The following is a 142488-nucleotide window of genomic DNA, read 5'->3' on the forward strand; positions in this document are numbered from 1 at the left end:
AGGGGGAGACGGACATTCATATAAATAGAACAATGCACCAGATACATTCCCTGCCCACAACCGGATGACAGTCTAGAGGAGGAGACGGACCAAATTGTAATAATAATGTTGGTATTTGTTAAGCGCTTACTATGTGCAGGGCACTGTTCTAAGCGCTGGGGTAGATACAGGGTAATCAGGTTGTCCCACGTGGGGCTCACAGTTTTAATCCCCCTTTTAAAGATAAGGGAACTGAGGCACAGAGAAGTGAAGTGACTTGCCCAAAGTCACACAGCTGACAAGTGGCAGAGCCGGGATTAGAACCCACAACCTCTGACTCCCAAACCCGTGGTCTTTCCACTAAGCCACGCTGCTTCTCTGCTTCTTGTACTTCTGCTTCTTGTACTTTCCAAGTGCTTAGTACTGTGCTCTGCACACAGTAAGCGCTCAATAAATATGATTTAATGAATGAATGAATATAAATAAATGACACCTATGTACATAAGTGCCGTGGGGCTGGGACGGGGGAATGAATTAAAGGAACAAGCCAGGGCGACGCAGAAGGGAGAGGGAGAAGGGGAAAGTCAGAGAAGGCCTCTTGGAGGAGATGGGCCTTCAATAAGGCTTTGAAGGCCCAAGGAGAGTAAAATGCAACAGAGTTGGTCGACACCTTTCCTGCCCTCAAGGAGCTTTCAGTATAGAGAGGGAACGTGGTAATAATAATAGTGGTATTTAGTGTACTAAGCGCTGGGGTAGATACAAGCTAATTGCTTGGACCCAGTCCCTGTCCTGCATAACCACGTGGGACAAGCTGATTCCCCTATGTCTACCCCAGCGCTTAGAACAGTGCTCGGCACATAGTAAGCGCTTAACAAATACCAACATTATTATTATTATTATTATAAGACTCACAGTCTTAATCCCCTACAGATAAGGTAACTGAGGCACAGAGAGGTGAAGTGGCTTGTCCAAGGTCACAGAGCAGACAAGTGGTGGAGCTGAAATTAGAACTCAGGTCCTTCTGACTCCCGGGCCCGGGCTCTACTCACAAAGTTCTAGGTACTGAGTGGAAATGTATATTATTAGGTGTCTTTTGGTGTCTTTGGCCTAGCAAATTAAACAATTTCCTGCAAATGCGTAATGTACTGCTGTTTAAGAAAAGAGACATGAGATGCCTGATTTTATTCTGTGACCTTTATGGACATTTGTTGCTGTTTTTCCTTAGCAAAACCCACGACGAAAAGGAACTCCTCCATTCCACTGAACAATATTGTACTTTTTGGAAGTCTCCCGCTTGTTTCTGTCCTCTAAATCAGAGACTCTCACCTAATTTACTAAGAACCACAAATTGTTGAGCAGTTTCGGGGAAAGAGATCTTTCCAACCAGTAATTACTGGAAAGGGAAGAAGAAGCAGTATGGTCTAGTGGAAAGAGCCAGGCCTGGGAGTCAGAGGACCTGGGTTCTAATCCCAACTCTGCCATTTGTCTGCCATGTGCCCTTGGGTAAATCACTTCTCTATACCTCACTTTCCTCATCTGCAAAATGGAGATTAAATCCGTGTTCTCCCATATGGGACAGGGATTGGGTCCAACCTGACTCTCTTGTATCTAGTACAGTGCCAGGCACATAGGAAACGCCTAACAAATACCACAGCTATTATTAACAGGAAATAGGGGAGGCTCTCTTCCTCATGTCTGGCTTCCTTAATCTTTTTCTCAGAAATATCAAAATTATTATGGCCGAATGCAGAAGAGGAGAATAAACTATGAACACTGCGTACAGAGAGCTCGAGCTAAGGAGTCTTCCAGGGCTTACTCTCTGCTTGTCCAGAGGCTTGTCCAAGAGAGAAATTTGGATGATTTCTTGTCTCTGCCATTACTTGAAGACTCCAACTCCTAGGCTCGTCGTTGACGTTTCAGTAATTGTTTGTAATGGTATTTGTTACGTGCTTAGGTGCCAAGCACTTTGGGGAAGTAGAACTTTATTTGAAAATTTGAGTGAAATACTAATCTTTCAAAACTCCTTTTTTTAAATAGAGTAAATATGGCCTGTTTCAAAATGCCGCTGTGGTCTACAGGCTCCAATCCCTTTTTCCTTAAATACCCTCATTGAACATATACAAAATAATAATGGTATTTGTTAAGCGCTTACTATGTGCCAGGCATCGTACTAATCTAATAATGTTGGTATTTGTTAAGCGCTTACTATGTGCAGAGCACTAAGCGCTGGGGTAGATACAGGGTCATTAGGTTGACCCACGTGGGGCTCACAGTCTTAATCCCCATTTTACAGCTGAGGTAACTGAGGCCCAGAGAGGTGAAGTGACTTGCCCACAGTCACACAGCTGACAAGTGGAAGAGCCGGGATTCGAACCCATGACCTCTGACTCCCAAGCCCGGGCTCTTTCCCACTAAGCCAGCAATCTTTGATTGCTCCCCCTCGTTCTTCAGACCTAGGCCTTTTGGAAAACCTACTTTTCAAGGAGCGGCTTCTCCTCTCTCACGATCCTCTTTCCTCCCTTCCTATCTCCCCTCTCAACTCATCCCTAATTCTGGAACCTCTTTGGATTTAGAGGCCTAACTCTGGCAGTCCCACTGTAATGTCTTGCTAATCAACCACAAGATGTCATTATGGAGCTGGAAATTAGCCTCCTTTGGACTAGGCGTGGGCAACACTGGTGGCCATTTTGTAAAAAAAAAAAAAATCGAGAAATAGGTGGGCGGGAGAATAAAATGCTGTACAGGTTCTCAGATTATCTACCTGCTGTCTTCATTCCCATTTGGCCCAATTTCGTTTAGGCAACGCTGCTTTAGGGAGTGAGACCACAGTGGGTAATAATAATGTTGGTATTTGTTAAGCGCTTACTATGTGCAGAGCACTGCTCTAAGCGCTGGGATAGAGACAGGGTAATCAGGTTGTCCCACGTGAGGCTCACGGTCTTAATTCCCATTTTACAGATGAGGTAACTGAGGCACGGAGAAGTTAAGTGACTTGCCCACAGTCACACTGCTGACGAGTGGCAGAGGCAGGATTCGAACCCATGACCTCTGACTCCCAAGCCCGGGCTCTTTCCACTGAGCCACGGGTAATTTCCCATCATGTCTACATTCCCTAGTTCCACTCCCTCACCCACTCTGTGTGTCCCGATGATTTAGGTGGTCATTTTTCTGGTTTTATAGCAGAAAGACCGATTTTCACCAGGTCTGTCCCCTCTCCAGTCTGTCAGTCAGTCATTTGCATTTTATGGAGGAGCAACGTGGCTCAGTGGAAAGAGCCCGGGCTTGGGAGTCAGAGGTCATGGGTTCGAATCCCAGATCAGCCACTTGTCAGCTGGGTGACTGTGGGCAAGTCACTTCACTTCTCTGGGCCTCAGTTACCTCATCTGCAAAATGGGGATTAGGACTGTGAGCCCCACATGGGACAACATGATCACCTTGTAACCCCCCCCAGCACTTAGAACAGTGCTTTGCACATAGTAAGTGCTTAACATGCCATTATTATTATTATTATTGAGTACCTACTGTCTGCAGAGCACTGTAATAATAATGATGGTATTTATGAAGCACTTACTATGTGTCAAACACTGTTCAAAGCACTGGGGTAGATTCTTTCCTCCCTTTCTGTCTCCCTTTTCAACTCACCCTTAATTCTGTAACCTCCCAGGATTTAGAGGATTTGCTGTTCTGCGTACAGTAAGTGCTCAATAAATAGGTTTGAGCAAATGAACATAATGATGTCTCACGGTACCCTAGGCAGAAGCCCACAGCAGCTCAGTCACCACCACACCGACTGTGTTTCAGGTCCCCCTCGCCCTCCCGCTCCCTCAAGCTTTCTCTGGATTCTCTGGATTTCTGCTGATTCCGAGCAGAGGAATCGAGCGTTCCGGGGCCCAGGGCCGGGAGGCGGGGGGCTGAAAAGGAAAATGGTCCATATGACAGCTGGGCCACCAATGTTGTCTCTCTTTATTCTTCTATTCTACCCTCCCAAGCCTTAGCACAGTGAGAAGCAGCACAGACCTGGAAGTCAGAAGGACCTGGGTTCTAATTCTGGCTCTGCCACTTGTCTGCTGTGTGACCTTGGGGAAGTCACTTCACTTCTTTGGGCCTCAGTTACCTCATCTGGAAAATGGGGGTTAATAATAACGATGGCATTTGTTAAGCGGTTACTATGTGCAAAGTGCTGTTCTAAGTGCTGGGAGGGATACAAAGTGATCCGGTTGTCCCCCGTGGGGCTCCCAGTCTTAATCCCCATTTTACAGATGAGGGAACTGAGGCTCAGAGAAGTGAGGGGACTTGCCCAAAGTCACAAAACTGACAAGTAGCAGAGCCAGGATTAGAACCCATGATCTCTGCCGATTAGACTGTAAGCCTGTCAAAGGGCAGGGGCTGTATCTGTTGCCGATTTGTAAATTCCAAGCGCTTAGTACAGTGCTCTGCACATAGTAAGCGCTCAATAAATACTATTGAATGAATGAATGAATGAATGAATCTCTGACTCCCAAGCCCAGGCTCTTTCCACTGAGCCACACGAGCCCCATGTGGGACAGGGACTGTGTCCAACCCGATTTGTTCCGCCAACCCTAGTGCTTAGTACAGTGTCTGGCAAATAGTAAGTGCTTAACAAATACCATTATTATTATTATTATTAATTATTACAATGATTATTATTAATAATAATGGCAATAGTGATAATTATAGTATTTGTTAAACGCTTATAATAATAATGATGATAAGGGTCTGGGTACTAATTCTGGCTCTGCCACATGTCTGCTGTGTGACCTTGGGCAACATTCCTAGCACTTAGTACAGTGCTCTGCACGTAGTAAGCACTCAATAAATACTGTTGAATGAATTTCACTTCTCTGGGCCTCAGTTACCTCACCTGTAAAATGGGGATTAAGATTGTGAGCCCCACGTGGGACAAGAACTGGGTCCATCCTGATTAACTTGTATCAACCCTAGTACTTAGAACAATGCTTGGCACACAGTAAGTACTTAACTAGTACCATAGTTATTATTATTATTGTTGTATTATTCTCGACACCCTTTTGCACCAGATTCATTCATTCATTCCATCGTATTTAATGAGCGCTTACTGTGTGCAGAGCACTGTACTAAGCGCTTGGAATGTACAATTCGGTAACAGATAGAGACAATCCCTGCCCAACAACGGGCTCTCAGTCTAAAGAGGGAAGACAGACAACAAAACAAGGAGACAGGCATCAATACCATCAAAATAGATCAATGGAATCATAGATTTAGACACATCATTAATAAAATAGAGTAATAAATTATATAAACAAATATACACAAGTGCTGTGGGGAGGGGAAGGAGGTAGAGCAGAGGGAGGAAGTAGGGGCGATGGGGGAGGGAGGTGGGGCAGAGGGAAAGGGAGGGCATCACCTGGCCCTGCACATTGGAAATGCTGCAGAGGAGACAGTCCAGGGAGCGTAAGGCCTCGTGCGTTTGGGATGATGGTTTCTGCCGCCCAGGGTTACTAGTGCCTAGGGCTCATTTCTACTTGATTTTGCTAAAAGTCGATGTTTTGGTTCCAGCAAGCAGACTGAACGGAAGCCAGAATTTCCAAGTCCCAACTAGTGGAGACGCCTATTAAAATACTTCCTGAGTTCAACAAACAGCTCTTCTGGGGAACGTTTATTTTTCTAAGAATCATTTATAAAAACCACAACTCCCACCTGCAGGCAGAGAGGGTTCTGAAAGTAAATTCTTTCTCTGGGGGCGGAGTGTGTGTGCGTGTGTGTGAATCATATTTAGTGAGTGCTCCCTGTACGCACAGCACCGTACTAAGCCCTTGGGAGAGTACAATAGAACAATAATTTAATTAAAGTGTGTGGGGGGGTGTACACAGATTCCCTCAGCCAGTGGCCCAGCAGCCCAGAGCGACATCCGATTCACTCTCCCACCTTCAAAGCCTTACCGAAGGCCCATCTCCTCCAAGAGGCCTTCCCAGACTAACCCCTACTTTTCCTCATCTCCCACTCCCTTTTGCGTCGCCCTAACTTGCTCCTTTTGTTCTTCCTCCCCTCCCAGCCCCACAGCCCTTATGCATATCTATCATTTTATTTATCTATATTGATGTCCGTCTCCCCTCCCCAGATTGTGAGTTCATTGTGGGCAGGGCTTGTCACTGTTTATTGTTTTATTTTCCCAAGCGCTTAGTACAGTGGTCTGCACATAGTAAGGACTTAATAAATACGATTGAATGAATGAATGATTTCACTAGGCCCCGGGGCTGGTCCTGGTTCGGGGATAACTGACACTGAGCAGTGTTAATTTGAAAAATCAAGCGAAATTTAAAGACCTGGAAGCCGGTTTGCCAACCATTTCCTAAATTCATGGACAGTTGGTTAAAAAGCAGAAGCAGTGTGATTAGTGGAAAGGCCAGGGGCCTGAGAGTCAGAAGACCTGGGTTCCATTTCCACCTCCTTCATCTATCTGTTGTGTGACCTTGGGCAAATCATTTGCTTTCTCTGTGCCTCAGTTACCTCATCTTTAAAATGGGGATTAAGACTGTGAACCCAGGGGACCAGGGACTGTGTCCCACCGGATTATTTTAGACTGTAACCTCATTTACCTTCTCTGTGCCTCATTACCTCATCTTTAAAATGGGGTTAAGACTGTGAACCCCCAGTGGGAGAGGGACTGTGTCCTATAGGATTATTTTAGATCGTACTCACTGTGGGCAGGGAATGTGTCCATTTTATAGTTGGGGGTTAAAGTGGCTTTCTGCAATCTCCTAGAAGAGTAGCTGTTGCTCACAATAGCTGTTCAGCAGGGAGCAACATGGCCTAGTGGCAAGACCTGGGTTTGGGAATCAGAGGGCATGGGTTCTAATCCAGCCTCCTCGCAGACTTCCCTGCCTCTATTTTCTGTCATCAACTACTTGATTATTTTCCCCCTCTGGTCTGGAAATCCTTCCCCCTTCAGAACTGATAGACCACTATTCTCCCAAACTTCAAAACCTTACTAAAACCATTCCCTGACTGACCTGTCACCTCCCTACTCTCTCAAAGATCACTTTGGGCGAGTCACTTTACTTCCCTGTGCCTCAGTTACCTCATCTGTAAACTGGGGATTAAGAACTGTGAGCCCCATGTGGACAACCTGATTACCTTGCCTCTACCCCAGTGCTTAGAAAAGTGCTCTGCACATAGTAAGCACTTAACAAATACCACCATTATTATTACTTCCCTATAGGTTCCCTCAAAACTTCCGGGAGAAGCCATTTAAGATTGCTGGTTTGTTTTTATCTACTGTAACAATTTGGTCTAAAACATCCTGTGTGGTCTGCTCTCTGGGCTTGTCCCTGCAGGTTAATAATAATAATAAATAATTATGGTATTTATTAAGCTCCTACTATGTGTCAAGCATTATCCTAGGGTATATACATGATAATCAGGTTGGACAAAGTCCTTGTCCCACATGGGGCTCACAGTCTTAATCCCCATTTTCCAGATGAAAATACCATAGTAAGCACTTAACAAATACCCCCCCAAAAAAAAATATAGTCCCCTGACCCAGCCCTGGAGTCCAAAAGGGAGCAAGTAGATATTGTTCGAGATTCTACAATTCTGCTGGAACCTCCAAATGTCAAGTGTCCACCTGTACGTTGCAACAGTGAATACGGGGTAACCACATTACACATTACAAATCAAATTAACTCAAAAAGATCATCTGTAGATGTTATACCATTAGCTTTTATAGTAATACAAAATGGAAAGGCAGAACATTTGATTTTTCTGTTTCAGAGGAATATAAAGAATCAAGATTACTTGCAATGCTAAAAAGCACATTGAATCTATGTAATAATAATATAATTAGTAGTAGTAGTAGTAGTAGTATATTTGTTAAGCCCTTACTATGTGCCAAGCACTGTTCTAAGTGCTGGGGTAGATACAAGGTAATGAGGTTGTCTCATGTGAGGCTCACAGGCTTAATCCCCATTTTACAGATGAGGTAGCCGAGGCACAGAAAAGTGAAGTGACTTGTCCAAGGTCACACAGCAGACAAGTGGCGAAGCTGGGATTAGAACCCATGACCTGCCAGGCCCTTGCTCTATCCACTATGCGATGCTGCATCTCTAATCTAATGGTCATGGGTTTGAATCCCGGCTCTGCCACTTGTCAGCTGTGTGAGCGTGGCTCAGTGGAAAGAGCCCGGGCTTGGAAGTCAGAAGTCAAGGGTTCGAATTCCAGCTCTGCCACTTGTCAGCTGTGTGACTGTGGGCAAGGCACTTCACTTCTCTGGGCCTCAGTTACCTCAGCTGTAAAATGGGGATTAAAAATGTGAGCCTCACGTGGGACGACCTGATTGCCCTGTATCTTCCCCAGCACTTAGAACAGTGCTCTGCACATAATAAGATCTTAACAAATTTGTAAGCGCTTAACAAATACCAACATTATTATTATTATCATTATTATTATTATTATTATTATTGTCACTTAACTTCTCTGTGCCTCAGTTCCCTCATCTGTAAAATGGGGACTAAGACTGTGAGCCTCACGTGGAACAACCTGATTACCCTGTATCCACCCCAGCGCTTAGAACAGTGCTCTGCACATAGTAAGCACTTAACAAATACCAACATTATTAATAGTAATTATGATATTTGTTAAGTGCTTACTATGTGCCAGGCCCTATACTGAGCATTGGGCTAGGTACAAGCAAATTATGTTGAACACGGTCCTTGTATTAATGTTGGTATTTGTTAAGCGCTTACTATGTGCAGAGCACTGTTCTAAGCGCTGGGGTAGACACAGGGGAATCAGGTTGTCCCACGTGGGGCTCACAGTCTTAATCCCCACATAGGGATCACAGTCTCAATCCCCATTTTCCAGATGGGGTAAATGAGGCCCAGAAAAGTGAAGTGACTTACCCAAGGTCACACAGAAGACTAGTGGTGGAGCCGGGGCAGCATGGCTCAGTGGAAAGAGCACGGGCTTTGGAGTCAGGGCTCATGAGTTCGAATCCCAGCTCTGCCACTTGGCTGTGTGACTGTGGGCAAGTCACTTAACTTCTCTGTGCCTCAGTTCCCTCATCTGTAAAATGGGGATTAAGACTGTGAGCCCACGTGGGACAACCTGATTCCCCTATGTCTACCCCAGTGCTTAGAACAGTGCTCGGCACATAGTAAGTGCTTAACAAATACCAACATTATTATTAACTCCTGAACTTCTGCCTCCCAGTTCCATGCTCTAGCCACTCTGCCATGCTGCTTCTCCATAATGGTGGTATTTGTTAAGCGCTTACTATGTGCCAAGCACTGTACTAAGATACAAGATCATCAGGTCCCACATGGGGCTCACAATCAAAGTAGGAGGAAGAACAAGTATTGAGTCCCCATTTTACAGATGAGGTAACTGAGGCACAGAGATGTGAAGTGACTCGCCCAAGTCACAGCAGACAAGTGGAGGTGCTGGGATTAGAACCCAAGTCAGTCAGTCAGTTAATCGTATTGAGCCCTTACTGTGTGCAGAGCACTGTACTGAGCACTGAGGCGAGTACAAATTAAGCATATAGCAGACACATTTCTTGTGCACAGTGAGCTTGTAGTCTAGAAGGGAAGACAGACATTAATATAAATGAATAAAATTGCAGATATGCACATAAGTGCTTTGGGGCTGGGAAGGGAGATAAACAAAGGGGGCAAGTCAAGGTGGTGCAGAAGGGAGTGGGAGAATAATAATTTTCCCTCTACTCCCTCTCCCGCCCCCCCTTCACCTCTCCGCAGCTAAACCCTCTTTTCCCCCCATTTCCCTCTGCTCCTCCCCCTCTCCCGTCCCATCCCCTCAGCACTGTACTCGTCCGCTCAACTCTATATATTTTCATTACCCTATTTATTTTGTTAATAAGATGTACATCGCCTTGATTCTATTTATCTGCTATTGTTTTAATGAGATGTTCATCTCCTCGATTCTATTTATTGCCATTGTTCTCGTCTGTCCGTCTCCCCCAATTAGACTGTAAACCCGTCAAAGGGCAGGGACTGTCTCTATCTGTCACCGATTTGTACATTCCAAGCGCTTAGGACAGTGCTCTGCACATAGTAAGCGCTCAGTAAATACTATTGAATGAATGAAAGAATGAATGAATATTTGTTAATCACTTACTATGTGCCTAACACTGTTCTAAGCACTGGAATAGATACAAGGTAATCAGATTGTCCCACGTGGGGCCCATTCTCAATCCCCGTTTTCCAGATGAGGTAACTGAGGCACAGAGAAGTGAAGTGACTCGCCTAAAGTCACACAGCTGACAAGAGGCGGAGCTGGGATTAGAACCCATGACCTCTGACTCCCAAGCCCGGGAGGCCTCTTGGAGGAGATGTGCCTTCAATTAAGCTTTGAAGCTGGGGAGAGTGATGGTCTGGAGGAAGTAAATAATAATAATGTTGGTATTTGTTAAGCGCTTACTAAGTTGTTAAGTGCTTAAAGTAAAGAGGGAAAGCGTTCCAGGCCAGAGGCAGGATGTGGGGAAGAGTTCCGTGGGCAAGTCACTTAACTTCTCTGTGACTCAGTTCCCTCATCTGTAAAATGGGGATTAAGATTGTGAGCCCCACGTGGGACAACCTGATTCCCCTATGTCTACCCCAGCGCTTAGAACAGTGCTCGGCACATAGTAAGCGCTTAACAAATACCAACATTATTATTATTATTCCGTGGCAGAATAGACGATTTACAGAGAGAAGGTCGGCAATAGAGGAGTGAAGTGTGCAGGCTGGGTTAGAGTAGGAGAGTAGTGGGGAGGGGTAGGAGAAGGCAAGGTGATCGAGTACTTCAAAGTCAATGGTAAGGAGTCAGTTCCTCTGACTCCCAGGCCCAGGCTCTTTCCACCAGTCCACACTGCTTGTAATAATGTAATAAGCAATAATAATAATGTTGGTATTTGTTAAGCGCTTACTATGTGCAGAGCTCTGTTCGAAGCACTGGGATAGATACAGGGTCATCAGGTTGTCCCTCGTGAGGCTCACAGTCTTTATCCCCATTTTCCGGATGAGGTCACTGAGGCCCAGCGAAGTGAAGTGACTTGCCCACAGTCCCACAGCTGACAGGTGGCAGAGCCGGGTTTCGAACCCATGACCTCTGACTCCCAAGCCCGGGCTCTTTCCACTGAGCCAGAATAATAATAGAGAAGCAGTGTGGCTCAGTGAGAATCAGAGTGGCTCAGTGGAAAGAGTGCGGGCTTGAGAGTCAGAAGTCACAGGTTCTAATCCCAGCTCCGCCGCTAGTCAGCTGTGTGACCTTGGACAAGTCACTTAACTTCTCTGTGCCTCAGTTCCCTCATCTGTAAAATAGGGATTAAAACTGTGAGCCCCACGTGGGACAACCTGATCACCTTGTATGCCCCAGAGCTTAGAACAGTGCTTTGTACAAAGTAAGCGCTTAACAAATACCACAATTATTATTAATAATAATAACAGCAACAATAATAATGGTATTTCTTAAGCACTTACTATGTGTCAAGCGCTAGATTAAGCTCTGAAGCAGACATAAGAAAATCACACCGGGCAGTCTCTAGCCCTCCTTGGACTCATACTCTGAGGAGGTCATTCACTCATTCATTCAATCGTATCTACTGAGCGCTTACTGTGTGCAGAGCACTGTGCTAAGCCCTTGGGAAATACAATGCAACGGCAAATAGAGACCATCCCTACCCACAATGGGCCCACAGTCTAGAAGGGGGGAGACAGACAACAAAGCAAGTAGACAGGCATCTGTAGCACCGTTATAAATCAATAGAATTAAAGACATATATACACTATTAATAAAAATAAATAGAATTATAATTATAAATGTGTACAAGTGCTGTTGGGTGGGGAGAGCAAAGGGAGTGAGTCAGGGCGATGGGGAAGGGAGGGAAGCAGAGGAAAAGGGGGGCTTAGTCTGGGAAGGCCTCCTAGAGGAGGTGAGCTTTCAGTAGGGCTTTGAAGGGGGAAGTGCGCTAGTTTGGCGGATTTGAGGAGGGAGGACATTCCGGACCAGAGGTAAGACGTGGGCCGGGGATCGACGACGGGACAGGCGAGAACGAGGCCCAGTGAGAAGGTTAGCGGTACCAGAGGAGCGGAGCGTGCGGGCTGGGCTGGAGAAGGAGAGAAGGGAGGTGAGGTAAGAGGGGGCAAGGCGATGGAGAGTTTTGAAGCCAATAGTGAGGCTCGATACGTAGGTTGACCACAGGAGATTTTTGAGGAAGAGGGTGACATGCCCAGAGCGTTTCTGTAGAAAGTCAATCTGGGCAGTGAAGTATAGTCGGAAGTGGGGAGAGACAGGAGGTTGGGACATCAGAAAGGAGGCTGATGCAGTAATCCAGTCAGGATATGATGAGTGATCGCATTGACGTGGTAGCGCTTTGTGTAGCAAAGCCAGGATTAGAATCCAGGTCCTCTGACTCACACGCCCCCGCCCTCTTCATAAGGCAAATGAACTCCTCGAGGGCAGGAATTATATCCATCAACTCTAATGTACTCTCCGTGGACAGATTAAAGCCTCAGTAGATGCATAACTGTCTTTTGCAGAACATAAAGCGCATAGTCTAAACCTACCCAAATTCATTTCAAGAAATGAAGTTCCCAAGCATCCATCGACGGTGTTGATTGAATGCTCACTGTGCAGAGCGCTGTACTAAGTGCTTGGGAGAGTACAATACTCTTATCTCTCTGGCCGGTCATTCTCAGTCTCCTTCGCAGGCGCCTCCTCCCCCTCCCATCCACTAACTGTAGGGGTTCCTCAAGGGTCAGTTCTCGGCCCTCTTCTGTTCTCCATCTACACTCACTCCCTCGGCGAACTCATCCGCTCTCACGGCTTTGACTACCATCTCTACGCAGATGACACGCAGATCTACATCTCCACCCCCGTCCTCTCCCCCTCGCTTCAGGCTCGCATCTCCTCCCGCCTCCGGGACGTCTCCACCTGGATGTCGGCCCGCCACCTAAAACTCAACATGAGAGAGACTGAGCTCCTCATCTTCCCTCCCGAGCCCGGTCCTCTCCCAGACTTCCCTATCACCGTGGATGGCACGACCGTCCTTCCCGTCTCTCGGGCCCGCGATCTCGGTGTCGTCCTTGACTCGTCTCTCTCGTTCACCCCACACATCCTATCCATCACCGAGACCTGCCGGTCTCACCTTTACAGTATCGCCAAGATCCGCCCTTTCCTCTCCACCCAAAGGGCTACCTTACTGCTACAGACTCTCGTTATATCCCGGCTAGACTACCGTGTCGGCCTTCTCTCTGATCTCCCTTCCTCCTCTCTCGCCCCGCTCCGGTCTATTCTTCACTCCGCTGCCCGGCTCATCTTCCTGCAGAAATGATCTGGGCCTGTCACTCTCCTTCTTAAACACCTCCAGTGGTTGCCTATCGACCTCCACTCGAAACAAAAACTCCTCACTCTAGGCTTCGAGGCTCTACATTACCTTGCCCCTTCCTACCTCTCCTCCTTTCTCTCTTTCCTCTGCCCACCCCGCACGCTCCGCTCCTCTGCCGCCCACCTCCTCACCGTCCCCCGTTCTCGCCTATCCCGCCGTCGACCCCCGGGCCACGTCCTCCCGCGGTCCCGGAACGCCCTCCCTCCTCGCCTCCACCAAACTCATTCTCTTCCCCTCTTCAAAACCCTACTTAAAGCTCACCTCCTCCAAGAGGCCTTCCCAGACTGAGCTCCCCTTTTCCCTCTGCTCCCTCTACCCACCCCTTCACCTCTCCGCAGCTAAACCCTCTTCTCCCCCCTTTCCCTCTCCTCCCCCTCTCCCGTCCCACCCCCTCAGCACCGTACTTGTCCGCTCGACTATATATATCTTCATCACCCTGATTCTATTTAGTTGCCATTGTTTTTATGAGATGCTCTTCCCCTTGACTCTATTTATTGCCATTGTTCTTGTCTGCCCGTCTCCCCCGACTAGACTGTAAGCCCGTCAAAGGGCAGGGACTGTCTCTATCTGTTGCCGATTTGTCCATTCCAAGCGCTTAGTACAGTGCTCTGCACATAGTAAGCGTTCAATAAATACTTTTGAATGAATGAATACAATACGAGTTGGTAAACACGATCTCTCCCTTCCAAAAGCTCATCCTTAACGGCATTGCCTTTTGAGAGTGGAGCTGATTGGGTTAAAAGTAAAAAAAAAAAAAGATTAGTTTCCTGAAACAGTTGGCCCTCCTAGAAGAAGTGCAATCTGACACCTCTAAGAAAAGAATAGTGTCTGTTTCAAATAAAAAAAAGATAATGGAACTTATTCTGTTCTAAGCACTGGGGTAGATAGAAGTTAATCGCAATCTTACTCCCCATTTTACAGATGAGGGAAATGAGGCGCAGAGAAGTGGAGTGACTTGGCCAAGGTCACGCAGCAGACATGTGACAGAGCCAGGAATAGAACCAAGGTCCTGTGCTCTATCCACAAAGACAGCCAAGCACCAGGACCACGCAGTGAGGCTCAGTGGAAAGAGCACGGGCTTGGGAGTCAGAGGTCATGAGTTCGAATCCCAGCTCTGTCACTTGTCAGCTGTGTGGCTGTGGGCAGGTCACTTAACTTCTCTGGGCCTCAGTGACCCCATCTGTAAAATGGGGATTAACTGTGAGCCTCATGTGGGACAACCTGATTACCCTGTATCTACCCCAGCGCTTAGAACAGTGCTCGGCACATAGTAAGCGCTTAACAAATACCAATATTATTATTATTATTATGACCTGCCCAGGCCCGGCCTGGCCCCAGAGGCCAAGAGTGGGGAGAGGAGCCCCTAAAAATTTCTGGGGCTGGACCAGCAAGCTGGATCCAGCTGGAGGCTGGGAAACCAATGGGGGAAACTCCAGTTTCTGCCCCAATTCAACTCCAACACTGGGTAGGACAACCTACGACTACCCAGTCGATCGATCAATGGTATTTATTAAGCACTTACTATGTGCAGAGTACTGTAAGCACTTGGGAGAGTAAAATACCGCAGAATTAATGGATATGTTCTCTGACCATAACAAACTTAAAATATAGAACGCTATGGGGGCAAAAGTTTCTCCTCTTTCCCCCTGACATCGACAATTCCAATCAATCAATCCATGGTGTTTATTGAGTGCTTACTCTGTGCAAAGCACTGCTCTAAATGCTGGAGAGAGTACGATACAACATTATTAGCAGACACTTAAAGAGCTTACAGTCCAGTTCGTGTTGCCGACCCCAGTGTGTTGCCTGTTAAATATCTGGTACGTATTTTACATTTTTAACGTAAGATTGAGATTTAGTGTTATCTGTTATCTTGGCCACGATATATTTAAATCATGTTTTTCTCTTTGCTTTTACAGTTGACGTCTAATGATCAGCTTTGGGTGTTCTGATTTTTTATCTTCGCTCTTCACTGTTTCTTGGTAGTCTTCCCTTCCACCTACTCTCTCACTCATTCAACGCACGGCATGGCCTAGTGGAAAGAACAAGGACCGGAAATCAGAGGACTGAATTTAAAATCCGACTCCGCCCCTTGTCTGCTGTGTGACCTTGGCCAAGTCACTTCACTTCTCCGTGCCTCTGTTACCTCATCTGTAAAATGGGGATTGAGACTGTGAGCCCCAAGTGGGACAAGGACTGTGTTCGACCTGATTATTTTGTCTCAACCCCAGTGCCTGACAAATCGTATGTGCTTAAGAAATACCAGCGTGGCTCAGTGGAAAGAGCCCAGGCTTGGGAGTCAGAGGTCGTGGGTTCTAATCCCAGCTCCGCCACTTGTCAGCTGTGTGACTTTGGGCAAGTCACTTAACTTCTCTGGGCCTCTGTTACCTCATTTATAAAATGGGGATTAAGACTGTGAGCCCCACGTGGGATAAGCTGATAACCTGTATCCCCCCCAGCACTTAGAAGAGTGCTGTGCACATAGTAGGCACTTAACAAATGCCATCATTATTATTATTAAATATCACTTAAAAAGCCGAAGTTACTCCCGTTTTAGTCAACCGTGTGCAGGCTGTGATTTATTTATTCACTGAGCCAAGTCATCAACACATACACAGAGAAGACTGTGTTCTTTATCAATCAGTTCCTCAGTGGTATTTACTGAGTGCTTACTGTGTTCAGAGCACTAAGCGCCCCGCAGTGTAGCTTGCAACAGAGTTGGTAAACAGGTCCCTTGCCCTCAAGGAGGTACCGTCCTTTACATTTCTTGCACCCTCCGAAGCCCTTCGGTCAGTATGTGGCACTGAGAAAACTCCTCTTTCACCGTCCTTCGTGGTAAAGGATAAGGCTGCTGGCCGTGAGAGCCTGTCCCTCGATGAGGCTATTTCTGGGTAAGACCGATAGATGATGATGATCGCATTCTCTTCCACACTGTATGCATGTCCAGAAAATATGACAACAATAATAAATAATAATAGAATGATAATAATAGAAGCAGATGGCTCAGTGGAAAGAGCACGGGTTTGGGAGTCAGAGGTCGTGGGATTTAATCCTGACTTTGCCACTTATCAGCTATGTGACTTTGGCAAGTCACTTAACTTCTCTGTGCCTCAGTTATTTCATCTGTAAAATGGGGATTAAGACTGTAAACCCCACGTGGGACAACCTTGTATCTACCCCAGCGCTTAGAACAGTGCTTGGCACATAGTAAGCACTTAACAAATACCATAATAATGATAGTATTTGTTAAGCACTTACTATGTCCTTACTGAGCTTCTTGCTATGAGAAGCAGCATGACCTAGTGGATAGAGCACGGGCCTGAGAGTCAGAAGGTCTTGGATTCTATTCCCGGCTCTGCCGCTTATCTGCTGTGTGACCTTGAGCCAGTCACTTCAATTCTCAGTTCCTCAGTTCCTCAGTGCCTCAGTTCCCTCATCTGTAAAATGGGGATTAAGACTGGGAGCCCTACGTGGGAAATGGACTGTGTCCAACCCATTTAGCTTGTATATACCCCACTGCTTAGAACAGTGCCTAGCACATACTAAGTGCTTAATGAATACCACAAGTCAGCTGTGTGACTGTGGGCAAGTCACTTCACTTCTCTGTGCCTCAGTGACCTCATCTGTAAAATGGGGATTAAGACTGTGAGCCTCACGTGGGACAACCTGATTACCCTGTATCTACCTCAGTGCTTAGAACAGTGCTCTGCACATAGTAAGCGCTTAACAAATACCAACATTATTATTATTATTACTACTGTGTCCTAAGCAGTGGGGCAGAGGCCAGATAATTAGGTAAGACACAGCCCCCGTATTACCCAAGGCTCAGGGGGAGGGAGAACAGGTAGTGAAACCCATTCTAAAGATGAAGAAAATGAGTCAAAGAGAAGTGAAGAGACAACTTGGCAGGCAACTGGCGGAGTCAGGATTAGAACCCAGATCCTCTGACTCCCAGGCTGCGCCAGTGATATTTTTTATCTCCAATAGCGTCTGTCTATCTTTTCAAATCTGGCTCTAACACAAACCCTCTTCCGATTGTTGCTGCCCACCAGTCCGTGCTGTCCGCTGTGATGGTTTCCAAACGTCCGTTGCTAACTTGTCTTATCTGGGCCTCATTCTTTCTTTAATTACTTCATCTTTCCCTCTCCATTTGTAGATGCTCCTTCTCCGCTTACCACTCAGCAGTTCCTCCGGTAACCCGCGGTCGTCTAGTCTTAGTAAAATAATAAATTCATTCATTCGATCATATCTACTGAGCACTTACAATTCAGCAACAGATAGAGACAATCTCTACCCAACAACGGGCTCACAATGTAGAAAATGTGGTATTTTTTAAGCGCTCGTTATGTGCCGGTCCCTATACAAAGATGGCCCAGAAGCAGCGTGGCTAGAGAAGCAGCGTGGCTTAGTGGCAAGAGCACGAGCTTGAGAGTCAGAGGACCTGGGTTCTAATCCTGCCTCTGCCGCTTGACTGCTGTGTGACCAGGCAAGCCATTTAACTTCTCTGTGCCTCAGTTACCTCATCTATAAAATGGGGATTAAGACTGTGAGCCCCACATGGAACAACCTATCTTGTATCTACCCCAGTATTGAGAACAGTGCTTGGCACATAGTAAGCGCTTAACCAATACCATCATCCAACAGAACTGTACTGTTGGGAATGTGAGGTCACTGTTGCTGAACTGACTGTATATCAGGGTGCTGCTGCTAATTTTTTTTAATGGCATTTGCTGAGTGCTTACTATGTGCCAGACACTGTACTGAGCACTGGGTTAAACACGAGATAGAATAGAAACAGTCCATGTCCCAGACTGAGCTCCCCTTTTTCCTCTGCTCCCTCTACTCCCGCTTCACCTCTCGGCAGCTAAACTCTCCTTTCCCCCCTTTCCCTCTGCTCCTCCCCCTCTCCCTTCCCCTCCCCTCGGCACCGTACTCGTCCGCTCAACTGTATATATTTTCATTACCCTATTTATTGTGTTAATGAGATGGACATCACCTTGATTCTATTTATCTGCTATTGTTTTAATGAGATGGTCATCCCCTCGATTCTATTTATTGCTATTGTTCTCATCTGTCCGTCTCCCCCGATTAGACCGTGAGCCCGTCAAAGGGCAGGGACTGTCTCTGTTACCGATTTGTACATTCCAAGCGCTTAGTACAGTGCTCTGCACATAGTAAGCGCTCAATAAATACTACTGAATGAATGAATGAATATGGGGCTCACAGATTTCATCCCCATTTTACAGATGAGGCACGGAGAAGTAAAGTGACTTGACCAAGGTCACACAGCAGACGAGTGGCAGAACTGGGATTAGAACCCAGGTCTTTCTGACTCCCAGGCCCGGGCTCTATCCATCTCGCTATTTGACGTTAAATAGGGTCCATCGACCCCTCTCAGGGTCTCACCTGGAGAGTTTCCAGTCCTCTACCATTCTCGACTACGGGAGGGAGAGTCAAGCAGTGGCCTTCCCCCTCCGTTCCTAGCTTGGCCAGTGGCTAGCGAGTGGCAGGCCATCTTCTACAAGTCAAAACTCACCTGTGCTGGGCGGCCGCGGCACGGGAGAGAGTCAAGGGCGGAGACTCGGGTTTACTGTGTGAAAGAAGGCAATGGTCAACCGCTTCTGCATTTTTACTAAGAAAACCCTATGGAGCCACTACCAGAATGATTGCAAGTGGAGGTGGGGCGTTCTGGGAGAGATGTTTCCATGGAGACGCTACAGGTCGGCCACAACTCGACAGCATAAGACACGGTCCATCGATGGAGAGGCAAGAGGGGCCAGTCACCTTCAGAATCGCGACTAGAGGGATGAAAGCTTTGTCCCTGGAATTATTGAGCTCACAATGAGAAGGGGACCAGCTGGAATGATAATGATGGTGTTTACTCAGTGCCAGCTTTTTCATGGTATTTGTTAAACACTTAGGACGCGCCGGGCACTGGACTAATTGCTGGGCTAGATACCAGATAATTGGGTTGGACACAGTCCCTGTCCTCCTTAGGGCTCACAGTTCTAATCCCTGTTTTCCAGATGGGGAAACTGAAGCACAGAGAAGTGAAGTGAGTTGCCCAAAGTCACACCGCAGACAGTCCGCAGAGTTGGGATTAGAACCCAGATCCTCTGACTCCTAGGACCATGATCTTTCCGCTAGGTTCTTTCCACTTTCCCCATCAGTCAGAAGCTCCTCACCATCGGCTTCAAAGCAGTCAATCCCCTTGCCCCCTCCCACCTCACCTCGCTACTCTCTTACTACAACCCAGCCCGCACACTTCTCTCTTCTAATGCCAACCTTCTTACTGTGCCCCCTTCTCATCTTCCTCATCTGCCGCTAACCCCTCGCCCACATCCTACCTCTGACCTGGAACACCCTCCCTCCTCATATAATAATAATAATGATGGTATTTGTTAAGAGCTTACTTTGTGCCGACCACTGTTCTAAGCACCGAGGTAGATATAAGGTAATCAAGTTGTCCCGCATGGGGCTCACAATCTTAATCCCCATTTTAGTGCTTCCCTCTCTCTCCTCTCTCTCCTCTTTCTCTCCTCCCTCTGCGGCCCACTAGTCTGGGCTGTCCGCTGTGATGGTTTCCAAACGGTCCGTTGCTAGATTGTCTTATCTGGGCTTCATTCTTTCTTTAATTAGTTCATCTTGCCTTTCTGTCCCTTTCTCCCCTTTCTCTCTCACCCCCCTCTCTTTTCTCTCTCCCTTCTCATTCCCTCCTCTCTCCCTCTCTCTCTCTCCCCTCTCTCTCTCCTCTGTCTCTCCCTCTCATATTTTCTCATCCTGTGGGTGTCTGCATATCCACCCGCTGGTCCCACATATGTCTGTGCCTGTGATTTTTCCCTCGCCCCTCTACTGTTCCCAGGTCTCCATCTCACGCAAAGTGAAAAGTGGATACTTCTGATTCAGAGCTGATGCAGTTGTCTTTTTTTTTATATTTCTTAAGCGCTTACTATGTGCTAGGCACTCTACTAAGAGCTGGAGTTGATACAAGCTAATCAGGTTGGACATAGTCCGTGTCCATGGAACTCACAGGATTAATCCTAACTTGACAGATGAGGTAACTGAGGCACAGTGAACTAAAGTAGGACCGTCGTGGGGGATCTTGGTTTTGGGTCAGTCATTGAACGCAGGGGAATCTGTTGGCGGGATATTCTGAATGTCATTATTACCACCGTTATGGTATTTGTTGGGCACTTCCTGTAGGTGTTCCTCCCCTCGATTCTATTTATTGCTATTGTTCTCGTCTGTCCGTCTCCCCCGATTAGACCGTGAGCCCGTCAAAGGGCAGGGACTGTCTCTATCTGTTACCGATTTGTACATTCCAAGCGCTTAGCACAGTGCTCTGCACATAGTAAGCGCTCAATAAATACTATTGAATGAATGAAGGTGACTTGCTCAAGGTCACAGAGCAGAAAAGTGGCAGAGTCAGGATTAGAATCCAGATCCTTTTGACTCCCAGGCCTGTGCTCTAGGCCACGCTACTTCTCCCAGGTCACCTTGATTCTCATGTCTTCCGAAGTGGGGCTTGTTTTATATTTGTTAAGCATTTATTGTGTGTCAGGCAGTGTTCTAAGCACTGGGATAGAAACAAGATAATCAGGTTGAACACTGTCCCTGACTCATATGGGGCTCACAGTCTTAATCCCCATTTTACAGATGAGGTAATTAAGGCAGAGGGAAGTGAAATGACTTGCCTAAGGTCACACAGCAGACAAGCGGTGGAGCTGGAATTAGAATCCATGTCCCTCAGACTCCCGGGCCTGTGCTCTATCCAAGAGGCCACGCTGTTTCCCAAGTAGGTCCGGGCCAAACAGAAGGTTGGTCATCACAACTGCTTCAACTAGTACAGAGTTTGTTGTCCCAGTGACACCAACATTCACCTTTTATATTCTGTTTTCTACTTTCTCTATCCAAGTATTATTCGATAGTAACGTCCTGCCTAGATAGCAGAATCCAAAGACGGTATTAAGTTGTACCTTGACAGTGAAAGTCTTCGATCGGTCTCTGTGAACTGGTTGGTACATAACTTCAGTTCTTCATCCAGACGCACACACACACACACACATACACAGCCACACAGGCGCAAACACACACGTGTACACGCATATTTGCATATTGATAATAACAATAATAGTGTTGGTATTTGTTAAGCACTTACTACATGCAGAGCACTGTTCTAAGTACTGGGGTAGATACAGGGGAATGAGGTTGTCCCGCGTGAGGCTCACAGTCTTCACCCCATTTTACAGATGAAGGAACTGAGGCACAGAGAAGTGAAGTGACTTGCCCACAGTCTCACAGCTGACAAGGGGCAGAGTCGGGATTCGAACCCGTGACCTCTGACTCCCAAGCCCGGGCTCTTTCCACTGAGCCACGCTGCACTATCCAAAGTGGAAATAGATAAGCAGATAGAAAGTCTAATAGGTGGGCAGGGCTTTGCTGGTTTAGACTGTGAGTCCGTTGTTGGGCAGAGATCGTCTCTATCTACAGAGAAGCAGCGTGGCTCAGTGGAAAGAGCAGGGGCTTTGGAGTCAGAGGTCATGGGTTCGAATGCCGGAGGAGCCACTTATCAGTTGTGTGACTGTGGGCAAGTCACTTAACTTCTCGGTGCCTCAGTTACCTCATCTGTAAAATGGGGATTAAGACTGTGAGCCCCACGTGGGACCACCTGATTCCCCTGTGTCCACCCCAGCGCTTAGAACAGTGCTCAGCACATAGTAAGCGCTTAACAAATACCAACATTATCATTATTATTATTATCTGTTGCCAAACTGTACATTCCAAGTGCTTAGTACAGTGCTCTGCACAGAATAAGCGCTCAGTAAATACGATTTAATGAATGAATTGGCACCTCTAAGGCAACAGGACAAGGGGTTGCGGGAGGAGAGAAAATAGTTTCTGCCAGGGGCTTGTGCCGCCACATTAGCCCAGTGCTGACGCCCCCGTGCCAAGATGCCCTCCCTCCCATTTGCCACAGCTCTGTCTCCTGAGGAATGGGGCCCAGATAGAACAGTGCTCTGCACATAGTAAGCGCTTAACAAATACCAACATTATGGATGTAGGAGATGAGCTTTGTTCGGTCAGGGAGAGACATGGTTTGACGAAGAGGAGCATCGACAGAATTCTGGGTTTCGGGGTGATATGAGCAAGGGCTCCCAGCTCTGTTGGGAGAGTCGAAGTATCCACTGTGGCCTGGTGGTTACAGCACAGGCCTGGGAGTCAGAAGGAGCCGGGTTCTAATCCTGGCTTGCCACTCGTCTGCTGCATGACCTTGGGCAAATCACTTCACTTCTCTATGCCTCAGTTACTTCATTTGTAAAGTGGGGATTGAGACTGTAAGCCCCAGGTAGAACACGGACTGTGTCCAACCCAGCGCTTAGTAGAATGCCTGGCACATAGTAAGCGCTTAACAGATATCTTTTTTTTAAAAAAAAAAAAGTGTCTTCCTTCCCCCCGCCACAGCTTTTCTCCACCAGCAGCCTCCAATCCCCGGAATTTTTCAAATATTCTGCTTTACTCTGTCTGAATAGAAACAGTCTAGGCTCATCTCTTCGTGACAATACCCAATTGTTTAGGGAGGAAATAAGTCAGTATGTTCAGTTGGGGACAGCAGAGATAACAACAGAACCGGTTTCCCCCTTGGGAAATGCTTCAGGAAAACATTTCCTCCAAAAGAGGTGCATTCTGTTTTGTCGAGAAGAGGGTTTCTGTCAAGACGTTAGTTTGCCGCCGTGGCCTAAATGTTCTGCTAGATCCTCTGTCCGCCCTGTTTCCTGCCACCCAAAAGCTGGCTGTTGCGTTTCTATAACAACATTGTAAAAATGATAATTGTGATATTTGTCAAGCACTTACTACGTGCCAGGCTCTTCTTCTTCTGCTTACTACTGTTCTAAGCTCTTCAGTAGATATAAGATATGAGGCTGGGCCCAATCCATGTCCCCCATGGGGCTTGCAGTCTTAATCCCCACTTTTCAGATGAGGTTACTGAGGACCAGAGAAGTGAAGTGACTTGCCCAAGTTTACCCAGCAGGGCAGGTGGAGGAGCCGGAATTAGAACCCAGGTCCTCTGACTCCCAACTTGTGCTCTATCCACTGGGCCACACTCCTTGTCGCTGCATGTTGTGCTAGGGGCCCAAAGGTGCCAGACTTCAAGGTTGGGCCACAGGGAAGAGAAGCAGTGTGAAGAATGGTGGGAAAAGACTGAGGCAAAAATTTCCTTATGGTTGGAAAACAGTTGGCTCAAGGTTTTCATCACACTTCTCTGTCAAATGACATAATGCCAATAATAATAATAATAATGATTGTGGTGTTTGTTAAGCACTTACTATGTGTACTAAGCACTACGGTGGATATAAGCAAATCATTCTGGACACAGTCCCTGTCCCGCGTGGAGCTCATAGCCTTAATCCCCATTTTAATAATGTTGGTATTTGTTAAGCGCTTACTAGGTGCAGAGCACTGTTCTAAGCGCTGGGGGAGATACAGGGTAATCAGGTTGTCCCACGTGAGGCTCACCGTCTTAATCCCCATTTTCCAGATGAGGTAACTGAGGCGCAGAGAAGTGAGGTGACTTGCCCACAGTCACACAGCTGACAAGTGGCACAGCTGAGGGAACCGAAGCCTAGAAAAGTGAAGTGATTTGACCACAGTCCCACAGAAAAACGTGGTGGAGCTGGGATTAGAAAGATGATGATGGTATTTGTTCAGCGCTTACTATATACCTTTCACTTATTCAATCGTATTTATTGAGTGCTTACTATGTGCAGAGCACTGTACTCAGCGCTAGGAATGTACAATTTGGCAACAGAGAGAGACAATCCCTGCCCAACAATGGGCTCATGGCCTAGAGAAGCAGTGTGGCTCAGTGGAAAGGCCCCGGGCTTGGGAGTCAGAGGTCATGGGTTCGAATCCCGACTCTGCCCCTTGCCAGCTGTGTGACTGTGGGCAAGTCACTTCACTTCTCTGTGCCTCAGTTCCCTCATCTGTAAAATGGGGATGAAGACTGTGAGCCTCACGTGGGACAACCTCATTCCCCTGTATCTAGCCCACTGCTTAGAACAGTGCTCTGCACATAGTAAGCGCTTAACAAATACCAACATTATTATTAAACAGGGGAGACAGACAACAAAACAAAACACAACAAGACAATCTGGAGTAAATATCATCAAGATAAATAGAATCATAGATATATACACATTATTAACAAAATAGAGTAATAAATAATCTATGCAAATATTTATAAATATGCACAGTGATGTGGGGAGGGGAAGGGGGGAAAGCAGAGAGCGGGAGAAGGGGGAATGGGGAGGAGAGGAGGAGCAAAGGGAAAGGGAGGGCTCAGTCTAGGAAAGCCTCCTGGAGGAGGTGAGGACCAGCCACTATACTAAGCACTGGGGTGGATACAAGCAAATCAAGTTGGATGCAGTCTCTGTCCCCGTGGGGCTCACAGTCTCCATCCCCATTTTACAGATGAGGTAACTGAGGTTCAGGCAAGTGAAGTGTCTTGACCAAGGTCAGACATCAGATAAGTGGTGGAGCCAGGATTAAAACCCTTGAGCCAGGCCATTTTCCTAACATGCAGGATGTGTGCACTGGAATTTTCAGTGTTAGTGTTGTACTCTCCCCAACGTTTAGTATAGTGCTCTACACACAGTAAGTACTCAGTAAATACTACTGATTCCTAGTAGTCCTTTGGGTTAAAAATGGACACACACGACAGTGACAGAGGTTTCAATCTGGCTGTAAGACTGCAAGCTGAACACGTCCCTTTAGACCTGGAGTGAGTCTACCAACTCTGTCGTAGCCCCTGCAAGGGCTTAGTACAGTGATCTGCACACAGCAAGTGCTCAATAGATATGATTGATGGGTTAAAAAGGTGAAAGCGCAACCAGGAATCTTTTCTCACAAGGTACGCACCCAGGTTGCCGTCGGCCGTTACGTGACCCAGGTTGCTCTTTGACGGGGCCTGGCATTTTGTTACCATTCTTTCCAATTGTCTGTTTGGAAAGAACCACTTAGAACAGTGCTTGGCACACAGTAAGCGCTTAACAAAAACTATTATTATTATTATTATTATTCCCATTTCCAATTGCTGTCCACTCAATCAGTTACTCTGCTACTCTTTCCCAACAGTAGCCTGCCAAGCTGAGTTGTGTGAGGTTGTGACGGGGCACAGCGTTGCAGAAATCCAGATGCACGTTGTGAAACTCAAGACATTGTAAAGACCTTTTTTTTTAATAGTCATTTGACAAACGCTGTGCCTCATTTTACAAAATGAGCATCCGGACCCCCGAAATGATGCTGATTCGCTTGGAATCCGTCAAAATTTAATTTCCCTTATAAGGTTTCTTGGCTTTTTCCACCTGTTGATGAGCTCCTAGTGGTTCGTCACTACGGTAATTCTTTTAGTATCATAAATAGCATGACTTAGTGGATAGAGCACGGGCCTGGGAGTCAGAAGGACCTGGGTTCTAATCCCGCCCTGCCACCTGTTTGCTGTGTGACCTTGGGTAAGTCACTTTACGTCTCTGTGCTTCAGGTTCCTCATCTGTAAAATGGGGACAAAGAATGTGAGCCCCACGTGGGACGGGGACTGTGTTCAACCTGATCGCTTTGTATCTATGCCAGTGCTTAGAACAGTGCTTGGCACATAGTACGTGCTTAACAAGTACCATAATTATTAATTACTATTAATCCTCAACCACCTCAGGAAGGATGAGTTACTCTACAAGAATCATGGGGGGAAATGAGGTGACACCACAGAATAGTATGATGTCACATCATACATTGTAAAAACTGTAGACTGCAAACATGCTATGAGTAGGGAATGTGTCTAACAGCTTTATTATATTGTTCTCTCCCAAATGCTTAGTACAATGCTCTGCACACAGTAAGCACTCCATAAATACCATCGATTGATGGATGAAATCACAGACATGTGAAAGAGGACGATTAATAGTTCAAATGTTCATTCATTCATCTACCTTTAATCATCCTCCCTCCCATCCCCACAATACATACGCATATAGCTGTAATTTATTTATTTATTCTGTTTTATTTACTTAATCTATTTATATTAATGTCTCGCTCCCTCTCTAGGTTGTGAGCTCATTGTGGGCGCAATGGGTCTGTTGTTATATTGTACTCTCCCAAGCTCTTAGTAATAATAATAATAATAATGCTGGTATTTGTTAAGTGTTGACTATGTGCAGAGCACTGATCTAATTGCTGGGGTAGATACAGGGTAATCGGGTTGTCCCACGTGAGGCTCACAGTTAATCCCCATTTTCCAGATGAGGGAACTGAGGCACAGAGAAGTTAAGCGACTTGCCCACAGTCACACAGCTGAAAAGCGGCAGAGCCGGGAGTCGAACCCATGACCTCTGACTCCCAAGCCCGGGCTCTTTCCACTGAGCCACACTGCTTCTACTTTGCACACAGTTAGCACTTGGCAAATACGATTGAAGTGGATGGACCTCCAGAATCTCAAGTTTTCAAGGCCGAAGCACATTTAAAACACTTAGTAGCTCTCACTCCATCCAGGAAAATCCACAAGGCCACCTGCCTGAAAAGATCTAAAATAATCCACCCCACTGTCCCAGGCCTAAAGAGAATCAGACCATAAGCCTGTTGAAATATCAAACAATGGAGCCCCCTCTCAAATTCAAAGTATCTTCTCCCTCTTTCCCATTCCTTGTCTGTCTTCCTAGAAGCCTGTTTTCTGGAGTAACACTGAAGATGTTTGCCACAAGCGGGTCTCGGGCGCAACCACCTTCGTCTCCTTGTTGGAGAAGAGAAATCTTCCAACGTGTTGATTCGTCATTCTATGCGGGAAAAGGGGTGGGAATGACCTTTTCTACCACCAAGGGGGACTGGAAACATTGAGAAGAAACGCTGTGAATTGTTTGAGTGACCAGGTGATACGAAAAGAAGCAAATCTGCCATGGGAGCCACGGTCTTCAAGGACGCAGAGCTCCTTCTCAGTATGAGTACCAAAATGCTGGGGCATGATGTTATGGTAAGATAAGGAATAAACGGGGGTAACTTTGCTCTGTGGAAAGAATCCAGAAGGCTTGGGTTCTAGTCCCAGCTCTGCCCCTCACCTGCTGCGTGACCCTGGGCAAGTCATTTAATGACAATATTAATAGGAGTATTTGTTACACACTTACTAAGTGCCAAACACCATCCTTAGCACATAGATAGACCATGAGCAGAACGGGCAAAATCCCAGTAAGGCTCACAGTATAAGGGGCAAGGAGAAAGGATATCTTAACCCCATTTTTACACATGAGGAAACTGAAGTATAGAGAAGGTGAATGACTTTCCCAAGGTCACACAGCAACAAGGGGGAGAGGGGGGCTTAGAATCCAGGCCTTCTGACTCTAAGGCCTGTGCTTTTTCCACTAGGCCACGCTGCCTTAACGTCTTCATCTGTAAAATGGGGATAAGAGCGATCGTAAGCCTTGTGTGGAACAGGGACTGAGACTGATCTGAAGTGGCTTGGCCTAGTGGAAAGAACACGAGCCTAGGAGTCAGAGGATGTGGATTCTAATCCGGGTTCCACCACACGTCTGCTCTGTGACCTTGGGCAAGTCACTTCACTTCTCTGGACTTCAGTAACCACATCTGTAAAACAGGGATTCAGACTGTGAGCCCCAGGTGGGACAGGGACTGTGTCCAACCCGATTACCTTGTATCCACCCCAACATATAGAACATAGTAAGTGCTTAACAAGTATCACGATTATCATAACCGTGTGCCTTCCCTAATGTGTAGCACGTACTAAACGCTTTATAAATGCCAAAAGAAAACTTTGTGGATACACTTCCAGAAAGATTGCAGATGGAGTTGGGGTGTTCTGGCAGAGTCGCGTCCATGGAGTCGCTATGGGACGGAGGCGACTCGACAGCGAGAGACAAGAAAAGGCAATGAGCGTAAGTGATGTAGGGGTGATGTTGGGGTGAATATCGAGAGCTTAAAGGGTACAAATCCCGGTGCATACATGGAGCAGAAGGGAGAGGGAGTAGGGAAAATGAGGGCTTAGTCAGGGTAGGCCTCTTGGAGATGTGGAAGGTTTCGAAGGTGGAGTGAGTGGTGATCCGTTGGATATGAAGGGGGAGGTTATTCTAGGCCTGAGAGAGGATGTGGACTAGGGTCAACGGTGAGATGGATGAGTGTGAAGTACCGTGAATAGGTTGACATTAAAGGAGTGAAGTGTGTGGGCTGGGGTTGTAATAGGAAATCAGTGAGGTAAAATAGGAGGGGGCAAGGTGATTGAGTGCTTTAAAGCTGATAGTCAGAAGTTTCTGTTTGATGTGGAGGTGCAAGGGCAACCACTGGAAATTCTTGAGGAGTGGAAAACGTGGACTGAACATTTTCTTAGAAAAAAGGGCCAGGCAACAGAGTGAAGTAAGGACTGGAAACTTATATTATAAGAGACCTTCCACGACTGCTCCCTCATTTCCTCTTCTCCCTCTCCCTTCTGCGTCCCTCTTGCACTAGGATTTGCACTTTTTATTCACCCCTCCCTCAGCCCCACAGCACTGATGTACACATCTGTAATTTACTTATTTACGTTAATATCTATCTCCCCCTCTAGACTCTAAGTTCACTGTGGGCCGCAAATGTGTCTACCAACTCTATTATATTGTACTCTCCCAGGCGCTTAGGAAAGTGCTCTGCACACAGTAAGTACGCAATAAATATGATTGACTGACTGATTGGCGTGGGGAGAGGCGGTAGTCACGGATGTCAGCGAGGAGGCCGGTGCTGTAGTTAGGGTAGGATAGGAAATGTGATTGGATCAACTTAGTGGCAGTTTGGATAGACAGAAAAGGGAGGATTTTAATGATGCGGTGAAGGTGGAACCAGCAGGCTTTGGTGCCACTTTGAATTAGGATGGATGAGAGAGAGGAGTCAGATAATGCCAAGGTTACGGACGTGGGAGACAGGGAGGATGGCGGTGCTTTCTACAGTGAGGGAAAGTCACGGAGAAGACAGAGTTTCGGTGGGAAGATGAACGCCGTGGCCTAATGGATAGAGCCCTGGTCTTGGAATCAAAAAGACCCGGTTCTCATCTCAAGCTCCATCACTTCTCTGCCGTGTGACCCTGGGCAAATCACTTCACTTCTCAGTGCCTCAGTTACCTGATCTGTAAAACGGGGAGTAAGACTGTGAGCCCCATGCGGGACAGGGACTGCACTTAGTACAATGCCTGGCACATAGCAAGTGCTTAACAAATACCACAATTATTATTATTATTGTTATCGTCTGTTAAATTAACAGACGCAGAATGATTTATAGCTAAGAGGAAAAAGAGACAAAAAAGATGGATATGTAGCTAAGTGTTTTAATAGCAGAGTTTTTAAGTTGATATGTAAAGAAGGGTTCCGTTCGGTTGTGAGACCACAAGTGTAGGGGTGGGTGAAAGTTCCAAGGAGGTGGCTGGGAGGGTATGTGTGCCATGGGGAGATCTCAATCAGGGAAAGGGAATAGGAAAGGCAGCTTCATCAGCATGGCCTAATGGATAGAGAAGGTCATGGGTTCTAAACTCAACTCCGCCACTTGCCTGCTGTGTGGCCTTGAGCAAGTCACTTCACTTCTCTGGGCCTCAGTTATCTCATCTGTAAAAATGGGGATTGAGACTTTGAGCCCCATGTGGGACAGGGACTGTGTCCAACCTGATTTCCTTGTTTCCACTCCAGCGCTTAGTACAGAGTCTGGCACACTGTAAGCACTTAACAAATATCACAATTATGATGACCCTGTATCTCCCCCAGCGCTTAGAAAAGTGCTCTGCACATAGTAAACACTTAACCAATACCAACATTATTATTATTATTATTCTCTGTACCTCGGTTCCCTCATCTGTAAAATGGGGATGAAGACTGTGAGCCCCACGTGGGACAACCTGATGAACCTGTATCTCCCCCAGCACTTAGAACAGTGCTCTGCACATAGTAAGCGCTTAACAAATACCAACATTATTATTATTATACAAGCTGCTGGAAATGAGCATGTGTGGGGAGAAGTGCTTCATTCATTCAGTCGTATTTACTGAGCACTTACTCTGCGCACAGCAGTATTCTGAGCATTTGAGACTACAACGCAACAATAAACAGACACATTCCATGCCCACAACGAGCTTACAGACTAGCGGGGCGAGACAGACTTTAATAGAAATAAATAAATTACAGATAAGGATACAAGTGCTGTGGGGCTGTGGGGAGGGCAACGAATGAAGGGAGCAAATCCAGGTGAAGCAGAAGGAAGTGGGAGAAGAAGAAAAGGGAGGCTTAGTCAGGGAAGGCGTCTTGGAGGAGATGGGCCTTCAATAAAGCTCTGAAGCAGGGAAACACTAATTGCCGTTTACTTGTTTTGATGTCTGTCTCCCTGCTTCTAGACTGTAAGCCTGGTGTGGGCAGGGATTGTCTCTATTGCTGAATTGCATTTCCAAGTGGTTAGTGCAGTGCTCGGCACACAGCAAGCGCTCAATAAATACGATCGAATGAATGAATGAAAGAATAAACTAAGCTCTGGGGTAAATAATAATGTTGGTATTTGTTAAGCGCTTGCTACGTGCAGAGCACTGTTCTAAGCGCTGGGGTAGATACAGGGCAATCAGGTTGTCCCATGTGAGGCTCCCAGTCTTCATCCCCATTTTCCAGATGAGGGAACTGAGGCACAATGAAGTGAAGTGACTTGCCCACAGTCACACAGCTAAGTGGCAGAGCAGGGATTTGAGCCCGTGACCTCTGACTCCCAAGCCCGGGCTTTTTCCACTGAGCTAAGCTGCTTCTCAAGCTAAGCAGCTTTTCCAGGGAGACCACTTTCTTCACTCATCAGCTTCTCCTTGCAGACATAATAGCTACGCATCAAAGCCTCCAGTGGTTGCCCATCCACCTCTGCATCAATCAGAAACTCCTCGCCATCGGCTGTAAAGCACTCCATCACCTCATCCCCTCTTCTCTTACCTCGCTGATTTCCTTCTACGACCCAGCACGTTCACTTCGCTCCTCTAATGCCAACCCCCTCACTGCACCTCAACCTCACCCAGCTCACCACCCACCCCTCACCCAAGTCCTTCCTCTGGCCTGGAGCTCCCTCCCCCTTCATTCATCCGATCGTATTTAATGAGCGCTTACTGTGTGCGGAGCATTCATTCATTCAGTTGTATTTATCGAGAGCTTGCTGGGTGCAGAGCACCGTACTGAGCGCTTGGAATGGACAGTTCGGCAACAGATAGAGACGATCCCTGCCCACAGCGGGCTTACAGTCTAGGAGGGGGGAGACAGGCATCAAAACAAGTAAACAGGCATCAATAGCATAAATAAATGGAATTATAGATATGTACACATCAAACAAGTTAACAGGCATTAATGTAAATAAATAAAGTCATAGATATGCTGTGCTGTGGGGCGGGGTGGTGGTGGAGCAAATCTGAGAGATTCCCCACTCTCCCTAACTTCACCTCCTTATTAAAATCACAGCAAGATGGCCTGATGGAAAGGGGATCTGGGTTCTAAACCCAGATCTTCCACTTGTCTACTGTGGGGCCTTGGGCATATCGCTTTACTTCTCTGTGCCTCATTTACCTCATCTGTAAAATGGAAATTAAGACTGTAAGCCCCATGTGGAACAGGGACCGTGTCCAACCCGATTATCTCGTCTCTACCTCAGCATTTAGTACAGTGCCTGGCAGAGAATATCACAATTATGATGATGATGATGACGATGATCTCCTCCAAGATGCCTTCCTCAACTAAGTCCGCAAAATGAGTACCACAATTATTATGATGATGATGATGATTATCTCCTCCAAGAGGCCTTCCTCAACTAAGCCCGCATTTCCCCTACTCCCTTTCCTTTCTGCATCGCCCCGTACTTGGATCTGTAGTCTTTTACTCACCCCACCTTCAGTGCCAGAGCACTTAGGTACATACCGGTTATTTGTTTTAATGACTTAATTTAATTTAAAAGTGTTCCCCCACACTCCTGCTCCTAGAGGCTTTGGGGTACCCTGCTGTCCTCTAATGAACCAGCTCTCCCCTCCTTCTAAGCTCAGAAATCGGCGGCCCCTCCTCCGCTTGCTCTTGGGTGGGGGTAAACTCAGAAGACAGCCACTAACTGAGATTATTTCATCATGAGGAGAGTTGAATCTTATTTTGATGGTCACTTAGACATTTGAGAGTGTTCACCTCAGAGGCTACAGACACGTGACGGGTCTCAGAAGAGAACAATATGGAGAAAATAAGGGACTTTGTGTCTTTCCTTCTATATAATTGATTAAGGTTAACCATTCATTCATTCATTCGATCGTATTTATTGAGCACTAGCAGCATGGCTCAGTGGAAAGAGCCTGGGCTTGGGAGTCAGAGGTCATGAGTTCTAATCCTGGCTCCGCTGCATGTCAGCTGTGTGACCTTGGGCAAGTCACTTCACTTCTCTGTGCCTCATCTGTAAAATGGGGATGAAGACAGTGAGCCCTACATGGGACAACCTGATTACCTTGTATCTACCCCAGTGCTTAGAAAAGTGCTTGGCACATAGTGAGCGCTTAACAGTTGCTAACATTATTACCACTATGTGCGGAACACTGCACTAAGCACTTGGAATGTACAATTAGGCAACAGATAGAGACAGTCCCTGACCAACAATGGGCTCACAGTCTAAACAACGAAGTAAGTATAATAAATAGAAGCATTTTATCTATCATCTATCATCATATTTAATACTTTACAGTGCTGATCGCAGGGCACTCTCCATCAGTCAATCAGTGATATTTATTGAGCACTTAACATGTGCAGATCACTGTACTAAGTGCTTGGGAGAGTGTGATATAATAGAGTTGATAGATGAAATCTCTGTCATTCATTCATTCATTCAATCATATTTATTAAGCACTTACTGTGTTCAGAGCACTGTACTAAGCACTTGGGAAAGTGCAGTACAGCAATCAAGATGACACTCCCTTCTCACAATGAGCTCCCAGTCTAGAGGGGGGAGAAAGCCAAAAATACAAATAAACAGACATCAATATAAATGAATAAAATTACAGATACAAAAGTGCTGTGGGGCAGTGAGAGGTCCACAGAGGACATTTTCATTTCTGCTCGGAATCAGTGAGCCTCAACAACATCATTATCACCAGGGTAGGTTTTTTTGTTTTATTTTATGGTATTTCTTAAGCGCTTCCTCTGTCAGGCACTGTGCTAAGCAGTGGGGTAGATACAAGCTAATCAGGTTGGACACAGTCCCTGTCCCACAGGGGGCTCATCGTATTAATCCCTGTTTTACAGATGAGGTAACTGAGGCCCGGAGAAGTGAAGGGACTTGCCCAAGGTCACACGGCAGACGAGTGGCAGAGTGGGAGTAGAAGCTAGATCCTTCTGACTCCCAGTCCCTGCCATGCTCTGTACACTAGGTAACACCGATTCTCTTTAAAGTAGGCATTTGAGTCCTCTAGACCCTAAGCTCACTGTGGGCAGGGAGAGTGTCTACCAACTCCTTTGCCTTGTACTCTCCCAAGCACTTAGTACAGTGCTCCGCACACAGTAGGTGCTCAATAAATAAATAAATTGACTTAACTTCCTCCCAATTAATATTTGTTGAGCAGCTACCAAGACCTGAATTAAGCCTTTGACACTTTATCAAACTCTGTTAAAATGATGTGTTCATTCATTCATTCATTCAATAGTATTTATTGAGCGCTTACTATGTGCAGAGCACTGTACTAAGCGCTTGGGATGAACAAGTCGGCAACAGATAGAGACAGTCCCTGCCGTTTGACGGGCTTACAGTCTAATCGGGGGAGACGGACAGACGAGAACAATGGCACTAAACAGCGTCAAGGGGAAGAACATCTCGTAAAAACCGATGGCAACTAAATAGAATCAAGGCGATGTACAATTCATTAACAAAATAAATAGGGTAACGAAAATATATACAGTTGAGCGGACGGGTACAGTGCTGTGGGGATGGGAAGGGAGAGGTGGAGGAGCAGAGGGAAAAGGGGAAAATGAGGCTTTAGCTGCGGAGAGGTAAAGGGGGGATGGCAGAGGGAGTAGAGGGGGAAGAGGAGCTCAGTCTGGGAAGGCCTCTTGGAGGAGGTGATTTTTAAGTAAGGTTTTGAAGAGGGAAAGAGAATCAGTTTGGGGAGGTGAGGAGGGAGGGCGTTCCAGGACCGCGGGAGGACGTGACCCAGGGGTCGACGGTGGGATAGGCGAGACCGAGGGACGGCGAGGAGGTGGGCGGCAGAGGAGCGGAGCGTGCGGGGTGGGCGGTAGAAAGAGAGAAGGGAGGAGAGGTAGGAAGGGGCAAGGTGATGGAGAGCCTTGAAGCCTAGAGTGAGGAGTTTTTGTTTGGAGCGGAGGTCGATAGGCAACCACTGGAGTTGTTTAAGAAGGGGAGTGACATGCCCAGATCGTTTCTGCAGGAAGATGAGCCGGGCAGCGGAGTGAAGAATAGACCGGAGCGGGGCGAGAGAGGAGGAAGGGAGGTCAGAGAGAAGGCTGACACAGTAGTCTAGCCGCGATATAACGAGAGCCCGTAATAGTAAGGTAGCCGTTTGGGTGGAGAGGAAAGGGCGGATCTTGGCGATATCGTAGAGGTGAAACCGGCAGGTCTCGGTAACGGATAGGATGTGTGGGGTGAACGAGAGGGACGAGTCAAGGATGACACCGAGATTGCGGGCCTGCGGGACGGGAAGGATGGTCGTGCCATCCACGGTGATGGAGAAGTCTGGGAGCGGACCGGGCTTGGGAGGGAAGATGAGGAGCTCAGTCTTGCTCATGTTGAGTTTTAGGTGGCGGGCCGACATCCAGGTGGAGACGTCCCGGAGGCGGGAGGAGATGCGAGCCTGAAGGGAGGGGGAGAGGACAGGGGCGGAGATGTAGACCTGCGTGTCATCTGCGTAGAGATGGTAGTCAAAGCCGTGAGAGCGGATGAGTTCACCGAGGGAGTGAGTGTAAATGGAGAACAGAAGAGGGCCAAGAACTGACCCTTGAGGAACTCCAACAGTTAAAGGATGGGAGGGGGAGGAGGCTCCCGCGTAGGAGACCGAGAATGATCGGCCAGAGAGATAAGAGGAGAACCGGGAGAGGACAGAGTCCGTGAAGCCAAGGTGAGATAAGGTATGGAGGAGGAGGGGATGGTCGACAGTGTCAAAGGCAGCAGAGAGGTCAAGGAGGATCAGAATGGAGTAGGAGCCATTGGATTTGGCAAGAAGGAGGTCATGGGTGACCTTAGAGAGAGCAGTCTCGGTAGAGTGGAGGGGACGGAAGCCAGATTGGAGGGGGTCTAGGAGAGAATGGGAGTTAAGGAATTCTAGGCATCGATTGTAGACGACTCGTTCTAAGATTTTGGAAAGGAAGGGTAGTAGGGAGATAGGACGATAACTGTTCTAACTGCCAGAAGAGGAAATCCGTATGCCTCCAGGCAGACCCTTGATGGAGGTTTTTTCTGTCTTTTTTTTTATATTTAAGTGCTCATTATGTGCCAGGCACTGGCACAGGTGAAGAAACTGAGGCCCAGAGAAGTGAAGTGACTTGCCCAAGATCACACAGCAGAAAAGCGGCAGAGCCCAGATTAGCACTCAGCTCTTCCGACTCCCGGGCTCGTGCTCCATCCGCTAGCCCACGCTGCTATAAATGAACAAATGGAGGAGGAATAGTGCAAAAATTGGGCTCTTTTGAAATGCCATATGTGAAATATAATGGAGAAATAGATAGTTGGCAAATTCTGCAGAGCAACTGGAAACAATGAGATTTTTCAGCCTTGATCAGTACACTGTGTACAACATTAAAGCATCTTTATTTTCATCCACTGTCTTAAAATAGCACAATTTAAAGAACAAGGTAACACAAAATATAGCTTCCATGATATTCTTTGTTTTAAATGGCTCCTAAAGTGAGACACGTTTAAATGTTTTTCTGAACATTTCCCTCCAGTCCATTTCCCCTCTTTGAGGGGTCCAAATATCTCTCCCTCCTTTGTCCTCTCAGACAATTCTTCTGGTCATTATTGTTATTATTATCATAAGAATTTATTAAATACCTATTGGGCGGAGCACTGTACCGAATTAAGCGTAGAGGTGGATAGAGGAGATTCAAAATTAGAGCAGTAGCATGGCGTAATGGATAGACCGCGGGCCTGGGAGTCGGAAGGTCGTGAGTTCTAATCCCGGCTCCATCACTTGTCTGCTGTGTGGCCTTGGGTAAGTCACTTCACTTCTCTGCGCCTCAGTTACCTCATCTGTAAAACAGGAATGAAGAAAGTGAGCCCTGTTTGGGACATGGACTGTGTCCAACTGGATTTGCTTGCATCCATCTCCGTGCTTAGTACGTGCCTGGCACAAAGGAATTGCTAACAAATACCAAAATTATTATAATTATTACTATTATAAATAGGACAGAGTCCCTTCCCACAAAAGGCTCATCCTTTAGGTAGAGGAGGACGGACACACAGAACAGCAGCGTGGCCTAGCGGAAAGAGCTAGGGCCTGGGAGTCAGAGGACCTGGGTTCTAATCCTGGCTCTCGCAAATGCTTGCCGTGTGACCTGGGGCAAATCACTTATCCTCTCCGTGCCTCCGTTCTCCCACTCTCCCTCCTACTTAAACTGTGAACCCCATGTGGGATAGGAACTGTGTCCAACCTAATTCCCTCTTATCTATCCCAGTGTTTGAACATAGTAAGTGCTTAACAAATCCCATAAAAAATAAATCATATTTTTTGAGCATTTGCTATGGGCAGAGCACTGTACTAAGCACTTGGGAAAGAATGCCACTTGTTTGCTGTGTGGCCTTGGGCAAGACACTTAACTTCCCTGTGCCTCAGTTACCTCATCTGCAAAATGGGGATTAAGACTGTGAGCCCTGTGTGGGACATGGACTGTGTCCAGCCTGATTTGCTTATATCCACCCCAGTGCTTAGTACAGTACCTGGCACATAGTAAATGCTTAACAAATACCACAATAATAAGAATAATAACAATACGACAGAAGTAGCAAACATTCTGCCCATGACGATCTAGACGATGAGTACTGGCAAAACTAATAACAGTTATGGTCAATATGGTACTTGTTAAGCACTTACTATGTGCCAAGCACTGTTCTAAGTGCTGGGGGAGATAAAAATTAATCAGGTTGGACACAGTCCCTGTCCCACATGGGGCTCACAATCTTAATCCCCATTTTACAGATGAGGTAACTGAGGCTCAGAGGAGTGAAGTGACTTGCCAGCAGACACGTGATGGAGGTGGGATTAGAACTCAAGTCCTTCTGACTCCCAGGCCCCTGTTCTAACCCCTAAGCCAGACTGCTCCTCAACCTCCGATCCCCATCGCTTCTTTCGTTTACAGTTATGTAGACCGGATGAAATAAACTCGCCCACAGTAAGAGAAGCGGCGTGGCTCCGTGGAAAGAGCCCGGGCTTGGGAGTCAGAGGTCATGGGTTCGAATCCCGATCCATCACTTGTCAGCTGTGTGACGGTGGGCAGGTCACTTCACTTCTCTGTGCCTCAGATACCTCATCTGTAAAATGGGAATTAACTGTGAGCCTCACGTGGGACAACCTGATTATCCGGTTTCTCACCCAGTGCTTAGAACAGTGCTCTGCACATAGTAAGCGCTTAACAAATACCAACATTATTATTATTATTATTATTAAGACTACTATAAGTTGATCCTCCAGGCTGTCAAAATTCATCAGGGAGGGAAAGTGTCTTTTTATCGTTCTACTGTACTCTCCCAAGAACTTAGTACAGTGCTCTTCGACAGGAAGACGACTGACTGGCTGCCCATTCAAGCAACTAGAGCAGATTCAATTCAACAATCTGAAATATCCAAATTTAAGTACGGAGATGACCCGGTATGAACAAGGGTCACACTTGGGGTACCTCACCAGGGCAGACATCCGGCCCTTGGTGGAAAAAATCTTCCCCAACTTCCCCGTTGCTCTGGAAATAGGCAGACATACTTTTATCCTTGCAGTGTGTGGCTGGAGGAGGAAGCAGCCCGGGACGGCAGGTCGATCTCTGAACCCTGGCGTCGAGAGCCTTCTTTCAGGAGCCAGAAGAGGCTGCTTGACTGCTTGGGTCACACATGCTTATATCCCAGCAGACACTGGGCTAGACCCTGAGCTAGACACTGAGCTAGACACTGCCCTCCCTTCTCATTATCAGACAGATAATTCCTCTCTCCCATTTCAAAATCTTATCGAAAGCATATCCCATTCATTCAGTAGTATTTATTGAGCGCTTACTATGTGCAGAGCACTGAACTAAGCGCTTGGAATGTACAAATCGGTAACAGATAGAGATAGTCCCCGCCCTTTGACGGGCTTACAGTCCCAGCACTTAGAGGCTTGGCACATAGTAAGCGTTTAACAAATACCATCATTATATCTCCTCCAAGAAGCCTTCCCTGACTAAGCCCTCCTCTCCTCTTCTCCCACTCCCTTCTGTGCCACTCTTACTTCTTTATTCATCCTCCCTTCCCTCCCCACAGCACACGTGCAAAAAACTCTGTATGTATCGATAATCTACTGATTTACTTATTTATATTAATGTCTGTCTCCCCCTTTAGACTGTGAGCTCACTGTGGTCAGAAATGTGTCTGTTTGTTGTTATTTTGTACTTTCCCAAGTGCTTAGTACAGTGCTTGGCGCACAGTAAGAGCTCAATAATTACGATCGGAGGAATGCATGAATGAATGAATGATAATCAGATCAGACATAATCCTTGTCCCATATGGGGCTCCCAGATCAAGAGGTGGGGAGAGCAGGTATGATGATGATGATGATGATGATGGTATTTGTTAAGCACTTACTATGTGCAAAGCACTGTTCTAAGTGCTGGAGGGGATACAAGGTGATCAAGTTGTCCCATTTTACAGATGAGGAAACTGAGGCAAAGAGAAGTGAAGTGACTTGCCCAAAGTCACACAGCTGACAAGAGGCGGAGCCGGGATTAGAACCCATGACCTCTGACTCCCAAGCCCGGGCTCTTGCCACTGAGCCACGCTGATAAATTGTCTCTATCTGTTGCCGAACTGTACATTCCAAGCGCTTAGTACAGTGCTCTGCACACAGTAAGGGCTCAATAAATAGGATTGGATGAATGAATATCTCATTTTACAGAGGAGGAAACTGAGGCCCAGAAAGTCGAAGTGACTTACCCAAGGTCACAGAGCAGGCCAGTGGTAAAGCTGGGAAAATGAGTCTACAAACTTCCAGTCCTGTGTGTTTTCCTCTAGGCCACAACTGAGGTCATGCTCTCTGTTCCAGCAAATCTTGTCCTAATGTACTATCCCTGCCACCCACCCTTTTTAAAAAAAAAATAGCATTTGTTAAACTCTGTGTGCCAGTTACTGTACTAAGCTCTGAGCTAGGGACAAGTTAATCAGATTAGACACAGTCCCTCAGTACAGTGCCTGCAGTGAGTAAGGGTTTAAAAAGTACCTTCGATCAGTTAATCAATCAGTGGTATTTATTGAGCACTTACTGAGTGCAGAGCACTATACGAAGCGTCTGAGAGAGTACAATACAACAGAGTTGACAGGCTACAAGGGGAGGACGGTCTACAGGGGGAGACAGGCATTAAAAGAAATTTTGGCTGTGTACATAAATGTTTTTGAAATGTGGTGTTGGAGAAAGCTTTTGCGAATACCATAGCCTGCCGGAAAGACAAATGGATTTTAGAGCAAATTAAACCAAAATGGTCTTTGGAAGGCCAAATAATAATAATAATCATGTTGGTATTTGTTAAGCGCTTACTATGTGCAGAGCACTGTTCTAAGCGCTGGGATAGAGTCAGGGTAATCAGGTTGTCCCACGTGAGGCTCACAGTTAATCCCCATTTTATGAGGATGAGGTCACTGAGGCACAGAGAAGTAAAGTGACTTGCCCACAGTCACACAGCTGACAAGTGGCAGAGTCGAACTCATGACCTCTGACTCCGAAGTCCAGGTTCTTTTCCACTGAGCCAGGCTGCTTCCCAAATGAATCGACTTAGTCCTTTTTGGACACACAATCAGGAGGACTGATTCTCTGGAGAAGACACTAATGCTAGGAAAAGTCCAGGGAAAACATGGACGGGGCAGATCGGCAGCTAGATGGATGGAGACCATAATAACGATAGCGGAAGAACCGTTAGAAAGGTTGCGGATTATGGCAGAGGTCAGGAAGTTCTGGAGCAAGTCCATCCGTGGAGTCGCTATGAAGTGGAAACGGCTCGACGGCACTTAGTAATAATAAAAACATAAATGCTGTGGGGCTTAGGGTGGAGTGAACATCAAGTGCTTAAAGGCGCAGATCTAATTGCGTAGGTGATACAGAAAAGACAGGGAATGGGGGAAATGAGGGCTTAGTTGGGGAAGGCTTCTCGGAGGAGGTGTGATAACGCTTTGAAGGTGGGGAGAGGAGTGGTCTGTTGTATATGGAGGTGGAGGGAGTTCCAGATGAGAGGGAAGGCACGGGCAAGAAAAAAAATTGGCGGTGAGATTCCCTCCCCGCAGCACTAGTATATATTTGTACATATTTATTGTTCTATTTATTGTATTAACGATGTGCATTTATCTCTGGTCCTATTTATCTATTTTGATGGTAGTGATGCATGTCCACTTGTTTTGTTTTGTTGTCTGTCTCCCCTTTCTAGACTGTGAGCCCGTTGTTGGGTAGAGATTGTCTCTGTTGCCGAATTGTACTTCCCAAGCGCTTCCTACAGTGCTCTGCACACAGTAAGCGCTCAGTAAATACGAATGAATGAATGAATGAGATAGGTAAGATCGAGGTCCCCATTTTACAGATGAGAGAACTTGAGGCCCAGAGAACTTAACGTGACTTGCCCAAGGTCACACAGAAGAAAAGCGGCGGAGCCAGCATTAGAAACCAGGTCCTCTGACTCCCAGGCAGGAGTTCTTGCCGCTGTTCTCTCCTATTCTTCTCTAAGACCAGATTGGATTTAGTCATCCCAAACTCTTGATGGTGTTTGCAAAGGGCAGATTGAAATGCAATGGCAGCGTTTGCTGGGTTCCTTCCCAGAAGAGTAGCTCTCTGTTAGCACGGGGCGGTGCTATTACGTCTGCAAAGGGGAGCGGATGAGGGAGGAAAACGGTATCCGTGGAAAATGCTTACTGTATGTGGATTGAAGAAGCCCCAGAAAATAGGTAATGTCTTCCCTAGTATCCAAGTAAACTGGCTCCTCACCCGTGGAAACAGAAGAGGGCTATTAACGGAAATGAGTTTGTCGATTTCATTAAGGTTCTCACATGCCGCCAATACCAACTAAGTCACACTCTGCCCATCGAGGGCCTATAATGAGTGATGATTAGCCCACTTTATTTAAGTAAAGTCCGCGATTAGATTCGCAGTCTCTAGTTTGGGTAATTGAAGCAAAATCGATGAGAGGTTTCAAACGTTTTTTTGAAAGCTCACTCTAAGCTTCCGACCTGGTCTCTTTCCGGTTGTGGGTAGGGATTGTCTCTACTTGCTGCTGAATTGTACTTCCCAGGCGCTTAGTAATGTTGGTAGTTTGTTAAGCGCTTACTATGTGCAGAGCACTGTTCTAAGCGCTGGGGTAGATAGAGGGTAATCAGGTTGTCCCATGAGACGTTCACAATTAATCCCCATTTTCCAGATGAGGGAACTGAGGCCCAGAGAAGGGAAGTGACTTGCCCACAGTCACACAGCTGACAAGTGGCAGAGCTGGGATTCGAACCCATGACCTCTGACTCCAAAGCCCGTGCTCTTTCCACGGAGCCATGCTGCTTCTCCAACGCTAAGGGTGGTTTGATGGGATAATTTGAGCGGGGGGGTAGGAAGTAGGCAGGAGTTGGGTTCTGGAGGAGGTGGGCTTTGAAGGAAGGAGTTTTAGTAGATTCTAGGAAGGAGTCTTTCTGCTGCCCCACCTCCTCTGAGAGCATTCCTGAAGAATTGGTCTTCCCCCGATCATGTCCCCGTAAGCAGCATGGCTTAATGGAAGGGCACCGGCCCGGGAGTCAGAAGACCTAGATCCTAATCCCAGCGTCGCCACTTATCTGCTGTGTGAACTTGGGCAGATGTCTTAACTTCTCTGTGCTTCCATTTCCTCATCTGTAAAACGGGGTTCAAATCCTATGCCCTCCTTCTTAGACTGTGAGCCCCTTATAGCCCTCTAGACTGTAAGCTCACCGTGGGGCAGGGAATGTGTCCGCTTATTGTTATATTGTACTTTCCTAGTGCTTAGTACAGTGCTCTGCACATAGAAAGTACTTAATAAATATGGTTGAATGAATGGATGAATGAATCAAGCGCTTAGTACAGTGCTCTGCACATAGTAAGCGCTCAATAAATACTATTGAATATTGGGCAGGAACTGTGTCACCTGATAAACTTGCATCAATCTCTGCACTGACAAAAGTGTTTGCATATAGGTAAGTGTTTAAAAAGTACCATCGATTAATTCATTCATTCGTTCACTCAATAGTATTTATTAATAATAATAATAATGTTGGTATTTGTTAAGCGCTTACTATGTGCCGAGCACTGTTCTAAGCGCTGGGGTAGACACAGGGGAATCAGGATGTCCCACGTGGGGCTCACAGTCTTAATCCCCATTTTACAGATGAGGTAACTGAGGCACAGAGAAGTTAAGTGACTTGCCCACAGTCACACAGCTGACAAGTGGCAGAGCTGGGATTCGAACTCATGACCTCTGACTCCAAAGCCCGTGCTCTTTCCACTGAGCCACGCTGCTTCTATTTATTGAGCGCTTACTATGTGCAGAGCACTGTACTAAGCGCTTGGAATGGACAAATCGGTAACAGAGACAGTCCCTGCCCTTTGGCGGGCTTACAGTCTAATCGGGGGAAATTAATCAATTAATGCTATTTATTCAGTCAGTCAGTCAGTCAGTCGTGTGTAGAATAGTACACTAAATGCTTTGTAAAACCCAATAGAACAATAAATTGTGACATTCCTTGACTACAACTAGCCCAAAGTCTAGAGTGGGGGAGACAGACATCAATACAAATAAATAAAATGACAGCTATGTACATAAGTGTTGTGGGAGTGGGACGGGGGGAAGAGCAAAGGGAGCAAATCAGGACGACGCAGAAGGGAATGGGAGATGAGGAAAAGCGGGGCTTAGTCTGGGAAGGCCTCTTGGAGGAGATGGGCCTTCAGTAAGACTCCGAAGTGGGGTAGAGTGGTTATTGAGCACCAATTGAGCGCAGAGCACTAAACTAAGCATTTGAGAGGGTACAATACAACAGAGTTGGTATGCACATTCCTGCCCCCAAGGAGCGGACAGATCCTGTCACCATCCTATTTATTTTGTTTATTTTGCTTAATGAGATGTACATCACCCTGATTCTATTTATTTGCCACTGTTTTTATGAGATGTTCTTCCCCTTGACTCTATTTATTGCCACTGTTCTTGTCTGCCCGTCTCCCCCGATTAGACTGTAAGCCCGTCAAACGGCAGGGGCTGTATCTGTTGCCGATTTGTACGTTCCAAGTGCTTAGTACAGTGCTCTGCACATCGTAAGTGCTCAATAAATACTACTGAATGAATCCTGTCGGGGGAGACTGATATTAAAATAAATTATGGCTGCGTACATAAGTGTTGTGGGGCTTAGGGTGGGGTGAATGTCAAGTGCTTGAGGGTACCGATCTGATTGCGTAGGTGACACAGAAGAGTCAGGGAGCCGGGGAAATGAGAGCTTAGCTGGGGAGGGTTTCTTGGAGGAGGTGTGAATTTAATAACACTTTGAAGGTAGGGAGAGGGGTGATCTGTTGCATATGGAGGAGGAGGGAGTTCCAGATCAGAGGGAAGACGTCAGCGGTGAAATAGACAAGATCGAGGTACCTAATTATTATCCTCTCAACTAAATACCCCCTCCCTCTATGTAGTTGCATTCACCCGTAGCACTTCTATAGCTACAGGCTTGCGTACTCTATTAACTACTTACTCATCCACATATTCAGCATTTCATTCTCCTCTTCTTCCGACCTGTAAATTTTCTGCCTGACTTACTTTCTAGATTATAAAGTCTTTGAGGAGAGGCATGTATTTTCCCAAATGCTTAGTAGAGTGCTCTGCACACTGTAAGCACTCAATAAAGTACCGGTGATTGAGTCTTCAATCGTATTTATTGAGCGCTTCTGTGTGCAGCGCACTGTACTACTACTAATAATAATGTTGGTATTTGTTAAGCGCTTACTAGGTGCAGAGCACTGTTCTAAGCACTGGGGTAGATACAGGGTAATCAGGTTGTCCCACATGGGGCTCACAGTTTTAATCCTCATTTTACAGATGAGGGAACTGAGGCACAGAGAAGTGAAGTGACTTGCCCACAGTCACACAACTGACAAGTGGCATTGCCGGGATTCGAACCCATGACCTCTGGCTCCCAAGCACTTGGAAAGTATAATACAGCAATAAAGAGAGACAATCCCTGCCTACGACAGGCTCACAGTCCAGAGGGGAGAATTATTATGGCATTTGTCAAGCAGTTACTTTGTTCCAAGCACTGGGGTAGATACAAGGTAATCAGGTTGTCCCATGTGGGGCTCACAGTCTTACTCCCCATTTTACAGATGAGGTGATTGAGGAACAGAGAAGTTAAACAGCTTGCCCAAGGTCACACAGCAGATCAGTGACAGAGCCAGGATTAGAACCCACGTCCTCTGACTCTCAAGCCCGTGCTCTTGCCACTAAGCCACGCTGCTTAACCACCCCGTTCCAACCCGATTTGCTTGTATCCACCCCAGAGGTTAGTACAGTGCCTGGCACGTAGCAAGCACTCAACAAACTCCAAAGTTGTTATTATCGTGTTATTATCCTGGGACTCACTGATTCTGTGCAAGGCGAAGAGTCTGGGCAATAAGATGGAAATGGTAATGGTAAGAGAGAGAGATGTAGTTAGGAGGTTTGCTTGGGAGGAGCAAAGAGCCCAAGTTAGGGTGCAGTGAGAGATGATAGAGAAAAATTATAAAGGAGAAAACTGGATTGAGTACAGAGTTTAGCAGTCTCTGCAGATGAGGACAGAAATCTGTTGCCATTGGAGATTTTTGAGCAGGCAGAATGATCAGTGTGATCAATTTGAGAACAATGGAGAAGCAGTACGGCCCAGTGGATAGAGCACAGGCCTGGAGTCAGAGGATCTTGGTCCTAATACCTGCTCCGCCATTTGTCTGCTGTGTGCTCTTGGGCAAGTCATTTAATTTCTCTGTGCCTCAGTTACCTCACTTGTAAAATGGGGACTAAGACTGTGAGCCCCATGTGGGACATGGGCTCTGTTGGAGCTGATTAGGTTCATTTCATTCATTCAATCGTATTTACTGAGAACTTACCGCGTGCAGAGCGCTGTACTTAGCGCTTGGAATGTACTATGCGACAACAGAGAGAGAGAATCCCTGCCTAACAACGAGCTCACAGTCTAAAAGGGGGAGGCAGACAACAAAACGAAACAAGTAGTCAGGCATCAATACCATCAAGATAGAGTCAAAGATCTACACACATCATTAATAAAACAGAGTAAATAAATAATATATACAAATATACACAAGTGCTGTGGGGAGGGAAAGGGGGTAGAGCAGAGGGAGGGAGGGCTCAGTCTGATTGTATCTACCCAGCACTTAGTACAGTGTCTGGCACCTAGTAAGTGCTCAACCAATACCCAAAAAAAGAAGAAAAAGAATAGCGGATCCGGAACAGAGCCTTGAGTGTCACGCAAGCTCGTTATGGGCAGGGAAGGTGTCTGCTAATTCTCTCGTATGGTACTCTCCCATGCACTTAGCACAGTGATCTGCACACATTAAGCTCTCATTAAATATTACTGATTGATTGATTCAAGGCAAGAGAAGGAAGAAGACCCGACCAAGAAGACTGAGTGGGCAGAAAGATAGGAAGGGAACCAGAAGAGTAGAAATTGGCAGAGTCAAGGCTGGAGAGAATATCTAGGAGAATGGAGTGGTCATCAGGATCAAAAACAATGAAAAATAACTGTATATATTTTCATTGCCCTATTTATTTTGTTAATGAGATGTACATCACCTTGATTCTATTTATGTGCTATTGTTTTAATGAGATGTTCATCCCCTCGATTCTATTTATTGCTATTGTATTTGTCTGTCCGTCTCCCCCGATTAGACCGTAAGCCCGTCAGAGGGCAGGGACTGTCTCTATCTGTTACCGATTTGTACATTCCAAGCGCTTAGTACAGTGCTCTGCACATAGAAAGCACTCAATAAATACTATTGAATGAATGAATGAATGAATGAAAAACAGTAGAGTGGTCAAGGGGAACTACATCAGAGGATTGCCCTTTGAACTTGGCCAAAATGAGGACACTAGAGACCTGGTGAATGCAGTCCCAGGAGAGAAAGAGGGACAAGCCAGATTGAAAAGCGATAGAGGCGAGAAATGGGGGAATGGAAGTGAAGGCAGTGGATGTAATCTACCTATTCCATATGGATTTTTCTTAATGTAGGGTTTTGCAAGAACACAATCCCTCCAGTTTTAGAACCATATGTATTTACTTTACACAGGTAAATTAATAATTTAGTAAGTCCCCTAACAGAGCATATTTTTCCCATTCGACTCCTAATGGGGCACATCCCAGGACTCTCAGCCACCAGAAAGGCTCTCTTCCAAATTCCACTGGCAACACCACAGTTCCCGAGGAAAAAACGAGATTGATTTACAGGTAAGAATAGATTCCCAGACTATCTGGCCCAGTGGATCGAGATGGGAGTGGACTGATATTTAGAATTGAAGGAATTTCCTATTCTGGTTCACGGTATGGGATATGTATTGTGGAAATCTTACACCTATCGCTAAACCACTGATTGTTTTCCGGGAAAGGATCCTAAAGATGAACCATGGATCTGTTCCACAAAGCCAAGGACCTGGGGGCCTATTTCTAGTGGCAGTAAAGTAGCGGTCTCGGAGAAACATTCCCAGGTATGAATGGACCAAGGGAATCATCAGGCCATAGTTCAGATGAATGGACTAGGCCTTAATGGCCAAGACTGACAAGAATTCCACTGAATGACTAATAAAAACAAGAATAAGAATAACAGTACTTGTTAAGTGCTTAATATGTGTGAAGCACTGTTCTATGCACTGGTGTAGATGCAAGATAATCAGGTTTGATACAGTCCCCGTCCCACACGGGGCTCACAGCCTAAGAAGGAGGGAGTGTTGGGAGAAAAATCATGAAACTGGGTCAGATTTGGAGAGAACAGTGCAGCCACTGTATCATGAAGCTCATTCTCCACGTCGATATATGTTTCGGCAAATTTGTTTCATTAACAGCCTAATTGATTTGAATAAACTGGGGTGGGAGGTTACCGAGGACATCTCGTGAGCTTAGATTTCCCTTATTTCTCTTAGCATCTAGGGAAATCTAGAGATGCCATCTTATTTGGCATCTATTTTCATGATTTTTTTTCACGAGGACAAGCTCAGTTACTTCAACGATCAACTCTATTTCATGCAATTCATTTCTAATGGAAGAAGGGACATAGTTTTCAACATTGAAACGAAGCTAATTTCTCCCTTGTTTTCTATTCTGTCCCTTAATGTATGTATTCTGCCGTATGATGCGATCATAATCAACGATGGCATCTGCCGGGTGTTTTCTATGTGCAAAGCCCCGTACTAAGTGCTTGGGAGAGTACGATGTATCACAGAGTTGGTAGACACGATCCCTGTCCTAGACAAGTTTACAATCTAGATGACAATCTACTAACAACGAGCTCACAGTCTAAAAGGAGGAGGCAGACAACAAAACGATGACAATGTTGACAGTGCATCTTAATTCAGAATCCCTGAGATTCATCACAATATGAGGCTGTCATACGTTGGGATGATTTTATTAAAAAGTGACGGGGCAATGATAACGTCGCAATAAGGTTTACCCTCGGCTCTTTCCTTAACTGCTGCGAATGTCTCACTCTCAGTGGTTAATTCTGTAGCCTTTGACCTCTTCGAATGCTATAAGAAATCTTTTTGAGGCCTATGGGCTACTGCCAACCCCTTCTGCTTTGTGGGCGTAAATCGACTGATAGCATTTGGCTCTTGGGAGAACCCCATGGAGTTAGGAATGATATCTGCCCTTAAGGAGCTTACCATCTAGCAGGGGAGACGGACAATAAAATAAATCACAGAAAGGGGGAAGCGACGGAGTTTAAAGCGCTATCGGGGGCTAGAGGGGAACTGAGTACGCAAGCGCTTAGGTGACAGGAAAGTCCTGGAGTGGCAGTAGATGGGGAAATAAGGTGATGAAAAATTAGTCAGGGAAGGCCTCCTGGAGGAGATGTGATTTTAGGAGGATTTTGAAGGTGGGATGAGTAGTGGCCTGCTGGATATTTGCACATAGTAAACGCTTAACAAATACCATCATTATTATTATATGAAGGAGGAGGGAGTTCCAGGGGGGAGGGAGGGAGTCGTCGGGGACGGAGACGAGAACAAGGCACTGTAAGTAGTTTGGCTTGAGAGGAGTAAAGCGGAAAGCTCGATGTGGTGGGTGGGAGCTCTCTGTGGGCAGGGAATGTGTCTGATGTTGGACTGTACAAGAACTTAGCACAGCGCTTTGCACACAGAGTGCTTTGTAAATACGATTGAATGAATGGATGAATGAATGAGAATAATAATGATAATGATGGTATTTGTTAAGTGCTTACTAGGTGCCGAGCACTGTTCTAAGCGCTGGGGTAATAATTATGATAATAATAATGATGGCACTCGTTAAGCACTTACTATACGCAAAACACTGTTCTAAGCGCTGGGGCAGATACAAGGTAATCAGGGGGTCCCACGCAGGGCTCTCAGGCTTCATCCCCATTTTATAGATGAGGGAACTGAGGCACAGAGAAGTGAAGTGACTTGCCCAAGGTCACACAGCAGACAAGTGGCGGAGACAAGATGAGAACCCATGATCTTCTGACTCCCAGGCCCATACTCTAACCACTAAGCCATGCCGGGTAATCAGGTTGTCCCACGTGGGGCTCACAGTCTTAATCCCCATTTTACAGATAAGATAACCGAGGCGCAGAGAAGTGAAGTGACTTGCCCAAAGGCACACAACTGATGAGAGGCAGAGCCGGGATTAGAACCCACGACCTCTGACTCCCAAGCCCAGGTTCTGTCCACTAAGGCATGACGCTTCTCAGGGTGAGGGGATGAAGAGAGAAGTACCGATTTGTACATTCCAAGCGCTTAGTACAGTGCTCTGCACATAGTAAGCGCTCAATAAATACTATTGAATGAATGAATGAAAGTGGGTAGTCGGGGTAGGGAGAGCTCATTGAATTCCTTGAAGCCGAAGGTCAGCAGTTGCTCAACCGTACTTTTCTTAGCCGGTGCTTAGTACAATAGCTGGCAAATAGTAAGTGCTTAATACATTATGTTACTAATCAATCGATTAATGGGATTCACTGAGTACTTAGTGAGAACAGAGCACCGGATAAGGTGCTTGGGGGAGTATAATACAATAGAGTTAATAGACATGTTCCCTGCCCACAAGGAGCTTCTTGATTCATTCATTGCCATTGTTCTTGTCCGTGTGTCTCCCCCGATTAGACCGTGAGCCCGTCAAAGGGCAGGGACTGTCTCTATCTGTTACCGATTTGTACATTCCAAGCGCTTAATACAGTGCTCTGCACATAGTAAGCGCTCAATAAATACTATTGAATGAATGAATGAAAGGAGCTTACATCTAGAGGGGGAGACAGACACTAATATTAATCAATTAATTATTATGGATTTGTACATAAGCGCTGTGGAGCTGAGGATAGGGTACCAAGTGGCCAGAGAGTGCAAATCCAAGTCACAGACAACGCAGAAAGGAGAGGGAATCAGGGGAGGAGAAGGATTAATTGGGGACGGCCCCTTAAAGGGAAGCAACGTGGCTCAGTGGAAAGAGCACGGGCTTGGGAGTCAGAGATCATGAGTTCGAATCCCGGCTCTGCCACTTGTCAGTTGTGTGACTGTGGGCAAGTCACTTAACTTCTCTGTGCCTCAGTTCCCTCATCTGTAAAATGGGGATTAAAACTGTGAGCCCCACGTGGGACAACCCGGTTACCCTGTATCTACTCCAGTGCTTAGAACACTGCTGGACATATAGTAAGCACTTAACAAATACCAACAGTATTATTATTATTAAAGGAGATGCCACCTCTATGATGCTTTGAAGGTGGGAAGAAAGTCTTTCTTGATTAATCCTTCACTCAGGCAGTTGTACCCTTCTCAGGGTCACACCTGGAGAGTTTCCAGACCTCTACCAGTTTCAGCTAAAGGAGGGAGCGTCAAGCCGAGGCCTGTCCATTCCATTCCTAGCTTGGGCAGTAACTAGCGAGAAGCAGACAATCTGCTACGAGTCAAAACTCACCCATGCTGGGCAGCAGCGGCACAAGAGAGAGTCGAGGGCGGAGACTGGAGTTTACTGCACGAAAGAAGTCAGTGGTCAACCACTTCCATATTTTGACCAAGAAAATTCTAGGCATCCACTACCGGAACGATTGCAGGTGGAGAGCTGGGCGTTCTGGGAGAGATGTGTCCGTGGTGTCGCTATGGGCTGGAAATGACTCTGACTCGATGGCATAAGACAGGCAATGGTATTTATTGAGCGCTTACTGTGAGTAGAACACTGTACTAAGCACCTGAGAGACTATAATACCTCTGAGTTGGTAGAGACCATCCGTCCTCTCTTCTTTCTCACCTATGCGCTTGATTCTGTTCCCTTTAAGCACTTTGAAACCCCATCCCACAACATTTAGGTACATAAAGCAGCGTGGCTAAGAGAAGCAGCGTGGCTCAGTGGAAAGAGCCCGGGCTTGGGAGTCAGAGGCTGTGGGTTCTAATCCCGGCTCCGCCACTTGCCTGCTGTGTAACCTTGGGCAAGTCACTTCACTCCTCTGAACCTCAGTTCCCTCATCTGTAAAATGGGGATTAAGACTGTGAGCCCCAGGTGGGACAACCTGATTACCTTGTATCTACCCCAGCGCTTAAAACAGTGCTTGATACATGGTAAGCGCTTAACAAATACCACCATTATTATTATTATTATATCCTTACAATCTGCTGTTTTCTCTCCCTGCAATTTATTTAAACATCTGCCATTAGGATGTAAGATCTTGAGGGGAGGGATCAGACCTACCAACTCTATAGTATTATATTCTCCCAGATAGCTTAGTCCAGTGCTCTGCACACAGTAAGCACTCATTGAATACGATTGATTGATCAGTACTATAATTTATTAAGCACTGTTGTGCCAGCCCCCCCTCTCTGGGTCCCACCTGGAGAGTTTCCAGTCCTCTACCAGTCTCGACTATGGGAGGGAGAGTCAAGCGGAGGCCTGTCCATTCCATTTCTAGCTCGGCCAGTGGCTAGCGAGCGGCAGGCCATCTGCTACGAGTCAAAACTCCCCCGTGCAGGGCAGCGGTGGCAGGGGAGAGAGTCGACGGCGAAGACTCGAGTTTACTGCGTGGAAGCAGGAAATGGTCAACCGCTTCCATATTTTGACCAAGAAAACTCAATGGATCCACTACCAGAATGATTGCAGATGGAGGTGGGGCGCTCGGGGAGGTGTGTTCATGGCATCGCTAGGGTCGGAGATGGCTCAGTGGCATAAGACAAGACAAGATGTGCCCGAAACTGTATTATGCGCTGGCTAGGAAGTACATGGATGAGAAAGTCCCGACCATTGGCTTCATTCATTCACTCAATCGTATTTATTGAGCGCTTACCGTGTGCTGAGCACTGTACTAAGCACTTGAAATGTACAATTCGGCAATTCGAGGAACTTAATCCGCTCTCTTAACCCTCTCCGATCAATCAATTCCATTGACTGATTAATACTCTTTGATCTGTACTTCTCTTTGTCCCGTGAGATGTTTGAGCTCATCGTGGGCAGGAATATGTCTGTTCATGGTTAGTTCGTCCTCTCCCAAGCGCTTAGTACAGTGCTTTGCATGCAGTAAGAACCCAGTAAATACAATTGAATGAATATATTTATTTTGCCTTCCCTATTTTTGCATCTTCCTTTCAATTCGCCACATAGACGCTGCTTGACTTTTCTGAGGTCATCCACCTTGGTTGTAGGCTCAGCTCTGCCGCTCGTTTGCTGTGAAACCTAAGCGATGGGGTAGATACAAGCTAATCAGGCTGAACACAGTCCATGTCCCACATGGGGCTCACAGTCTTAATCCCCCTTTTACAAATGGAGGAAACTGAGGCACAGAGAAGTGAAGTGACTCGCCCAAGATAACGCAGCAAAGTGGCAGACCGGGAATCAGAACCCAGTTCCTGCTGACTCCCAAGCACTACATTAACATTAAAAACATTAACCCCGATGGGACCTCCTGCCTCGTGGGAGGAAAACGTGTGTCCTAGTGGGAGTTAGAGGACCCGGGTTCTAATCGTGGTCCTGCCACCTGCTTGAGCTTGGGCAAGTCCCTTATCTTTTCTGGGCCTCAGTTTCCTCCTCTATTAAATATTCTCCTTCCTACTTAAACTGTGAGCCCCATGTGGGACTAGGACTGTGTCTGACCCAATTATTTTGTATTTCCTCTGGTGATTAGTACAGTGGGTGGCACATAGTAAGTGCTTAACAAAGACCCCATTGGCCAGGGTCATCTTCCTTGGAAGGTCAACTACCTCCCAGGCGCCCGAGGATGTCCGGATCCCTCCTCCCACAAGTAGGTGCGAGTTCTCCCCTCCCGTAGGGCCTGTGGCCAAGCCTGAAGGTCAACTACGTTGACTCTCCCCCACTTCAAAGCCCTACTGAAGGTACACCTCCTCCAAGAGGCCTTCCCAGACTAAGCCCTACTTTTCCTCATCTCCCATTCCCTTCCCCGTCACCCTGACTCACTCCCTTTGCTCTTCCCCCTCTCCCACAACACTTATGCATTCATCTATAATTTTATTTATTTATATCAATGCCTGTTGTCTGTCTCCACCCCTACAGCTCATTTTGGGCAGGGATTCTCTCTCTCTTTATTGCTGCACTGTACTCTCCAAGTGCTTAGTCCAGTGCTCTGGACACGGTAAGTGCTCAGTAAAAGTGTCTGAGTGAACGAATGCATGGGAGAAGACACTAGGCCCTGAATGCCAGGTCTGTGAGGTGTTCAGAGGACAGTCAGCCTGAGAGGACGCCTCCCTCAACACAAAAGGACCCTGGTTGAGATACTGAGCACGACAAAAAGCAGGAGCAGTCTAAGGCATAAATTTCTTTTCAGAAAGCTAGGTATTGATTAGGACGCTCCCACGACTACCTTTTCGTATAGGCTGCTGCCCCTGAATCATGGAATCCTATCAGAGAGCAAATCAACCTTTTTGAACCTCTTCCCAGTCACCTGCTTGCTAAATTTGAGGGTTAGGGATTGCAACAGCACTGGTTGGGAGGACTTCAGAACTAAAAAAAAAAATGCTTCCTTTGGACTCTGATATCCCCAAACACCCTCTGGGCAGGAATTGGGGCCTGGGGCCAGTAACTCAGTGTGAGCCTCGGACTGTATATATTCTTTATTACCCTATTTATTTTGTATTACCCTATTTATTTTGTTAATGAGGTGTATATCATCTCCTTGGTTCTATTTATCTTGATGACGTTGTCTTGTTTTGTTCTGTTTTGCTCTGCTGTCTGTCTCCCCCGTTCAGACTGTGAGCCCGTCACTGGGCAGGGATGGTCTCCATCTGTTGCCGAATTGTCCATTCCAAGCTCTTAGTACAGTGCTCTGCACATAGTCAGCGCTCAATAAATACTATTGAGTGAATGAATAAAAGTTATCTGTGCTCAGAAAGTGGAAATTCCACTTTCACCCTGCCCTGGAACATGAGCAGTTGCAGCAGAGGAAGTGGTCGCCGATGATGAGGCAGGCAATTGGTGAGTCCCGACACTGGCCTAGAGGCTAGGGCAAGGGCCGGGCAGTCAGAAGGACTTGGGTTCTTAATCCTGCTCTGCCACTTGTTGGCCGTGTGACCTTGAGCGAGTCACTTAACTGCTCCGTGCTCGGTTACCTCATCTGTAAAATGAGGATTAAGACTGTGAGCCCCTTGTGGGTCAAGGATTGTGTCCAACCTGATTAGCTTGTATCTACTCCTGTGCTTAGTATGGAGCCAGGCACATAGTAAGGGCTTAACAAATACCATAAATAAAAGAAGAGGAGGAGGAAGGAAGTGAGAATCTGTTATCTCCATTCCTCAATGTACCCCGTTCTCGCCTATCCCGCCGTCGACCCCCGGGCCACGTCCTCCCATAGTCCTGGAATGCCCTCCCTCCTCAACTCCGCCAAACTCATTCTCTTCCCCTCTTTAAAACCCTACTGAGAGCTCACCTCCTCCAAGAGGCCTGCCCAGATTGACCTCTCCTTTTCCCTCTGTTCCCTCTACCCCCCCACTTCACCTCTCCGCAGCTAAACCCTCTTCTCTCCCCTTTCCCTCTCTCTGCTCCTCCCCATCTCCCGTCCCCTCCCCTCAGCACAGTACTCGTCGGCTCAACTGTATATATCTTCATCACCCTATTTATTTTGTTAATGAGATGTACATCACCTCGATTCTATTATTTGGTTAATGAGATGTACATCACCTTGATTCTATTTATTTGCTATTGTTTTAATGAGATGTTCTTCCCCTCGATTCTATTTATTGCCATCGTTCTCGTCTGTCCGTCTCCCCCAGTTAGACCGTAAGCCCGTCAAAGGGCAGGGACTGTCTCTATCTGTTGCCAATTTGTCCATTCCAAGGGCTTAGTACAGTGCTCTGCACATATTAAGCGCTCTCAATAAATACTATTGAATGAATGAATGAATGAATGAATTCCCCCCTCCCTCCCTCTGTCCACCTCCCTTTCTCTGTCTCTTTCCCTGTCCTTTTCTCTGGTTCCCCACTTCTTTTCTCTCCCTCCCCCAGCATGGCCAAGTGGATAAAGTGGCTCAGTGGAAAGAGCACGGGCTCTGGAATCAGAGGTCATGGGTTCAAATCTCGGCTCTGCCACTTGGCAGCTGTGTGACTATGGGCAAGTCGCTTAACTTCTCTGTGCCTCAGTGACCTCATCTGTAAAATGGGGATTAAGACTGTGAGCCCCACGTGGGACAACCTGATTCCCTTGGGTCTACCCCAGCGCTTAGAATGGTGCTCTGCACATAGTAAGCGCTTAACAAATACAAACATTATTATAAAGCACAGGTCTGGGAGTCAGAAGGACCTTGGTTCTAATCCCAGCCTCCCCACATGTCTGCTGTGAGACCTTGGGCAAGTCACTTCATGACCTAGTGGATAGAACACAGGCCTGGGAGTCAAACGGCCTGATCTGGGCTCTGCCACGTGTCTGCTCTGTGACCTTGGGCAAGTCACTTCATGGCCTAGTGGCTAGAGCACAGGCCTGGGAGTCAGAAGGTCATGGGTTCTAATCCCCGCTCTGCTGCTTAATCTTGGGAAAATCATTTCTCTGTGCCTCAGTGACCTCATCTGCAAAATGGGGATTAAGATTGTGACCCCAATGTGGGACAGGGACTGTATCCAACCCCATTTGCTTGGATTCCCTCTCCCAGTACTTAGTCCAGCGCCTGTCACATAGCGAGCGTTTAACAAATACCACAATTATTGTGATTATCACTTCACTCCCCTGGGCCTCAGTGACCTCATCTGTAAAATGGGGATTTAAACTGTGACCCCAGTATGGGGAAGGGACTGTGTCCAACCCGTTTACCTTGGATTCCCTCCAGCACTTAGCCCAGTGCCTTTCACACAGTAAGCGCTTAACAAATACCACAATTAACCTCATCTGTAAAATGGGGATTAAGACTGTGACCCCACTGTGGGACAGGGACTGTGTCCAACCTGATTCACTTGGATTCCCCCCACACACACCCCGCCAGCACTTAACCAAGTGCCTGTCACATAGTAAGCGCTTAAGAAATACCACCATTATTGTGATTACCACTTCACTTCCCTGGGCCTCGGTGACCTCATCTGCAAAATGGGGATTAAGAGGGTGAGCCCCCTTTTGGGGATGTGGCCTGTGTCTGATCTGGTTAGGCTGTATCTACGCCCAGTGCGCTTGGCCCAACGCAAGCGCTTAGAGAAGCAGCGTGGCTCAGTGGAAAGAGCACGGGCTTTGGAGTCAGAGGTCATGGGTTCGAATCCCAGCTCGGCCGCTTGTCAGCTGTGTGACTTTGGGCAAGTCACTTAACTTCTCGGTGCCTCAGTTCCCTCATCTGTAAAATGGGGATTAAGACTGTGAGCCCCACGTGGGACAACCTGATTCCCCTATGTCTACCCCAGCGCTTAGAACAGTGCTCGGCACATAGTAAGCACTTAACAAATACCAACATTATTATTATTATTAAAATGAGGATTAAGACTGTGAGCCCCACGTGGGACAACCTGATTCCCGTGTCTACCCCAGCACTTAGAACAGTGCTCGGCACATAGTAAGCGCTTAACAAATACCAACATTATTAACAAGTACCATGATTCATTCATTCATTCATTCATTCATTTATTCCATCGTGTTGATTGAGGGCCTACTGTGTGCAGAGCACTGTACTAAGCACTTGGAATGTCCAATTTTGAAACAGATGGAGACCATCCCTCCCCAACAACAGGCTCACAGCCTAGAAGAGGGGAGACAGACAGCTAAACAGAACAAATAGTCAGGTGTCAATACCATCAAAATAGATCAATAGAATCAAAGATATGTACACATCATTAATAAAATAGAGTAATAAATAATATATACAAATATACAGAAGTCCTGTGGAGAGAGGAAGTGGGTAACCTCCTCACTGGGCCTCATTCCCGCCTGTCCCGCCGTCGACCTCTGGCCCACGTCCTCCCGCTGTCCCGGAACGCCCTCCCTCCTCACCTCCGCCAAACTAACTCTCTTCCCCTCTTCAAAGCCCTCCTGAGAGGTCACCTCCTCCAGGAGGCCTTCCCAGACTGAGCCCTCCCTTTCCCTCTGCCCCTCCTCCCCTCCCCACTGCCCCTACTCCCTCCCTCCGCTCTACCCCTTCCCTCCCCACAGCACTTGTCTATATTTGTCTATATTTTTTATTACTCTATCCATCCTATTAATGATGTGTCCATATCTATGATCCTATTCCTCTATTTTGATGCTCTCGATGCCTGCCTACTTGCTTTGTCTTGCTGTCTGTCTCCTTTTAAATGGTGGGCCCGTTGTGGGGGCAGAGATTGTCTCTCTCTGTTGATGCATTGTACAGTCCAAGCGCTTAGCACGGTGCTCGGCATGCAGGAAGCGCTCAATCAATATGAATGAGTGAGTGAGTGAGTGAGTGAGTGAGTGAGTGAGTGAGTGAGTGAGTGAGTGAATGAACGAAGGAACGAATGAATGAATGAACGAACGAATGAACGAAGGAACGAATGAGTGAACGAATGAAGGAACGAATGAATGAATAAATAAGTGATTGAATGAACGAAGGAATGAATGAATGAACGAACGAATGAACGAAGGAACGAATGAGTGAACGAATGAAGGAACGAATGAATGAATAAATGAATAAGTGATTGAATGAACGAAGGAATGAATGAAGGAAGGAACGAATGAATGAAGGAATGAGAGATCTGAGTGAACGAATGAAGGAACGAATGAATGATTGATTGAATGAATGAATGAACGAGTGATCTGAATGAACGAGTGATCTGAATGACGGAATGAGGGAGGGAAGGAAGGAAGGAAGGAAGGAAGGAAGGAAGGAAGGAAGGAAGGAAGGAAGGAAGGAAGGAAGGAAGGAAGGAAGGAGTGAATGAACGAATGAAAGAAGGAAAGAAGAAACGAACGAACGAACGAACGAACGAACGAACGAATGAATGAACGAATGAATGAATGAACGAAGGAAAGACCGAATGAATGAAGGAACGAATGAAGGAACGAATGAATGAATGAAGGAACGAAGGGGGTAGAGCAGAGGGAGGGAGCAGGGGCGATGAGGAGGGGAGAAGAGGAGGAGGGAAAGGATTGTATTTTATGATTTATCGATTTATTTCTGTACGGATTTATTTCCGTCTGGATTTATTTCTGGCTGTATATGGCTGTGGCTCTGGGCCGGCTGGGTCGGGGCCGGTGGGGGCCCGGGTTACATAACGGGCCTGAGGGGACAAGTCTCGCGAGAGTTGGGCGCCCGGCTCCGCCCTCCCCCCCCCTCCCCGCCGCCCCCCCTCCCCCGCCCGTGTCCACGTCAGAGGGAGGAGAGCCGGGCCCCAACCCCGACGCCAACATGGCGGAGCGCAGGAGGCACAAGAAGCGGATCCAGGTAGGAGGGAGGCAGGAAGGCAGGCAGGGAGGACGGCCCGGGCGGGCGGGTCGGTGGGGCCGGCGGTTCCCCTTCCCCCCACCTTCTCGTCCCTGCCGTCGGATGTGGCGGGGAGAGGGACCCGGGACGGGGGGGGGGGGGGGACTGGGGAGGTCCTGGGGGGGGCGACTGGAGGGCCCCAGGAGGCCCAGGGAGGGAACCTGGGGGGCCGGGGGGGAAACTGGGGGACCCAGGGGGGAAACTAGGGGGCTCGGGGGGAACTGGGAGGCCCGGGAGGAGAACCTGGGGCGCCCACGGGGGCAACTGGGGGACCCACGGGGGAAACCAGGGGGCTCGGGGGGGGGGGGGGGGGGGAACTGGGAGGCCCGGGAAGAGAACCCGGGAGGCCCAGGAGGTGAAACCGGGGGGACCCAGGAGGGAAAACTGCGGGGCCCCGGGAGGAAACGGGGAGCAGCCTTGGGAGGGTAAACGGGGGGTAACTGGGGGGCCCCCAGGGCGAAACCGTGAGGCCCCAGGGGTGACTTTGTGTGTGGGCGGGGAGGCTGCCCGCCTTGCGGCCCTCATCCTCTCCCCCTCGCCGACCCCCGGGCCGGGCCCGACAACGGGGAGGACGACGCCACCGGCGCCAGGGGCCTCTCCCCTCCGCCCCCCGACCCTCATACCGGATCCAGGCCCCCCCCCGTTAGCCCCCGACACACGTACGGCCCACGCCGACCCCCGCGGTCGTCCGTGCTGACCAGTTCCCTGCGGCCGTTCCTGCTGACCACCCCCCGCCCCCCTGCAGCCGTCCCTGCTCACCACCCCCAACTCCCCTGCGGCCATTCCTGCTGACCACCCCCCACCCCCTGCGGCCGTCCCTGCTGACCACCCCCCGCCCACCTGCAGCCGTCCCTGCTCACCACCCCCCGCCCACCTGCAGCCGTCCCTGCTCACCACCCCCAGCCCCCCTGCAGCCATTCCTGCTGACCACCCCCAGCCCCCCTGCAGCCATTCCTGCTGGCCACCCCCCACCCGCCTGCGGCCATTCCTGCTGACCACCCCCCAGCCCACCTGCGGCCATCCCTTCTGACCATCCCCCACCCCCCGCAGCCGTCCCTGCTGACCCCCCCCCCCCGTCCCCCACAGTCGTCCCTTCTGACCACCCCCAGCCCCCCTGCAGCCGCCCCTTCTGACCACCTCCCAGCTCCCTGCAGCCAGCCCTGCTGACCACCCTCCCTGCTGACCCACTCCAGCACCCTCCTCCCCCTCAACCGATCACAACACAGCCCCCTGCGGTCATCCCTGCCGACCACCCCTTCCCCCCACCGGACACAGCCCCCCCCCCAAAAAAATAACCCCCTCAGCTCCCTCCACCTGCTCCCCACCCCGGACACACACAGCCCCCTGCAGCCATCCCCGCTGTCCACCCCCCACCCTGAGCACAGCTCTCTCAGACCACTGCGGCCCCTTCCCCCTCACCACCCCCCCAAAACAGCCCCCTCCCCCACCAGACCCACCCCTCCCAGGCCACTGCACCTCGAAAACAGCCTCCTCGGAGACCCCCCTGCTGCCCCCCCAAAACAGCCTCCTCATCGACCTCCACCAGCCCCATTCCACACAGCCCTCTCTGAGACCCCTGCTGCCATCCTCACCCTCCCTCCATCCCTCCATCCCTCCATCCCTCCATCCCTCCATCCCTCGGTCTGCAGCCCCGGACCCAGGCAAGACCCCTTCCCCCTCACCCCTCCACGCAGCTAACCCCGCCTCCCCGCTCAAAAAGCCAAGCCCGTGGTCCCCGGGCCGCCGCCAGGCCGGCGGAGATGCCCCCGTTCTGGGGATTTCATCGTTGTGGGAAGGAGCCGTGGGAGTCCGGAGGACGAGCTTGTTTAGAACCGGTGATCGGAATCGCCTGTTGATCCAGTTCCCCCGGACTGAATCCGGGGTTGCCGGCTATTGGCCCGGGCTACGTCCCCGCTCGCCCGGCGCACGAGCCGAGTGAACCCGTTTTCGTCCTTTTTCCGCTACGCCGCAGCCATCCCCGGCTTTCTTCCCCGATGCACGGGGACAGTCGTTCCGAGCCCCGAGGAGAGCCGTCCCGACCCGTGTGAGCCGTCCGCGGACTCCGCCGTCATCCCCGTCCCTCCTCCTGTCCGTGGGTCACCCACCCGCGCATCTCCGTCTTTTCCGGAGGACCTTCCCTCCTCTTCCCGGTTTGCCACCTTGGCCCACTTTGCGCAGAGGACGGGCATTTTGAGCGCACGGTACTCACGGTGTTTACCGGGCCCCGTAATTGCCCGGTGGCATTTAATGTATGTCGATGGAATATTCGAGATGCCGATTGGACATCAGTCGAATAACCCGCTGTGAATCATGAGATGTTTACCCCACTCTTGTCAATCTTCTCCTCCTCTGTCTTTCCCGAGGATGATGTGCTGATTTTCCACCTCTAGAACTGTTTTCTTTTACCATGGTAGGAGGGTTAATGGCGTTGCCGTTCACCTGTGTATCTCCCTAGCTACCCTCCTTCGGTGTGCTCAGCATGTACCAACCAAAGCTACAGTGTACTTTGAAAATTGATATCCGAAGAACGAGAAAAGGCCCCCTCGGGTTTGCGATAAATGTCCCTGTTCTCTCTCTAGTTCCGTAACGGTAGGACAATACACAGTTTGATAAATCTTCGCACGGGGAAAATGAAGGTCCGGTGGAAGCCAAACCCCATCAACTGGATTGTCCTGGGTGTCGAGAGGCCAAAACCTAAGCTCGTTATTGAGAAAGAACGGAATGGTGTGTGTTTGGGGAGGCGGGGGGAGAAGAGGAATGAAACTCCACCTTTAACCCTTTTAAATGACATCTGTTAAGGAATGGCATCTGTTTTTGTTGGGGTAACTCCTGTGTGCGTATGTGTGTGTTCTTAACTGAAGCCTTCAAATTCACATTTAACAACTCGGAGCAACTGTTTATTGCTCTTGAGTAAACAAAAAGAAAAATATTTTACGGCCTCTTTGCTGGTAAATCATTTTAGATGAAGTGGTGTTTGATTCCTTTTGAGCAAGTATCAGAGTCGTAGCACCTGTCAGTAGTCTTGGGTAAATAGGCCTAGATTTTTGAACTCTTTTCAGTCTGGCTAATTTCCTTAATTACATTTCCCATTTTACTATGGTCAAGTGAGGATTGTGTAGCTTAGCTGTGCTGTTTTTATTTTTTCGCTCTGACATTTTTCACTCCATTGATGAGGTGTGCACACCGATTTGACACCCTGCTAAATGTAGAGTAGGAGGTTTTCATTATATTCTTCTAGAATATGTTTCTTCGGAACAATATGGAATGCTTGCTTTGCCATTTTCCTTTGGTTTTTGAAAGAGACACCACCACAAAACAGGATTCAGCGTTCGCACCTCACCCAGCAAATCAAAACTAAAATAGGCTGGTACTTAAATACAAAAATTCTATTTACACCCAAGGAACTAGATTAGTAAGACATTTCAGGTGGGGTGGAGTACTGAATTTCCTGTGTTGTGTGGAAATGTTTAAAATCTTTGAATCCTGCTTGAGAGAACACTCTGATATGAACGAGTATAAAATATACTCAGGAGAAAGAATTAAGGAAGACCACTAGTGTTCCATAACTTTATGGTATGTGAAAGTAGAGGTGAACTTATTTAATTATGCCAGTGTATTAATTCATTACTGTAGTAATTTTATAGTATTAAAAGGGTCATGACATTTCTTACGGTTGGGTGGTTTTTGTTGTCAGTTGGAAAGATGGATATAAGATCTACAGGAAAGCAGTAGAACTTCATGAAACATACCTGTGGTAAATAATAGGAATGATGATGGTGTTTGGCGCTTACTATGTGCCAAGCACCGTTCTAAGCGCCGGGATAGGTACAAGGTCGTCAGGTTGTCCCACGTGGGGCTCACAGTCTTAATCCCCATTTTGCAGATGAGGGAACTGAGGCACAGAGATTTTAAACGGCAGGCCCCAAATCACACAGCAGACAGGAGGCAGAGGCGGCATTAGAAACCACGTCCTCTGACTCCCCAACCCGGGCTCTTACCACTAAGCCACACTGCTTCTCAGTACATTATTCAGTCAATCAATCAATGATATTTGATTACTGCGTGTACCGAGAACTGTACGCAGCGCTTGGGAGAGAACAGTACAATAGAGTTGGTGATAGAGGTGATCCCTGCCTACAGGAAGCTTACAGTCTCCAGGGTAGAGAGATGATTAAGATAGATTACGGCTGGAATTTGAAGAAAGCGTAAATCCAGAAAAGCTACGTGGGATGAGAGGGTCACACACACTTGCAGACAGCTATTTTGGTAGTCTGGGACGGCCACCGGAGTCTGTCAGTGGCCTGACAGCTCGAAGGAGATGGGTACTCAGCCACGTGTTTCTGCAAAGGTAAACCGCTTCTCCAAAGCAGCGTGGCCGACCGGAAAGGGCGCCAGCCTGAGAGTCGGAGGACCTGGGTTCTGATCCCGGCTCTGCCAACTGCCTGCTGTGTGTCCCCGGGTAAGTCACCTAACAGCTCTGTGTCTCAGCCTCACCTCCTCTCTCTCTCCCTTAGTCTGAGAGTCCTACACGGGACCGGGACTGAGTCTGATCTGATTATATCGTGCCGACCCCAGCACTTAGTACAGCGCTTGCCACACAACTTCCAAATATCACAGTTATTACCCTTATCAGAAAGTGGGGGAACGAGATTTTATTTTAAGAAAAAAAGGAGGGGAGCCTCCTCCGCCAGATGAGCTGCGTGGATGTCCGCAGCGGGCTCGACCCGAGCCCCAGAAATCTGGGGCTTGAGCCCAGTCTTATTTCCCTGGCGGGGAGGTGGAGTTGAATATGGCACCCTCGGCTGGGCCTGGGAGCTACGGGAATCTTTGGTCGTACCCGACACCCAGAGAATGGCAAACAAACAGTCGCAATCCATTGCACGTAGGCAAAAATGCCACCGTTTACCATCCCGCCAGGCCCCCGGCCCTTCCTCCTCCGCCGATTCCGGGCCTCTTTATGCCAGGGAGGAGTCTCCTTCCCTGGCCCCAGTCCAGGCTTTCTTTCTGTATTTCAGGGCTGTACCTTTTTGGCTTGGAATGGGGCCCAAGAACATTAGAAAACACTTCGGGCCACCCGCATCATAGACCGGGACAGGGTGCTGGCAGGTTCTAAGCAGAGACGTGGCAGGTTCCCATGTGGAGCCTGGAGAGCCGTGGAGTCACGGATCCGATTCCAAAGGTGGAACACGCCAACGGCAGATCGGATGATGGTGGCGCTTGTTCGGCACTTACTCTGAATCAGGCACTGTGCGAAACGCTGGGGTGGGTACAGGCAGACCGGGTTGGACGCCGACCCTGTCCCACGTGGGACTCCCGCTCTCAATCCCCATTTTACAGATGAGGTAACCCAGGGGCAGAGAAGTGATATGACTTGCCCAAGGTCACACAGCAGACATGGAGCACCGGCCTGGGAGTCGGAAGGACCTGGGTTCTAATCCCGGCTCCGCCATTTGTTCTGTGACCTTGGGCAGGTCACTTCACCTTTCTGGGGCTCAGTTACCTCCTCTGGAAAATGATTGCGAGCCCCGTGTGGGACAGGGACCGTGTCCAACCCGATTAAGTTGTGAGTACCCCAGCTCTTAGAACGGTGCTTGGCGCATATAGTAAACGCTAAACAAATACCGTAATTATCATTATTAGATCTCTTAATTATGAAGATCAAGCTTCCCTCCCCCCCCTTTTTGAGCAAGCCTAATGGGATGCTCGTCTCAGACCTCCTAACTCTTTACGGGGCCAAACAATGGCATGTGTTTCCTTGCATTCCTCTAGAACATCAAGAATGTGGAAATCACTGGGGGCCAGGTATTAGATGATGATAACTTTTGACCCGATGAGTGATTCGTGCCTGCAGAGAAAATGGCCTCCAGCAGGCTACTCTGAGGAACAACCCCCATCTTTTCGGAGCCAACATTCTCCACTCCACCCCTCATTCTGTTTTCCCGAATGGCTGCTGAGAGGCTGGACGTTTCTGAGCAGATTCCTAAGGTCCTAAAAGCATATCTCAAGTCTTAACCTAGAAAGCCGAATCTCTCAACTGAAGATATTTCAACACTCTCATCTTCAGTGTGGAAGCACATGTACCCGTTATTGGGTTGAATGCTGTTTTGAGGGTTTTTTTCCACTGGAATCAACAGTTCTGAAAATTCATTCAAAGTGATAGGTTTGTGATCCAGAGAGGACTGAAAGAATATTTAGTTTGTAGATCTATCCGGGTTCCTTGCTTAATCATTCATCAGAATTCGAAGGGGATGGGGTGGGGAATTAAGTTTTAGGATGACCGAAGGATTTCATTCAGCTAAGCCATTGTGATTTCTGGCTCCTGTCATGGTTAATCAGAAGCCAGCAGGTTTCAACCTTTAGGTCTGGTGCTGCAGTCTGTCTCCGGGCTTAATCAGGCCCACCCAGCACAATTTGGTTCCAATGCTTGCCGTGAAACCAAATTGGCCCCCGGAACCAAAGTCTCCGAAAATACCGCTGTGGCGAGTAAAAAGCCGCAAGTGTCTTTGGCGGAGGGAGAATTTGCCTTTTCTGTCTAAGCCTGGAGTTGTTTTTATTTTTGTTGTTGTTGGGGTTTTTTTTAAGAAAGAGAAAAGGAATGGTACCATAGTAGAGTGTCAGAATGAATCAGTCTCAGTTATTGAGCTCCTGCTTGTGACCTTGGGAAACTACAGTAGGAATTGGTAGTCATTCATTTATTCAGTAGTATTTATTGAGCACTTACTGTGTGCAGGGAATGTACAGTTCGGCAACAGATAGAGACAATCCCTGCCCAATAATGGGCTCACGGTCAAGCAAAACAGAACAAAACAAAATAAGACAACATCATCAAGATGAATAGAATCAAGGCGATATACACCTCATTAACAAAATAAATAGGGTAATAAATAATATATACAAATGAGCACAGTGCTGAGGGGAAGGGAAGAGGGAAAAGCAGAGCGGGAAAGGGGGAAGGGATCCCTGCCCACAAGGAGATTATTATCTAGATGGGGAGACGGGGAAATAAAGTATATAAGGTATATACAGAAGTGCTGTGAGAGAGGATATATACAAAAGTGCTGTGAGGGAGTGGGACTGTGAATACCTAAGTGATTAGATGGTGTGCAAGTGTCTGTTGGTGGCTATAAAGAAGGGGGACTAGAGATTAATCTGGGAGGACTTTCTGGAGGAGATGTAGATTTAGAAGGGCTTTAAAGATGGAAATCAGTGGACTGTCAGTTGTGAGATAGGGAGGAAAATGTGCTGTTGTACTCTCCCAAGCGTTTAGAACAGCGCTCGGCACACAGTAAGTGCTCAGTAAATACGATTAAAAGCATGAACGAACGGGAAGAAGAGATCAGCGGCATGAGTCAAAAACAAGGAACGGGGAGTAGATCAGCTTGAGTGGAAGCTGAGGAGTAGCAGGAGAAGAGGGTGGGGAGGTAGGAGGGAGGAGACCGAGTGAGTACTTGTCAGGAGTTACAGCCTGGTAATGGAGAACCGGCAACCGTTGGAGGTTTTTGAAAAGGGAGGAGATGTCTATGGAATGGTGTTTTAGAAAAATAATCTGGATGGCGAAGTATGGACTTGAGTGGGGAAAAACTGGAGGCAGGAGGGTCTGGGGAGAGGATGATATAGAAGTCAAGCCAGGAGAGACAAACGCCTGGACCCACGTGGTGGCCATTTGGATAGAGAGGAAAGGGGCCCAGATCCTACACCTAGAATGGAGGACAAACCGGCAGAATTTGGAGGCAGTCAAGTGTGAAATTTCAATGCATTTATGAGCCTGTCATTTGGTATTAATTTTTCTCCTCTTGGGCAGTGTGGTTGAGTGGCTAGAGCCCGGGCCTGAGGGGCAGGAGGTCCTGGATATTAATCCCAGCTCCGCTACCTGCCTGCTGTGTGACCTTGGGCAAGTCACTTAACTTCTGTGAGGCCTCGTCTGCAAAATGGGGGTTGAGAACGTGAGCCCCACGTGGGACAGAGACCGTGGGCAACCTGATTAACTTCCAGGCTTTGTACTAAACGCTGGGGTGGGTGTCAGCAAATCAGGTTGGACACAAAGTCCCACGCGGGGCTCACAGCCTTAATCCCCATTTGACAGAGGAGGGAACCGAGGCAAAAAGAAGTTAGACCATAAGCTTGTCGTGGGCAGGGAACGTGTCTATCAACTCTCTTCTGTTGTATTCTCCCAAGCGCTCAGTACAGTGCTCTGCACACAGTAAGCGCTCGATAAGTACCGCTGGTCGATTTGGAAAGAAATATCTATAATTCTGTTTATATTGACGCTGTTGATGCCTGTCTAGTTGTTTTGTTTTGACGTCTCTCTCCCCCCTTCTGGACTGTGAGCCCGTTGTTGGGTAGGGATTGCCTCTATCAGTTGCCCAATGTACTTTCCAAGCGCTTAGTACAGTGCTCTGCACACAGTAAGCCCTCAATAAATACGATTGAATGAGGGAATGAATGAACTTGTATTTACCCCAGTTCTTAGAACAGTGCTTGGCACAGAATAAGCACTTAATAAGTACCATAATAGTAATAATAAATACTGGATATTCAGATATTATTCAGATGGCAATTTAATTCCAAAAAGTGAACCCATCATTTTCATGTGAAGCGGTTAAACTGACAGCTGATACGTCAATAAGCTGTGGGTTGAGGCTTTACAGTGATTTCGTTCATTTACTCCTGACACACTTTCAGGCAGGGAGAAAGGAAGATAGGACTTAAATGCCAAAGTGGTTCATGCGCAGTTTTTTTTCTCTTACTAGATTTACACTTTTAACCTGTTTTCTCTCTATAATGGCTAGCATTTTAAAATCAGGTGTAGTTTTTCCTTGGACTTTAAAATTAGTTGAATAGTAATATACTTTGACTTCCTTAATCCCCGTCAGGGAAAGCGGCGTGTCCTGGTGGAAAGTGCCCACACAGGGCCGGGAGTCATTCAGTCGTATTTATTGAGCACTCACTGTGTGCAGAGCACTGTACTAAGCGCTGGGAAAGTACAGTTCAGCAGCAGATAGAGACAGTCCCTTCCCAACAACAGGGTCACGGTCTGGAGACCTAGGTAGTAAGCTCCACTTGCGTGCATTTTGACCTTGGGCATGTCACAGTTTCTCTGAGACTGTTTCCCCATCTGCAAAATGGGGATGAAATGCCTGGTTTCCTTCCCTCTTAGATTGAGCAACGTGATGAAGGGGAGGGACCCTGTTGAATCCGATTGTCTTTGTAACTACCCCCTCCACTTAATACAGTTTTTGACGCAGTTCGTTTTATTGAGGCCCCTGTATTTCTCCTTCGTAGTTATTCCTACTCAGCCTTCGCCTTCTGTGCATAGGTGGAACCGTAAATGAGTTCCTCAAGCTATTGCATCTCCGTTTCTGTGGATCTGCTGCTGAATACCAGGGCTGGAGTCAGGTTGGCTGTCCTTATTGCCAAAGGTGAAAGGTAATTCAGAGGCGATTTTATGAATCTTTTTTCTTCACCGTTTTTCTGTCCCTTTCCTCTTCCTCTCAGAAAGCTACGGCAGAAGTGCCTTTGAATCTTAGCTCAAGTATCCAAAGATCACTGTCCATTAAAAGGCGACATTTCAAACTTAAAAAATATTTTTAATTTCACAAAATATGTCATAAAAAATGTTTATTCCCATTGTGAGCTGTGAAAAAATAATTATGGCATAATAAGAGCAGAATGAATGCTTTTGATATATCATTATCATGTAATAATTACTTCATGTGTAAACCTGTATTGTTCTAAATTCTCCACAGAGTTATATTTGCAGTTTTGAGTGAGCAAAATGTACGAGAAGTTGGAACATTCTTCGTTCTGAGGTTTTACCCAGGGGTGTCGATATTAGTTCACTGCAAGAGCAGTAATAGTTCATTATTCATTTTGTGAAACTTTTGCATTTTGTATCACAGTTTATAATGCTTAACCTTTTTGCACAATAGAATCTCTGTATTACAGCGGCATTAAACACTTCTTCCAAGTGCTCTGCTAAGTATTGGAGGTAGATGCAAGATAATCAGGTCAGACACAGTCCTTGTCCCCTAATCTTCGTTATGAAATTTACTGACCATTTACTGTATGCTGAACTCTGTATTGGGTGCTGGAATGAATTCAAAAATTCAAACGTGGCCTAAGATAGAGAAGCGGGCATCTCCACCAGACCCTAAATTCCTTGTGGGCAGAAATCGTGTGGCTTGGTGGATAGAACACGGGTCTGGGAGTCAGAAGCACCTGGGTTCTAATCCCGGATCCACCACTCGGCTGCTGGGCTGACTTGGACAAGTCACTTAACTTCTGTGTACTTCAGTTCCCTCCTCTGTAAAATGGCCATTAAGACTGTGAGGCAGGGACTGTGTCCAACCCAATTTGCTTGTATCCCCCCCCCCCCCCCACCACTCCAACACTTAATACGGTGCCTGCCACATAGTAAGCACTTTGCAAGTACCATCAAAACTTTTATTATTTCTATTATTACCAATTCTGTTGTACTCTCCCAAGTATAGTTCCGTGGTGTGCACCCAGTCCATACCAGTAAATAGATGCCGTTGTTTTCATTATTTTACAGGTGGGAAAATTGAGGCACAGAGCAATGGAGACAGCAAACCAGAAATGTAAAACCAAAAAGTGATTTGCATAGCATACTGTGTCATTTGGGACAGTGTTGTAATTGACCCAGAAAGTATTCATTCATTCATTCAGTCGTATTTATTGAGTTTATCGTGATTATGCTGTCTTGTTTTTGTCCTCCTGTCTCCCCCGATTAGACTGTGGGCCCGTCATTGGGCAGGGATTGTCTCTATCTGTTGCCGAATTGTACGTTCCAAGCGCACATAGTAAGCGCTCAATAAATACTATTGAATGAATGAGTGCTTACTGTGTGCAGAGCACTGTACTAAGTGCTTGGCAAGTACAGTTCAGCAATAGAGACAATCTCTGCCCACACCGGACTTGCAGTCTAGAAGTGAGGGGACAGACATCAAAACAAGCAAACAGGCATTAATATAAATAAATAAGAATTATAGATATATACATGTCAAAACAAGCAAACAGGCCTCAAGATAAGTAGAATTATTGAGATGTATATATTTACACAAGTGCTGTGGGGTGGGAAGTAGAGGGTAGAGCAAAGGGAGCGAGTCGGGGAAATGGGGAGGGGAGGACGAACTGAGGAGAAGGGGGGCTTAGTCTGGGAAGGCCTCTTGGAGGAGGTGAGCCTTCAGTGGGGCTTTGAAGGCTGGGGGGGAGTGTGATTGGCAGATTTGAGAAGGGAGGGCATTCCAGGCCAGAGGTGGGACATGGATCGGGGTGGACGGTGGGACAGGTGAGAGCAAGGCACTGTAAGGAGGTGAGCGGCAGAGGAGCGGGGTGTACAAGCTGGTCTGGAGAAGAAGGGAGGTGAGGAAGGAGGGGGGCAATGGGATGGAGAGCTTTGAAGCTGAGAGTGAGGAGTTTTTGCTTCATGCGAAGGCAACCATTGGAGGTTTTTGAGAAGGGGGTTGACATGCCCAGAACATTTCTGTAGAAAGATAATGTAGGCATCAGGGTGAATTATGGACTGAAGTGGGGAGAGACTGGAGGTTGGGAGATCAGAAAGGAGGCTGATGCAATAATCCAGTCGGGATAGGATAAGAGATTGTACTAATGTGTTAGCGGTTTGGATGGAGAGGAAAGGGCAGATCTTGGCGGTGTTGCGAAGGTGGGACCGGCGGGCTTTGCGACGGATTGGATGTGTGCGATGAATGAGAGAGCAGAGTCAAGGATGACGCCAAGGTTGCGGGCCTGTGAGACGGGAATGATGGTCGTACCATTCACAGTGACGGGAAAGTCAGGGAGAGGACAGGGTTTGGGAGGGAAGATAAGGAGCGCAGGCTTGGACATGTTGAGTTTGAGGTGGTGGGAGGACATCCAGGTGGAGACATCCTGATGGCAGGGGGAGATGCGAGGGAGAGAGAAGAGGGGAGGAGATAAAGATTTAGGTGTCGTCCGCATAGAGATGATAGTTGAAGCCGTGGGAGTGAATGAATTCTCCAAGGGAGTGAGTGTGGATGGAAAATAGAAGGGGACCAAGAACTGACCCTTGAGGAACCCCTACAATTAGGGGATGGGAGGGGGAGGAGGAGCCCGCGAAGGAGACCGAGAACGAACGGCCAGAGAGATAAGAGGAGAACCAGGAGAGGACGGAGTCCCTGAAGCCAAGATTGGATAACGTGTTGAAGAGAAGGGGATGGTCCACATGGTCGAAGGCAGCTGAGAGGTCAAGGAGGACTAGAATAGAGTAGGAGCCGTTGGATTTGGCAAGGAGGAGGTCAACTTAGGGTGGTTTCAATGGAGTGATGGGGACTGAAGCCAGATTGGAGGGGGTCCAGGAGAGAGTCGGAGGAGAAGAATTTGAGGCAGCGAGTGTAGGTGACTCGCTCCAGGACTTTGGAAAGGAAGGGTAGGAGGGAGATGAGACGATAAGTGGAGGGGGCTGGGGGGTCAAGCGAGGTTTGTTTTTTTTTTTTTAGAATGGGGGAAACGTGGGCTTCTTTGAAGGCAGAGGGGAAGAAGCCATTGGAGAGTGAGCGGTTGAAGATGGAAATTAAGGAGGGGGCGAGGGAAGGGGCGGGAGTTTTTATAGGGTGCGAGGGGATGGGGTCCGATGCGCACGTGGAGGGGCTGGCACTGGAGAGGAGGCAGGAGAGCCCCTCTGAGGATACTGCTGGGAAGGATGGGAAAGTATGCCTTTTAATTCTGTGATTGGCTTGGGGGTATGTTTAATATAGTTCCTTACTCATCCCTTTTCCCTTATAATGCTGAGATCGGTTGATTGTTGATTTCAGAGTCTGTTGTCCTTTCCTGCAAATGTATTTGTATTAAGTTCAGTCACAGCCAAGAGAGATGAGCCGTGGACATTGAATTCATATTAAGGCTGGAATCAAAACCAAAATGAGACAAAAAAAATTCCCATTTGTGTCCCTAATGAGGCCAATCACAATATATTTAGAAGCTTCCCACCACAACTTTTACAGGAGTTTTTTTTTCCACTCACATTTTATTTCTCTTTGGTGTATTTCCCTTCATTTTTTTGTTGGATACAAGTTATTAGGCTGTTTGACTGAGATGTACGTATTTCTTTATAACTGCCTTGTAGAACATTACCTTGGAAAATGGATTTAGTTACAGAAGTGCCGACAGGCCATCAATCATGGAGTTATTGTAATTTCTGTGCAGCTGCCAGGAGGAAAAGGCCCAGCCTGGCGTCGGAAGGGAGAGGAGGAAAAGGCCAGAAAGTGCTACGAGGGAAAGGCAGGAGGAGGATTCAGAGAGGGGACAGAGGTGTTGCCAGGAACAGGGAGGGGCAGAAAAAGCCAGTGACAGGAAAAATGGAGAAAAGGAAAGTGAGGAGTACAAGAAGGATGGAGAATGGAGAGGTAGGCAGACAGGGCCCTTGAAGAAGTATTAAAACTATTGTGCTTACTTTGGGTACTAAGTGTTGGGAAAGATTACCTCAAGACTCAGTTCTGGGTCCCCTTCTGTTCTTCGTCTGCACAAACTCCCTTGAAGAATCCATTCTCTCCCCATGCCTTCAACTACCATCTCTATGTGGATGATTCTCAAATCTATCTCTCCAGCACTGCTCTCGCTCTCTCTCTCTTTTTTTTTTTTAAGCATAATTCTTGCAACCCCAAAACCACCATTTGCTTGTTGGCCTCGGCCAAAGCGCTTAACATCTGTGTGCCACAGTTTCCTCTGCAAAATGAAGATAAGACCTGTTGTCCCTCCCCCTTAAACTGTGAGCCCCCTGTGGATAAGGACTGCGCCCAACCCCGTAGTCTTGTATAATAATAAATATTAATGGTATTTGTTAAGCGCTTATGTGCCAAGCACTCTTCTAAGCACTGGGATAGATAGAAGGTAAGCAGATTGTCTCATGTGGGGCTCATGGTCTTAATCCCTCTTTTACGGGTGAGGTAACTGAGGCCCAGAGAAGCAAAGTGGCCTGCTCAAGGTCACACAGCAGACGAGTGGCGGAGGCGGGATTAGAACCCACGTCCTCTGACTCCCAAGCCCGGGCTCTTTCCACTAAGCCAATCTACCCCGGCGTTTGGCACACAAAAAAACACTTGAGAAATACCCCCTATCATCATCTTCATCACCGAAACTATCATTTTGACTCCATTTCCCACACGCAGACAAGTCCAAGGGGAAGGCTGGACTAAACAAGCCGCCTGACCTGCCTCAAAGTATATGGGCCTCGAGCTGATAGTTTTGCCCGTATCATGACAGCCCCGTGAGGGTGATTTTCTCCTTCACCCTGGCACCTCCGGCATTAGGAAACAGGAGTGAAAAGGAGATGATTATAAGACTAGGAAAGGGACAGAAGGACGGTAGTCGGAAACTTCTGTCGATAGCCCAGAAGGGCAAAGAACAAGAACTTCTTCGAGCTTTTTATCTATTATTTCCTCAAGCTTTCAATTGACACAGCTGATCCCTTTTTCACGTAACCCCTTTTCACAAAAGTTTCCCTCTACTGGTACACGGTCAATATTAGCATTACTTGTAAACATAATAAATCTTAATTTGCTCAAAGTAATAAAGTTATTTAACATAAAAGAACTTGGACTCCTTCACTAAGAGCCTTTGTCTTGGGGGAGAAGAGAAACTGTGTAAAGGTCTTTTTTCCCATTAAATAGGAAAAGCTATTAAGCATGACGAATTGTACATTCCAAGCGCTTAGTACAGTGCTCTGCACATAGTAAGCTCTCAATAAATACTATTGAATGAATGAATGAAGGCAGAAACGAATATGAGCAAGTTAGTTCGTTCCCTTGGGCCTGCGTTAAATTAGTACAGTTGGGCCATGTAGATGCCGGGGTTTTATTATTTATCGCCGATATTTGTTGAGCACCTCATTTGTGGATTGTTCTGTCCCGGGAGTTTGGGACTCTCCAAAACCGACAGAACGAAGACCGTTCCTGCTCAAGAGCGTTTAGAATGTGGGGAAAGTGGGTGCAAAACAGAACTTGGAATCCTCCCACTATCCCAATCCAGGGACAGCAGAGTCCTCAATGTCCGGGCACCTATCAAATACCGCCCTACCCACTCTCCAGCTCTGGGCAGGAGAGAGATGCGAGATAGGCGTGACTTGGGTGCCACGATTGCAGGGGAATCGGGCGGGGCTCCCCGCTTCACCTGCCAAATGTTCCCTCCTGATGGAGCTGGGGAGGGGAGTGGGTTTGGATGTCACGATGGTGGGCTGCCCTCCTGGGTAACGATGGGGGGGTAACTAGGGCACAAGATCCTAGATTAGTTTGACCCCAGGGGCAGAGGGATTGAGCCCCTGCTCCCCGCTTCATCCGCAGTCTGCTCAAAATCCATCAAGACTTGGATTTTTCAGGTTCGCGTAGCATAATTTTGGGTTACCTAGGTGGTTGTTTTTTTAATTGGGGTTGTATAGTTTTCAGTTTCTGATTTTATTCTAGCTTTGTCTTTTTTTTTTTTTTCCTTTTAAGGTTCTCTGTCCCAGGAAATCCCTACAGAGGGATCTGGGAAGGGAGATGGTAATAAATGTCATTTACCCAAGGTGGGGATTGTGGCAGAGGTGGAATGGGATGGAATGTGGTGGCCAAGGTGCTGCATTCTGCCAATACTGAGTGCCCGAGGTGGAAAGGGAGAGAGATGGGGCGAGGGGAAGAGCAGGAGGCTCTGCAGACCCCAGCAATCCTAACACCCCTGGGTCTTCCTTCTGCTACCAGCCCTGGGATTAGTTAGGGGATGAGGGAATAAAGGGAGCAGGAGGACAGGACAGGACAAGGCCACTCACGTTGGAGGGCCGAGGTGGGGGGGGGAAAAAGGCAGTCGTAAGTAGCAGAATCAGCAGAGCTGCAAGATGTTCCGGAGGCAGACACGATCTGGATTTTTTCCAGATTTACCTCACTTTTTAAAAATATAAATGGGGTAGAAATCCATACCCTTAATAAACATTATGAATTGTCATTCGTGGTCATCGTCTTACAAACGTTGGACGGGTACCCGCCCCCCACAATGCCTTTGTAACTCAAAATATGCCAAGCACAGACCAAGTCGAATACCCTCGCTGGGGTAACGCCAGCCAGAAGGGAGGGCCAAGTTTTAGCCGGCGAGGGGGAATTTGAAGACTCTCTAGAAGTCTGCCTGTGTTTGGATTTCTGCCAATACGCCCCCGGCAGCACGGCTGAGGGGACGATGGAGGCAGATCGTGGAGTGAACCAGGGCTGTGGATGGGTAAGCGTGAGCGGCAGACGAGGGGGTGAGGACGGTAGGTAGAGACGAAGGTTTCGAGGACGTAGATTTTCTTCAAGGGTGGTGATTCCAGAGGGGCATGAGAGTTTACGGCATGCTAGGAGAATCCAGAGTCTGAAGGTTTCTGGTGGGAACTAGACTGTTGTAATAATTAATAATCATAATGGTAGTTAAGCGCTTAGTATGTGCCAGGCACTGCTATGCGCTGGGGTGGATACAAGCAAATCAGGTTGGTCACAGTCCCTGTCCCACATAGAGCTCTCACGGTCTCAATCTCCATTTTCCAGATGAGGTAACCGAGACAGAGCGGAGAAGCGACTCGCCCAAGGTCACTCCCAGCAGACAAGTGGCGGAGCCGGGATTAGAACCCATGACCTTTTGACTCTCAGGCCCGTGCTCTATCCACAGGCCATGTTGCAAACCCAGGGTAATAGTAATAATTATGGTATTTGTTAAGCGATTACTGTGGGCCAGGCACTGTACTAAGCAGTGGGGTGGATACGAGCAAATCAGATTGGACACAGTTCTTGGTCCACATGGGGCTCAGTCTCGATCCTCATTTTACAAGCTCATAATATCCCAGCTGGATTATTGTGTCAGCCTCCTCTCGGATCTCCCTTCCTCTTGTCTCTCCATGCTCCAGTCTATTCTTCATTCCGCTGCCCGGCTCATCTTCCTTCAGAAACGCTCTGGGCTTGTCACTCCCCTCCTCAAAAACCTCCAGTCGACCTGTCGACCTCCGCAGGAAACAGTAACTCCTCACTCTTGGCTTCAAAGCTCTCCATCCCCTTGCCCCCTCCTACCTCACCTCCCTTCTCTCTTTCTACCGCCCACCCCGCACGCAGCGCTCCTCGGCCGCCCACCTCCTCACCGTCCCCCGTTCTCGCCTGTCCCGCCGTCGACCCCTGGCCCCCGTCCTCCCGCTGTCCTGGAAGGCCCTCCCTCCTCATCTCCGCCAAACTAACTCTCTTCCCTTCGTCAAAACTCACCTCCTCCAGGAGGCCTTCCCAGACTGAGCCCCCCCTTTCCTCTGCTCCTCCTCCCCTCCTCATTTCCCCCTCTCCTGCCCTCTGCCCTTCCCCCTCCCCTCAGCACAGTGCATATTTGTATAATATATTATCCTCTCTATTTTGTTAATGAGATGTATATCTCCATGATTCTATTTATCTTGATGATGATGTCTTATTTTTGTTTTGTTCTGTTTTGCTTTGCTGTCTGTCTCCCCCGTTTAGACTGTGAGCCCATCATTGGGCAGGGATTGTCTCTGTCTGTTGCCGAATTGTCCATTCCAAGCGCTTAGTACAGTGCTCTGCACATAGTAAGCGCTCAATAAATACTATGAAATGAATGAATTTTACAGATGAGGTAACTGAGGCCCAGAGAAGTGAAGTGACTTGCCCGAGGTCACACAGCAGACAAGTGGCGGAGCCGGAATTAGAACCCGTGACCTTCTGACTCAGGCCCATGCCCTATCCACTGAGGATGAGGGGGCGGTTTAGAAGATTGATAGAAAGTGGCCCTGCAGAGTTGGAGAAGCTAGGGAGGGAGACGGAGACGGAATCGTCGGTGGGATTAGGGGTGGATGGTCTAGGATGGCAGTGAGAATGGGCTCCGGCCATTTATGCCGCCTCATTTTGAAAAACCCACCAGGTAATAAAGTAAATGAAATCGACGTTCTCTAGCGGTGAGGAGCCCGACGTCCTCTTGTACTCAACGGGCCCACGCTGTTGTTTGTCTTGGGTGATACGTAAGACCCATTTAATTAAAAATTAATCCGTCTCAATGTTTTACATAACCCATATCGGAGGAAAACGACCTTCCCAATTTAATGGGACGATGTGTCCAATAAAGAAGACCGGTCCCTCCCTACTTTTTAAATATTTTGCAAGAGGTCCGCGTGCTATATTTATGTGCGTGCCTGCTCGGAACCATAATGACAGAAGGCTGTTCATATGATGTCGGTGTAGAATTTCCTTTTCACATCACGGTCCCATCAGAGTTGACAACACTATTAATAACTATAGAATTTATTAAGCTCTCCCCCCCGTGGCAAACACCCAGTTAAGCACCGAGGTAGATACCGGGTAATCAGATCGGACGCAGTCCCTGACCCCCAAAGAGATCACAGTCTAAGAAGGGGGGAGAGCAGATATCGGTATTTGCAGGAGATAGGGCCTAGGAAATGGGGTCCGTCGATTGTGAACGTGAGTGCACCCCCAAATGATTGAAGGCCTTGGGGGAGACCAGCCATGTGGTGTCTGCTGCCCCAGCTCTGCGGACCCAGAGACACCTTTAAGGCACTCCACCAGCTCTCTCCCTCTTTCTTGTGCACTTAATAATGATAATAATGATGATAGTATTTGTTAAGCGCTTACTATGGGCCAGGCACTGTTCTAAGCGCTGGGGTGGATACAAGTGAATTGGGTTGGACACAATCCATGTCCCATGTGGGGCTCACAGTCTCAATCCCCATTTTACAGTTGGGGTAACTGAGGCGCAGAGAAGTAAAGCGACATACCCAAGGTCACAAGCAGACCAGTGGCCGAACCGGGATTAGAATCCGTGACCCTCTGACTCCCAGGCCCGGGCTCTATCCACTAGGCCTTGCTGCCGCTTCTCACTGTACATCCCAGCTCGCACTCTTCGTTCCTCTCAAACTAAAATGGCTCCTCTTCCAAAATCCTTCCCTGACTAAACCCTCATTTCTGCTATTGGCCCTGCCTTCTCTGTCACCCATGCAGCTGAATCTTTACTCCTTCAAGACTTGACATCCACCACGTACCCTTGCGTACGTACGTGCGTACGTACCCTGAGACCCCGCCATTTCCCGTCTCTGTAATTTATTTTAATGTCTGTCTCCCCCGCTAGACCGTAAGCCCCTCGTGGGCAGGGATCGTGTCTACCAACTGTAATAATAATAGTGTTGGTATTTGTTAAGCGCTTACTATGTGCAGAGCAGTGTTCTAAGCGCTGGGGTAGATACAGGGTCATCAGGTTGTCCCACGTGAGGCTCACAGTTAATCCCCATTTTACATTTGGGGAGGTAACTGAGGCCCAGAGAAGTGAAGTGACTTGCCCACGGTCACACAGCTGACAAGTGGCAGAGCCGGAAGTCGAACCCATGACCTCTGACTCCGAAGCCCAGGCTCTTTCCACTGAGCCGCGCTTCTTCTCCTGTCTCGAAGGGTTCTCCTGTCTCGAAGGGTACACTCTCGACCACTTTGAACAGTAAGCGCTCAATAAATAACCTTGATCGAGGGATCCAGCTAACCCCGCTGTGCCTCATTCTCTATTATCTCGCCTCCCACCCCTTGACTCTGCCCGAGATTTCTGTCCCTGTTCAAGCCTTCCAGATCCCAACTTTCCCCGTCACTGAAGTCTATCTCAAATCCCACCTCTTCCAGCAACAGGGAAGCAGCATGGCCTAGTGGATGCAGCTTGGGCCTGGAAGTCAGAAGGACCTGGGTTCTAATCCCCCACCACCAACTTGTCTGCCGTGTGACCTTGGGCGACTCACTTCATTTCTCTGTAAAATATAGATTAAGACTGTGAGCCCCACGAGGGACATAGACTGCGTCCAACCTGATTATTTTGAATCTACCCCAGCTTTTAGAACAGTGCCTGGCAAATAGTAAGTGCTTAAGAAACACCATTTAAAAAAAAAAAAGCTTGACCTCTCTGATATAGTCTCACATAGTTTACTAATTAAACATTTCCTCAATGACAGATCAATTTTTCCATTCTCTTTCCTCCTAGTTGTTTTGTATCTGGGTCCATGAGGGAAGCGATCGTGCCTTTTTTTTGGTTTTGTTTTATATTGGTATTTGTTAAGCACTTACTAGGGGTCAGACACTGTTCTAAGTGCTGGCATAGGTAGAGATTAATTAGGTTGGACCCGTCCCTGTCCCTCATTAGTCTCACAGTGGAAGAACGGGTACGTGATCCTCATTTTACAGTTGAAGCAGCTGAGGCACAGAGAAGTGACTTGCCCAAGGTCACAGAGTAAGCAACTGGCATAGCAGTTGGCAGAGCCAGGATTAGAACCCGGGTCCTCCTCCTCCCAGGCCTGTGCTCGTTCCATTAGGCCACACTGCTGCTTGTCTTCTGTCAATCGGTCGTTATTTATTGAGCACTTACCGTGTGCAGAGCACTGTGCTCAGTGCTTGAGAGGGTGAAATATAATACAGCAGACACAGTCCATGCCCACAGTGAGTTTACAGTCTCGAGACATTAATAGAAATAAATTTACAGATCTGGACCCAAGTGGTGTGGGTCAGGGTCGGGGGATGAATAAAGGGAGCAAGTCAAGGTGACACAGAAGGGAATGGGAGAAGAGGAAAGGAGGGCTCGATCAGGGAAGGCCTCTTGGAGGAGATGGGCCTGCAGTAAGACTTTGAAGAAGGGGAGAGATATGTCGGATATGAGGAGAGCGGACGACGTGGGCGAGAGGCCGGCCGCGAGATAGAGGAGATCGGGGTACGTCGAGAAGGTTGGCGTTAAAGGAGCGGAGCCTACGGGCTGGGTTCTCTTTTACACGCTCTGAAGAACGTAGTATAGCACTCTGCCCGTAGTGGATATTTTATAAGTACTATCATTTTATAACTACTATCATTAATAAGTAAGTCAGCCCCGCCACAATGCGTGAACTCATTCTGCAGTTTGGAAAGAACGCAACTGTCGAATTCGAGAAGGTTCTCGCCGCACCACGTGGGTCCGCCTCGGTAGAAGGCAGTCCGCTGTTGAAGGAAACGTCTGTGTGGCCAAGGAACATTTCTACCACCTCTGTTATTTCGTACTCTCCCGAGCACCTAGTAGAGAGCTCTCCACAATACAACTGATTGGACGTGAGCTGTGTCGCTGAAGACGTGAGTGCCGTGAGAATTAAAGCGACTTCACGGCCCCACGGCGCAGGACTGACTGCACGATTAATCTTTGAAACGGTAAAAATCCGTTCCTTCTCTTGACTAAATTTTCCCACCCAAAGTGACTGCTCAACTGTAAAAAAAAAAAATTGTCATCTACCTTATAATCAGAATTCCATTCGATAGTATTTATTGAGCGCCTACTATGTGCAGAGCACTCTACTAAGCGCTTGGAATGTACGAATCGGCAGCAGATACAGTCCCTGTCCATTGACGGCCTTACAGCCTCATACTTAACTTGCAGTAGATCAAAACTGTTAAAAGGAGAAGGAACAGCAGACATCGCACGTCTGATTTGGAGAAAATGACTTTACAGAATTTGGAGAAATGGGTTCATTGTATTGGATGCGGGGCACGTGGAGTGTTTTTAGATTTGCAAGAAGCCAGATTGGTTTTGGGACTCGTTGGGGTACGTCTTCGCTTTTAGGCTGTGTACTCGTGGACTATTCTGTTATATTGTACGCTCAGTGTGGCTCAGTGGAAAGGGGCCGGGCTTGGGAGTCAGAGGTCATGGGTTCTATTCCCGGCTCTGCCACTCATCAGCTGTGTGACTGTGGGCAAGTCACTTTACTTCTCTGGGCCTCAGTTCCCTCATCTGTAAAATGGGGGTGAAGACTGTGAGCTTCACGTGGGACAACATGTTTACCCTGTATCTATCCCAGCGCTTAGAACAGTGCTCTGCACATAATAAGCGCATATCAAATACGAACATTATTATTACCAAAGTGCTTAGTACAGTGCTCTGTCCTCAGTAAGCACTCAGTAAATGTGATTGATCCATTGACCGGTAGATTCTCATAGCATCTGGATTCTCAGCACATGCTTAGTGGAAAGAGCACGGGCTTGGGAGTCAGAGGTTGTTAAGCACTTACTAGGTGTCAAGCACCTAGTAATTCTTATAATTCTTATAATCAACTAGTAATTACTAGTAATTAATAGTTCTAATCCTGGCTCCGCCACTCGGCTGTGTGACCTTGAGCAAGTAACTTCACTTCTCTGGGCCTCAGTTCCCTCACCTGTCAAATGGGGATGAAGACTGGGAGCCCCACGTGGGACAACCTGATTACCTTGTATCTACCCCAGCGCTTAGAACAGTGCTTGGCATATAGTAAGCGCTTCACAAATGCCATCATTATCATTATTAGTCGTATTCAGCACTTACCTTGTGCAGAGCACTGTATTAAGCACTTGGGAGACTACAATATAACAAGACATATTCCCTGCCCACAATGAGCTTATGCTCTAGAGAGGGAGACAGATGTTAATATAAGTAAATAGTAGGGATATTAATAATGGTTTTAAAGTGCTTACTATGTGCCGGGCACTGTACTAAGCGCTGGGATGTATACAACCAAATGGGCTTCTAATATTTATTAAGCACCTCAGTGGGTGAGAATTAGACCTGATCTCTGGACCTAATTTCTTCCTCCTGGTTTTTTGGTTTGTCTGGGGTGGTTGTTTTTTTGTTTTGTTTTTGTTTTGGGGTTGGGTTTTTTTTTGCATTTAAGTCCTTACTCCATGCCAGACACTGTAGTAAGCGCTGGGGTAATAATAATAATAATGTTGGTATTTGTTAAGCGCTTACTTTGTGCCAAGTACTGTTCTAAGCGCTGGGGTAGATTCAGGGTCATCAGGTTGTCCCATGTGGGGTTCATACTTTTAATCCCCATTTTGCAGATGAGGTAATTGAGGCCACGAGAAGTTGTGACTTGCCCAAAGTCACACAGCTGACAGGTGGCGGAGCAGGGATTAGAACCCATGACCTCTGATTCCTCAGCCCGGGCTCTTTCCACTGAGCCACGCTGCTACTCATTCCGCTCTGGTTATTGCTCCTCTGCCTTCTAAAATGAGGGGAATCCTTTTTATTAGCAGGTTTTCCTTTGGTCAACAAAGAGTCAGTTTACTGGCATGGTGAATGGCAAAGGGAGAAAGACACTAATTCAGCGGGGAAGTGCTAACATTTATTAAGAGCATCTTCTATATGCCTTACATGTTGTAGGATGCATTTTCAAAGTCGAATGGCGTAGTGGAAAGGGCGTGGGTTTGGACGTCAGGGGGCTTGGGTTCTAATTCCTGCTCTGCGGCTTGCCTTGCTTGCTGTAAGACCTTGGGTGAGTCACTTAACTTCTCTGTGCCTCTATTTTTCCATCTGTAAAACGGAGATTAAGTATCTGTTCTCCCTCTCCCTTGGACCGTGTGCCGATGTGGGACAGGAACTGTGTCCAACTTGATTATCTTGTCTCCCCCCCAGCCCTTCATACAGTGCTTGACACGTATGCAGTAAGCCTTAATGAAAACCGACATCACCATCATTATTATTATTATTACTATTTCACAATTATTTTATTTTATCATTTTAATGTTACTCTTTCATTGAGAAGCAGCATGGCATAATGCATAGAGCACAGACCTAATAATGTTGGTATTTGTTAAGCGCTTACTATGTGCAGAGCACTGTTCTAAGCGCTGGGGTAAACACAGGGGGATCAGGTTGTCCCACTTGGGGCTCACAGTCTTAATCCCCCTTTTACAGATGAGGGAACTGAGGCACAGAGAAGTTAAGTGACTCGCCCACAGTCACACAGCTGACAAGTGGCAGAGCTGGGATTTGAACTCATGAGCCCTGACTCCAAAGCCCGTGCTCTTTCCACTGCGCCAAAAAGTCAAAAGATCCTGGGTTGTAAGCCCGGATCCACCACCCGTCTGTTGTGTGACCTTAGGCAAGTCACTTATCATCTCTGTGCCTCAGTTCCCTCATCTGTAAAATGGAGATTAAGACTGTGGGCCCCATGTGGGAAATGCAGTATGTCCGATCTGATCGGCATTTATGTAATAATAATAGTGGTGGTATTTGTTAAGCTCTTACCATGTGCCAAGCACTGTACGAAGCACTGGGGTGGATACAAGCAAACGGGGTTGGGCACAGTCCGTGTCTCACTTGAGGCTCAGAGGCTCAATCTCCATTTTCCAGATGAGGGTCACTGAGGCACAGAGAAGTGAAGTGATTTGCCCAAGGTCACACAGCAGTCATATGGTGGAGCTGGGATCAGAACCCGTGACCTTCTGACTCCGAGGCCGTGCTCTATCCACTCTGCTATGCGGGTTCTCGTGTAGTTATCTGTAATTCAATTTTTTATTCATATTAATATCTATCTCCGAGCTCATTACGAACCGGGAATGTATCTGTGTATTGTTATTTTGTACTCTCCCAAGTGCTTAGTACAGTGCTTTCCACACAATAAGTGCTCAAGTTCATTCAGTCGTATTTATTGAACGCTTACTATGTGCAGAGCACTGTACTAAGTGCTTGAATTAGCTTTAACTACCCCATCTCGTAATACAGTGCCCAGTCATTCAATCGTATTTATTGAGCGCTCACTATGTGCTGAGCACGATACTGAGCACTCATGAGATCGCAATACAACAGAGTTGCCAGATCCGTTTTCTGCCCACGAGCTTGTAGTGTAGAGGGGTGACAGGCATTCATATAAATAAATCATTTAAAATATTATAATTTATAGCTACGTACATAAATCCTGTGGGATTGAGGGTGTGAAGGGACTATCAGATTCCCAAAAGTCACTGATCCAAGTGCAGAAGGGAGCGAGAGATGGGGAAAAGGCGGCTTAACCGGGAAAGGCTTCCCGGAGGAGGTACGACCTTATGTGATGTATGTAGTTTCTTATCTTTTTTTCTTGTATACTGGTTACATTTTTCAGTACCGCTAGTACCCCCAGTAAGATTTGAAAATATTTGCCATTTTAGACCATTGGGCTTTTAAGTGAGGTCTTTAATTGTGGTGTTATAGTGGTACGATTGAGAATCCACAAGGAGCTGTACCCGTTGCGATACCTAACTTTTGAAGTAGCTCTCCACCTTTCTACCTGACCACCAGATCAATTTTCTTCCAGACCTGTTTTTTAAAAATTATTATTATTATTATTTTTCAGGTCAAGAAGTGCTAAAAGCGCTGTAAAAGGCTTTCTGGGACTTTGTGTGTGTGGTTGTGAAAATTTATCTTGTGGGTTATTGGAACTTATTTAAAAGACCAATCCTTTCTAGGCTAGTTACATAACGAAAAGGATAAAAAGGAGAAGATTTAGGAGTTGAAGAAGGTCTGTGACATGAATATCTGAATTACTGACATACAAAATATTTCCATAAGATTGCTTGTATTTTAGCCGAAATTCAAAACAGCATGGGCAAAAATGGGAACGTTAGGCCCATGAATGTAAACACAGGTCATAATACCTTTTCTCCAAATTAAGCATCATCACATCATTTCTCCTTTATCGGCTTTTAGGCTGCCCTAGAGTCCTTCCCGCCACAACTAGCCAAGATCTCCTGTGGAGTTTCATTTTACGGTTTACGGTATTTACCTCGAGTGAAATGAATTTTGCACTGATTTACCATTCTTTCCTTGCAGGAAGTTGGCGAGCCATCCAAAGAGGAGAAGGCCATAGCCAAATACCTACGCTTCAACTGTCCAACCAAGTCCACCAATATGATGGGTCACCGAGTTGATTATTTCATTGGTAGGATTATCGCAATAACGTCACCCGCACTGCTCTTCTAAATACCAGTCTCTTTTACGGGAGAAATTTTTTAAGTGTTTAAACTTAACTCCTTAAATCATGATGCTATAGTTTAAACAGTTTTACATATTCTGTTTGGTTTTGCCCCAGTATTATCTTTCATTTAATACTTTTTCATTGAGAATGAGGAGAGTGATAGTGTATTTTAACTTCCCTGGGACTCTTAATGAAGTCACTTCTTGTATTTGTCACTGGAAGCAAGCATTTTTAGGAGGTCGTGGTAAGGGGACTGGCTGGGACTGGGGCAGGTGATCCAAGAATACAGGTGTGGGGAGGAAAAAGTCGTTCAGTCAGTTGTATTTATTGAGCACTTAAGAGTACAGTATAACAGACACATTCCCCGCCCACAGTGGGTTTACAGTCTAGAGGGGAAGACAGACATTAATATAAATGAATCAATTTCAGATATGTACATAAATGCTGTGGGGCTGAGAGGGGGCGTAAAGGGAGCGAGTCAAGGTGATGCAGAAGGGAGTGGGAGAAGAGGAAAGGAGCGCTTAGGGAAGGCCTCTTGGAGGAGATGTGCTTTCAATAAGACTTTGATCGGGGGGAGAGTCGTCGTCGGTCTGGGGAGGGAGGGCATTCCAGGCCAGAGGCAGGACGTGGGCGAAAGTTGGGCGACGAGACGGTCGAGATCGAGGCACAGTGAGAAGGTTAGCAGACATGATGCCGGATAGAGGCAACGGAGAGACTTAGTGCAGTGCTTTGCACACAGTAGGCGCTCAATAAATACGATTGAATGAAAGAGGGTGACCGGCACACATAAGGAGAGGAAAGTCCGGCTCCCAGACAGACATAGGAGGACAAGTAACCTGGCTCTTATCCTAATTTAAGTCTGGCTCTTATCCAAGTGGTGTTCGCTTGCCAGCCGTGTAAGTGGGTGGAGAGAGAGAGAAAGAGGCCAACAAAGCTGCCCCTTCTGGCTGACCCACCTCCATGTTGGAGAGCAAGGCCCAAACTCATCTCTGGAGGCTCTCGGTTTGGCCGTCCTGCACACGCACTTCAGAAGTTGTAGGAGTAGTGGTTGGTGGTGGGTTGAGTGGGCAGCATTGGCTGTTCTCTCTCTCTCTCTCTCTCACTATTTCTCTCCATCCCCCTACCCCTTTCTTACCCCTATGCCCTACCACCCCCAAGATGGCTGATCTTGATCGCCATATTCAGGCGATGGATCGAGGGCCGGAAATTTGTGAGGCAGTCATTTTTACCAGAATCGGCGTTGGGGCATCCGCTCAGGTTCCCGGAAAATGAGTGAGGTGGGGTGTCTGCCACAACACGTAGGTTGGCTAGAACATAATGGCGGAATCAGGCAGCGGCCTTCCTACAACGTGCCCGTCTGGGTACAGCCCCTTGGCGGGGGGTCAGAAGAAGTCGGGGGTCTCTACACGGAGAATCCAGCTCGGAGTTGCCGTGGGGAGAGTTGTTTTCTTTAACCTGGCGTTCTCTAAGAACGAGATCCCCACGCCGAGGAGAGCTGGCCTCACACATCTCTCCAGGTGTGGGGTTTATTGCCAATGACTGTGACTCCAGAGAGTCTTCTCGTACCAGGATGTCACACACTCTGTCCCCACGCCTCTTAGCATCTCCCATCCTAGGAAGGGAGTTCTTTCTTTTAGTCTGGTACTGCTCATTGTCCACTCAGTAGAAGGGAGAGGGCATTTACTATTTGTTGAGGCTCCTTAGGAGCATATTGAGAAGGTTTTTTGTTCTTAGCAAAAAGATTTGGTTAACTGGGCTTTTCCCATTTCTGTTCCTTCTCTTTTTCTGAAATCAAACTTTTCCCCTTCCACCTCTTTCCGTTCATTTGGTGTAGATTTGTGTTTTGCTACAAACTGATTATGAAAATCCATTCTTATAGTGGTATTGCCTTTAGAGTAAGGGTTTGGAAGGCCTAATTGAATTTGTAACTTTGGAGTCAGTACTGTTCACGCTTTCTTCTGGTGAGTGCTCTTACCATGTAAGTAGCGTTAAGGGAAAGAATGTTAGACATGTAGAGGGTTCCTTAGAAAATGATGTTAAATGCATTAATGCGTTCCCCATGTCCAAAAAATTGACTACTACAATATAAATGCATTTTTAAAAGTACAACACAGTTTAGTTAAACATGATCAAATAGAAGTACAAATCTGTGCCAATAATAAAGTTATTTTTGAGTGGGGGGAGTGTATATGTGAACATACGTGTGTGTGTGTGTGTGTGAGAATAGGGAGAGACATAGATATGTATGTATAATAATGATGGTATTTGTTGAGCACTTACTATGTGCCAAGCACTGTTTTAAACACTGGGGTAAATACTAGGTAATGAGGTTGTCCCACGTGGGGCTTACAGTCTTAATCCCCATTTTACAGATGAGGTAACTGAGGCACAGAGAAGTTGAGTGACTTCCCCAAAGTCACACAGCCTTAAATATATATCTCAGTCCCATCTGGGAAAAGTTGCCTTGTGCTAACACTATAAATGTTGTTAGTGGTTGTTGTCTGTGCTAAATAGGCCTGTCGTTATCATCTGCTAACTTGAAATGGGCTCTGATCTCTCAATTCAAGTCAAGCAAATTACTTCGAAGGGAAGGGAAGTGCTTAAAGTAAACTTTGCAGCCTCTGGAAGTGAGAGAGAGCTGTAAGTGATACCATCCTTAAAATTCAGTCGCTCTACTGCTAAAGATAATAATAATAATAATCGTATTTGGTTAAAGCGCTTACCACTGTTCTAAGCACTGGGGTAGATGCAAGGTAATCAGGTTGTCCACAGTCTTCACCCCCGTTTTACAGATGAGGTAACTGAGGCACGGAGAAGATAAGCGGCTTGCTCAAGGTCACACAGCAGACAAGTGGCAGAGCCGGGATTAGAACCCACATCCTCTGACTCCTAAGCCCGGGCTCTTTCCACTAAGCCACGCTTGATTTCCACATGCATACCGATTTTTAAATAAGAGGATGATGGGGAAGAATAAATCCTTAGACAAGGAGCTAGTTAAATAGTTTAGATATAAGCCTTCAAAGTCAAATCACCAAACCCGAGCCTAATTTCAAAGTCCGAAGGAACCCACAACGGAACCACGGGGAATAGTCTGGTCTGCTGCTGATTTGATAAATGCAGAGACAAAATAGCAGTGTTTCAGCACTGCCTCGTTAAGTGCTAATGTTAAAGCAAAAAGAAAGAAAACCAAAGGTAAGCAGTCAGTAGCTGCAACTAGGTTTCTACATTAGCTTCTCTTCAGATCTCCTCCTGAAAGAGGGAATTGGAGGTAGTGACAGTACTTTCGCAAAGTGGTCGATCACTTGAATTTTGCTTTTTAAGTAAAGGCTGTAAAAGCTTCATTCTTCTATCAAGTGAACTTGAAGTATATTTGAGTATACGTTGCCATTTGGAAATTTACCAGGCCGCAAAATAGACCAACCCATTAGAAGAGGGCCTGATACCTGGAATTTAGTAGTATCGCCAAATTAAATATTTATGTATTTTAAACTGCTATTTCAGAAGCAGTTTCAGAAGTCTCAGGTTATCAGAGAGTCTTGTATGGCCACAGTATTAGGGTATTAGGAAAGCGTTTAAAGGATTTAAGCTTAAAGGCAGCATCTTATCTCCGCGGAAAAATATCCACCAGCCGGTATGAAATATGGTTTAAAGTTGTGATCTGGGTTTTTTATGTGTGCGCGCGGCTATATATATAGCGGTATTGTATATATGATATGTATATTTTATATACAGTGACCCTTTTAGTAGGTCAAAAACAAATGTTGCTGAAGATAACCTACTCGTCGAGTCATTATTTTCAAGATGGTGGTCTTCCAATTTTAGCACAATTTCTCTTTTTCTTTAGCCTCAAAAGCAGTGGAATGCCTCTTGGACTCCAAGTGGGCGAAGGCCAAGAAAGGAGAGGAAGCCTTATTCACAACTAGAGAGTCCGTGGTTGACTACTGCAACAGGTAGTGTATTCACTGTTTCCATTTTTGCGCTTCGATTTTGCAGTCTCCATGCCCCGTGAATATAGTTTGCCCCCACTGTAAAGCATCCACCGAATGATGCCTTATGAGTTTGGCCCACAACCAAAGAAAGGACTGTTGTGAAAGATTTGAAGATTGCGGCATGAACTCCAGTTAAAAATCTCATCAAATAAACCCGAGGATCTGTGTCGGACTTTGTGATGACCCGATTCACTAAGACACACCCATTGGATGTGCCCCAAAAAAGGCGTCGTTTCATCTCCTTTCCTTCTTTCCTTCTTTCCTCTTCTGACCCCCCTCCCCTTCTCCATCCGCTTCCTGGAAGTAGTGATTGATAGGTGCAACCCCTTGCTCTAAGATTAAAGTTTGACTGAGAGGCGGGTATAGCTCCCTTCGCAAGAACACAGAATACAGTCGAGTCGTTCGCGTTCTGGTTATCTGAATTTTAGGTATCACGTCCGGAAAAGATCTCCTCATCTTCCCACCCAAGCCCTGTCCTCCCCCTGAATTTCCCGTCAGTATAGACGGCACCACCATCCCTGTCCCACGAGCCCTTAACCTCGGCATTGCCTTCGATTCAGCTCTCGTTCAACTCGTATATTCAATCCGGCAGTTCTACCTCCACAACGTCGGCAAAATCCACCCTCTCCTCCCCATCCAAACTGCCAGTACGTCGATCCAAGCGCTTATCCTGTCCTGCTTTGATTGCTGCGTCGGCCTCCTCGCTGACCTCCCTGCCTCCTATCTCTCCACCCTCCGGGCCATTCTTCATTCTGCTGCCTGGATCATTTTTCTACGAACCATTCAGTCCATGTTTCCCCACTCTTCAAGAACCTCCGATGGCTGCCCATCCACCGCCGCGTCAAATGGAAACTCCTTACCGTCAGCCCGAGAGAACTCAATCTTCTCGCCCCCTCCTGTCTTACCTGTCTGATTTTCTACTGCAACCCAGCACGCTTACTTCACTCCCAACTGCACTCGTTCTCGTCTCCGCTAACCCTTTACCCATGTTATGCCTGTGGCCTAGAAATCCCTGTCTCTTCATCTCCAACCGATATCCCGATATCCCACGATCAAAGCTTTATAGAAGTCCTCCAAGAGACCTCATTTCCTCTACTCCCTCTCCCTTCTCCTTCACCCTTGACCTTGGATTTGCCTCCTTTACTCTCAGCCCCACAGCACTTAGACACCTAAGCGTAATTAAGTTTAATGTCTTTCTCCCCTTTGGACTGTAAACCCCTTGTAGGCAGGGAATGTGTCTACCAACTGTTATTGCACCCTCTCAAGTACTTCGTACAGTGCTCTGCACATAGTAAGCACTCAATAAATGCCATTGAATGAGTGAACTGACTGGCTAGAGGGATAATACAAAAAAAACGATAACCAAATTATGCACGGTCCTGTCGAAGATGTGCAAACGCTGTTTCACTGCAAATTAGTGAAATATTATTAGTCTGAAAAATGGTCTTTCTAATGTATTTTGGAGTGAGTTCGGTGCAGACTACACCCGGGGAGGGAAATGATCGAATCTTCCTTAAATCTCCTTGCCCAGATAAGACCACGAATGGCCACTGATTTAATAGTCACCCTCGTCTGACAGCCTTGACTGGAATATTTTACCAAAAAAAAAAAAAAGCTTTATAAATGCTGGAAATGGAGTGCATTCTAGAAAGAGAAATTCTGGGTAGAAAATTTTCAAAAAATTGCTGTGATTCATTCAATCATATTGATTGAGCTCTCACTTTTTTTTCCCCATTCTCGAAGATGTGGTGCAAAAAAGCTGTAAAGGTCATTTTGAAGTATTTGAATAGAAAAGCAGGATAAATGGAGCTGCAACTCGACTAATAGTGCATAATGTATCCATAATTTGGAATGAAAGGTGTGTTGTAATTTCACAATTTCAGAAACAAAAGAAAACCACATTTTCTAGTACTAAGTTCGAAGGGTGGAAGGTTTCTGAAATCTCTGTGAGAAAGTTTATGAAACCAAGGTTCCTCTTGAGACATCTAGCCCCGTATTTAAGTTCATTAGCCGCTTTTTTCCCCTTACTACTTTTAGGGAGTAGATTTATTACAGAAGGTTCAATATTTTCCCCCATTCGCAGTTTCTTTTTTTAGATGGAGAGAACACTTTTGAAAATAAGGAAGTATGGTGGAGGGTTTTGAGGATATTCAGATAGCATTTGACTTTTCAGCCGAGAATCTCAGTGGTAATATTTAGCAATTATACAGCTCATTTCATGTGTGTCATGGTAATAGACTGTGCCAGAAATCTGATCCCTTCAGGCTCAAGACACAAACATAAGAGAACCAACCAGTCAGTCGTATTTGTTGAGTACTAACTGTGGGCAGAACACTGTACTAAAGGCTTGGAAGTGTACAGTTTAACAGATAGATACATTCCCTGCCCACAACGAGCTTACAATCTAGATGGGGAGCCAGACATTAAACTCACAGAATAGTGTTGTGCCAGAAGATATCAAAAAGGACTATGTTTGGTTTTGTTGGGGCATGTGTTCCTTTCTGTAAGGGAGAAATGGAAAAGGGAGTCATTGCCCAATTTTATGTTTAAGAGGAACAGATGTTTTTACCACACAGGGTGGCCGTTCCCCCAACCAGGCCTCCGATCTACCCCGTGTTTTTGGGCTCGTGACTCCTCTTGACTCCTGGGCTCCGGAGAGAGGAAAGAAGAACGAAAGGAGGAAAAGAGAACTTGTGGAAGCACTTGGACAGAGAGGACACTGAAGTGCAAATGAGGGTCACGAATCCCCGTAGCGACAGAAGGGGATCACACTGTTGAACCCTTGAGTGGTGGGGGAAGTTTCCTCCATTTCAGCTGGGGTCTTGTGCCAGGGAATTTCCCTGGGATTTCAGCCCACACTCAGGATGTCCTGCTTCCCGCGGCACTTAGGTCCGTAACTATAATTTACTCATATTAATGCTCGTCTCCCCCTTTAGACTGTAAGCTCATTGGGGGCAGGGAATGTGTCTGTTATCTTGTATTGTACTCTCCTAAGTGCTTACTACAGTGCTCTGCACACAGCACTCAGTAAATTCCTCATTCAGTCCTATTTATGGAGCGCTTATTGTGTGCAGGGCACTGTACTGAGCCCTTGGGAGAGTACAGTGCAACAATAAACAGACTCATTCCCTGCCCACAAGGAGCTTAAGCGTGGCTCAGTGGAAAGAGCCCGGGCTTGGGAGTCAGAGGCGATGGGTTCGAATCCCGGCTCTGCCGCTTATCAGCTGTGTGACTGTGGACAAGTCTCTTCACTTCTCTTGGCCTCGGTTACCTCATCTGTAAAATGGGGATGAAGACTGAGCCTCACGTGGGACAACCTGATTACCCTGTGTCTACCCCAGCGCTTAGAACAGTTCTCTGCACATAGTAAGCGTTTAACAAATACCACCATTTTAGAGATGGGGAGATGGGCGTCAATACAAGTGCATAAATTACAGATATGCACATACGTGTAGGGGCTGTGGGTGGGGGAGGAAAAAAAGGAGCAAGTCGGAGCGGTGCAGAAGGGAGTGGGAGAAGAGAAAAGGGAGGGCTTAGTCTGGGATGTGCCTTCGAGGAGATGTGCCTTCGATACGTCTTTGAAAGAGGGGAGATTGATTGTTGCATTTTTTGAGAGGGGAGGGCGTTCCAGACCAGAGACGGGACGTAGGCTAGGAGTTGACGGTGAGATAAGCGAGATGGAGGCACAGTGAGAAGGTTCGCATTAGAGGAGTCAAGTGTGTGGGCTGGGTTGTAGTAGGAGAGTAGTGAGGTGGGGTAGGAGGGGGGTAAGTGATGGAGTACTCGATAGCCACTAGCAAGGAGTTTTGCAGAGGTCGATGGGCAACGATTTAAGTTTTCTGAGGAGTGGGGTGACATGTCCTGAATGTTTTTGTAGGCAAATGATCGGGGCGGCAGAGTGAAGTACGGACTGGAGCGGGGAGACACGGGAGGCCGGGAGGTCAGCAAGGAGGCCGATGCAGTCATCCAGGCGGGATAGGATGAGTGATTGGATTAACGGAGTAGCAGTTTGGATGGAAGGAAAGGGCAGATTTTTAGCGATGTGGTGAAGGTGGCATCGACATGATTTAGCGATGGAATGAATATGTGGGTTGAGAGAGAGAGGGGAGTCAAGAGTAACACCACGGTGACGAGCTTTTGAGACAGGAAGATGCCGACTCCAGTGATGGGAAAGTCACGGGGGGAGGACAGAATTTGGGTGGGAAGATAAGGAGTTCTGTTTTGGACATGTTAGGCTTGAGGTGACGGGAGGACATCCAAGTAGAGATGGCTTGAAGGCAAGAGGAAATGCAAGACCGCAGAAAGGGAGAGAGATCAGGGCTGGAGATGTAGATCTGGGTATCGTCCGCCTATAGGTGGTAGTTGAAGCCATGGGAGTGAAAGTCTTCCAAGGGACTGGGTGTAGATGGAGAATAGGGGGGGACCCAGAACTGAACCTTGAGGGACCCCCACAGTTAGGGGGTGGGAGGCAGAGGAGAAGCCAATGAAGGAGACTGAGAATGAACAGCCAGAGAGATGAGGAGAACCAGGATGATGATGATGATGCCGGCATTTGTTAAGCGTTTACTATGTGCCAAGCACTGTTCTAAGCACTAGGGGAGATGCAAGGTTATCAGGTGGTCCCAGGTGGGACCGGGTTTAGAACCCAGGTCCTTCCGACTCCCAGGCCCGGGCTCTAGCCACCGGGCCGTGTTGCCTCTCTTGTAATACTGGAATTGGTAGTGTCTCTGTCAGGTGCTACTATTGTCCAGCACCGTTCCTCTCCTCTATCCTCTCCTTGTTCTACTAATTCTGGTCACTCAGTCTCAGTCTTTCAATCAATTATTCAGTCAGTCATATTTATTGAACACTTACAGTGTGCAGAGCGCTATTTCAGGCATTCAGGAGAGTACAATATGACAGAGTTGGTAGACATGTTTTCTACCCACAAGGAGCTTACTGTCTAGAGGGAGACATTAATATAAATAAATTACAGATATGTGCATAGTTGTCTATGGGAGTTAGGATGGAGTGAATAAAGGGTACAGATAATAATAGTTATGGCATTTGTTAAGCGCTTAACTATGTGCCAGGCACCGTACTATGTGCCGAGGTGGAAAGAAGCAGATCAGGTTGGACACGGTCCCTGTCCCACGTGGGGCTCACCGTCTCAATCCCCGTTTTACAGTTGAGGTGACTGAGGCCCAGAGGAGTGAAGCGACTTGCCCAAGGTCACACAGCAGACAAGTGGCAGAGCCGGGATTAGAACCCGTGATCTTGTGACTCCCAGGTCCGCACTCTATCCACTACGCCATGGCTGCTTCGCTAATCCAAGTGCAGGGACGACGCAGAAGGGAGTGGGAGAAGAGAAGTTAAGGGACTTGGCCAAGGTGACACAGCAGGCAGTTGGCAGAGCTGGGTTTGGAATCCAAGTCCTCTGACACCTGGACGCTGCTCCTTGTGAAATTAGGAACCTGGGTGATAAGCTGAAAGCGATTTGGTCTGGTGGAAAGAGGACATAGGTTCTAGTTTTGGCTCTGCCACTTACGTACTGTATTTTTCTGTCCCTCCGTTTTTTCATCTGTAAAATAGGGTTTCAAAATGTGCTCTCCCTCCTACTTAGACTGTGAGCCCCTCGTGGGACAGAGAGTGTGTCCTGATTCACTTGTGTCTATCCCAGTGCTGAGAACTGCGCTTGGCACTCAGTAAGCACTTAACAAGTATTATTGTCATCGTTATTGGGCGATCCCCAATAGACTGGAAGCCCCCTTGAGGGAGGGAACATGTGTCTCGACACTGCCGTCCTCTCCCAAATGTTTAGTGCGAGTGCCTAGATCTCAGGAGGTTCTCGAATTCAAACACAAAAGCGATAGTATAGGATAGATATGGGGTTCCTTCTAAACCCTGGGGTATTAAACGCTCACCCTGTTCCAAGTGCTGGGGTAGATATAATAATAATGAGGTCGGACGCAGTCCTCGTCCTACTGATAGTCTAAGTAGGAGGAAGACTAATCCCTATTTTACAGAGGAGGAAACTGAGGCCCAGAAAAGTGAAGTGACTTGCCCTTAGTCACACAGCAGGCAAGCGACGGAGCCAAGATTAGAACCGGATCCTCCGACTGCCAGGTGTGAGCTCTCTCCACTAGGCCCCGATGCTTCCGATTAGATTTGCAGCTCTCTGTGGACTTTCACCCCTTGCCAATCCAGAAGCTTCTACCTCTTGTCTTAACCGTGTCCAGCTCCCTCCGATCACCCCCGTCCTACCCTCTTTTCTCAGATTATCGCTGGCCTGCATTTTTTGCACAGGCAGACGTTGGTGGATTGCGCCTAACAAAAGAGCCTCACCTTCATCCGTGATTCTGTCACGTGCAGGGAGCCTAGCGAGTGAGCGTTTGGTGGAGGGCAGTTAGCTGGCAGCTCTGCTAGCCCAGTGCCCCACCCTGGGGAAGAGCCGGGCGGCTGAGTCCACCCTAACATGACCAAAATCGAAGCCCAGATTCAGTTAAAAGTACAGAAGCAGCGTGTCCTACTGGGTAGATTGTCTCTATCTGTTGCCGAATTGTACATTCCAAGCGCTTAGTACAGTGCTCTGCACGTAGTAAGCGCTCAATAAATACTATTGAATGAATGAATGGAGCACGGGCCTGAGAGTCAGAAGGACCTGGGTTCCAGTCAGCTTGTCTGCCGCGTGACTTCAGGCAAGTCACTTCACCGCTCTGGGCTTCAGGGACCTCATCTGTAAAATGAGGACGAAAATCCCGAGCTCCATATGGGACCTGGATTGCGGCCGACCGGATTAGCTCCTGTCTCAGCGCTCAGTACAGATAAGCCTGGCACACATAAGCGTTTAACAGATATCGTAAAACATTTTTCAAAAGAGTAATTTTCCTCCTTTTACTTCAATATTCTTCTATAATTTGAGTTATTCGTTGTCTTTTCCACCCCCCCACCCCTGAAGAAGAAAGGCATTTTTGAGTTTGTACAACACCTACCATACCTGCCAAGGGTCTTTCTGTAACTAAGTTCTCATTTCCCCTATTCAGCATCCCCCGCATCACCTTTGCAGTGGTGTGGCTCAGTGGAAAGAGCCCGGGCTTGGGAGTCAGAGGTCACGGGTTCTCATCCCGGCTCCGCCACTTGTCAGCTGTGTGACCGTGGGCAAGTCACTTCACATCTCTGGGCCTCAGTGACCTCATCTGTAAAATGGGGATGAAGACTGTGAGCCTCATGTGGGACAACCTGATGACCCCGTATCTACCCCAGCGCTTAGAACAGTGCTCTGCACGTAGTAAGCGCTTAACAAATGCTAACATTATCATTATTATCTGTACCCCTTGAACACTTGATAGTCACCCCACTCTCAGCCCTCAGCACTTAATGTACATACTCTGACCTTTGCCCTGTCTATAATTTGTTGTAATGTCTGTCTCCCCACATAGACTGTAAGCTTCTTGTGGGCAGGGATCATTTCTCTCAATTTTATGATATTGCCCTCTCCCAAGCATCTAGTACAATGCTCTGCCCACAGTAAGTGCTCAATAAATACCACTGATTGATTAAAAAAAATTCACACCGATGTCATTTACCTTGGTTATATCTCTTAACCTGTAACTCAATTTTTTCAACCAGTAGTATTCATTGAGCACTTTTAAGCTTAAATAAAAATAAATTGTGGTATTTGTTAAGCGCTTACTATGTGCAAAGCACTCACTGTTCTAAGCACTGGGGGATACAAGGTAATCAGTTTGTCCCACGTGAGGCTCACAGTTTTAATCCCCATTTGACAGATGAGGTCACTGAGGCACAGAAAAGTTGAGTGACTTGCCCAAGGTCACACAACTGACTAGCGGCGGAGCAGGGATTCGAACCCGTGACCTCTGACTCCCAAGCCCGCGCTCTTTCCGCTGAGCCACGCTGCTTAGCTCCTGGGAGGTACATTAAAGCTAGTTAGACTTGATCCCTGCCCTCGAGGAGCTTACGATCTAGTTGGGGAGACCGGTTCTAAAGATGAATCGAGAAGGCTTCCTGGAGGAGATGTGATTTCGGAAAGAGCTGTGAAGCTGGGGAGAGCAGTGGTTATGGATGTGGAGTGGGAGTTCCAGACAAAGGCAAGGACATGTGAGTTGTCTACACCTCTTAATAATGTTGGTATTTGTCAAGGGCTTACTATGTGCAGAGCACTGTTCTAAGCGCTGGGGTAGATACAGGGTAATCAGGTTGTCCCACGTGAGGCTCACAGTTAATCCCCATTTTAATAATAATAATGTTGGTATTTGTTAAGCGCTTACTATGTGCCGAGCACTGTTCTAAGCGCTGGGGTAGACATAGGGGAATCAGGTTGTCCCACGTGGGTCTCACAGTCTTAATCCCCATTTTACAGATGAGGTAACTGGGGCGCAGAGAAGTAAAGTGACTTGCCCACAGTCACCCAGCTGACAAGTGGCCAAGCCGGGATTCGAACCCATGACCTCTGCCTCCAAAGCCCATGCTCTTTCCACCTAGCCACGCTGCTTCTCGCCTCTTGCCTCCCCTTCCTCTCCTCCAAGTCTCTCTCTTACCCCCTCCGGTCTGGCTTCCTCCCCCTTCACTCCACAGAAACTGTTCTCTCGAAGGTCACCAATGACCTCCATCTTGCCACATCCACAGGCCTCTACTCCATCCTGATCCTCCTCGACCTCTCACTGCCTTCATCACTGTGGGCCAGCCCTTTCTCTTGGAAACATCTGACCTTGACTTTCACTCATTCAGTAGTATTTACTGAGCGCTTACCAGGTGCAGAGCACTTTCCTAAGCGCTCGGAATGTACAAATGGGCAAGGGATAGAGTCAGTCCCTGCCCTTCGACGGGCTTACGGTCTGATCCGGGGAGACGGACAGACGAGAACGATGGCGATAATTAGAATCGAGGGGAAGAACATCTCATTAAAACAATAGCAGATAAATAGAATCAAGGTGACGTTCATCTCATTAACAGAATAAATAGGGTAATGAAGATATATACAGTTGAGCGGACGAGTACGGTGCTGAGGGGAGGGGACGGGAGAGGGAGAGGAGCAGACTTGGCTGACATTGTCCTCTCCCAGTTCTCCTCCTATCTCTCTGGCTGCTCATTCTCCGTCTCTTTCCCGGGCTTCTCCTCAGCCTCCTACCCCCTAACTGTGGTAGACCCTCAGGGCTGAGTTCTGGGTCCCCTTCTCTCTCCATCCACTCCCTTGAACTCATTCTCTCCCACGACTTCAGCTCCCACCTCTAAGCGGATGATTCCCAAATCTACATCTTGGGCCCCGATCTCTCTCCCTCTGTGCAGTCGCATATTTCTTCCTGCCTTCGAGACGTCTCAACTTGGATGCCTCACCGACCTCCACCGCAACGTGTCCAAAACAGAACTCCTCGTATTCCCACCTAAACCCTGTCCTCCCTGTGACCGCCCCATCACCGTAGACAGCGTCACTATCCCGGCTTAGACTGTGAGCCCGTCACTGGGCGGGGATTTTCTCTCTGTTGCCGAATTGTACATTCCAAGCGCTCAGTACAGTGCTCTGCACGTAGTGCTCAATAAATACGATTGAATGAATGAATGAGTATCCTCCCTCTCTCACAAGGCCGTAACCGTGGCATTATCCTCACCTCATCTCTCAGTCCACATTTTCAATCTGTCACAAAATTCTGTAGGTTCGGTCTGCACAGCATGGCTAAATTTGCGCTTTCCTCTCCATGCAGACTGTTCCCACTTTGATCCAAGCACTTATCCCATCCTGCCACGATCACCTCCTTGCTGGCCTCCCTGCCTCCTGTCTTTTCCCCTCCGGCCCATACTTCACTCTTCTGTCCTGATCATTTTTCTAAAAAGAAGTTCAGTCCACATTTCTCCATTCCCCAGGAACCTCCAGAGGTTGCCCATTTTCCTCCTCATCAAACAGAAACTCTTTACCAATGACTGTAAAGCACTCAGTCACCTCTCTCCCTCTTTTACCTGATTTCCTACTGCAGCCTAGCACGTTCACTTCGCTCCCCTAACGCCGGCTTACTCACTGTGCCTCGGTCTCGTCGATCTCACCCCTAAATCCTTGTCCGTGTCCTGCCTCTGGCCTTCAACGCCCTCCCCCTTCATATCCGAGACCATCATCACTCTCCCCTCCTCAAAGCCTTTTTTACAATCACAGAACAACAACAATAAGAATGATTGTAGTATTTAAGCATTTACTATGTGCCGGGCACCGTACTGAGTGCTGGGGTGGATACAAGCAAATCGAGTTGGACACGGTCCCTGTTCCAGGTGAGACGCACGGTCTTAATTCCCATTTTACAGATGAGGTCACTGAGGTACAGAGAAGTGAGGTGACTTACCCAAGGCCACCCAGCAGACGGGTGGCGGAGCCGGGCTGAGAACCCTCGACCTCCTGACAGGCCCGTGCTCTACGTCGTGCCGTTCTCCTCCAAGAGGCCTTCCCAGACTGAACTCTCATCTCCCCTTCTCCGTCACCTTTCTGCATCGCCCTTCCACGTGGATTTGCACCCTCCGTTCACCCCCACAGCACTCGTGTACATATCTGTAATTCATTTTGATGTCTGCCTCCCACTCTGGATCGTACGATCCTTGTGGGCAGGGACCACATCTACCAACTCTGTTGTGTTGTTGTCTCCCGAGCGATGCTGTGCACCCAAAGCGTTCTATAAATACGATTGACCGAGCAAGAGGTTGACGGTAAGGGAGACGAAAATGAGGCGTAGCGAGTAAGTTGGCTTGAGAGGAAAAAGGCTGGTGAGGTATAGTGGGAGTGGAGCAAGGATATATAAGGAAAGCATTGTGGTCTAGTGGAAACAACATGGGCCTGGGAATCGGAGGACGAATCAGAGGACCTGGGTTCTAATCCTGGTTCCACCACATACCTGCCGTGGGACCTCGGGCAAGTCATTTAGCTTCTCTGGACCTCAGTTCCCTCGTCTGCAGAATGGGGATTTAATACGGGTCCTCCCTCCTACTTAGACTGCGAGCCCCATGTGGAACCCGATTGTCTTGTATCCATCCCAACACTTAGTACAGTGCTTGGCACGTAGTGAATTCGTAACCGGTAACACAATTGCTGTTGTTATCACAGCGGGGAAAGCGCACTGGGTGCCTCAAAGCCATCAGTGGTTAGGAGGTTCTGCCTGATGCAGAGCAAAACGGACAGCAATTTGAGGATTTTGAAGAGTGGAGAGCCGGTAGCAGAGTGCAAGCTTGTAGTCGGCGGGGAACGTCTTCCAGCTCTGTCGCATTCTACCCTTCGAGCGCTTAGTACTGTGCTCTGCACACAGTAGACGCTCAAGAAATTCGACTGATCGATTGAAGTCTGAACCAACGAGGGCAGAGCCTGGAGGCAAGGAGGCATACGAGGAGCCTGACGGAATAGTTGAGTTGGGATTTGACAAGTGCATAGACCAGCCTGTTTTCCCCTTTGGATAGAGGGGGTGTGAATTCTGTAGGTGTTATGAAGGAAGACCCGTGGGGGGTTGGTGACAGGCTGAACAATAATAATAATAATAATTATGGTACTTAAGCACTTACTATGTGCAGAGCACTGTTCTAGGCGCTGGGGTAGATACAGGGTAATCAGATTGTCCCACGTGGGGCTCACATTTTTTAATCCCCATTTTTAAAAATGAGGTAAATTTGCCCAAGGTGACAGAGCAGACAAGTGGCGGAGGCGGGATTAGAATCCACGACCTCTGACTCTCAAACCTGGGCTCTTGCCACTGAGCCGAAGGAGAGAGAGGAGTCAAGGAGAGAATACCAGGGTTTCAAGCTGGAGAGACAGAGGGTGTTGATGTCAACGGTGACGGGCAAGTTAGGAAATATGGCAATTACCGATGTTGTTAGCCATGAATATTTATAAAGCATTTGAACCTGTCTGATGAAAGGGTAGTCGTTAATTGCACTGCTGTTAATAATGCATTATCCCATTAGTCATGCGAGATAGTACAAAAGTTAAGATTTTAGTTGCAGATGCATGCGTGTCCTCACACATCGTATGGTACACGGAACGATGTTCGGGGTGATCGTGGAATGGAAAGCCGGTTGTAAATTCAAATAGATTTTCGCTTTGGATTATATTTTCATGGTTTAATTTGAGATAGTCAAATGAAAAGGTCAACTGTACTCTTCCTAGCACTTAATACAGTGCTTTGCACACAGCAAGCGCTCAGTAAATCCAGTTGAATGCATGGTAAATATGTGGGAATAAAACTGAAGGAAAAATATTCTCTAAACTTTTAAAACCATTCTGGAAATGGATTCCCTGTCAAGAATAGAAGTTTGCAGGCTTATAATTCTTTCTTTAACATTTGGAAACAGAGGCAAAATTTTGAGTGTACATGGAGGCTTGAGTTTCTGCTTTAATCCTTTGTTCAGGCAAAATGATTAAACAAAATCAAATGTTTTGACAGTCTCACACCAATACTTGCTTAGTTGTTTTTTAGTGAAATTAATTTAAATTAACTTGTGTCATGACTCATCTCTTCTGCTTAAGACTTTGCAGTAATATCCACAGAGTAGGTAAAATGAATAAGGAAATCTGAAATGAATGCTTGAAATATAAATCGAATTTCAGGTACGGTGTTGTCAGGTCAGAGGAGAAAGTTGGCATCGAGTGTAATACCTAGAAAGGTAATGATGTGAACAGATCATTTTCTCTTTGATCCTAGTAATTCAAGGAACTTACTTGCCAACACACCTTGGAAGTTTGTGTTTCTGTTTTGGGAATTTTCTTACGGCAATCTATGCTTTTCACTGACTTGCTGTGGAAACCCAACACGATCTTTTTTTCTTCTGATGGTAAGCACTTACTATGTGCCAGGCACGTTCTAAATAGCGCTTAGTACAGTGCCTGGCACTGTATTAAATACTGTAATGATTATCATCGCTGGGGTAGATACAAGCTCATCAGATTGGACGCAGTCCATATCTCCACATGGGGCTCACGGTCTTCATTTTTACAGATGAGGAACCTGAGGCCCAGAGAAGTGAAGTGACTTGCCCAAGGTCACCAGAGCAGACCAGTAGCGGAGCCGGGAGTTAGACCCCAGGCCCGTCTGACTCCCAGGCCCGTGCTCTATCCCTTCATTCATTCAGTTCATTCAGTCATATTTACTGAGCGCCTGCTGTGTGCAGAGCACTATACTAAGCGCTTGGGAAAGTACAGTACAGCAATAAAGAGAGACAATCCCTGCCTTCAACACGCTCACAGTCTTGGGGGGGAGACAGACATCAGTAAAAATAAGCACACATGAATATAAATACATATATTTGTGTATCCACTAGGCCACTCTGCTTCCCTTATGTATAATATGGAGAAACAGCGTGGCTCAGTGGAAAGTGCCCGGGCTTGGGAGTCCGAGGTCATGGGTTCAAATCCCGGCTCTATCACTTGTCGGCTGTGTGCCTGGGGGCAAGTCACTTCACTTCTCTGGGCCTCAGTTCCCTCATCTGTAAAATGGGGATGAAGACTTGTGAGCCTCACGTGGGACGACCCGATGACCCCGTATCTAGCCCAGCGCTTAGAACGGTCCTCTGCACATAGTAAGTACTTAACAAATACCAATTTATTTATATGCAGTGCACACAGCAAGCGCTCAATAAATACGACCGAATGAATACGAATCGTGTGTGCGTTGACACCTTTAATATGTGCCAGTGTTGCCAGGCTCAATCGATGTCGGCTGCCGTCTCCCCCGACGACTCCTTGGCCGTGATTTGGGAGCTTGGCGTGATTTGGGGCCATGGAAGGAAAAGGGGTCGCCACTTCCCAACTTACTATGGACATTCCCCATGCTTAGTACAGTGCTCTGCACATAGTAATCGCTCAATAAACACTATTGAATGAATGAGGGAGGGAGAGAGGTATCCTTGTCGGGGGAACCACGTACACAGCCAGCTCTTCCAGGAAGGCACAGTCGGGGCCAGCTCAGTCTCCCCCCTCCTCCTCAGAGTAATAATAATGGCCCTTGTTAAGCGCTTACTGTGTGCCAAGCACTGTACTCAGCACTGGGGTAGATTCAGGTTAATGAGGTTGGACAGAGTCCCCATCCCACCTGGGGCTCACAAGTGGGGAAGTGGCCATGATTTAGGAGCTGCGCTCCCTGTCTTGGGATATGTAAGGAAAAGGGGTTGCCACTTCCCAAGTTATAATAATAATCATAATAATTAGTATAATAATAGTCATAAAATTAAGTTATAATAATAATCCCCTTTCCCCCCCTTTCCCTCTGCTCCTCTCCCTTCCCCTCAGCGCTGTGCTCATCTGCTCGTTTGTGTATATTTTTACTACCCTATTTATTTTGTTAATGAGATGTACATCCCCTTGATTCTCTTTATTGCTATTGTTTTAAGGAGATGTACATCCCCTTGATTCTATTGATTGCTATTATTTTTGTTTGTCTCCCCCGATTAGACCGTAAGCCCATCGATGGGCAGGAATTGTCTCTGTCTGTTGCCGATTTGTACATCCCAAGCGCTTAGTACGGTGCTCTGCACATAGTAAGCGCTCAGTAAATACTGTTGAATGAATGAATAATAATTATGGTATTGGTTAAGCGATTACTATGTGCCAACCACTGTTCTAAGCGCTGGGGTCAATACAAGGTAATCAGGTTGTCCCACGTGGGGCTCACAGCGTCAGTCCCCAATTTGCAGATGATGTCACTGAGACCCGGAGAAGTGAAGTGACTCGCCTAAGGTCACACAGCAGACAAGTGGTGGAGTGGGGATTAGAACCCATGACCTCCGACTCCCAAGCCCGGGCTCTTTCCACTAAGCCACACTGCTTGCAAGTTCTTCAAGTCATGTTTGAGCCTCGTGTAGTACTGTTTTAGTAGCGGGCGGACGGGTCTGGCAGAGAGATTCGTGCTTCTGGGCATTCCCGGGAACTCAAATGCCTCATGGCCTAATAATAATAATAATGGTATTTAAGTGCTTCTATGTGCCAAGCACTGTTCTAAGCCCAGGGGTAGATACAAGCTAGTCAGGTTGGACACAGTCCCTGTCCCTTGTGGGGCTCACATTCTTAATCCCCATTTTACAGATGAGGTAACTGGGTCACAGAGAAGTAAAGTGACGTGCCTAAGGTCACCCAGCAGACAAGTGGTGGAGCCAGGATTAGAACCCATGACCTTCTGACTCCCGGGACCAAGCTCAATCCAAGCAGCTTGGCTTAGTGGAAAGAGCACGGGCTTCAGAGTCGGAGGTCTTGGGTTAATAATAATAATAATAATGTTGGCATTTGTTAAGCGCTTACTAGGTGCAGAGCACTGTTCTAAGCGCTGGGGTAGACACAGGGCAATCAGGTTGTCCCACGTGGGGCTCACAGTCTTTAATCCCCATTTTACAGATGAGGTAACTGAGGCGCAGAGAAGTTAAGTGACTTGCCCACAGTCACACAGCTGACAAGTGGCCGAGCTGGGATTCGAACCCATGACCTCTGACTCCAAAGCCCGTGCTCTTTCCACTGAGCCACGCTGCTTCTCCAGGGTTCTAATCCTGACTCCGCCACTTGTCTGCTGGGTGACCTTGGGCAAGTCACTTAACTTCTGTGCTTCCGTTACCTCATCTGGAAAAACGGGGATTAAAAAATGTGAGCCCCACGTGGGACAGTCTGACTACCCCGTATCTATCCCAGCGCTTAGAACAGTGCTCTGCACATAGTAAGCGCTTAACAAATACCATAATGATAATTACGCCATGTCGCTTCTCAACGGGAAGTGAGAAGGGCCTGGTAGGAAGTGCCCGGGCTTCGGAGCCAGAAGACGTGGGATCTAATCCCAGCCCTGCCAATTGCCTGTATTTGCCCAAGGTATGACCTTGGGCAAGTCACTTAACTGTTCTGGGCCTCAGTTTCCTCATCTTTAAGATGTAGCTTCAGTACTTTTTCCTCCCCATTACTTTGTGAGCTCCCTGGGGGACAGGGACTGTGTCCAACCTGAGCAACCTGTATCTTCCGCTGCACTCAGAACCGTGTTTAATGCGTAGTAAGCACTAAATAAATAAAATAATAATAACGCCTTCAGTGAGGCTGTGTTGAGACCTTGTATTTGTAAAAGTGGGGCTTCAGAAAAATACAAAAAATTGGGAATCAACTGGAAATATGAAGCATTTCAACATAAACTGGAAGTCATTCTTCGTAGTTTCGTGGCACGTTGATGGTCATCCGGTATATAAAATCTTGATTCTGTTTAGTCGCCATTGTTTTTACGAGATGTTCTTCCCCTTGACTCTGTTCATTGCCATTGTTCTTGTCTGTCCGTGTCCCCCGATTAGATTTCCGTCTCCCCCGATTAGACCGTAAGCCCGCCAAAGGGCAGGGACCGTCTCTATCTGTTGCCGACTTGTTCATTCCAAGCGCTTAGTACAGTGCTCTGCACAGAGTAAGCGCTCAATAAATACTATTGAATGAAGGAATGAATATAAAATCGGCGACTTTCTATCAGTCTTTGGGTTTTGCTCGTCTTCAAATGTCTTAATTGTTTTATTTATCAAAGGCTGCTGAAGAAACAGTTCTTTCACCGGGCCCTGAAGGTGATGAAAATGAAACCTGATAAGGACACAAAGAAAGAAAAGGAGAAAAGCAAGGCCGAAAGTGGGAAAGAAGAAGAAAGGCGGAGCAAGAAAGAAAGTGTCAAGGATGAGAAAGGGAAGAAGGAGAAAGAAAAGGAAAAGAAAAAAGACGGGGACAAGGAAGAGTCCAAAAAGGTGAGCAGAGCTACAGTACGTGGCTGCTGTAAATCACTAACCTGATTGGCGACTAATGCCACTTACGAGAAGGCGTCTGCTTATTCTCTCGTGTCGTCGTCTCCCAAGCGCTTAGAACAGTGCTCTGCACATGCTAAGTGCTTAATAATTACCACCGATTGATGGATTTACTGCGATGCCTGGTGACATCATTGCTTTGTGGCCGCTTATAGAGTGGGCAAAGGCTCACCGCTCCGCAACGGGGGCGGGCCCACGAGGAATCCCAAAGCCCGGCTGGCTGATACGGGCGGTGAATTCAGCCGGGGCTGCCAATAAAAATAATGCTGGTATTTGTTAAGCGCTTACTATGAGCAGAGCACTGTTCTGAGCGCTGAGGTAGATACAGGGTAATCAAGTTGGCCCACGTGGAGCTCCCGGTCTTCACCCCCATTTTCCAGATGAGGTCACTGAGGCCCAGAGAAGTGAAGTGACTTGCCCACAGTCACGCAGCTGACGAGTGGCGGAGCCGGGATTCGAACCCGTGACCTCTGACTCCCAAGCTCGGGCTCTTTCCACTGAGCCACGCTGCTTACCAAGGCAACCCACTGCTGGGTCACGGTGCTTCTGCACGGCGTCGCCAGACGGCTTTCCGCTGGCTAGCCAGTGGCCAAACTAGGAATGGACTGGACAGGCCTCTGCTTGACTCTCCCTCCCGTAGTCGAGACTGGTCGGGTCCTGGAAACCCTCCAGGTACCACCCTGAGAGGAGGTTAAGCGCTTACTATGTGTCAAACACTCTTCTGACCGCTGGGGTAGATACAGATTAATTAGGTGGGACCCGGTCCCTGCCCCACATGCAGGTCACAGTCTAAGTGGAATCTTGTCAGTCGATCGGTGGTATTTATTCAGCACCTACTACGTGCAGAGCACTGTACTAAGCCCTTGGGAGAGTGCAGTGCAACAGAATTAGCAGACATATTCCCTGCCCTTAACAATATTGCGGTCCAAAGCGGGGGCTCATCTGTCATCCCGGCATCATAGAATTTCAGAATCTTTTCTTTACAGTGGACAGCCACGATTATTTTTTGTCCCGCTGTCCTCTCGGTTATGTTGCATTATCTGCCTTTTACCAGCTCTTTCTGAATAGTAATAATAATGTTGGTATTTGTTAAGCGCTTACTAGGTGCAGAGCGCTGTTCTAAGCTCTGGGGAATATACAGGGTCACCAGGTTGTCTCACGTGAGACTCACAGTTGATCCCCATTTTACAGATGAGGGAACTAAGGCACAGAGAAGTGAAGGGACTTGCCCACAGTCACACAGCTGACGAGTGGCAGAGTCGGAATTCGGACCCGTGAACTCCGACTCCCAAGCCCGGACTCTTTCCATTGAGCCACGCTTCTGTCTTCGCACCGTTTTCCGGCACTCGCCTGGCACACAGTTAAGCGCCTAACAAATGCCCTTATTTTTGCTTACTTTACAAAGTGCTCTGCACATTGGAAATGCGTAGAGGTGTTATTGATAAATAAAAATAGGCGTGAGAAAACGGAGAGGGAGAGAGCCATAAAGCCAGGTCTCTTGAAGGAAACTCTTTCCCAAGTCTCTCGCCTCACTGTGTTAGTTATGAGTCGAGAGGTTTTAAAAAAAAATGTCATTTTGAAGCTTGCTGGCTAGTTCTGAATTAGATCCAATCGATCAATGCTCTTTATTGAGTGCTTACTATGTGCAGAACACTATACTGAGGACTTGGGACACCTCCCTACTCTCGGTACTTTTGCAGATGAGTTATTCAGGCAGGCAGTTATTTATCTGACCAACTCCATTTGTAAATATTTTTTATGTCTGTCTCCTTGGCTTGAGAAGCCGCCCGGTCTAGGGGATAGAGCCCGGACCTGGGAGTCAGAAGGACCTGAGTTCTAATCCCAGCTCCGCCACTTGTCTGTTGTGTGACCTTGGACGAGTTACTTCACTTCTGTGCCTCAGCACATCTGTAAAATTCATTCGCTCAATAGTATTTATTGAGCGCTTACTATGTGCAGAGCACTGTACTAAGCGCTTGGAAGGTACTAATCGGTAACAGAGACAGTCCCTGCCCTTTGACGGGCTTACAAGCTAATCGGGGGAGACGGACAGACAAGAACGACAGCAGTAGCAATAGCAATAAATAGAATCAAATGGGGGTTAAGACCGTGAGGCCCCTTCGGGACAGGGACCGTGTCCACCCTGATTAGCTTAAATCTACCCCAGCGCTTAGTAAAGTGCCTGGAACGTAGCACTTAACAGATACCACGGTTATAAAAAGTCCTTGCGGACCGGGAACGCGTCTAGTGTTTCATACTCCCCAAGCGCCTAGTTTAGGACATTGTACTAAGTAGATCCTCAATAAGTACTAGTATTTAATACTGCTTTTTGTTGCCAGTACAGGCAAGGTGACTCTCGAACAGTATGTTTTACATTGATATGCAGCGTGGCTCAGTGGAAAGAGCACGGGCTGGGGAGTCAGAGATCATGGGTTCAAATCCCGGCTCGGCCACTTGTCAGCTGTGTGACTTTGGGCAGGTCACTTCACTTCTCTGGGCCTCAGTTCCCTCATCTGCAAAATGGGGATTAAGACTGTGAGCCCCACCTGGGACAGCCTGATCACCTTGTATCCTCCCCAGCACTCAGAACAGTGCTTTGCACACAGCAAGCGCTTAACAAATGCCACCGATATTATTATTACTGTCACGTCTTTCCATGACATTCCTTTTCATAGGAGGAGACCCCAGGAACACCCAAGAAAAAGGAAACCAAGAAAAAATTTAAACTCGAGCCCCATGAAGATCAAGTTTTCCTGGACGGGAATGAGGTAACACTCGTTTTCAATAATGGAAAGCGGTACCTTTCAAGAGAAGATTGGAGGTGTGAGCGAATCTAGACCGCAGGCCCACTGTGGGCAGAGAATGTGTCTACCAACTCTCTTGTACTGCACTCGAGCCTTAAGTACAGCTCTCTACGCACAATAACGGCTCAATAACTACTATGTATTGATGCAGTTCCCTAGAAATGGGATGAACCCATCAGGAGAAATCTGGCCCGATGTTTAAACTGCTCCGGCAGGTCAGCGTTTAGACGGGGCGGAGGGATATTTGTGAATCTCACAGGACCCGGTGGTTAAAAGCCTCGGCAAATTGTTTAAATCCAAACCTATCGCTACTACAGCGATAATATAATGGGAAAACTGGTGCTAAGCGATTGCGCTTTCCAATGAGAGTTTCTGCAAAGCTCCGCCCTATGTGTGGGAGGAAAGTATGCTCAACCCTCTCTGGCTCTCACGTGGTGTTTGATGTGAAATTAAACACTTCTGTGACGATCGGCGCCTAGAACGGTGCTTGGCACGTAGTAAGCGCTTAAGAAACACCATCATTGTCAGTATTATTATTGTTCACACCGCATAGGCACTTAACCCGGTGTAAATACCCTCCATTCTTCCCAGTATGTGTTTCGGTAGGGAATTACGGAGCTCCTCTGCGTGCAGACTTCCGGGCCTGAGGGAGGGTGCGAATGTTCTTCTGACAGGATGTGTCTTTCTACGTCGAACGTGAAGTTGGAAGAAAGGCTATGAGGGGCCCTCTTCCTCCTCCAGCGTGACTTCCTGAGGAACTGGGAAAGCTGAGTGTAGTTTTAATTCAAAGATGACTTTTTTTTCGCTCGAGCTGAATGTGTGGATTGGACCATTCAAGTTAATTTTGAGTTGGTCCCACCTTCCCCGTACACCCAACCCTCAAATATTCAGAGTGGGGGGGCGGTAAGTCCTATTTGTACCTGCAAGCGGTTACCGGGCAAGGGGGTGTGAACCTTGTTAGGCTCCGTGTTTTTGAATTCTCTTCTAACTGAGCTTTCTGTAGCTACGCATTCAACCTTGGATTTCGTTCGGTGTTGTTCCATAGAAGTGAATTGTCTGATGGGCTGTGAAAACCTTTTTATCTTCTCGGTGCTAATTCTAGGTATATGTGTGGATCTATGACCCGGTTCACTTTAAAACATTTGCCATGGGACTGATTCTTGGTAAGTAAGAAGGGCATCACCGAATAACCGCCGTTCAGCTTTGAAGCAGGTGAACGAATCTCCACGTTTGTGGGTTTTACCGAACGGGGCCAACTCTCGTAACGTGAAGTAACCGAACGCAGACCGTCCACGTTGGGGACGATCCACTTCCTTCCTCCCTTCACGTTCTCACCCAGGCACTCCCCCGGGAAGCGCTAAAGCTGTTTCTCTCCCCTTCTGTCAGCCGACCGTCCACGGTACCATTTTATACGTGCACTCGAGCTCTCGCCCTGTTATTATCCACCTTCCTCCCAAAATAAAGCAGGTGTAAACTCCTCCCCCTCCCAGGCTCCCTCAGATTTGCCTGCTGCTCTCAATGAACCAGCCTCATCTTCCCGCAAAAAAAAAAAATGCGCTAGATTTTTCTCCAGCAGCCAGACCGGAGCTATCCCCTTGGCCTGCACTGGGGCATTTCAGCGGGGGAGCATTTTGTCTTTCAGATAACACTTTAATGGGAGATAGAGACATTTAATTCAGGGCAGTAATCAGGATCTGACCGTATTTACACGTGGCCCTAGCGTTTATTTTTGCACAAGATCGGATGTCACGCTATTCCTTGTCGATTTGAATAATAAAAGTTCAGATGTAGAATGCCGTTGTGAAAGAGAATCATCTCCTTCCGAGAAAGAGGGCAGATTTTACCAGCTCGTGAAATAGCAAGAAGTGCATGGAAAGGGCAAGAAACGGTCATTGCCTGGGTAGCCAGTCCAATCTGGCACCGAGGTGTGGTCCTTTGGTGGCACATTTTATCCGACATGGAGAGAACCGTGTGTGGCTTTATCAGGTACCCCGTCCCCCAACATTTTCTTGGCGCAGTTTACCGCCCTCCCCAGAACGTTAGGACCAGCCTGCCAGGCTTCCTTTTGAACATTTGCATCGAGTCGTTGGTATTTTGCATTGAGGTGTGTGAGTGTCTCTCTCTCTGCCCTCGTTGCAGTCATCGCCGTGATCGCCGCAACGCTCTTCCCGCTCTGGCCAGCCGAGATGCGAGTAGGTGTCTATTACCTAAGTGTCGGAGCAGGCTGTTTTGTGGCCAGCATTCTCCTCCTCGCCGTTGGTAAGTGCGGTCCCCGTTTACGTGAGTTCCTCAGGCTCGACCGTTCTTGCGGGCTACGTTCCGCGGGAGCCCCTACGGGTGTGCGGGGCCGGCCGCCAGCCACGGCGTGTATCCACAGCGTATCTGGGCACACGGCGAATGGGGTCAGGTACCCCTCGGGGGGCCCCCCTGAGGTCCGGAGTGGTTGGAGGGCTTTTCCGGGATCCTTTCCCTCCAGCTCACAGGGGTTCAGTGGCAAGCGCCCGGGCTTGGGCGTCCGAGGTCATGTGTTCGAATCCTAGCTCTGCCACTTGTCAGCTGTGTGTCTGTGGGCAAGTCACTTCACTTCTCTGTGCCTCAGTTACCTCATCTGTAAAATGGGGATTAACTGTGAGCCTCACCTGGGACAACCTGATGACCCTGTATCTACCCCAGCGCTTAGGACAGTGCTCTGCACGTAGTAAGCGCTTAACAAATACCAACATTATTAATATTAAAGGGATCGGCCTGGTCTGAAGTCATTTTCCAATAGGGTGATCTCGGGGTCGGAGGTGTCCTGGGAATCGTGGTGGAGTGCAGGGACCGCGTCGACCATCCGGGGGCAAGAGACGAATTTAAAAAGCGGATGCACCACCGACTCTCGGGGCTTTCGGGGTCCTCCGCTCTCTCCCGTCGAGCAGGGGCTGCGACAGGTGCCGACGGGACGATGAGAGAACGCACGATTGTCCAGATCCCACAGGCGGCTTACTTCCCCCTCCCCGTGCCATCCTAATAACACTCGGGGGTCCACGTTCTTGGGTGGGTAGAGGCATCCCTTTAAGCGTAGACCAGGTTTTACCCGCAAGGAGCCCGTGGATCTGTCAGCCCTGGCTGAGTTACCCCGAAGCTGCCCTCTGGTTCACCGGTGGAAGTGACGCCATCCCGGGGTCCCCAAAAGACCGGCGGCTCTTGGCAGTGGAAGAAGTCGGGCGTTTTACCCCTCTCCCTTCCGTGAGCCTTTTTCACTTTGGGAGTCAACACCGACTTCAGTAGAATTGTAAAATTGCATCTTCCTCACCGCATAAATGCAGTCAGCGGGTTAGTCCGTCTCATGGACGAATGTTGGTTTCCGGCATCCATTTTATACCTTTTTGTAGGCAAATGGTTTCTTAAAGTGTCAGGAGTATAGATGAAAATGTCTTTGCTCCTCGACGGTGTGATCAGAAAATGGTAGGTAATAGGGTGTCTAGTTCTTTGCACAGAAGAGAGAAATAAGACAAAAAGTATATATGTGCATTGTGAATACTCTTTTATTTGCAAGAGTATGCTGATACTCGTGCAGTTTTTTAAGATGTCAGTGTTAGGGAAGAAGCAAGGGAGGTGGCGGTTTGGAGGTTTTTGGGGTTTTTTTTTTTTCCATGGTCCCACCCTTTTTTCCAGATGGTAGTCTGACATCATATTGGCCTATATCAGAGTTTACGCAGAGGAGCTGCCAGAATCTGAGGCAGGCAGTAACTCGGAGAATCCAGGCTATGTGCCGTTTTCTAAAGATCGTTTAGGCCATTTTTAAACTGCTTTCTGCCTCGCAGTTCCCTTTGGGCACATGTCGGCACTGAAGAAGCTCCAGCCCGGCTTTGTGATCCAGCTAGGGGAATGAAACGTGCAGTTCCCCGTCCTGTTCTCGGAGAGGGCCCCGGGGCTTATGGCAGAGTTGTGATTCAGAGCTCACTGTCCATTCCAAGCGCTTAGTGCAGTGCTCTGCGCATAGTAAGCGCTCAATGCGTACTATTAAATGAATGAATTGTCCTCTCCCACCCCCTGCCTCAACGTCCATAGTATTCACATACCTTTTAAGACACAAATTGGTGGTCTCAGTGGTAATAGAAAACACCGCTGCATTATTTTATCTGGTCATCGATCGAGAACCGCCACTGGTCGGCTGCGTGACCTTGGGCAAGTCACTGAACTTTTCTGTGACTGTGAGCCCTATTTGGGACAGGGAAGCAGCGTGGCTCAGTGGAAAGAGCCCGGGCTTGGGAGTCAGAGGTCATGGGTTCTCATCCCGGCTCTGCCACTTGTCAGCTGGGTGACTGTGGGCAAGTCACTTCACTTCTCAGTGCCTCATTCACCTCATCTGCAAAATGGGGATTAAAACTGTGAGCCTCACGTGGGACGACCTGATTCCCCTGTATCTCCCCCAGCGCTTAGAACAGTGCTCTGCACCTAGTAAGCGCTTAACAAATACCAACATTATTATTATTACAGGGACTGTGTCCAACCCGATTATCTTCTATCTATCCCAGCACTTGGTGGGGGGAGAGGGAGAAAGAAAGAGAGAGAGGAAACAAGAGGAAACACACACAGATTTAGGCTGGAGCGTACGTGTGGAACAGCTCGCGTAGATCTTTCCATAATCCAGTAGTGCAGACACATTTACTAATTTGTTTATCCATACAGTTTCGTCCCAGAACATCGGGATAATTATAATAAGTATAGTATTTGTTAATCACTTACTGTGTTGGTATTCATTAAGCACTTACTATGTGCCGAGCACTGTTCTAAGCGCTGGGGTAGATGCAGGGTAATCAGGTTGTCCCACGTGAGGCGCACATTTTTCATCCCCATTTTGCAGACGAGGCAAATGAGGCACCAAGCACTGTTCTAAATGCCGGGGTAGATACGAGGAAATCACGTTGGACACAGTCCCTGTCCCCCAAGGGGCTCACGGTCTCGATCCTCATTTGACAGCTGAGTTAACTGAGGCCCAGAGACTCAAGCGACTTGCCCCAGGTCACACAGCAGACAAGAGGCGGAGCCGGGATCGGAACCCACGACCTCTGACTCCCCTGCTCTTGCCACTGGGCCGTGCTGCCTCTCTTATGGTTCTCTTAATAGAGATAATCGCCCTACAGTATCCAGCTGGGCAGTGGAGTGGTGGAAGAGATTTATTGGCAATAGCACCTCTGTATTCATGACTGATCTCATGTCTGTGATTGGGTTAACCGGCCTAGAGCTCCGCGTGGGCCCAGGTCTAGCCACGGAAGGGCGAGGCCTGACAGTTAGAGCCGGGACGGGCCGGCCCGCCTCTCCCCAAGTCCCTCCGAGATCAACTGTGGGAACTGGGTGCCCCTCTCCCGCGAGAAACGGCGGTATGTGGCAGGAAGGCCCAGTGTGCTGGCCGGAACCGCAGCGAATCACGTGGATTGGTTGCCGGCCACCACCCGGGCGTGATCTGTTGGTCTTGTAAGACCCTCCGCCTCCTCCTGCTCCCCCACGCTCCCTCCCTGTTTTAAAGAAAATCATTTGCTAAGCGCTTACTCTGTGACAAGCACTTATACTAAGTGCTGGATTAGATACAAATTCATAATAATGATAATGTTGGTATCTGTTAAGCGCTTACTATGTGCAGAGCACCGTTCTACGCGCTGGGGTAGACACAGGGGAACCGGGCTGTCCCACGTGGGGCTCACAGTCTTCATCCCCATTTTCCAGATGAGGTCACTGAGGCCCAGAGAAGTGAAGTGACCTGCCCACAGTCACACAGCTGACACGTGGCAGAGCCGGGATTCGAACTCATGACCTCTGACTCCAAAGCCCGTGCTCTTTTCACTGAGCCACGTTGCTTTGGACACAATCCACGTCCCACATGGGGCGCACGGTCTTAATCTCCATTTTGCGGATGAGGTAATCGAGGCACAGAGCAGTTAAGTGACCCGCCCAGGGTCACACAGCGAATGACGACGGTGATGTTTAAGCGCTTCTAATCCCGGCTGTGCCGCTCGTCGGCTGTGTGACTCCGGGCAAGTCACTTAGCTTCTCTGGGCCTCAGTTACCTCATCTTTAAAATGGGGCTTAATAATAATAATGTTGGTATTTGTTAAGCGCTTACTACGTGCAGAGCACTGTTCTGAGCGCTGGGGGAGAGACAGGGGAATGAGGTTGTCCCACGCGAGGCTCACAGTCTTCATCCCCATTTTATAGATGAGGGAACTGAGGCACAGAGAAGTGAAGTGACTTGCCCACAGTCACACAGATGACAGGAGGCCGCGTCGGGATTCGAACCCATGACCCCTGACTCCCAAGCCGGGCTTTTTCCACTGAGCCGCGCTGCTTCAGATGGGGAGCCCCACGTGGGCCATTCTGATGACCTTTTATCAGACCAGTGCTTGGCACATAGTAAGCGCTTAACAGATACCATCGTCACTGTTATCATCATTATGTCAAGCACTGTCCTAAGCGCTGGAGTAGATAGAAGCTAATCAGTTTGGACTCAGTCCCCGTCCCCTCTGGGGCTCACAGTTCCAGATGAGGTAACAGAGGCCCAGAGGAAGAGGAGTGACTTGCCCCAGGTCACACAGCAGACAAGTGGCAGAACCGGAATTAGAACCCGGGTCCTATATCCATCAGGTCACGCTCCTTCTCCAAACTGCCCTTTCCCAGAAGGGAAGTAAGATTGGGCCGTACCAATTGGCTTGGGCCGAGTCCGACCCCCGAATGTGCCCATGCACGGCCCTGATCTACTCTTCCTCCAGCTAGGTTGTGTCCTAAGAAGGTAATAACGTAATCATAATGATGACGATGGTACCTGTGAAGCGCCTGCTGTGTGCCAAGCACTGTTCTAAGCACTGGAATATAGATCCAGGTTAATCAGGTTGGACCCAGTCCCCGTCCCCCCCCCCGGGCCTCACCCTGTTAATCCCCCTTTTGCAGGTGAGGGGACTGAGATTCCCGAGAAGTAAAGTGACTTGCCCAAGGTCACGCAAAAGACGTGACAGAGTCAGGAGCTCAGGCACCTAGAAAGAAAGCATGCAGTAGAAAGATGGTGACCGGAATGGCAGAGTTGATGTCCTTTTGGGAAAAATATTGCTTTTGAAGATTGTGAACGTGTGTGTATATATATATATATATAGAAGCAGTGTGGCTCAGTGCCTGGGCTTGGGAGTCAGAGGCCATGGGTTCGAATCCCGGCTCTGCCACTTGGCAGCTGTGTGACTGTGGGCAAGTCACTTCACTTCTCTGCCTCAGTTACCTCACGTGTAAAATGGGGAAGAAGATTGTGAGCCTCACTTGGGACAAACCGATTACCCCGTATCTACCCCAGCGCTTAGAACAGTGCTCTGCACGTAGTAAGCGCTTAACGAATACCAACATTATATATTCTGATGACCGAAAGGCTAGAAGATGAAAACTCTAGCCGTGTTGTATAGGCTCTTCCCTGAAACTATCCCCGTAATACTTTAATTTTCACCGTGGAAAAAAAACGGGGCATGTAAAACTGGAAGTCGGTAGCGGTCTTTTTGAAAAAGGTGACCCGTGACCCTCTGTCTCCGAGCAGAACCCTCCGTGTCTCCAAATCCTCAGTCTGGGCCCCCGGCGTGAAACTCTTTGAGTCAGAATTTCATATTTAAAATGAGCGTAAGGGATTTAGAGCAGAGCTGTTGTTTTCCCCCGTAATTTTTGCTGGGAAAATAAGATGACCTGGCACGTGTCTGGCTCTTAAATTTTTAAAAACGTTTCTTCCCGCAGCCCGCTGCATACTATTCCTTATCATCTGGCTCATCACCGGAGGAAGACACCATTTCTGGTTCCTGCCAAATCTGACCGCCGACGTGGGCTTCATCGACTCCTTCAGGCCTCTGTACACACACGAATACAAAGGACCCAAAGCAGACTTAAAGAAAGAGGAGAAGGCCGAATCCAAAAAGCACCAGAAGTCTGACAGCGAAGAGAAATCAGACAGCGAGAAAAAAGAAGAGGACGACGGGAAAGCGGGACCCCTGGGAAGGACCGGAGCGGAGGGCTCCGGGGGAGAGCGGCATTCCGACACGGACAGTGACAGGAGGGAAGATGACCGATCCCAGCACAGTAGTGGAAATGGGAATGATTTCGAAATGATCACGAAAGAGGAACTGGAACAGCAGACAGATGGAGAGTGTGAGGAAGAGGAGGAGGAGGAAGAGGAGGAGGAGAACAATGAAGAGACGACTCGACCGTCGCAGGAAAAATCATAAACTGAACTCGAATCTGGGGACTGAATACGTGCAAGGGGTTGGATTTTCTATGCTGGCTGATCACCAAAATGTAAACCTGGCATCTGTAGCATTCTCTAAATCAGTTTGCTGAAACGTACATGACATCCAGGCAGTTCTATTCAGTCCTTCGTTTTGTAGACCATTAACTATTTTTATTTTTTTTTTTTGGTACAATGGTAAGTCATTAATACGTATATTTACAGCCATTTTATCCACTTGACAAGTAGCCTGCCAGTAGATCTTATTCCTTTCGCTAGTTGTCAGAGATGCAAGTTTCTTCGGCGGCGTGTAGAATGACGGCGTTCGGGGCAGCGGCCCAGCTCCTGACCCTTCGGACGTGTCCGGGAAAGCTTTAGAGGTGGCAAAAGCGAGTGACCAAAATCTCAGATTACGAATAGCTCTGTAGTCATCGAACTGTTACTTCGGAGATGAAGCGCTGAAGCTCACGGCTGTCTCGCTACTTAAGCTATATTCTTAATTTTCATAAAATTGTACCAGGAAACTTTTCTTTAAGACTGTAGAGTTAGCAGGAGGTAACTTTTAAAGTATCTTTGCTGAAGTTAGGCCAGCCAGTAGTCAAGCAACAGCCTTTTCTGTGGAGCCACGGGTCCTCCTCGACCAACCTAGGAAATCCAAGCGAATTCGTTCATCGGGCGCAGAGGAAGCGGGTCCCCCCCCACCCCTCCCAGCCAACAGAGCCAACGGCCCCAGGTTAGAAACCGGCGATCGCTCCGTCTCTTCTCTCCTCCCCGTCTCCCCCGGCGTTAACGCAAGAAAACGGTATTCTGTACATACTTTACAAAGAAACCTTTTTATTTTAACGGTTACTTATTCCCGAGAGGTTTCCTCGACACTTCGATTTGTAAAACGACGACCATTTAAGGGTGTGTTTTTAGAGAAATCCGTGTCACGGAACATCTTTGTGCGATCGATTGGTAGGGCTTTCCACAGCAGCTTCAGTCTTGTGTCAACATTCCACGTATTTGAGTATGAGTAAACCGATCCTCCTTCAGAAGAGCAGACTTAAAAGTAGCTGTTTGTACGCCTTAATGTTATTTTGTTTTTTTTGATTTATCTTAAATCTTTACATTCGGAAACTGGAGTACTGTATTATCAGATTTAGAAGGCTCTGCTGTGAGATACTTTACTGTTCTAAAGTGCAGATGAAAATAAAGAACATCAAAAAAGAACGCACGCGACCGTCAGTGGGTTTTAATTGCTCCTTCAGATCCGTGGCTACTCTGAAGCCGTTCGAGATTCTGTCTGCAGTTGGGTTACATCCCTTAGCTCCTAGTCTCGGGGAGAGTCTCGCGGTGGGTTCCAGAAGGATTTTGGTAAACCTGACGACATTTTCAATTTCATTCTGAAGTTTGAAGACGGGAGTACCGTCGTAACTCCATAAACCCCGAGCGAAGAATGCTAGATGTTGATTTGCCCCTCATTCTCTTACTGAGGGTGTGACCTTTCTCTGGATTGTGCAGATGCGCGTCGATAAACGTTTTCCAAACGTGCCCTCGTTGGCTTCTTCATAATATTTCTCGTCTGTGGGCAGAAGAGTGACGACTGGGTCTGTTGGATGCCTCTCTGCTGAAGCTTCCTCTCGGCATCTCCTTCTTGATTTTAGTGCCCGAGTCTTCTCCTCGATGTTACCCTCCTCCTCAGCAAGATGCTTTGAGTTCAGCTGCCCCAAATCCCTCTTTATTCTCCCAGCTTTTTTCTACCTCTGAAAATTATAGTCAGAGACATTAGGTGCTCTTTGACTCTTCTTCCAATTCCCCGGCTAATCGTGAGCGGTGATGGGCCGGAATCTGTTGGACACCTCAGATAATAGTGATGATGATGAGGGTAATTGGAGGATTTGTTAAGCGCTTACTATGTGCCAAGCACTGTGGTAGATGCAATTAATCAGGTCCCACGTGGGCCTCGCATTCTAAGAGGGAGAACGGGTACCGAATCCCCGTTTTTGCAGATGGCGGAACTGCACCACAGAGACCGTAAGTGACGCGCCCGAGGTCACGCGGCGGGTGTGTGGCGGAGCTGGGATTAGAACCCAGGTCCGCCGGCTCCCGGGCCTGTGCTCTTTCCACCAGGCCATGCCGCTTCTCGAGACTAGATTTTCTGTAATTCTGAGGGGTGCGGTAGCTTGTTTTCGAATATCGAAATGGCATCCCGAAAGGATTGTTTTTCTCTTCTGAGATGCTAAGCTACCGAGTAACCTGTACCACTACTCAGAATTCCCAGGCACTTTGAATCTTTGTCCAGGAATCGTTCGTAATTTTTGTATCGTGCCCTGGGTCGAAAGCCACCTGAGGAAGAGCAGCTGAGAAAACCTGATGGACGTTGGCGTCAATGAAGCGGCCGAGCCCATAAATGAATATTCAGTTTAATTCATATTTGGCAATCCCCAGGAAACATTGTTTGCGAAGTCCTATTGTTCAAGGGGGAGGGGGAGATAATAGTTAAGTTCAGTCCACGGATCGGCCATATCTCTTCCTTACGGAGCATAGAGATTTTCTGTCCGACCCCGGCGGCCAACATGATGGTCTTCCTCCCTTAAATTGTATACAGACAGTCCTTCCAGATGGAGAGTGAGTGAGGTGGAATTCATGTTTCTTTGGGTTTTCTAAAAAAAACTCCAAGTTAAAGAAATGAAAGTAGAAACACTCTGAGGAGAGACAAGTAATAAAACAGTTTATTTTGGAGGTAATGCGTCGACAGCGTCGTTTGAACTAAGGAGGGTTAAAAATGATACAACAGGCTCAAGAAAATAAATCGACTCCTAGAGGTCTGATTACTCTTCGGATTTCTGGATCTCAACCAGTCGGACTCGCTTCGACTGCGTTTGACTTGAATTTCAAAGCTGCCAGCTTGACTTGACTTTGGATGGCTAATTGGTATAACATCTATTTAGTGGGTTCTCTTCATTGATGGCATTTCATAACTGAAAATCACAAACGTTCTCTACCGACGTTACAGTCAAATAACTTTACAAATCTGTCCCCTTTTTAAATCTAATTTTAGAACAAAGTATTGCAATTAAGGCAGTAGGAAAAGTGTGACACTACAAAGGTCATAAAAGATGTCTAAATGCCATCTTTTTCTATAGAACAGAATTTTTATGCCCAATAACACACGAATGCTGCCATTTTGAGGACAGTTATAATATCTCCCTTTGGAAATTGCAAGCAGACTTCAAAAATGTGCTATTAAAAACGAACTAATAGTGTTAGGTCTTAAGCATCATCACTTTTCTAAGAAGATATTTGTTAAGCACTTCCTATTTGCCAGGCACTGTATCGAGCACTGGAGTAGATACAGTCTAATCAGGTAGGAAACGGTCCACGTTCGGCTCGCGCTCTTAATCCCAATTTGCGGATGACGGAACTGAGGCACAGAGAAGTTAAGTGACTTGCCCAAGGTCACAGCAGAGCCAGGTTTAGAACCCAGGTCCTCTGACTCCCAGGCCCGTGTTCTTTCACGCTGCTCTATCGTTGATCCTTCCTATCTGGCCTCTTCACCAGTTGCATAGTTAGCTGTAAATTGTCGTCATCACCGTCACTTTGACAGAGCAGACTTAGGCCTGGCCATCTAAAATGTGTGCAGAGTCAAAAATTTTGCAGAACTTTGTACCCCCGTAATATATCGGACTCCCATAAATTTGTCCTTCGGCAGCTTAGGCTAATTAAGCCTTCCGAAAGCTTTCTTCTCTGCTCCAACCCTTTCAACTTTCAGTCTTCCGTGTAACAGGGCAGCTGCACGTGAATGTTATTTCTAGCCGCACCCCGGTTTTAGTCGGAGTTGGGTAAGTCTCTCGGTTTATAAAACAGGGACTCCCCCTCCTTCGCTCGTCTCGGGTCGTATTTATTTTGGCTCCTTTTAGCGTGAGAGTCCCAGCGCTCCCAATTCCCGGCTGCCTTTCCTCTCGGCGTTCCCCGTACTCGTTGCCTCTCCCCACCCCACCGTCAATCCACGCCGATCCATCTACTTAGCGGCATCGTCCGTCTCGGATAGGGAGGACGAACTTTAGGTTTGTTTGCACAAAACGCTCCACATGGGAGGCACAGAGGGCCCCTGGACCATTCCACACATCCTGGAGCGTGCATCAGTTATCCAAACGGATCTGTTGAGCGCCGTACTAAGCGCTTGGGAGACTACAATTGGACCGAGTTGGCAGACTTATTCCCTGCTCACAACAAGCATACGGTCTACGTCTTATAGTCAGTTGTATTTATTGAGTGCTTCCTGGGTACACCGCGCTGTACTGAGGGCTTGGGAGAGAACAATAGAACACACATTGCCTGTCCACAGTGGGCTTACAGTCTTGAGGGGGAGAGAGACATCAAAATAAATGAATTACGGGCACGTACGTAAGCGCCGTGGGGCTGGGAGAGGGGTTGAATAAAGGGAGCGAGTTGGGGGAAACGGAAGGGAGAGCCCCTAGGAGGAGATGACTTCTCCGCTTCTCAACTGGGATGGAAGGATCAGGGTAAGCGGTACCTTTTACTATTAATAATTATGGTATTTTTTAAGCGCTTACTATGTGCCAAGCACTGTACTCAGTGCTGGGGTAGATACAAGCATATTAGGTTGGACGCAGTCCCTGTCCCTCGTGGGGCTCACAGCCTCAATCCTCATTTTCCAGATGAGGTAACTGAGGTACAGTGAAGTGACTTGCCCAAGGTCACCCAGCGGACAAGTGGCAGAACCAGGATTAGAACCCATGACTTCCGAGCCTGTGCTCTTACCACTGGGCCACGCTGCTTCTGAGCCTTTTGATGGTGATGGTGATGATGGCATTTGTTAAGCGCTTATTATGGGCGAAGCGCTGTTCTAAGCGCTGGGGGAGATACAAGGTCATCACGTCCCGTGCAGGGCTCACAGTTGTAATTCCCGTTTTACAGATGAGGGAACTGAGGCCCGGAGAAGTGAAGTGACTTGCCCACGGTCACACAGCCGACAGGTGGCGGCTCTGGGATTCGAACCCATGACCTCGGACTCCCAAGCCCGGGCTCTTTCCACTGAGCCACGCTGCTTCTGAAGCTGGGGCAGCTGGACAGCCAAGGGGCTGGCCTGGGGTCCGCCCCAGATGAGAAAGGGCTCTCTGAATGGAGGGTGGGAGGAAGGTCAGCTGCTGTGAGGGCCTCGTGCCTGGGGTTGGGTCAGGGGCAGAGGAAATGTCCGTTAGAAGCAGCGTGGCTCAGTGGGAAGAGCCCGGGTTTGGGAGTCAGAGGTCATGGGTTCGAATCCCAGATCTGCCGCCTGTCAGCTGTGTGACTGTGGGCAAGTCACGTCACTTCTCTGTGCCTCAGTTACCCCATCTGTTGAATGGGGATGAACTGTGAGCCTCACATGGGGCAACCTGATAACCCTGTATCTCCCCCAGCGCTTGGCACATAGTAAGGGTTTAACAAATACCAACATTACCATTATTATTATTATCAAAGTTCTTCTCAATGAGGGCACGCTGAGCAAAAGGAGAACATGGTATCCTGCTTCACCTATGCCTATAAATGCCATCACTGGGGGATTTAAATCAAATGAAACTTTTATGAGCTTCCAGCCTTCATTTAGAAGGCCGGCCCGAGAAACGAACCCATTATGCAGTGTGGGCAGAGCCCGAGGCCCCGTTGGAAAAAGAAAAACTACGGTCAGGCCCTACCAGGCACTCTCTCTCTCGAATGGTTGTCATTTTAGAGAAGCGGCATCACTCAGCGGAAAGAGCCCGGGATTGGGAGTCAGAAGCCATGGGTTCGAATCCCGGCTCCACCACTTTATCAGCTGTGCGACTGTGGGCAAGTCACTTCACTTCTCTGTGCCTCAGTGACCCCATCTGTAAAATGGGGATGGAGACTGAGCCCCAAGTGGGGCAACCTGATGACCTTGTATCAATCCCAGCGCTTAGAACAGTGCTTTGCACAGAGTAAGTGCTTAACAAATACCAAACACCATCATTATTTTAATGTAAATTCTGCCTTGGGGGAGCCACAGTGTGTGAATTTGAAATAAAACTGAACGAGCGTGGGGTGGAGGCCATGGGGTCACTGGGGAAAAAAGTCCTCGGAGGTCCTTAGATTTAATTTGGGGGCCCAAAAGACGTGGTGCTTTCAATTTCAGTTTGGCTCTGGCCTTTCCTTAAGATTAGGAAAGGGATGAAGTTTTTTAAAAAAAATAAATTGAGTGGGAAGGGGAGGAAGCACATAGTAAGCGCTTAACAAATACCGACATTAAAAAATACCAACATTATTGGAGTGCTCACTGCGTTTTGAGCACTGTGCTAAGGGTTTCATATCTTCATTCAATAGTATTTATTGAGCGCTTACTACGTGCAGAGCACTGTACTAAGCGCTCGGAATGTACAATTCGGCAACAGATGGAGACAGTCCCTGCCCATTGACAGGTTTACAGTCTAGTCGGGGGAGACAGACGGACAAAAACAGGACAACTTAATAGCAGCTTCTCTAATAAAAATATCATTGATTCTAGACTGTGATACGTCTAGACGGTAAGCTCCCTGTGGGCAGGAAACAAGTCTATCAACTCTGTTATATTGTACTCTCCCAAGCGCTTAGTACAGTGCTCACGGAAAGCATTCAATAAATAGGATTGTTTGGTTTATGGATTGAGGAAGGAGAGGCCGGGGCGGGAGAGTTCCAGACCTTGCATTTCTCTCCCTCCCCCTGGATGGGTGGCTACCATTGTTTGGGAACAATTAAAGCAGAACTAATTGTCTCCCCAGCATTATTTGCCCAAGGAAGAAAATGTTCTGATGTGGTTTTCTGATTTCAGAAATCTGAGAGAACAACACCGATAGAAGAGCAGGGGCTTGGGACTCAGAGGTCGTGGGTTCTAATCCCGGCCCCGCCCTTTGTCAGCCGTGTGACTTTGGGCAAGTCGCAACTTCTCTGGGCCTCAGTGACCTCCTCTGTAAAATGGGGATGAAGACTGTGAGCCCCACGGGGGACAACCTGATCACCTTGTGTCTTCCCCAGTGCTTAGAACGGTGCCTGGCACTGAATCCAAAGTGTTTATTGAGCACTTAATATGTCCAGAGCACTTGGGAGAGTACGGCACAAAAAGTTGGTAGATATGTTCCCTGCCCACGATGAGCTTACAGTCTGGAATCAATGATATTTTTTTATTAGAGAAGCAGCGTGGCTCAGTGGAAAGAGCCCGGGCTTGGGAGCCAGAGGTCAAGGGTTCGAATCCTGGCTCTGCCACTTGTCAGCTGTGTGATCGTGGGCAAGTCACGTCACTTCTCTGGGCCTCAGTTCCCTCATCTGTAAAATGGGAATGAAGACTGTGAGCCTCATGTGGGATAATCTGATGACCCTGTATCTCCCCCAGCGCTTAGAACAGGGCTCTGCACATAGTAAGTGCTTCACAAATACCAACATTAAAAAATACCAACATTATTTGAGTGCTCACTGTGTTTTGAGCACTGTGCTAAGGGTTTCATATCTTCGTTCATTCAATAGTATTTATTGAGCTCTTACTCTGTGCAGAGCACTGCACTAAGCGCTTGGAATGTACAATTCGGCAACAGATAGAGACAATCCCTGCCCATTGCCGGGCTTACAGTGTAGTCGGGGGAGACAGAAGGACAAAAACAAGACAACTTAATAGCAATAAATAGAATCAAGGGGATGTACACCTCATTAACAAAATAAATAGGGTAATAAAAATAAATACAAATGAGCACAGTGCTGAGAGGCGGGAAATTATGTATTCTAAATTTTTCATATCAATATCTGTTTCCCCCTCTAGGCCGATCTAGATACGATCCCTGCCCAGAAAGATTTTACAGACTAGATGGGGAGACAGACAATAAAATAAATTTCAGATGAATGTGTACTGGAGTGGAAATCGAAGTGCTTATTACAGACCCAAGGGCTTGGGAAGGAAGGGCAAATAGGGGAATTGGGGGGTTTTCCAGGAAGACCTCTTAGAGGAGACGTGATTGTGGAAGGGCTTTGAAGATGGGGACACTAGGCTACGAGTGTTCAGACACCTATAAGTCACAGAAATTATTGAATTATTTCAGAGTATATAAAGTGAAAGCCATTAATGTTAATATTAATAAAAGTAGGGGAAACGTTGGGATGAGTTCTGTGGACCAGTGAATGTTTTTGAGGATCTGGGAATTGGGGGTTTAGCTTTTTTCTATCCACAGGGCTGCAGTTATTGCATATGCAAATGCGACGCTGCTTTTGGTTTTCTTTTCCTTCCCCGTGCTCAGGTCCTCCAAGAGGGTCAAGGCTCCAGTGTCTTAGCTGGCCACTCACCAACACCAACTGCTTTGGGAATACGTTCAGGATGACAGGAAGATTGCTACAGCGGGTGGAGCATTTCCGAGAGTGGAAATGGGAAGATTTGAAGTGCGGAGGGAAGGGCAGGCTCATAGGCAGGCAGCTGGCCCCAGTGGAGAGCGGTGTGGAAAACAATCGGCGACACGTTCATCAGCTGGACGGACACACATGCGCACACCGTTGTTGTGGAGTCTTCTGTTTCTCTTCTACTTTGGAAAATCTTCATCTGGAGAGGATTCAGATGGGTGCAGCTTGAGACCGACTCTCCCTCCTCCCCCACGACCTCACAGCCGCTGCACCTCGACCCCGGGAGAGGTGCCGTCCACCCGGAGCAACGCCGGCCGGAGTGCGAGGTAAGGAGCCGTTGGGAAGCAGCATGGCCTAGTGGGTAGCACACGGACCTGGGAGTCAGAAGGTCACGGGTTCTGATGCCGGCTCCGCCACTTGTCCGCCGAGTGACCTCGGCAAGTCACTTGGCATCTCTGGACGTCAGTGACCTCATCTGTAAAATGGGGATTGAGACTGTGAGCCCCACGTGGGACAGATCCACAGTCCAACCGGATCTGCTGGTATGCACCCCAGCGTTTAGTACAGTGCCTGGCACATAGTAAGTGCTTAACGATTGCCATTATTATTATTATCCTCTTGGGGTGCAGTGCCTGAAGGTCTAGAAGCCCCCAGGCTGGGTTGGAAGTGATATCTGTATAAACAGGGACCTGGGGGGCGTCTTGGGGGGAGTCGAAATGACCTTGAAGCAGACGGGCCAGGGCCTCCCTTCCCCCCATCTCCCTCCACTCCCCGGAAAAGAGATAGGGGGTCGAATAGGATTAGTCAGTCGATCATATTAGCACTGTACTTAGCGCTTCGGAGAATACAATATAACAGACACATTCCCTGCCCACAAGGAGCTTATAGTCCAGAGGGGGAGAGCGCCATGAACACAAATCAATAAATTAGAGATATGTACATATGTGCTGTGGGGCTGGGAGGGAGCGTGAATGAAGGGAGCAAGTCAGGGGATGCAGAAGGGAGTGGGAGAAGAGGGAAGGAGGGTTGGGAGAAGAGGGAAGGAGGATTGGGAGAAGAGGGAAGGAGGGTTTAGTCAGGGAAGGCCTCTTGGAGGAGATGGGCCTTCAATAAGGCTTTAACGAACCACTGAAGATGGAGATCAGGGAGGGAAGAAGAGGGGGAGCAAGGGTTTTTAAAGGTGTGAGGAGAAGGGGTCGGAGATGCGGCGTGAGGATTAGACTTTGAAAACATTCATGCGTTCGACTGTATTCATCGAGCGCTTACTGTGCGCAGAGCACCGTACTAAGTGCTTGGGAAAGCACAATACAACGATAAAAAGTGACGATCCCTCCCCGCAGCAAGCTCACAGACATCAGTACAGGTAAATGAAATGACAGCTGTTGTACATAAGCGCTTTGGGGCCGGGAGCGGGGAAGAGCAAAGGGAACAAGTCAGGGTGACGCAGAAGGGAGTGGGAGCTGAGGAAAAGTGGGGCTTAGTCTGGGAAGGCTTCTTGGAGGAGATGGGCCTTCAACGGCAGTTGGAAGAGCTCTTGAAAGATGGAAAAGAAAGGTCAGAGAGTGGGTGGGGTGGAAGGGAGCAGGGAGCAAGGGTGAGATTTGGGTTAGTTAACTCCTGATGGTCTCAATTTTGTTAACAAAGTAATTGGAAAGGTCATTAGATGTGAGATATGGTAGGGGGGAGGCAAAGGGGGGTTGGGGCCACTGGAAGTTTAAAGAGTTACAGATCTGGAAGTCGACGCAGGTAGAGGACATGTCTCTGCACTTCAATCTGTGTCCTTTGGATATTTGATATTTACTCCGATCCCACAGCACTTACGTACGTGGGGCTCACATACGTGGGGCTTACAGTTTAAGTAGGAGGGAGAACAGGTATCGAATCCCCATTTACAGTTGAAGAAACCGGGGAACAGTGAAGTGACTTGCTCACGGTCACACAGGAGACAGGTGGCAGAGCTGGGATTAGAACCCAGGGCCTCTGGTTCCCAGCCCCGTGTTCTTTCCACTATGCTGCTTCTGGGAATCTCAACGAATGCTGGATTTGGCATTCCCTGACCTGAAAATCATCCACCCCGGTTCTTAACGCTGGCTAGAGCGGGCCGGGGGTGTTCAAATCTCCCCGGCATTTCGCCAGCGGGTTAAGAGCAACGTTTCATTGGGGAAAGCATTTCTTTAAGGGAAATGATCCCTGTGACCGAGTCGGCCAGTCGATCGTATTTATCGGGCGCTTACCGAGTGCAGGGCAGTGTACGAAGCACTTGGGAGAGTACACTAGGACAACAAACAGGCCCATGCCCTGCCCACAATAAGCCTACAGTCTAGAGGGAGCTTACGAGAATGAGACTGGCAGTGTAGGTGGCTGTGCCCTTCTCCTGTCCCCCAAAATCTTGTAAAAGGGGAGAGAGGAGATGGAGCTGGAATGAGAGGAAGGGTGGAGATGGGGCCAGAGGGGAACTGGAGTGCTGGAGAAGTGGCCTGGGGTGGTCAAGAGGGTGGGGAATCAGATTTGCGGTGATAGTAGAGGAAATAATAATAATGTTGGTATTTGTTAAGCGCTTACTATGTGCAGAGCACCGTTCTAAGCGCTGGGGTAAATAAATAAATAAATATTGGTATTTGTTAAGCGCTTACTATGTGCCGAGCACTGTTCTAAGCGCTGGGGTAGACACAGGGGAATCAGGTTGTCCCACTTGGGGCTCATAGCTAATCCCCATTCGACAGATGGGGTAACTGAGGCACCGAGAAGTTAAGTGACTTGCCCAAAGTCACACAGCTGACAGTGTCCAAGCCGGTATTCGAACCCATGACCTCTGACTCCAAAGCCCATGCTCTTTCCACTGAGCCATGCTGCTTCTCTAGACACAAGGGAATCAGGTTGTCCCACGTGGGGCTCACCGTCTTAATCCCCATTTTACAGATGAGGTAACTGAGGCACAGAGAAGTTAAGCGACTTGCCCACAGTCACACGGCTGACAAGTGGCAGAGCCGAGATTTGAACCCATGACCTCTGACTCCAAAGCCCGTGCTCTTTCCACTGAGCCACGCTGCTTCTCTAAGAAAGAAAACCCGATTGAGGAGCTCATATTTAGCTGCAGTGCAAAATGGCAACAATCCCTGGAATGAGCTGGCAGTAAGTTCATTGGGGGCAGGGAATGACCCGGTTTACTACTAGTAATGCTGGTATTTGTTAAGCGCTTACTATGTGCGGAGCACTGTTCTAAGCGCTGGGGTAGATACAGGGTAATCAGGTTGTCCCTCGTGGGGCTCACAGTCTTAATCCCCATTTTACAGATGAGGTAACTGAGGCCCAGAGAAGTGAAGTGACTTGCCCATGGTCACACAGCTGCCCCTGCCCTCTCCCCGTCCCTGCAGGCTCATATCTCCTCCTGCCTCCGGGATGTCTCTACCTGGACGTCTGCCCGCCACCTAAAACTCAACATGTCCAAATCTGAGCTCCTCATCTTCCCTCCCAAGCCCTGTCCTCTTCCTGACTTCACTGTCACTTGTCTTCATCCTTCTTGTCTCTCAGGCCCGCAACCTCGGTATCATCCTTGACTCGGCTCTCTCATTCACCCCACACATCCAATCCGTCACCAAGGCCTGCCAGTCTCACCTTTATAATATCACTAAGATCCGCCCTTTCCTCTCCACCCAAACAGCTACCTTACTGCTACGGGCTCTCGTTATATCCCGGCTGGATTATTGTGTCAGCCTTCTCTCTGATCTCCCTTCCTCCTCTCTCGCCCCGCTCCGGTCTATTCTTCATTCCGCTGCCCTGCTCATCTTCCTGCAGAAACGCTCTGGGCCTGTCACTCCCCTTCTTAAACACCTCCAGTGGTTGCCCATCGACCTCCGCACGAAACAGAAACTTCTCACTCTAGGCTTCGAGGCTGTCCATCCCCTTGCCCCCTCCTACATCTCCTCCCTTCTCTCTTTCCACCACCCATCCCACACGCTCCGCTCCTCTGCCGCCCACCTCCTCACCGTCCCCCGTTCTCGCCTTTCCCGCCGTCGACCCCTGGCCCACGTCCTCCCGCGGTCCCGGAACGCCCTCCCTCCTCACCTCCGCCAAACTAATTCTCTTCCCTTCTTCACAGCCCTACTGAGAGCTCACCTCCTCCAAGAGGCCTTCCCACACTGAGCTTCCCCTTTTCCCTCTGCTGCCTCTCTGCCCCCTCTTCACCTCCCCTCAGCTAAGCCCCCTTTCCCCCCTTTCCCTCTGCTCCTCCCCCTCTCCCTTCCCCTCCCCTCAGCACTGTGCTCATTTTGCTAATTTGTATATATTTTTATTACCCTATTTATTTTGTTAATGAGGCGCACATCCCCTTGATTCTACTTACTGCTATTGTTTTTGTCTGCCCGTCTCCCCCGATTAGACTGTAAGCCCGTCAATGGGCAGGGATTGTCTCTATCTGTTGCCGAATTGTACATTCCAAGGGCTTAGTACAGTGCTCTGCACATAGTAAGCGCTCAATAAATACTGTGGAATGAATGACAAGTGGCAGAGCCAGAATTTGAACCCATGACCTCTGACTCCCAAGCCAAGGTTCTTTCCACTGAGACACACTGCTTCCCTTACTATGTGCCAAGCACTGTTCTAAGCACTGGGATAGACACAAGGTAATCAAGCTGTCCCAGGTGGGGCTCACCTTCTTAGTCCCCATTTTACAGATGAGGTATTTGAGGCTCAGAGAAGTAGCTTGCCCAAGGTCGCACAACTGTCGTAGCGGAGCCAGAAATAGAATCCATGACCTGTGACTCCCAAGCCCGTGCTCTTTCCACTAGGCTAGGCTGCTTCTCCTATTGTTTACTGTCGTACTTTCCTAAACACTCAGTATAGTGCTCTGCACAAGGTAAGCGCTCAATAAATACAATTGAATGAATGAATGATGGGCTTGGGGAGCAAAGCTTGGGTGAGGCCACGGGGAAGGGAAGTGGGGACTTTGTCATCCGTTTTCCGACAAGCCAAGAAGCCTCTCGGAGGAAAAGGCAGATTGATTTTTCAGGAGGCCGAGTCTCCCTTAGCTTTTACATTGCCAGTTCGGAGCAGGTTCGGAATGAGGAGGACTCGAATAATAATGATAATAAAAATGGTGAAGTCCTTACTTTGTGCCAAGCACTGTATTAAACACTGGGCTTGGTACAAGATAATTAGGTCCCACCTGGGGCTTAAAATCTAAGTAGAAGGGAGAACAGGTATTTAACACCCATTGTGCAGATGAGGGAACTAAGGCCCAGAGAAATTGTGACTTGCCCAAGGTCATACAGCAGGTAAATGGAGGAGCCAGGATTAGAAACCAAGCCCTCTGATTCTCAGGCCTGTGCTTTTTCCACTAGGCCATGCTGTTTTTCATTATTATTATTATTGTTGTTATCCGATTTATTCAATCATATTTATAAATGATAACAATAATTGTGGTATTTGTTAAGTGCTTACTATATACTAGCCATTATACTAAGCGCTGGAGTAGATACAAGCAAATTGGGTTAGACCCAGTCCCTGTCCCACATGGGGCTCCCAATCTCAATTCCCATTTTACAGATGAGGGAACTAAGGCTCAGAGAAGCGAAGTGACTTGTCCGAGGTCACACAGCAGACAAGTGGCAGAGCTGGGATTAGAGCCCACGACCTTCTGACTCCCAGGCCTGTGCTCTATCCACACCATAGAGCACTGAACTAGAGAAGCAGCTTCGCTTAGTGGAAGGAACCCGGACCTGGAAGTCCGAAGTCATGGGTTCAAATCCCGCCTCCACCACTTGTCTGCTGTGTGACCTTGGGCAAGTCACTTCACTTCTCTGTGCCTCAGTTACCTCATCTGTAAAAATGGGGATTTAGAAATGTGAGCCCCACGTGGGACAGTCTGATTACGCTGTATCTACCCCAGCGCTTAGAACAGTGCTCTGCACATAGTAAGCGCTTAACAAATACCATAGTTATTATTATTAATAAACACTTGGGAGTGTACAATAAAACAATAAACGGACACATTTTCTGCCCAAGGTGAGATTACAGTCTAGAGGGGGTGACGGACACTAATATAGATAAATAAAGAACGACGCCGAAGGGAGAGGAAGAAGAAGAAGAAAATAGGGCATAGTCAGGGAAGGCCTCTTGGAGGAGATTCATTCATTCAGTAGTATTTATTGAGCACTTACTATGTGCAGAGCACTGTACTAAGCGCTTGGAATGTACAAAGCGGTAACAGATACGGTCCCTGCCCCCTGACGGGCCTACAGTCCAATCGGGGGAGACAGACAAGAACAGTGGCAATAAATAGAATCAAGATGACTTCAGTAAGGCTTTGAAGGAGGGGGAAGAGTCACTGTCCATCAGATATGAGGAAGGAGTGTGTTCAAGGCCAGAGGCAGGATGTGGGGGAGAGGTCGGCGATGAGACAGGTGAGATGGAGGCACAGTGAGAAGTTTAGCCCCGGAGGAGCGGAGGGTGCCGGCTGGGTGGTAGAAGGAGAGAAGGGAGGTGAGGTAGGAGGGGGCAAGGGGATGGAAAGCTTTAAAGCCAATGGGGAAGAGTTTTTGTTTGATGCAAAGGTGGATGGGCAACCGCTGGAGTTTCTTGAGGAGAGGGGTGACGTGTCCTCAACGTTTTTGTGGAAAAACGATCCCGGCAGCGGAGTGACGTATGGACTGGAATTGGGAGAGACAAGAGGCAGGCAGGTCAGCAAAGAGGCTGACGCCGTAATCGAGGCGGGGTAGGAGGAGTGATTGTGTTCACATGGAAGCGGTTTGGTTGGAGAGGAAAGGGAGGATTTTAGCGATGCTGTGAAGGTGGGACCGACAGGATTTGGTGATGGGTTGAATATGTGGGTAGAATGAGAGAGAGGAGTCGAGAATCCCAAACTCACGGGCTCGTGAGACAAGAGGGATAGCGGTGCCGTCTACAGAGATGGGAAAGTTAGTGGAAGGACGTGCTTCGGGTGGGAAGACAAATTCAGTTTTTAGACATATTAAATTTGAGGCGACAGGAGGACATCCAAGTAGAGATGTCTTGAAGGCAGGAGGAAATGTGAGGCTGCAGAGAGGGAGAGAGATGAGGGCAGGAGATGGAGATTTGGGGATCATCCGCTTAGAGGTGGGAGTTGAAACTATGGCAGCGAATGAGTTCTCTGAGGGAGTGGGAGGAGGAGACCCAGAACTGAACCTTGAGGGATCCCCACAGTTGGGGGTGGGAGGCAGAGGAGGAGCTCATGAAAGGGACCGAGAATGAGCGGCCGGAGAGATAGAGAATCAGGGGAGGACAGGTCAGTGAAGCTGAGATTGAATAATGTTTCCAGCAGAAGGGGGTGGTTGATAGGGTGGAAGGAAGCTGAGAGGTCGAGGAGGGTTAGGATGGAGTACAGGCCCTTGGATTTGGCAAGAAGATCATTGGTGACCTTTAAGAGGGTGGTTCCTGTGGAATGAAGGGGACAGAAGCCAGACTGGAAGAGGTCAAGGAGAGAATTGGAGGAGAGGAACTTGAGACAATGGGTGTAGATAACTCCCTCAATGCGTTTGGAGAGGAACGGTAGGAGGGAGATGGGGCGATAACCGGAGGGAGCCGTGGGGTCAAGGGAGGGTTTTTTTAGGATAGGGGAGACTTAGGTATGTTTGAAAGCAAAGGAGAAGAAGCCATTGGCAAGCAAACAGTTGAACATTGTTACTATTGTAAGTTTACTATGAGCCAAGCAGTGTATTCAGTGCTTGAGTAAATACAAGATAATCAGTCTTTGTCCCACACAGGGCTTACGGTCAAAGATGGAGGGAGAACAGATAATTAATTCCCATTTTACAGCTGAGGAAACTAATGCTGATAGAAGTGAAGTGCCTTTCCCAAGGACACACAGCAGGTAAATGGTAGAGCCCAGGTCTTCTTACTCCCAGGCCCAGGCTTTTAATAATAATTATGATGATATTTATTAAGCACTTACTATGTGCCAAGAACTGTTCATTCATTCATTCAATAGTATTTATTGAGCGCTTACTATGTGCAGAGCACTGTACTAAGCGCTTGGAATGAACAAGTCGGCAACAGAGACGGTCCCTGCCTTGTGACGGGCTCACGGTCTAATCGGGGGAGACGGACGGACGAGAACGATGGCGATAAATAGAGTCGAGGGGAAGAACATCTCGTAAAAACAATGGCGACTAAATAGAATCGAGGCGATGTACATCTCATTGACAGAATAAATAGGGTGATGAAAATATATACATTCAGTCGAGGAGACGAGTACAGTCCTGAGGAGATGGGAAGGGAGGGGGGAGGAGCAGAGGGAGATGGCGGGGAAAGAGGGTTAAGCTGCAGAGAGGTGAAGGGGGGGCGGTAGAGGGAGTTGAGGGAGAAGGGGAGCTCAGTCTGGGAAGGCCTCTCGGAGGAGGTGAGTTTTAAGTAGGGTTTCGAAGAGGGGAAGAGAATCTGTTTGGCGGAGGTGAGGAGGGAGGGCGTTCTGGGACCGCGGGAGGACGCGGCCCAGGGGTCGACGGCGGGACGGGCGAGACCGGGGGACGGTGAGGAGGTGGGCGGCGGAGGAGCGGAGCGTGCGGGCTGGGCGGTGGAAAGGGAGAAGGGAGGAGAGGTAGGAAGGGGCGAGGTGATGTAGAGCCTCGAAGCCTAGAGTGAGGAGTTTCTATTTGGAGCGGAGGTCGATAGGCAACCCCTGGAGGTGTTTAAGAAGGGGAGTGACAGGCCCAGAGCGTTTCTGCAGGAAGATGAGCCGGGCGGCGGAGTGAAGAATAGACCGGAGTGGGGCGAGAGAGGAGGAAGGGAGATCACAGAGAAGGCTGACACGGTAGTCTAGCCGGGATATAACAAGAGCTGTTCTAAGCGCTGGGGTAGACACAATGTAATCAGAGGGTCCCAGGTGGGACTCCCAGTCTTAATCACCATTTAAAAGATGAAGTAACTGAGACAAAGAAAAGTTAAGTAACTTTCCCAAAGTCCCAAACTTTCCCAAGTGATATGTGGCAGAGCCAGGATTAGAACCTACGACCTCTGACTCCCAAGCCCGTGTTGTGTATATATCTATGATTCTATTTAGCTATTTTGATGGTATTGATGCCTGCCTACTTGTTTTGCTGTCCGTCTCCCCCTTTTAGACTGTGAGCCCATAGTTGGGCAGGGATTGTCTCTATCTGTTGCCGACTTGTACATTCCAAGCGCTTAATACAGTGCTCTGCACACAGTAAGCACTCAATAAATACGATCGAATGAATGAGCGTTCTTTCCACTAAGCCATGCTGCTTGCTGACTCATGCCTCAAGTTTCAAACAGTGGTGAAGGGTTTGTATTCATTCATTCAATCGTATTTATTGTGCTCTTACTGTGTGCAGAGCACTGTACTAACCGCTTGGAAAAGTACGATACAGAAATAGAGAGAGACAATCCCTACCCACAACAAGCTCACGGTCTAGGGTGGGACAGACATCAATACAAGTAAACAGGCATCAATATAAATAAAATTATACAGATATACAGAAGTGTTATGGCGAGGCTCAGTGGAAAGAGCATGGGCTTGGGAGTCAGAGGTCTTGGGTTTGAATCCCGGATCCGCCACTTGTCAGCTGTGTGACTGTGGGCAAGTCACTTCGCTTCTCTGTGCCTCGGTGACCTCATCTGTAAAATGGGGATTAAGACTGAGCCTGACGTGGGAAAACCTGATTACCCTGTATCTACCCCAGCGGTTAGAACAATGCTCTGCAAATAGTAAGCGCTTAACAAACACCAACATTATTATTTATTATTATGGGTCAGGAAGAGGCGGGGAAGAGCTTGTAGGTTTGTGTTTGCGTCACGTGTCGTGTTCATTTGCAAGGAGGATATTTCCAGAGCAGGAAACCCCCTACCCTCCTCCTCCAATACAATATGTAGCACCTGCCCCCCTCGGGCAGTCCATCGTATTTATTGAGCACTTACTGTGTGCAGAGTACTGTACTAAGCGGGTGGGGGAGTACAATAAACAAAATAATAATAATAATAATGTTGGTATTTGTTAAGCGCTTACTATGTGCAGAGCACCGTTCTAAGCGCTGGGGTAAACACAGGGGAATCAGGTTGTCCCACGTGGGGCTCACACTCTTAATCCCCATTTTACAGATGAGGGAACTGAGGCACAGAGAAGTGAAGTGATTTGCCCACAGTCACACAGCTGACAAGTGGCAGAGCTGGGATTCGAACTCACGAGCCCTGACTCCAAAGCCCGTGCTCTTTCCACTGCGCCACGCTGCTTCTCATAACAGACACATTCCCTGCCCACAGTGAACTTTAGTGTAGAGGTGGAGACAGTCATTAATATAAATAAATAAATTACAGGTATGGACATATGTGCTGAGGGGCTGGGAGGAAGAGATAAATAAAGGGACCAAGTCAGAGTGACACAGCAGGGAGTCGAAGAAAAAGTGAAGAGGGCTTGGTCGTTCATTCATTCAGTAGTACTTATTGAGTGCTTACTATGTGCAGAGCACTGTACTAAGCGCTTGGGAAGCAGCGTGGCTCAGTGGAAAGAGCCTGGGCTTCAGAGTCAGAGGTCATGAGTTTGACGCCCGGCTCTGCCACTTGTCTGCTGTGTGACTGTGGGCAAATCACTTAACTTCTCTGTGCCTCAGTTACCTCATCTGTAAAATGGGGATTAACTGTGAGCCTCACTTGGGACGACCTGATTACCCTGTATCTACCCCAGCGCTTAGAACAGTGCTCTGCACATAGTAAGCGCTTAACAAATACCAACAGTATTATTACAATTCGGCAACAGATAGAGACAATCCCTGCCCATTGACGGGCTTACATTCTAATCGGGGGAGACAGACAGACAAAAACAATAGCAATAAATAGAATCAAGGGGATGTACATCTCACTAACAAAATAAGTAGGGTAATAAAAATATATACAAATGAGAGGACGAGCACGGTGCTGAGGGGAGGGAAAGGGAGAGGGGGAGGAGCAGAGGGAAAGTGTGACTTTTTGGTCACAGAAGGCGTTTTGGAGATGTGCCTTGAATATGGCTTCGAAGGAGGGGCGAGTCACCGTCTGTCGGATATGAAGAGAGGAAGGCGTTCCAGGCCGGAGGAAGGCATTCCAGGCCGGAGGCAGGATGTGGGCGTCCTCCACACTCTGATAAGGAAACTTGCATCATGGGCAGGAGCTTGCCTGATGAATCGTGGCTCCCGCGACTTAACCCCTTGGCTAAATGGTGATTGTATCTGCAACCTAGCTGTGTGCTTCCTCCTGCCCTGTCCCTGGCAACCTGGAGATGCAGTGTGGACTAGTGGATAGAGCGTGGACCTGAAAGTCAGAAAGACCTGGATTCGAATCCTGGCCCCTGACACTCAAGGATCACAAGTTCCAGCCCGGCCCCGATGGGGACAAGGGCCCCCGCAACTATTGGGCCGTCCCTACCCGCCGTCATCCCCTCTGGGGGCCTGGGGAGCAAGATTTCTCCATCATTCATTGTTCTGGAGGACAGAGAGAGGCGGGAGCAGGCTAGAACAAGAAGAGGTGATTATAACTGTAAGTTAGTAAGATAGATTAGTTATTTATTTATTCATTCATTTATATTAACGTCTTTCTCCCCCTCTGTGCCCTAAGCTCAATGCGGACAGGGAATGTGCCTGTTTATTGCTATATCGTACTCTCCCAAGGGCTTAGAACAGTGCTTCGTGCACATTAAGCCCTCAATAAATACAAATGAAAGAATGAATGAAAGTGATCTCTCAGGTCCCAGTGCTGACCCCGAAGGAGCGGCTGCCCTGCTGCGATTCCACTTCCTCCCAGTGCCCTCTCCAAGGGCAGACAGCTGAGGCTGAAGGTCAACTCTGCCTCCTCTGATGTTGCAGATGTGTGGGGGCCATTTTAAGAAGGTCTCTTTTGGATGACATCTTCTTAACCTTCCAATTGGTGGCCATGCCAGTAAGAATGAGATGTTCACAACTGCCATCTGAAGCAGCAGCGGACTGAGTCATACATTTTGGGGGAGAGTGGATTCCCCCCCGCCCCCCGACCCTGGTACCCATAGGGTCCCCAGGGCTGAATCCTCTAAAGCCTCTGCATTAATTAATAATACTAATGTTGCTATTTGTTAAGTGCTTACTATGTGCCGAGCATTGTTCTAAGCACTGGGGTAGATACAGGGTCATCTGGTTGACCCACGTGAGGCTCACAGTCTTCATCCCCATTTTACAGATGAGGTAACTGAGGTACTGAGAAGTTAAGTGACTTGCCCGAAGTCATAGAGCTGACAGGCGGCGGAGCCAGGATTAGAACCCAGGACCTCTGACTCCTAAGCCCGTGCTCTTTCCACTGAGCCACTCTGCTTCTCCCCGAACCTGCCCTGAACCTCAGGGTTGAATGGAGATTCTCTTTCTTCTGGCCTCAGCCTTCTTCATTTCCCAACATCCTCACACACTTTTCAAATCCTGGTTGACAGAGAGGCCACATAATAATAATAATGTTGGTATATGTTAAGCGCTTACCATGTGCAGAGCACTGTTCTAAGCGCTGGGGTAGATACAGGGCATTTAGGTTGTCCCACGTGAGGCTCACATCAATCCTCTGGACTATGCTCCCTGACAAACCTCAATTCTGGGGAAAAACACCAGACGGATTTTCACATTCTGAATCCTAATTCCCTTCTGGTTCAACCCCACGTGCCTGTGACAACCCCCCAGTGGCAGCGTGGGGGACGGAGAAGGGGATGCCAGTGCCTGTCTGGACGGCTTTACGTGTTTTGTTTTAGTGGTATTTGTTAAGCTCTTACTATATGCTAGACACTATACTAAGCACTGGGGCAGATACAAGTTAATCAGGTGCTCACAGTCTTAATCCCCATTTTTCAGATGGGATAACTGAGGTCCAGAGAAGTAAAGTGACTTGCCCAAGGTCACATAGCAGACAGGTGGCAGACCTGGGATTAGAACCCAGGTCCTCTAACTCCCAAGTCCATGCTCATTCCATTAGGCCATGGTGCTTTGAAGAAAAGAAAGTGTCCCAAAGGAAATTGTCTATGTTTGGGGTGGTGTGTGTGTGGCGGGGGGGAGGGGTATTGGAGGTAATAATAATAATAATAATTGTGGTATTTATAAAGCACTTACTATGCACCAGGCACTGTTCTAAGCGCTGGGATAGATACAATATAATCAGGTTGGACCCAGTCCCTGTCCCACATAGAGCTCCGCGTCTTAATCCTCGTTTTACAGATGAGGTAACTGAAGCCCAGAGAATTGAAGTGACTTACCCAAGGTCTCACGGCAGACAAGTGGCAGAGCCGGGATTAGAACCCAGATCCTTCTGACTCCCAGACCCTTGCTCTCTCTGCTAGGCCACGCTGCTCTGGTATCTCCTCCGCTTTCTCAGTTCTCAAACTCTCATCCTTGCTCCTAGGGGTTCTGGAGGGAGACGGTGTGGAGTTAGCTGAGATCTGCTGGGCCTCCCAGCCAGGTAGGGGGTTCACGAGATTGGGACGAGCAACGGGAGGGGAGGGAAGATAGGGAAGGAGAGAAAGGTTTCGAGAGTTACAATGGCAACCACTTGGACTTCAACTGCAGATTGTTGCTAAACCACAGCGTATTCCCGCCATTAAGGATCTCATTCTAATTCCCACAGATGCTTATGTGTCCCTTAGGAGCCCTCCTTCTCCTAGAAGCTCCCGGCCCATCTCCTCTCCTCCTCCTCGCTCTCGCCCTCCTCGTCCTCCTGCCGCAGAATCTCACGTCTCGCTACAGAGCTCGGGCGGGCAGCTCCGGGAACCGGACACGAGGCCCTTCTAAGACAAAAGGTAGGAGGAAGCTAGGGGAAGGGAGAGGGGCGAGAGTCCTCCTTCTTGCTGGGATTTCCCTCCCCCCTTCTGATACCACAGACTGCTGCTCTCCCCATCTTCAAAGCCCTACTAAAATAATTTCTCCTCCAAGAAGCCTGCTCTGACTGACCTCTCATCTCAGCGTAGCTCAGTGGGAAGAGCCCGGGCTTGAGAGTCAGAGGTCATGGGTTCGATTGCCGGCTCTACCACTTGGCAGCTGTGTGACTGTGGTCAAGTCACTTCACTGGGCCTCATTGACCTCATCTGTCAAATGGGGATGAAGACTGTGAGCCTCACGTGGGACGACCTGATGACCCTGTATCTCCCCCAGCGCATTGGAAAGTGCCAGGCACATAGTAAGCGCTTAACAAGTACCAACATTATTATTATCTCCCCATCCCCTCTCCTCTCCCTCTCTTCTTCCTTCCCTCCCTTCTGCTTCACCTATACTCACTTAATAAGCCCTTGATATCCGACCCCGACAGGGCTTATATAGGTGTTCTATACTCTGCTTTCCCTTTCATTCATTCAATTTTATTTATTAATAATAATAATAATAAAAATGATGTTGGTATTTGTTAAGCACTTACTATGTGCAGAGCACTGTTCTAAGCTCTGGGATAGATACAGGGTCATCAGGTTGTCCCACGTGAGGCTCACAGTCTTAATCCCCATTTTTACAGATGAGGTCACTGCGGCCCGGAGAAGTGAAGTGACTTGCCCACAGTCACACAGCTGACAAGTGGCAGAGCTGGGATTCGAACTCATGACCTCTGACTCCCAAGCCCGGGCTCTGTTCACTGAGCCACACTGCTTCCCCTAAGCACTTACTGTGTGCAGAGCGCTTCTGTCTCCCCAACTAGACTGTAAGCTCCATGAGGGCAGGGATCATATACCAACTCTACTGTACCCTCCTAAGCGCTTAGTACAGTGATCTGCCCACAGTAAGCACTCAGTAAATCCTGTTGGTTGACTAGGGAGAGAACCGGGGCTCGGCGTGGACTAGAATCCAGGTTTAGGGTTCTTCACTTTGTCAGAATAGTGATACTCCTGTGGATTTAAAAAAAATTTCCTATCTCCTCCTTCATGCTAATTTCTTTTGACCCGAATTTCAAAACCTTGTTTTTCTTTCATGTTTGGAAGCAGCATGGTGTAATAATGTCGGTATTTGTTAAGCGCTTCCTATGTGCGGAGCATTGTTCTAAGTGCTGGGTTAGATACGGGGTAATTAAGTTGTCCCACGTGAGGCTCACAGTTAATCCCCATTTTACAGATGAGGTAATTGAGGCACAGAGAAGTTAACTGACTCGCCTACAGTCACACAGCTGACAAGTGGCAGAGCCGGGATTCGAACCCATATTCTCTGACTCCAAAGCCCGTGCTCTTTCCACTGAGTCACGCTGCTTCTCAGTGGTGTAGTGGATAGAGGCCAGGCCTGGCAGTCATGAGGTCATGGGTTCTAATCCCGAGCCCTGCCCCGTCTGCTGTGTGAACTTGGGCCGGTGACTTCACTCTCTGTACCTCAGTGACCTCATCTGTAAAGTGGGGATTGAGACTGTGAGCCCCACGTGGGACAGGGACTGTGTCCAACTCGATTTTGCTTGTGTCCGCCCCAGCGCCTTGTACAGGGCCTGGCACATAAGCTAATAAATACCATTATACTAATTATTAGCATTATTATTATTTCCTTGCCCTTTTTTCCTGCTCCTCAAGTGTTTCAGTCTGGCCCCGGCTGCAGGTCCCACCCTGCTGGTGGACGATCTCTACGTGTCCAGGCTCCCGGTACGCGGGGGCAGCTTCCGTTCGGAGACGCCTGCTGCTTGGCAGAGCCTCCTCTCCGACGGGGCCGCTGGGCTGCATAATCGTTGCCCGAGCCCAACTGGGTTCATGGTAAGCGAGGGTGAAAGTAAAACACTTTTTACTGGAACGGCGAGTACGTTGTGAGAGAGGCAGGGGGCCAAATATTATTATTATTATTATTATGTGCTGGGAGAGTACACTATAAGAATATATTGATGCCTGTGTCTTTGTTTCGTTTTGTTTTGTTGTCTGTCTCCCCCCTTCTAGACTGTGAGCTCGTTGTTGGGTAGGGATTGTCTCTCTCTGTTGCCGAACTGTACTTTCCGAGCGCTTGATACGACGCTCTGCACACAGTAAGCGCTCAATAAATACGATTGAATGAATGAATGCCAGTCACTGTACTAAACGCTGGGGTAGATACAAGATAATCAGGCTTATTATTATTATTACCTAGAAGCATACTATTAATATTAACTAGTAGTAGCAATACCGAAAATATTACTCAATGTTAACAGAAATGCTTTGGTGTTAGTATTAATAATAGTAATATTATTAATAATAATACTAATCATAGTGATACTTGCGGTATTTGTTAGATGAGCAAGCTGGAGCTTCACCGGAAGGGATGGGGGTGGTCAATTGAATTTTTTAAATAGCTGGCTGCGGGAGAGGCCGGGGAAAGACAGCTCCTGCTACCCTGAACACCGGTAGGACGATGATGATAATGATGGTTCTGAGCACTTACTAAATGCCAAGCACTGGGCTAGACGCTGCTTGGCACAAAGTAAGCGCTTAACAAATACCATTTATTATCATTATAATCTGGTTAGGCACAGTCCCACGGTCTGAGGGAGAGAGAACCGGTGAGGAAACTGAGGCATAGGGAGATGTGACATAATTAATAATTAATAACAATTATGGTGTTTTTTTAAGAGCTTACTACATGCCAAGCACTGTTCTAAGCGCTGGGGTAGACATAATCAGGTTGTCCCACGTGGGGCTCACAGTCTACATTTTCCAGATGAGGTCACAGGCCCAGAGAAGTGAAGTGACTTGCCCGAAGTCACACAGCTGACAAGTGGCGGAGCCGGGATGAGAACCCAGGACCTCTGACTCCCAAGCCCGGGCTCTTGCCACTGGGCCGTGCTGCTTCTTGATTTAACAATCACACTCCCCCCAACCCCCTCAAAGCCCTACTGAGAGGTCACCTCCTCCAGGAGGCCTTCCCAGACCGAGCTCTCCCTTTCCCTCTGCTCCTCCTCCCCTCCCCATCGCCCCGACCCCCTCCCTCCGCTCTACCATCCTTCCCACCTCACAGCACTTGTGTATTCAGAGAAACAGCGTGGCTTAGTGGAAAGAGCCCAGGCTTGGGAGTCAGCGGCTGTGGGTTCTAATCCTGACTCCGCCACTTTCATTCATTCCTTCAATTGAATTTATTGAGCACTTACTATGTGCAGAGCACCGTACTAAGTGCTTGGAATGGACAATTCGGCAACAGATAGAGACCATCCCTGCCCAACGGCGGGCTCACAGTCTAAATGGGGGGACAGACAGCAAAATGAAACAAGTAGTCTGGCGTCATTATCATCAAGATGAATAGAATCATAGATATATACACATCATTAATAAAAGAGTAATAAATAATATATACAGATATGCACAGCTTGAATGAAGTGCTGTGGGGAGGGGAAGGGGGAAGAGCAGAGGGAGGGAGTAGGGGGATTGGGAGGGGAGGAGGAGCAGAGGGAAAGGGAGGGCTCAGTGTGGGAAGGCCTCATGGAGGAGGTGGACTCTCAGTAGGGCTTTGAAGAGGGGAAGAGATGTTGGCGGAAGGGCACTGCAGGACGTGGGCCAGGGGTCGACGGCGGGATAGGCGAGAACGGGGGACAGTGAGGAGGTGGGCGGCAGAGGAGCGGAGCGTGCGGGGTGGGCGGTGGAAAGAGAAGGGAGGAGAGGTAGGAGGGGGCAAGGGGATGGGGAGCCTCGAAGCCTAGAGTGAAAAGTTTTTGTTTCGTGTGGAGGTTTATAGGCATCCACTGGAGGTTTTTGAGAAGGGGAGTGACAGGCCCAGAGCGTTTCTGCAGGAAGATGAGCCGGGCAGCGGAATGAAGAATAGACTGGAGCGGGGAGAGACGGGAGGAAGGGAGATCAGAGAGAAGGCTGACACAATAATCCAGCCGGGATTTGACGAGAGCCTGTAGCAGTAAAATAGCCGTTTGGGTGGAGGGGAAAGGCCGGATCTTGGCGATGTTGTGAAGGTGAGACCGGCAGGTCTCGGTGACGGATCGGATGTGTGGGGTGAACGAGAGAGCCCAGTCAAGGATGACACCGAGGTCGCGGGCCTGTGAGACGGGAAGGATGGTGGTGCCATCC

The 142488-nt window shown here is 48.0% G+C and overlaps 1 protein-coding gene across 1 annotated transcript; it reads left to right on the forward strand.

Annotated features, from left to right (window-relative positions):
* Positions 1-58523: 58523 nt before the first annotated feature.
* Positions 58524-117389, forward strand: SEC62 (SEC62 homolog, preprotein translocation factor; the record flags this gene model as incomplete). The annotated part of the gene is made up of 8 exons (XM_029062747.2): positions 58524-58616; positions 84255-84363; positions 88244-88349; positions 104879-105089; positions 107822-107914; positions 109053-109113; positions 110090-110209; positions 115694-117389. Coding segments are annotated over 8 exons (1278 nt in total), but the record flags the coding sequence as incomplete, so codon positions are not given.
* Positions 117390-142488: the final 25099 nt, after the last annotated feature.

Source organism: Ornithorhynchus anatinus, chromosome 1 (assembly GCF_004115215.2).
Source record: "Ornithorhynchus anatinus isolate Pmale09 chromosome 1, mOrnAna1.pri.v4, whole genome shotgun sequence".
Taxonomy (NCBI): domain Eukaryota; kingdom Metazoa; phylum Chordata; class Mammalia; order Monotremata; family Ornithorhynchidae; genus Ornithorhynchus; species Ornithorhynchus anatinus.